We start from the raw sequence: 141,531 nt of genomic DNA, 5'->3' as shown, positions 1-141,531 counted from the left end.
TGGGTTTATTCCTTTGGATCCCCTCTGCTCTGCCCAGCCTGGCGGGCAGCCATGCGCCAAACTGATTGTTGAGTGGAGGAATTTAACTTGGTGTTCAGAAATCCCTGCTGGAATTTTCCACTGAGATAAGCAAGGATAAAGGTTTGGAGGCAAGGCAGACACCACAATTCCTGCTTATCTCAAAGGCCTTAGGAGATAAGGACATTCTGGAAGAGCTGACCTTGGATAATTATCACAGCTGAGTTTGATTCTTCACAGCAGCTCTGCAAGAAAACCCCAAGGAGGAGGGGGGCGCCGCTTCCCCTCAAATCCCCTGAGGACTTCAGCCATGGTTCCCTGGCCAGAGTGGGGTCACCTGGTCACTCTTGCAAGAAAGAAGATATGAATGCATTAACAACCTGAACCACAGTGGGGATCTCCTCGTAAGGAACAAGGAGGGCACGGATCTGGGGCAGGCCGTTTACAATGCCTGTTGCAAGCCCTGAGAGCTTCTTCAACATCTCAGAAATGTTTATGCAGCAGTAGGCCTGGCTCTCCACGCAACCCCAGGGCAGTAAAGGGTGGAAAGTTACAAAGGACTGACTTGGCTAGAAAGGAACCCACATGGGATAAACTGTCTCAGAGAAAAATCCCGTCACTGTTGATATTTGAGCAGAACCCGAGACATCAGGTGGCAGGAGAGCTGCAGAGATTCTTCAGCCACTGGACGGGCACTCAGGCCACGTCCACCCAGGGGGCCCGTCCAGCTCCACAATGATATCATTTTGCTTGTTTTGGAAGGAGAAAGTGCATGCCTGCATACGTGGCCTGTGTAAGTGGCATTGCGAATATTCTGTCAATGGTAACACAGAAAAGTTGATAAAATGCCTAGAGAAAAATTTAAAAGTTACTATGGGTTAAAATCATATTAATTCTGGTCCTGTAAGTAAATTGCTTATGTTCCATTTTGCCTAATTTCTACTACAAGCAATGATGATTGTACAAGATACCACATCTGCATGGCATTATGGATACTGTCTGGATGGTGAGTCCTGACCCGCCTTCCTTGGGGTTTGTGTCTGAGCTCGACGTCCCACGTCCCCACAGAAATGCACCTTCTGATTTACACAAGCGTACTGCAGGCTTCCTGCTCACACTGGATTCCCACGTCCCCACGGGAATGCACCTTCTGATTCACACGCGTGCACCGCAGGCTTCCTGCTCATGCCGGATGGCCCTCGGTGCATAGAGTGATCGGTCACAGAGGCTGGAAGCGGAGGGAGATTTAGAACCATCTGGCCCAGCCCCCTTACTTTGGAGGTGAGTAAACTGGTGTTGGGAGGAGGAGACTGTTTCCTGAGGGAGGATCTGGCAGGTTGCTCCCAGATGACCTCTGCGCAGGAGGCGAAGCTGTGAGCCCCCAGACCCTCTTGAGTATCTGGGTTCTGGCCTTTCACTGTACCCTTGGGCCTTCACGAGGAGGCTGTCAGGTTGCTTGAGATCAGCATGAGCACCGGGCCCTGCCACACTGACCAAGCAGGAAATGGGCTCCGGCAGTGGGTCCCCTGCCACCCGCCAGCAGTGTGCCAGTGGGCTGCAAAGTCACCTGGGCTGGGAGGGCCTCCTTTGTGTGAACTTTGACTCAGGCACTGTGGGCGACGGACTCTGGGATGGGCCCCAGGATTCCAAGCCCCTGGTGAACATGTCTCTTCCCTTGAGTGTGCACAGGGCTGTGACTATGATGGTGTCACTCCTGAGATCAGGTTATATTATATGGTGAAGGTGAAGGGATTTGGCAGATGTAATTAGGGTCATTCATCAGTTGACTGTGAGTTGAGCAAAAGGGAGATGGTGCTGTGGGAGCCCACCCCAATCAGGTGAGCCCTTTAAAAGAGGATCTAGAGGCCGGGCACGGTGGCTCACGCCTGTAATCCCAGCACTTTGGGAGGCCGAGATGGGCGGATCACGAGGTCAGGAGATCGAGACCATCCTGGTTAACACAGTGAAACCCCATCTCTACTAAAAAAATACAAAAAACTAGCCGGGCGTGGTGGCGGGCGCCTGTAGTCCCAGCTACTCGGGAGGCTGAGGCAGGAGAATGGCGTAAACCCAGGAGGCGGAGCTTGCAGTGAGCTGAGATCCGGCCATTGCACTCCAGCCTGGGCGAAATAGCGAGACTCCGTCTCAAAAAAAAAAAAAAAGAGGATCTAGAAGTCAGAAAGCATCTCTTGCTGGCCTTGAGAAAGCAAGCTGCGCTGTGTGAGGGGCCTTGAAGGGCTGAGAGCAGCTGCCCACTAACCCCAGCAGGAATGGGGACCTCAGCCTACTGAGGGAGCTGAATTCTGCCAACAAACCTGTGGGCTCAGAAGAGGACCCTGAACTCTAGAAAGACCCCAGCCTGGCCAGTGCCTTGACTGCAGCCTGTGGGAACCTGAGCAGAAGACGCAGCGAGGCCGTGCCCCGACTCCTGGCCACAGGAGCCGTGAGGCCATAAATGCGTGTTATTCTAAGCCGCCGAGTCAGTGGGTATGTGTTACACGTCCAAAGATAACTACACGGGCATTGACCCTGTCCACCCAGGGGTGTCAGAGGGGCTCTGCTGGTTTTACCCCAGGCCATGGTGAGAGCCACCGTGAACACAGGGCTCTCTTCTCCGCGCTGCAGAAGCTCCGTGCCCTGTCCCCTGCCACAAGTCACGGACTTTCTTCGTGTGTTTTACCTCATGTTAATAAAGAAGATCTTCTCCAGGGGCTTGATCTAGCGGGAAACAGAGGAGAGGGGGGTTTTAAATTTTAGTCCATCCAACCCAGTAGATTTGCTGTCCTACAGTAGCGTAAAGGATCACCAGGTAAAACGCTGCTTCTCCTGGATGCCGCCGCCTTGCCCCTCTCTCACGTGAGCACTGGTGCCTGGGTTGGGAGTGTGGCCGGGGACTTCGTGGCAGTGTGGGGAGGGGATGTGTTGTCCTGGGACATGTGAGAGGTCCTTGCTTCCCCGTGGTCTCTGCTGGAAATGCCTGCCTGGACCGCCGGCCTCTGGGGCACCTTGGCCCTGCCTGCACCAGCCCCTGAGCCTGCCTATCTTGGCATCTCCTTCCACGGTCCCGTCCTGGCCCTCAGGGCCTCTCTGCACCCTCACCAGTCACTTCTGTGATCTTACACATGTGCATTGCTCAAGGGGTGGCTGGGGATGCCGCCTGGCCCAGCTCTGTGCTGTTTGGGGACTGGCTTGAGGGCTTCTAGGGGTTTCCTCCTTCTAGGGAGTTGGGACCCCCCCAACATGATCCATGGGCTGTTACATAATCACAGATGAGCTTAGCAGATTCCAAAACCCCTTTCTCTAGACAAGGCCTGGCTTTCAAACCTGCTGTCTGACTGTAGGCACAAACCTCCCATTTTGGGAGTAAAAAGCTGGTTCTTAAGCATTTTGTCTTTTTAATTTTTTTTTTTAAATTTTTTCTTTTTGAGACAGAGTTTCACTCTTTTGCCCAGGCCAGTGTGCAGTGGCACAATCTCAGCTCACTGCAACCTCTGCCTCCCAGGTTCAAGCAAGTCTTCTGCCTCAGCTAGGATCATAGGCGCACGCCACCACGCCTGGCTAGTTTTTTGTATTTTTTTTTTTTTTTTTTTTTTTGAGACGGAGTCTCGCTCTGTAGCCCAGGCTGGAGTGCAGTGGCCGGATCTCAGCTCACTGCAAGCTCCGCCTCCCGGGTTTACGCCATTCTCCTGCCTCAGCCTTCCCGAGTAGCTGGGACTACAAGCGCCCGCCACCGTGCCCGGCTAGTTTTTTGTATTTTTTAGTAGAGACGGGGTTTCACCATGTTAGCCAGGATGGTCTCGATCTCCTGACCTCGTGATCCGCCCGTCTCGGCCTCCCAAAGTGCTGGGATTACAGGCTTGAGCCACCGCGCCCGGCCTAGTTTTTTGTATTTTTAGTAGAGATGGGGTTTCTCCATGTTGGTCAGGCTGGTCTTGAACTCCTGACCTCAGCAATCCACCCAGCTCAACCTTTCAAAGTGCTGGGATTACAGGCCTGAGCCACCGCACTGGCCTCTTTTTGCATTCTTGCTATAAAATTGGTATTTGTATCTTCCTCCCATTCTACGCTCCCCCAACCTTGCAGGAAGGTGGATTCTTCAAGGGAATTGGGGAGAAGAGAAGCACATTCACGTGTCTCCACATTCAGCCTCCATCTCACGAGTTATACCATTCCCAGCACGTCACCACCCCCAGACCTTTGGTTACCAGCCTGGGGGCAGAGGATAAGGACTCATTCAAAAAGAGAGATTCTCAAGTCTCCAGAGTGCCAGGGCCCAGCCAAGCATGCTGGCAGCTTCCAGGGAGGTGGCCACGCCCCAGGGGAAGGGGTTGCATGGAGGAAGCATCCCAGAGGAGGCTTGGACGTGGCAGAGCAACACTGGTCCTGTGTTAGGACTGGCTAGTCCATCCTGCAGGGATGAGGGGCAGAGCCTCAGCAGAAGCCCAGGCCGGTGTCCCCCCTCCAGCATAAGAGCCCCCGACTCCCACAGGGCAGAGGAACCACTGTGATGGTGGAACTTACTTCCCAGCAGCCCCATGGGATGGGACCCAAACTAGAAGTTAGGGTGATTTTGGAGGACATAAAGTGAGCTGGACATATACTGGCTATGTGGAGTAATGTTCACGGCAACAGATTTCCGTCTCCTCAGCCTCAGGCCCAACCCTGGTACCCCAGCTGTACTCAGGCTCTGGAAATCTTACCTGGAGGAGACTCTTACGTTACCACCAAGCCAGAAATTTCCTGACTAGAGTCTCCTGAAGAATTTGGGAAGACCAGGAGGAAGTCCACCTCCCTGTCTCCTGCACCTGGAGTCTCCCATGTCCACGGAGGCCACGTCCACCCTGCCCTCAGGTGGCATCAGCCCAGGGTCTGCCCCTGGACTGGCTCACACTGAGTTGCCTGTGGGTCTAGTGTGGGGCTCAGCCAGGGTTGGCTTCCAGCTGACAGTAGGAGGAATTAATTCATTTGACCGAAATATTCTTTTCTCTTCTGGGCTGTTGGTTCTTCAAGTGCAACAAAGATTCAACACAGCTCCAAGGAAGGAGCCAAGAAAAACATTCTGCGCCGAAGTGAGACCCCGGAAGTGAAACCCCGGAACAAAACTGAACAACGGGCTCCAGTTGGGTGCCAGCAAACGCAGGACTGGAATGTGACTTCCGGCAGCACACAGGTGCTCCCAGGTCACCTGCTTCGTGGTCCAGCCTCCTGCTGAGTCACCTGCTTTGTGATCCAGCTTCCTGCTCTGCCCCAGGTGACCACATGACCACCGTGGACTTTGCCCTGAAATCTTTTGGGAGGAGAAGAGGTCTGACCTTGGGGCTGCGGGCCAGCGGGCACTGCCCTGGTCCAAGGCTGCTGCTCTTGACCTCTGCTCTGAGGCTGTTTTCCACTGGAGCAGAGGCTCCTTCTGTCCTGCCTGTGGAGGGAAGCAAACCTTCCCCTGGGCCAGAGAGAGGAGAAAAGGGAGACAGGTAGCAACGCCGTGGACTGGTGATGATAGGCTCTTCAGCTCCCTGCAAGTGACCGGGCCTGGGGAACAGGTGAGTCATTGTTTGAACCTCTGTGCACTTTGCAGAGTGTCTGCCTCTGTGCGTGTGTGTCTACTTCTCTGTGTGTGTGTCTCTGTGTGTCTGTATGTGTGCTCATGTGTTTGTACCCATGTCTGTATTTGTTTGTGTCTGTGCATGTGCCCGTATGTGTATAATCAAAGGACAAAGCTGGGGCGGAGACTTCCTGGTTCAGATTTCTGATGGCTCACTAGGTTGGATTCCCAGAAAGAGATTCTTATTTGATTTTTTCTTCTGGAAAGTTCCAGTTTTAAGGTCTTGAAAACACAAAACAAACAAACAAACAAAAAAACAAACTTCTGGTAATAAGAAGAACTCTTCAGGGAATCCATTTCAAATGACATCAGAATCCCCAATTTAATACCCAGTGATATCTAGGAAGCTTGTCAGGCTTTCTTGTAAACTCCTTTTTACAATCTACATTTTGTTTTCTTTCTGTATCAAATGGCTGCATTCTGAATGCAATGTACTGGTATACCTCTCGTAATCTCGATATTCTTCACAGGCCCAGGCAAGGGTGACACAGGAGCGCAGCTGGCAATAGACTCATCAGCCAGACCCTTCCCTGGAATGGCCCCTTCTCCACAAAAAAGACTGATTTGGGATTTGCTCTCTTTTTTTCCCTTTAGTGGAAGAGAGGTGCAAGGAATGAAAAAGCCCCAAGTTAAGATTACTAGAGAAGCTCCAATCTTGAATATGGTGTCCCTGAAAACATCTTTGTCTTCGATAACCTAATAACGTCTTTGACTACTAATAACCCCATCTTGATTAAATTCTGGAGGGGGCAGTCAGGCGCCACACTTTCAATTTTCTCTTTGGACAGAAGGCTCCAACCTTTCATTATTGAAAGCTTACAACACTCAATCAGACAAAAAGTTACATAAGAAAATGTTTACTGCAGTCTTATTACAGAGAAAAAATTAAAACTAAGTAAAAATCCAGTATTAGGAAAATGGTTCAGCAAGTTGAGATAGTTGTAGAAATGTTATGTGTCCGCTAAACATGATTTTGAAGCAATGTGAGACTGCCTTTGGTATTACATTTAAGTATTTTTTACATATATGAGATAATACTTTTATGTTAAAACCATGGGTTTTGGTTTGTTTTTAGGAGTCATAGAAAAAAGCTAGAAGTAGGCAAAAATACCTTTTGTGGTTGTATTAAGGGGGTGGGGTTATGGGTAGTTTATTTATATTGACACTTGTATGTTTATAGTAAAATAACTTTTTTTTCTTTTTTTTTGAGACGGAGTCTCGCTCTGTTGCCCAGGCTGGAGTGCAATGGTGGGATCTTGGCTCACTGCAACCTCTGCCTCCTGGGTTCAAGCGATTTTCCTGCCTCAGCCTCCCGAGTAGCTGGGATTACAGGCATGCGCCACCACACCCAGCTAATTTTTGTATTTTTAGTAGAGTTGGGGTTTCACTGTGTTGGACAGGCTGGTCTCCAACTCCTGACCACAAGTGATCTACCCGCCTCGGCTTCTCAAAGTGCCATTACAGGCATGAGCTACTGCGCCCAGCCCAAAAATAAAATAACCTTATTAAAGAGACATATCATTGTCAAAGGAATGAGATGCTGGCATCCCAGTAGTCACAATGCATTCCTCCAGAGTCCACCTATTTCAGTTAATTCAGACAAGTTTTGGGCCACAGATTTTTTTTGACTTAGGAAAGGTTTTATTAACCTGTACAAATAAATAGCAAAGAGAACTTGAAGGGGTATTTTTATTTTTAATTATTTTTTATTTCAATAGATTTTGGGGGAACAGGTGGTATTTGGTTACATGGATATGTTCTTCAGTGATTTCTGAGATTTTGTTGCGCCCAATACCTGAGCAGTATACACTGTAGCCATTGAGTAGTGTTTGTTCCCTCACCCCACCCCCACTACCCTTTCCCCTTCCACCAAAGGGTGGAGGGTCTGGGATGTGCCTTGACCTCTGAGAGCCTGTCCCCAGCTGACTTGAGCGGATCATCTGATGGACTCAGTTCCCACCCCAGGCACTCTCACTTTGCCTCAGGTGCTGTCTTAGTCTGTGCTGCTTTGACAGAATTCCTGAGACAGAAATGTATACAGAACAAAGATTTGTCTCTTATGGTTCTGGAGGCTGGGAAGTCCAAGGCCAAGGGGTCTACATCTGTTGGGGCCTTCTTGCTGTGTCATCCCACAGTGGAAGGTGAAAGGACAAGAGAACACACAGGCTCGTGGACGTGCAAGAGTGCAGCAGTGTTAATCTGTGCCGGGCATGGATTAATGAGAACAGAGTCCTCATGACCCAACCACCTTCTGTTAGGCCCCACCTCCCAGCATGGTTGCACTGGTGAGACTTAAGTATTTCAAATCTAAGCTGGTTTTGGAGGCATCCATGGCATAATCACTAGCGAGTCCCCCAAGAAATCATCCTCAATCCAGGAGGATATTTCAAAGCACAGGTGCTGTGTTATGTGCTCTTTGTGCTTGGCCTCATTCATTCATTTCTTAGGTATTTATTGAGTACTTACTATGTGCTAGACACCATTCCCAGCTCCAAGGAAAACAGAATTCTAGCAGTGATTCCTAGTCTTGGCTGCATATTGAGATCACCTGGAGGGCAGGGCAGACCAGACCAGTCTGTGGCTGTGGCTCCTTACTGGGGGCAGTGAGGGCATGTGGATTGCTTCCAACCACTCCTGCTTTTTCTTCTTTCCTTTTCAAAGTTCCTCCCCTTCCCTCTTTAGGGAGCCTCCCTCTTGCCTACCATGGTGAGGGAGGGAGATGAGACTCTGATCACAGGACCAGTTGCCCCCGATGGGTTTCATATTGATTGTGGAGAGCTTCTCTTCCTAGCTAATAAACAAGCACCAAGTGATAACATTAGAACATTATCAGAATGTCACCATTTTGCAACCCTCTAGTGAAAGAGCGGGTCGAAGTAATGGTCTTCAGTGACTGCCAACATCACAGAGAGACAACTGGACATTATTTGCCTTCTGTGGGAAGTGCATACACACTCTCATGGCAATCTTGCCAAAAAATAGCCTGTATCTAATCAGGTTTATATCCTGAACCACCACGTATCAAAAATACAAAGTTCAGAGGACTCCATTCAATAACACAGGGGTGCAATCAGCAACATCCGTACTGGAAATCTATAAGACAACCTGATTTCTTCAACACGTGAACTGCAAAGAAAAAGATGCCTGTATCTGTACTGAGATTTGCAGAGGATTGGATACCTGGGATCTGCTTTACATTAACCTGCTAGGGGGAGGTTTGGGAGTGTGAGTGACATGAATGGCTGAGCTGATTACTGGGGAAGAGGGAGGTGGGTCCATGGGCCCATCAGACCATTCTCTTTATTGTGGTGTGTACATGAGAGTTTTTATAATGAAAAAATATGCAAGGGTCACCCACATTTATTTTGACCACAAAATTGGTTTTCTCTGGGGCATACCACTGTGGATTCTGAGGCTTTAGACACAATAGGAATGTGTCTATGATGTTTTGAGATCATTGAGACACCAACTTTTTTTAGGTAGATTTTTTTCTGAAACACCAAATTTAATCCATGAACAACCACCCAAGAAATGCTCAGATGCTTTTTACCTCTCCATGCATTAGATACTTTGGGGACAAGTAGTAGATTTGTAAAAATTTAAAGTAATGGAAGGTGAACAATAAGCCCTAAGACCTCCACATGTAATCATTGCTTTTCAGGGTCTGCAGTGACCTGTGCCTGGAGCTTTCTAAGCAAAACTCCTTTTGTTCCTTACTACAGATGTAAAAATGGACCTAAAAACTGCAGATGGGGAGATGGGGCATGGGGTGCAGAGGGGAGCAGGAGTGTGGACCCAGGTGGCCTCTGAGTTGGGAGCTCTGTTTCGGACCATCTGCTCCTGAGCAGGAAGCAGCCCCGGGGTTGAGCTTGCTGAGTTGATGTGGCTCAGATGTTCCACCTGCTTCAGGCGGTTGTGATTCTTTGCAGGGCATGGCACAGGCACACAGGACCCCCCAGCCCAGGGCTGCCCCCAGCCAGCCCCGTGCATTCAAGCTGGTTCTCCTGGGAAGTGGCTCCGTGGGTAAGTCCAGCTTGGCTCTTCGGTACGTGAAGAATGACTTCAAGAATATCCTGCCTACGGTGGGCTGTAAGTGAGGGCAGAGCACCCCTTTGCTGGTCTTCAGTGCAGAAGTCTGGGCTGCTGACTCACACCTGGGGCAGAGGGGGATGATGCCTGCCTAGGAATCCCCATGCTGTCCTGGGACCTTGAGCTGCCTGTGTCCAGTGCGTGAGGGGAGGGAGTGAGGTCCATGAACGCAGCCACAGAATCTACAAAGACAGGAAGCACCCTTGGCTCTGGGTCAGATTTCAGCTCAGCTGGAGTCTGCAGGGGGTGGAGATTCTGGAGTAGGACCTCTGGCCCCAAAGGGTTGGGTTGGGTGTGAGGGATTATGCTGGTGGCAGGGAGAGCTCGGATGAAGCCTCCTGGGCTCTGGCCACTCAGTGGCCTAAACCAGCTGTCCTCTCCCACCACCCAGGCCGCCCTCCTGCTAACACTGCTCCCTTGCTTTATTTACCCCACCAGCATCTTCCTTCCTGCCTGGACTTGGTTTACCAGCTTGGCCTGGATTGGGGGTGGGAGGATCCTTGTTGGGGGTGGGTGGGGAGGGAGACCTTCTCGCTGTGTTTCTTAAAAAGGCTAACCTGTCGTGAAGCTCAGGAGTGACTGCATGGGGCATCTGCAGGCTGCTGGCCTCCTTCCCATCCTGCTGTGGGCACAGCCTGCCTAGGCAGTGAAACCCAGTTTTCACCTGAAATGGGGAAAGCCAGCGTGTTCTTTATGCCAATGTCCCCTGGGGGAACACGTGCAGAATCAGAGCCTTGGTTTCAAATTCGGACTCTGACATGGATAAGCTGCCCATCTCCAAATGGACTCATTCGTTTACTCATCTAACAGGCATCTGTTGAGCACAAACCCTTTTCCAGGCCTGCGTTAGGTGGGTAGGATTCTATAACCAGCTAAATAGATGCACCAAACACAGAAACACAATCGCAAAATGTGGCACATGGTGTTAGCTATTAGGGAGCCCTTCCATTTTCTTGGGGGTGGGGAGTAGTTCCTGAAGGATCGCCAGGAGATACAGGGGGATTGGCAGGGGTCTGCCTGGTCCAAATCCCAGAGCTAGTGGTGAGAACGGCCAGAGTGATGGTGAGAGGCTGTCTGCAGAGGGCGACCCTGGGGAGAGAGTCAAGGTTGCCCTGGGGTGGGCAGTGCAATCCTCTTCTCCATTAGCAGGGAGATCTGCACCCCTCACCCTGCAAGTCCTGATATTGGACTTGGCTTCCTTTAAAAATACATCAAAGTGCCAAGGCTGGCCAGAGGGTGGCATCAGCTGAGAATAGAGAACACTGATGAGGGCCTCACTGGGCCTGGATGTTGAGAGCTTTGTACCTGGGTGACTGGTATTCAAGATGCAGAGAGAGGCAGCAGGTGTCAGGCCAGGTGAGTTGGACTGGGGACGGATCTCGCTCTGAGATGGAGGTCTGCACACTGTGGCTCTCTGGCTGTTCTGCTTGTTTTGTGCTAAGGTTCTGTGGAGACAAAGCTCTACCTGTTCAGGTACTTACCCTCTGTAAATGATATTCTTGCTGTTCCTCCTCTTTTCACTCTAAAACGGCAGCAGTGGTGAGTGGTTGCAGCAGTGACCCCATGGCCAGTAAAACCTGAAGTATTTGCTACAGGGCCTTGTACAGAAGGACTCTGTGCTGTCACCCTAGCAGAGCCTGCAGGAGCCAGTGCCCAAAGGCACTCACTGGGTGAGTGCAAGCAGGGCTGGGAGACTCCGAATGCGTGGTTGGAGGGTGGGAGGGTGCTTTGGATTCATTGAGATGTGCTTGGATGTGCTCAGCCCACAGAGAGCTATACCCACAGAGCCCCCACCTTCCTTGGGTGGGGGTGGGGGGCAATGTGTGGGGTCCGTGGAGCCTCAGGGTGGTGCTGGGCATTCTGTATTTTACAGGCGAGGGGGATGGAGGCCCCGACATTGAAGGGCGAGGCCCTAGTTCCTTTCGTTCCATCAAGCCAGGGTCCGAGCGTCCCCCTCATGCCTGCCCTGGCTGTCCCAATTGCCCGCCCTCTCTTCAGGGGGCCTACCAGGCTCAGAGGGGTGAACAAAGCTGGGCTTGCTGGGGAGTCCCAGGCCAGGTTGGGGGTCTTTGCTTGCGGGGAAGGCCTGTATGTCTCACTCTACTACTGGTCCTCTGCCTGGGCCCTCAGGGGCCACCCCACTGCCAGCAGCTTTCAGATGAAAGCCAGGGCCTCGCTTCCTCCAAACCCCTCTCCCCCGGGCCCAGGTTTGTCTCCTCTCTCCGAGGGGCAGGACCGTTCTACAGGCTGGACTCTGCCTTTCACCCAGGCCTGCTGTGTGGAGTCTTTGCTCCCACTCTGGGTCTCCGTGATGGGCCAGGGTTGGGAGGCTGTGGGCTGTGGCCCGTGGCACAACAGGGAGAGGAGGAGAATGGCCAGAATAGGTTAGCCTGTGGCTCACAAGCCGCCTTCATCCCATCAGCCTCCAACCCTGGGGTCCGTACTTTTGTATTGAGCACCTGGGTGTGGGGGCAGCTGTGCTGGGTTGCAGGAGCAGAACTGTGGAAACTCCTTCCTTTGCTGTTGCCTGAGTCCCCTGTGGGAACGCTGGTCTTCTCTGCTTCCATCTGAGTGTCTGCGTTACACCTTGGGATAATATTACAGCTTTGGGAGGTAGATATTACTATAGCTATGGATAGATGTCATGCAATTTATTATTATCATTATGTTAATTTTTTTGAGACAGAGTCTTGCTCTGTCACCCAGGCTAGAGTGCAGTGGCTCACTGGAACCTCTGCCTCCTGGGCTCAAGCCATCCTCCCACCTTGGCCTCCAGAGTAGCTGTGACCACAGGTGCACACCACCATAGCTAATTTTTATATTTTTTGTAGAGATAGGGTTTTGCCATGGTGTGCACCACCACACCTGGCCTATGTTAGTTATTTTATTATTATTATTTTTTGAGACGGAGTCTTGCTCTGTTGCCCAGACTGGAGTGAGGTGGTGCGACCTTGGCTCACTGCAACCTCCGCCTCCTGGGTTCAACCAATTCTCCTGCCTCAGCCTCCTGAGTGGCTGGGATTACAGGTGTGCACCACCATGCTGATTTTTGTATTTTTAGTAGAGATGGGGTTTCAACATGCTGGCCAGGATGGTTTCGAACTCCTGACCTCAAGCAATCCACCAGCCTTGGCCTCCCAAAGTGTATGTTAATTATTAATCATCATTATAATCATTACATGATCATATATTATTATAAATGTGGGTATTGCCGCTTCTAGGATGAGGAGATGGGATGTGCTCATTCCTTTAACTTATGTGCTTTGGGGGAAGAGTGATCCGTGTTGCACGAAAACCCTTTGAGAGCAGACACTCCTGCTGCTTTTGTCACGTGTGACTTCAGCTTTTATCAAGAACACTGGCTCCTGCCCGGGGGAGAGGGTGGGCCAGGAGCAGAGCCTCAGAGGAGAACGGGAGTGCTGTCCTCACGGGCAGCCTGGAAATGCAGGAGGCAACGCGCCCAGTGCTAGGTTGCAGGAACCCCGAGGGAGGGATGGGATGGACGGCCACAGGAATGCCGCTCCTTCCCTCCATCTGGATTTTTTCCCTGTGAAATGGGAGTGTAAACACCTTCCTGGAGTGGGCTCTCCATGAAAGGTTGCTGTTACTTTGGGTGGCTTAAGGTCACCAAGGCCAGCCCTGTCTGAGGGGTCAGCCTTCAGGAGGATTGACTTGCGTCTCTGGGGCCCTCCCGAGGGGGTCTGGTTCAGTGGACAGGTGTGTGGGGTGGGGCCCACAGCAGGATGTGACACAGGTGGTGGGCTCAGCTCCTGGCAAGACACTGTCCATCCAGAGGAAGCAGGAAGCAGAGCCAGAAAGTGACACGGACTCGAGCCCTGAAGCTGGAAACCCAACGTGCTGGCCGGTGCCACAAGAGCAGGCAGGGCAGAGGCAGAGCAGACAGGAGTCCAAGTGAGCCCAGCCTCCCGCCCACCCCCGCCAGGGCCTGTTGAGGAGGTGGCAGCTGCAGGAGCCACTGCTGTGTCAGGGATGGGGGCTGGCGCTACCCATGGACTGCCCCCAGCGTCCTAACGGGCCACAGCAGGGGAGATTCCGACTTTTGCATGACATCTTTTGGAAGGATGGTGACATCTAGTGCTTGTGTGAACATTTGCCAGCTGAAGCCATGATTCACCCCAGACTTGCTGGGCTTTTTGCAGGAAGGGGAGGGTGACAAACAGGTACCAAGTACATTCAACCTGGCACCAGTTCACTTCCCTTCTAAACCAAGAACGTGGCTGATGTCCTAGAGCCCCCAGAAAATAAGTTTCCATTTCATGTTCCTTTCAATTTGTCATCAGCTCACTACTTTTACAAAAAAAGCCAAGTGCTACAGAGAAGGCTTCAATGAGCAGAATCAGCTGTTTATTTAAATTAAAAGGTAAAAAAGCAAAACCACTTATATGATGCTAACATTTAGTAAAGAGGCTGGGCGCAGCGGCTCACGCCTGTAATCTCAGCACTTTGGGAGACCGAGGCGGGCAGATTGCCCGAGCTCAGGAGTTTGAGACCAGCCTGGGCAACATAGTAAAACCGTGCCTCTACTAAAGAAAAATTAAAATTAGGTTGGGCACTGTGGCTCATGCCTGTAATCCCAGCACTTTGGGAGGCCAAGGCGGGGGGATCATGAGGTCAGGAGATCGAGACCATCCTGGCTAACACGGTGAAACCCTGTCTCTACTAAAAAACAAAAAAAAATAGCCAGGCGTGGTGGTGGGCACCTGTCATCCCAGCTACTTGGGAGGCTGAGGCAGGAGAATGGTGTGAACCCGGGAGGTGGAGCTTACAGTGAGCCAAGGTCGCGCCACTGCACTCCAGGCTGGGCAACAGAGTGAGACTCCATCTCAGAAAAAAAAAAAAAAAAAATTAAAATTAAGAAAATAAAATTTAGTAGAGGAATTATTTTTATTTTTATTTTTTTAAAGATGAGGTCTCATTCTGTTGCCCAGGCTGGAGTGCAGTGGTACGATCACAGTTCACTGTAGTCTGAACCTCCTGGGCTCAAGCAATCCTCTGCCTCCGCCTCTTCAGTAGCTGGGACCACAGGTGTGCTCCACCGTACCCAGCTAATTTTTGTATTTTTTATAGGGACAAGGTTTCACTACATTGCCCAGACTGGTCTTGAACTCTTGGGCTAGAGTGATCCTTCCTCCTTGGACTCCCCAGATGCTGGGATTACAGGCATAAGCCACTGTACCCAGCCAAAAATTTATTTTTTAATTACATTTTGGCTTTAGCTGTGGAGATACAGAACATGTGGTTAGTGGGTTTCTGAAAAAGGATATGATAATAAATGCATGTTGTCTTCCAGGTCAGAGCCAAGGAGTGCACAAGACTAGGTTGCCTCAGATACCTGTCCAGGGGCCCACCTGAGGGCCTTACATCTCTCTGCAGGGAAGAGAAGGGTCTATGTTCTGTAAATAGCCAAACATTGACTATTATCATGCATTATCATTGCTTGGACTAAGACCCATGCCCTCCTTGGAATTTTGCTGGGATTTTACATTAGTGTAAATTCAACCACCAGCCATCATTTTCTTTTCTTTTCCTTCCCCTCCCCTCTCCTCTTCTTTTTTTGAGGCAGAGTCTCACACTGTCTCCTGCTGCCCAGGCTGGAGTGCAGTGGCACGATCTCAGCTCGCTGCAACCTCTACCTTCTGGGTTCAAGTGATTCTCCTGCTTCAGCCTCCTGAGTAGCTGGGACTACAGGGGCGCGCCAGCACACCTTTCTAATTTTTGTATTTTCAGTAGAGACAGAGTTTTACCATGTTGGTCAGGCTGGTCTCGAACTCGACCTCAAGTGATCCACCCCCCTGGGCCTCCCAAAGTGCTAGGATTACAGGCATGAGCCACTGTGCCCGGCCTCCAGCCATCATTTTCAACATGGAAAAGGAAAATATGAGAGGCTAAGGTTGGTCAATGGAGGAAGCAAACCTGAGTTTTATGCTCACATGTCACCTGCACCAGCTTTTAAGATAAAACCAAATTCAAACTGAGAAATGTGATTTGAAGTGATGGGAAACAGAAAGATGAGGATGAAAGGCCCACGTTTTAAGACAACAAGTCCACGAAGAGCAAAGAGGACAGGAAGAGGAAGCAAAACTCATGTTCTCTTTCTCTCCTTGCTCAGACGATTTAACTGCCACACTGGGTGGAGGGCACCATTAGCTCCTGCTATGGACGAGGAAGCTGAGACTTAGAAAGTTTAAACAAGCTGCCATCAGGTCAGCTGAGGGGTCTACACTCATGGCCTGGGCACAGTCTTCATTCTGGCACCATCGTCAATCTAGTGGAACACCTGATGTGTTCAGAGGTGTATAGCCGGTTCAGTCCCAACAGTTGCCCCGTCTGAGCTGGAAATCACTGGTCCTACTGTCTGGATGGAGACTGCAGCTTTGTTTGACCTGGAGAGTTTGTCTAACTTCAAGTTCCTGGACCTGCAGGAAACTGCAGGACACGCGGGCAGAAGAGCCCAGGTGGTGGCTTCCGTTTAGGAAGAGGCTGTGTCATGAGAGAGAAGCATGGTCTTGCTGCATCATGCTGGAAAGCTCTGTCCAACCTCCTGTTCTATGTTTAGTGGGTGCAACTGTGTTTTTCCCACCTGTAAAGATGCAATTAAGTCCTATCCCCTGGAACCCATGAGTGCGACCTTATTTGGAGAGAGGGTCTTTGCAGATGGCCCCTAAGTCCAGTGACTGATGTCTTTATAAGAAGGGGAGAGGACGCGGCTACAAAGATGCAGCCACATGAAGACAGAGCCAGAGATGGGGGTGATGCAGCCACCAGGAACACCAGGGTTGCCGGCAGCCCCTGAAGCTGGAGGAGGCCTGGGACGGATTCTCCTTCAGTCTCTGGAAGGCACCAACCCAGCCAGCACGTTGGTTTTGAACCTCTGGCCTCCAGAACTGCAGGAAGAAATCTGCTAATTTGAGCCACTCGGCTCGTGGGACTTTGTTGTGGCAGCGGCAGGACTTGCGTGCACTGTCCTTGGAGTGAAACTTTTCATTTTAAACCTGTGGCTCCATTTGCCGCAATCTCCCCAACAGACTCCAAACCCAACCCAGGGTCTAGGCAGGGTAGCCGCTTTGACAGGAGCCTGCCAGTGCTGGTGGCTCCTCCATGCCCCAGACACCTTGCCTTCCCCCACCCCTTCCTCTCCGATTCTGTGTATAACACGTCCCTGACAAGCCACACACGATGGGCAAAACATTTTGGAGATCTGTAAAATAATCATTTTAAAAATCATATCTCTTTGGAAAGCAAAGGGTAGAAAATCTTTAAATGAACAGTGCGTTGCCCAATATGTTAAAGTGCTTGGGGGTAGTGTTTTTTTTTTTTTTTTTTTTGTGTGTGTGTGTGTGTGTGAAGACAAAGCCCCTGCGTTTCTGGGGGAGACAGGCAGAGAATGCAGGAAGCCTTGCCTCTGGGTGTGTATGGGGTGCAGGGAGGCTTCCATGGAGGCAGGGGGCCCAGCAGCCCTTCCAGGGTTGCCTCTCGAAGATCTCAAAGGACGCCTAAGAGTTTTCTAGGTAAGAAGAGGAAGGACGCCATGCAGAGGGGACAGTAGAGAAGGGGGTTGATGGGGAGCAGCATCAGGAAAGTGGGGAGGTTAGGAGGCGAGGAAGGCCTTGGAGAAGCTTGTGCAATTGTGACTGCCTCTGTGCAAGATGGGTCTGGCAGACAAGGGGCCAGTGGGCTGGGGGTGCTCAGGGTTCTAGGAGTCCCCAGAGCCCAGCTGCATCTGTGGAAGCCGGCAGGGATGTGTTGGACTCCCGGTAAGTGGAGATCCCTTCCATGGCATATGTAACCCAGAGCTTTTGTGTTAGGTCCTGGAGAGATTTATCTTCCCAACCAAAGCCTCTCCGAAGTCCCCATAGCAACCACTCCTGACACTTTGCTTGATGTGGAAGCCTCCATCTCCCAGAAGAACTGTTTGCTCAACTGCCCGGCCATGCGGGCATAGGAGGCACGTGACCAGCTGTCCCTCTGAACCCATTGCTGTGCCTGTGGCTCGCCGTGGTCCCACCTGAGCCACACGTGGCAACCTCATCCTCTGAGTAAGCCCTGTGGGTCTCCCTGTTTCAGGTGCGTTCTTCACAAAGGTGGTGGATGTAGGCACCGCCTCTCTGAAGCTTGAGATCTGGGACACAGCTGGCCAGGAGAAGTACCACAGTGTCTGCCACCTCTACTTCAGGGGCGCCAATGCTGCGCTTCTAGTGTATGACATCACCAGGAAGGTAGGCCCCACCTTGAGGCATGTCCCATCCTCCTTCCCAAGCACCTGCCTTCTAGTTTCTCCAATGCAATGATGCCATGGGAGGTGTTGGGTCATGGGGGTGGGTCATAAATGGCTTGGTGCCATCCTAGCAGTAACACCTCCTCCAGGATGGCCTCCTGACAACTCCCCATCCTCCTGCACAATCAGGGTTCTGCTCCTCTGTGGTCCACAAAGAACACGCTGCTGCCATCTGCCCCTCAGTAGTTCCTGGTGCTGCATTAGGGTCAGGGTTTGGGGTGGTGGCCAGTTCCCCAGACTCTTGCACAGAGTGGTCCTTTGAGGACATCTAGGGGTGGAGGATTCAGGAGCTCAAGTCCTGACCTGACATACCCCGTGGTCAGCAGTCTCCTGGGCCTGCTCGGGGTGAAGGATCTGATGTGTGTCCCAGCAGTTTTCTGCCTGGCCGCACAGGTCACCCAGGACAGGAACGTGCCCTCCTCAGAGGAACAGAGCAGCCTGCAGGTGTGTCCATGGCCAGTTGGATTCTGTGACATTTGACACAACATGAACAGCAACACTGGCTTTCCCCCCCAGAATAGCTAATGACCACCTGTAAGTTTTGTTTGACATTAATTTTTTTTTTTTCTTTTCTAGGATTCCTTCCTCAAGGCTCAGCAGTGGCTGAAGGACCTGGAGAAGGAGCTGCACCCGGAAGAAGTCCTGGTGATGCTGGTGGGCAACAAGACAGACCTCAGCGAGGAGCGGGAGGTGACCTTCCAGGTACCGCCTAGGAGACCCTGCTCTCCTCTTCCACAGGAGGAGAGAGCCCTGCCCGCCTGTGTCAAGACCTTGGCACTCACACTTTCACACATGCACACCCACACTTGCACACACTTACACATGTGCACACACACCTCTACAAGCCCACATGCATCTGCACACACATGCACACCCCCCTACATTCACTCTCACTTGCACCCACACACGTACAAGCGCGCGCACACGCACGCACACACACACAACTTTCCACCTGAGTTTCTCTGTTAGTCAAAGATTTCCTGAAAAACTCAGGGCCAGCACCATGGCAGTTCCAGCCCAGTGGTGGAAGAGCAGGCACGGCGTGGCCGGCAGAGGGAAGGGCAGGGCGGCACTGCAAGGTGGGCTCGGCTTGAATGAGAAAAGTGATCTATTTCCTCAGTAGGGCTCCCTTCCTCACTCGGTTCTCAGAAGGGGCCTCTGTGCAAATATGGCCTCCCTCACCCAGGTTTTGTCAGGCCTCCTTACAGGCAGAGGCAGCGGTCACCCAGGTGTCGCTGTTGTCTCTCTTCCATTGGCATCCCACCTCCCCACTACATTTAGGACGAAGACCATATAAACAGCTGCAGACAAGTGGCAGATGGGGAGACCCCACACACACTAGAGGCTGGCGCAGGGGAAGACCCAACTCAGGGATTAGACCGACAGGCGTGCCTCCCAAGGAGAAAAGGCCCCAGCTTCAATGGAGGCTGTGGAGAGATGGAGAAGTGGGGTGAAGATTTTGGAGAATCTCAGGGGAGAGCAAGGGGAGACAGCATCGGTCTGGGCCTTCGTTGCAAAGTGGGGTGGGGGAGGAGAGGGTCCTGGCAACAGAGCTGTGCCCCCTGAGAGTGACTAGATGTGCTATGTGCAGGCACAGAAACACAGGTGCGAGGTTACTCAAGGCCTGGAGGGGCAGTGGGCGGCCACGGTGGGTTTGGAGCGTCTGTCTGAGGAGCTGGCTGAGGCGCTCAGTGGGGATGAACACAGGGCCGGCCGAGGGATCTCTGGGCTGGGACAGGAGTAGTGCATTCATGATGGTGAATGATGCGAGAGCTGTGGGTGTGACCGGCCACACCTGCTGCCAGTTCCGTGTCTGGCTGGACAGTCAGGAACCTGAGCCGTGCCCTCGGGGATCCATCACAGGCTCCTCTTTCTGGGAGAGTCCTGGAGGCTAGGGGAGGGGCCTGCACAGGGAGGCCCCCATTCCTCGGCCACCCCGGACTCCTGGGCGAGGCTGTGGCCTTCCCATGATTGCTTCTCTCCTGGTCACCTGTTGCAAGCCTGCTATTTTCCAGTTTGCCTTTGCTCTGGGACATCCATTTCTCCCCAAAGGAGAGCTGTGCTGGAAAATGAGGGCTTCCCAGAAGGGCCCAGGTGGGCGCTGTCCAGGGGCCTCCCTCTGCCTCTTCTGTTTTCTGGGTGTTCAGTTGGTTCTTTGCCCAGCATCAAAGCCCACAGGTGCCAACAGGCATGATGGGAGGGGAGTCTGGGGGTGGGAACTTGGCTTTCCGGGCGCTGCAGGAGGAGGAAGGCTGTCCCCAGCCAGCTAGAAGAGCCTCTACCAGGAAGCACACCCTGCCCCTCCCCGGCCCTGGCTGTCCAGGAGTGCCGAGAAACACAACTTGGACGTGAAACGTGGAGGAGTGCGGGCTCCACAGCTGCAGCTTTCTCAGGTCTTACCGTTGGAAGTGAACCAGGTGTCCTTAGGAAACTCTTATAAACAACGCTGGGTTTTGTGACTGTTTCTTTCAGGAAGGGAAGGAGTTTGCCGAGAGCCAGAAGTTGCTGTTCATGGAAACTTCGGCCAAACTGAACTACCAGGTGTCAGAGGTGTTTAGTGCCGTGGGTGAGTGACGTCCCCACGGGCCAGACAAGGTGGGAGGTGCTTGTCCTTGACCGACTTCCCTGGGTCCCTGTTGCTGGTGACGTGGGATCCCATAGGATGTCTCTAGGGACTGGACAGTGACCAGGAGGGGCAGGAGGCCCTTGGTCTACGGTTCTGGATAAACAGAGAGGGGCGGGTCCCGCCCGGGGTGGCTGGTCTGCAGGGCTGTGCTTGGCTGGGCGACTTCCCTTCCCCTCTTCTTGCCATTCACAGCCCAAGAGCTACTGCAGAGAGACGACAGGGAGGGCCAGGCTCCACAGGGGGATGCTCTGAACGAGGGGCCCGCGAGGCAGGCCAAATGTTGTGCCCACTAGGTGCAGCCGCTCCTGGGGGCTGTGGAGAAGACGCCCCCTGCCTGGGCCATGGCCAGCTCTGCGAGGATTCTGATTTGCTCTCGATGCTGGGTTGCTCCCGAGCCCTAGAGATTCCTGGAAGTTGGCCCCGTTTATAAAAACCACTTCCTACAGCCAGTGGGAACCGCCAGGGGAAGATCTGATGTCACATGGCTCCCAGGAAAGTGCTGTGCCCCATCCCCACCGACACCCTCTGGTCCCCGGATGCCTGTGCCTGCCCTACCTGGACGGTGGCCCCCTCAGCCAGGCAGCCTCTGGGAAGAGAGGAAGGAAGGATTGGAAAAGTCCCTGGACCACAGCGATGGTGGGAAGAAGCCTAACGCCTGATCTGTGGGGGGCACTGGCCTGGAGCTTGGGCCCACCCGCTTCGGGGAGTTGGGGAGCAGCCCAGATGGAGGTGGTGGTGCCGGGAAGAAATGGAGCAATGACTGACTGTGGGGTGGGCGCGGGATTTCCGCATATTGGTGAAGTTGCCCGTGGGAAGGGCAGCTGGGGGCAGTGGCGCCAGTTCCCTCCCATGGTCTCCCGGCTGGCAGTGTGGTGAAGCTGAGTTTCTGTCCAATGCGTAGGAAGGTTCTGAGACATTTCGCCTGAGATGTAATGTGTACTGTGTATGCATTGTTTTCTCCAAAAATTAAATGGCTTTTGACAATCTGGCTTTTGGAAGTTTTTGAGGACAAGGCGGGGCACTGCGCCTGATGGATGGTTGTAGGTATTTCTGTACAGATTCTGGGAGGGTTCCTGCTAAGTAAATAAGGAAGCAGGCCCATGTGGCAGGCTGTGACGAACGTGGGCCTGGCCTAGCTCTCTGGATGGGATGCATTCCCAGATGGCGACACTTCATCCTGCCTGCCTCCCTTTACAGAGAAACCCATACCTTAGTCTGTTTTTGTGTTGCTATAAAGGGATACCTGAGGCTGGGTGATTTATGGAGAAAGAGGTTTGTTTGGCTCATGGCTCTCCAGGCTGCACAGGATGCATGGGGCCAGTATCTGTTTCTGGTGAGGCCCCAGGCTGCTGCCACTCACGGCAGAAGGCACTGAGAGCTGGTGTGCAGAGGTCACACGGGGAGAGGGGTAGCGGGGAGGTCCCACTCTTTTTAACAACCAGCTCTGGGGGAATTCTTACAGGAGCTTTGGAGTAAGAGCTCCCTCATTACTGCCAGGATGGCACCAGGCCATTTATGACCCACCCCCATGACCCAGCACCTCCCATTAGGCCCCACCTCTCACACTGGGGGTCAGATTTCTTCTTTTTTTATTCTTCTCTTTTTGGAGATGGAGTCTCGCTCTGTCATCCAGCCTGGAGTGCACTGGCATGATCTTAGTTCACTGCAATTTCTGCCTCCCAGGTTCCAACGATTCTCCTGCCTCAGCCTCCTGAGTAGCTGGGACTACAGGTGTGTGCCACCACACCCACCTAATTTTTGTATTTTTTAGTAGAGATGGGGGTTCATCATGTTGGTCAGGCTGGTCTCCAACTCCTGGCCTCAGGTGACCCACCCGCCTCCGCCTCCCACAATGCTGGGATGACAGGCATGAGCCACCGCGTCCAGCCCTGGGGGTCAGATTTCAACGTGAGGTTTGGAAGGGACAAATATCCAAACAGCAGCAACCCAGACCCTGTTTTGGGAGGTAAACCCCACATGATGTTTCCCTGTTGGGTCTCTTTCTGGACACCTGATGTGGCAAGGTTATTTCAAAGGTGGCCACTTTTTGGAAGGTTATATTGGTTTTCATCCTTGTCCCTGGGACTGTGATAAGCAGGGGTAAGTTTTAAACAATAAGACATTTTTATCCACCTGGAAAAAGTGGCATCACTGTATTGGCTGCTATAAGGATCAAGTAAGGAGAAAGCAAAGTACCTCTCGTTTGACGCTGAGCTTCTCATCACGCGAAGGGGAAAGGGCTCTGTGCCTGGAACTTCCCCGGCTCCTCCGGGCTTCTCTCTGCTCTCATTCACTTTGCACAAAGATGCCAGGCCTTGACCTTCAGTGGTGCCCAGACCATGGGGAGCCCTGACAGGGGATGGAGGAGGGGACACGGAGGCCAGCCACCGCCTAGGGCCCACCTGGTGAGGCTGGCTGTGTCCTGGCCAGAAGCCCCTGCCCCTGCCAAAGAGGCCTCTTCCTCCTGCAGGCTCTGGTGGCTGCTCCCTCCCCTCATCCATTGGGCCTAGGGTGGGCACAGCCCCTCCTTGCCAGCCTGGGTTTCTCAGCGTTCCAACCACAGCTTCATAACAGTACCTCCCTCACGATCCCTGGCTTCGTTTTCCTAACTGGAGGAGCTACCTGGGTCCACTGGGCCCCTGGCAGATCCAGCTTTCAATCCTGGAGACAAGGAGACATCCTGGATCTCCCTTGGAGTCTGGCTTTCCCGGTGCTAGTGAGACCTGAAATGAACTTCTCACGTGATCTTTACTAGACAATTGCAGACCAGATTTCACACGCCTCTGTCATGATCTCCAAGAAGAGCTAGAGGATAAAGAAAGAAAACAATAGCTCCCCAGAGGGCCTGTTCCCTTGCTTTTCACGAGTGCTGTCCTCGTTTCTTAGACAATTTCACAGGTGAAATCTGACACTATTATTGCTATGCACATTGCAGTTTCCGGCTGCTAATAAAGTTGGACCATTTTTCATGCCATGCTTCCCTTGCCTATGAAGAACATGAAGTGTGAGTTCCCAGTGTGCTAGGCTGTGTCCTCGTGCCCTGTGCCCCTGCAGCGGGCCCTGAGCCCAGGTGGGACCCACCTTGCAGGCGGCTGCAGGCTGAGGTTGCCCGTGGCCACCAGACGGCGCTCCAGCATTGTGTAAGGCAAGTCCCAGGGTCCTGGCGTCCTGAGGGCTTGCTCTGCTGAAGAGTAAACCAGGAGGCGCTCAGAGGAGCTGCAGAGGAGCGGCTTGATGACGTAGAAGGGAAGGAATATGAGATTCCTCAAGGAGTCATTTCATGGCCTCCCCAAGGGTGGACAGATCTGTGGTGGTCCTGGAGCCCTGGGTTCCCCGTCTCCCGGTACTGTGACTACCCCTTTCCCCTCCTCCCTCACCACTAGGCAGGCGGGGCTCAACCCTATGCTGGAGTCGCCTGGGGAGCTTCGGAAAGCCCTGCACCTAAGCAGGGTGCGGTGGCTCATGCCTGTAATCCTGGCACTTTGGGAGGCCGAAGCGGGAGGACCACTCGAGGCCAGCAGTTTGTGACCAGCCTGGGCAACAAAGAGAGACCCTGTTTCTACAAAAAGCAAAACAAAAAATTAGCTGGATGTGGTGGTGCACACCTGTAGTCCTGGCTACCCTGGAGGCTGAGGTGGGAGGATTGCTTGAGCCTTGGGGGTCGAGGCTGCAGTGAGCCACGATCAAGCCACTGCATTCCAGCCTGGGCAACAGAATGAGACCCCATCTCCAAAAAAAAAAAAAAAAAAAAAAAATCAAGCTCCACCGCTGCGTCTCACCCGGAGGTTCTGATCCCATCAGACTGCACAGGGATTTCTACATCCTTCCAGGTGAGCATAGGTGAGGCTGAGACCCTCAGTGAGAGCAGGGCCTCTGTCTGCCCTGATTTCTGTGGGATTCCCAGGGTCCCCTACACTGCCTGGCACACACCAGTCACTTAACACATGTGTATCCAACCAAGGGAGGAAAGCGTGTTTTTTTCCGGGAGACCTAAAGAACAGGCGGGCTTTCCTCAAAACAGCCCCCGCAGCCCGACACCTGCGTGTGGAAGGCTCAGCTGTGTCCATGCTCCGCCACCGTATCTCCCTGTCCCGAAACGGGGCTGGGGTGGGGCAGCAGGCAGGAAGGCCCCATTTCTGAGAGCACACAGGGAGAGGCCCCAGCAGGGCCGCAGACATTTGTGTCACAGATGATTCGGGATAAATGACTCCAGGACCCCACCAGCTCCAGACCCTGGGGGAAGCTGGTCCGTGTGCCCACTGTCCAGGTTGCGGCTGGGGAAGCAGCTCCAGCCCTGCTTAGCCTGAGTTTGGACCTGGGTCTTCTCATAAGCTGTTGTTTGCCTGTGGCGGGTGGTGGTGGAGGCCAGAGGCATGGCAATGTTGATGAGTGGCCCTGGGAGTCCCTGCCGTCCCAGCCTGTGAGGCTAATCTTTTCTTTTCTTTCTTTCTTTTTTTTTTTGTTTTTGTTTTGAGATGGAGTTTTGCTCTTGTCACCCAGGCTGGAGTGCAGTGGTGCAATCTCAGCTCACTGCAGCCTCTGCCTCCTGGGTTCAAGTGATTCTTTTGCCTCAGTCCCGAGTAGCTGGGACGACAGGTGCCTGCCACCACACCCGGCTAATTTTTGCATTTTTAGCAGAGATGGGGTTTCACCAGACTGGTCTCAAACTCCTGACCTCAGGTGATCTGCCCATTTCAGCATCCCAAAGTGCTGGGATTACAGGCGTGAGCCACCGTGCCCAGCCTGTCTTGTTTCCTCTTGAATAGGTTCCTATCCCATTCCTCTGGATGGATCTGTGTTTCCCAGATGGGCTGACTCACAGAACTATTCTTTAAAAAAAGTTTTTTGTTTTTGTTTTTTTTTTAAATTTATTCCCTCTTTAGGACTCCCACTGGCCAAATTTAGACCAATTTGAGTGTCAAAAATTATAAAGTTCTGAGAAAAAAAGGAAAAAAAATATTCTCTGGAAGAATCCAGCTAATGACTGTGGAAGGAATTAGAGAATCATCGTGGTGTGGGGGTGACTTGTGGTGCAGGAGCTCAGCCTGGCATGAGTAGTCAGGGGACACTGACATCTCAGGTTGCAAGCTGGCTGGGAAACAGGATCTGGCCATGGGGCCCTGTCCCCACCACAGATTTCACATTGATCACACAGGAAAAAACCTCTTACAATGAAGAGATCTGTCTCTACCACAGGGTCAAATAGCACCTGTCAGAGAGGGAGCCCGGGGTCCCATGGTCAGATATGATGCAATAGGAAAGACATAGAGTGTTTGGGTCCACCGTGCGTGACCTGAATCCAGGCAAGACCCTGGATGCACCTCTCTGATGACAGGAAGTACAGGGAATGGAAGAACAGGTACATGGCCGTGGGAGAACAACTTACAAACCGCATAGGCGGAGCATTTTCCAAGACGACTCATCTGGGTGCTTGAAAAAGTCAACACCGGGACAACATAAAAAATTAACTGGTCAGGAATCAAAGAGAAACAGCTGACTGTGAATTTAGATTGGAGCCCGGTGGGGGAAAAGAAGACTGTCTTGCTACACGTGGGGATTTTTGAGTACGGACTAAAAACTAGATGATGTTGTGAAATTACTACAACGGTTTGCTCAGGTATGATAATTTCCTATGTAGGAGACTGGCCTTATTCTTGGGAGAAGGATGCTGAAAATATGCTTTTAATATATTCAGTCTATTCTTCAGCCACCGCCATGGTCCACTTCTAAGACATTTCATCGCCTCCAAAAGGGAACCCCCATATCCATTAAGCAGTCATTCCCCCCAACCCCTCTTCCCTATCCCCTGATGGCCATGAATCTACTTCCATAGAATATGCAATTTCATACAATCTTTTTATATAAACAGAATCATACACATTTGAATTCTTGTGCCTCGCTGCTTTCGCTTAGCATGGTGCTTCCAAGGTTCCTCCATGTTGTGGCATGTATCAGTGCTCCATTCCTTTTCATGGCTGAGTAATATTCCATTGCATGGATAGACCACGCTGTGTTTTTCTATTCTTCTGTTGATGGATGTTATGAAATGTTTGCGTCTTCCCCCTCCACCACAAATTTACATGTTGAAATCCTCCCCCCATTGTGGTGGTATTAGAAGATCGGGTCTTTGGGATATTAGGTCATGAAGGTGGAGCCCTCATGGATGAAATTAGTGCCCTCATAAGAGGAGGCTAGAGAGCTTGCTTCCTCTTTCTGCTCTCTGTCGTGCAAGGATACAACGAGAAGACGGAGTCTGTAAACCAGGAAGAAGATGGTGTCGGATCAAGGTGTCCGATCAGCTGGCACCTTGATCTAGAACTTCCTGCCCCCAGAACTGTGAGTAACGAGTGTTTACTGGCTGAGCCTCTGTGCGTATGCTATCTTGTTAGAGCAGCCCGAACTGACTAAGGCAATGGGCATTCAGGTCGTGACCACCCTTTGGCTACTGGGAAGCGTGCCGCTGTAAACGCTGCTGTGTGGGGATGTGCTGAGCACCTGCCCTCAGCTTTCCAGGGTCTACACCTGGCGTGAATTGTTGGGTCATTTGATAACTACCTGTTTAACTTTTTGAGGGCTGGGGCCTCTTTAAGGCCTGACCTAGCCCCTGCTGCCTTAGGACCAGGCCTTGCCCCCCTTCCTGTTCCCGCAGGCTCACTCTACCCTGGTGAGGTGCCCAGGGCTGGAGGGGCTCCCCTGTAGCTGGGGAGGTGCAGTCACCCTAACTCAGCCCCGTGTGGGTGGTCTGGGCCTTGCCACTGGCCCCTCTGAGCATGCATGGCCAAGAGGGTTGTGGTCAGGGTGGGTTCCTGAGATCAGCATCTGCAGGCAGTGTCCAGCAGAGTCCAAGCCAAGCTTTGGGTTGGAGGTTGCTGGTTAAGCCTGTTACATGGCTGGGTTGGGGGGTGGGCCTTGGGGAAGGGGTTTGTACTCACAGAGCACCCACCCTGTGCTGGCTGGTGTGCAGGTGCCATGCCCACCGAGCTCAGGAATGAGGTAAGCGTTGCTGTTCTGTGGCATGCAGATGTGGAAACTGAGGCTCAGGGATTCAAAGGATGAACTCAATCTCCCAGGTGGTGCAAGTGTGCCCCCAATGTCAACGTAAGCTACACCTGAGGCAGGACGTGGAGACATCCCCGTGGGATTTGAAAGGGACGCGCGTGGCGTGGGAGCCATCTAGGTTCAAGTTTCCCTGCCATGGGTCTGAAACAATCCATGGTGCATCTTCCCTGAGTAAGAGGCGGGCAAGACAGGCTGCAATAGGAGGACTCGCAGTTGTAGGGGTTGTCGGGAGGGATGAATAGGTGGAGCCCAGAGGACTTCTAGGACAGTTAAACGACTCTGCATGATGCTACATCATGTTGTTGTATATTTGTGCGAACCCGCAGCACATGCAGCGTGAAGAGTGGGCTCTGACATAGGCTGGATGGGGATGGGGATGATGTGTCAGCGTGGGTTCCTTGACTGGGACAAAGGCACCCTCGGTGGGGGTGTTTACCATGGGGGAGGCTGTGCGGATGTGGGGGAAGTGGGCGGATGGGAACTCTCTGTACCTTCTACCCAATTTTGCTGTGAACCTAAAGCTGCTCTGAAAAATAAAGTCTAGAAAAAAAAGGACTGGCGTTGAGGGGCTGCCCAGGGCTCAGGCTGGGGGCTGTGCTACCCTCCTATGGGGGCAGTGTCCTGCAGAGTATGACATGTGGCACCTCCTGGCCTCATGCAGTTGGCAGCCTGGGCAGTCACTCAGGGCAGCTTGGGTGTAGGGGTGACTGTGGGCTGCTGGTGACCAAGGGTGGTCCCAGCTCCACACCTCAGTGCCAGGTGTCCTCTGCCAAGTCACAGAGCCTTTTCTTCCAAAGAAGTTGCTGGGCTCTGAGGTTCTTTCTAGTCTAACATCCCAGGAGGGAAGAACTTCAGAGTCACCACCACACAGTCGTGAATATGCAACTAAACAAGACCAGAGCTTTTATTAGGATTGAAGGGAAAGGAGCCCGAAGGAGAGGAGAGGGCGGGGTGGGGGAGGCTCCAGAGTGATTTTCTTGACAAGCTGGCTGTCACCCATCCTGGGAGGACATAGCACCGCCTTCCAGGGGGAAGCAGGTCAGCCGGGGTCGCAGGTCAGGCTTGGGGACGTCCCCCAGGGCTGCCCTCCTCCGACCGAAGCGGCCCACAGGCCTGATCCCACGACTGGTGTACCAGGCAGGATTGATGTCAGGGGCTGGAAAGGAAGGAGCTGGAGCAGACCATGGGCACATGTCCCCAGGGTGTGCTGTGTGCTCCCAGAGGCAGCAGGGCAGAGCGCACAGGCAGGGGGTCTCAGCCCAGTTGCCAGGCCATGCTGGGACCCACCCGAAGAACAGGCACCCAGAGGTCCTGGTGAGGCCATTTCTGGGCATGGGCTGGCTTTGGGAAGCAGGAGTTCAAAAAAGCACCATGACTGACTTCCCTTTCCTCCCCCACACCCCGTTCCTGCCAGGTTCTCGAGTGACCAGGCTGCACCAGGTTCTGGGGTGAGGCAGGGTGGGGTAAGGGAGGCTGACAGGGGTCCAGGCACTCACTGCGGATCTCCATGGAGAGCCGGTGAGTACGACTTGCAGCTCCCCGCAGGGCCAGGCCCAGCATCAGCAGGCACAGGAGCCAGGCCCTCAGCACCTTCATCCCTTGGCTCCTCCGAGGAGACCCCGCTGGAGGGGAGATCCAAATGAGGAGGACACGGCCTGGGGGAGAAGGGGCAGGAGCAGCGTTACATGGGCATCAGGGTGCGTGTGCACAGAGCTGGGACCTGTGAGCGCTGTGTGTGTGAGAGAGAAGTGTGTGTGTGAGAGAGAAGTATGTGCGTGAGTGTGTGTGCATGTCAGCGCACAGTTGTGTGTGTATATGTGTACAAGAGGGTGTGACTTGTGTGCACACGGTGCGTGTGTGTATGTGTGTAGATGTGTGTGTATGTGTGTAGATCCGTGTGTGTATGCATGTGGATGTGTGTGTGTATGTGTGTGAGTGTGTAGATGTGTGTAGATGTGTGTGTGTAGGTGTGTGTGTGTAGGTGTGTGTGTGTAAATGTGTGTGTGAGTGTATGTGTGTGTATGTGTGTAGATGTGTGTTTGAGTGTAGATGTGTGTGTGTAGATGTGTATGTGTGCGTGTGAGTGTGTGTATATGTGTAGATGTGCAGTACACATAGCCACATAGATCTCCATGTGTTCCTCTGATCTGTGCTGGGGTGGGAAGAAGCACAGAAATAGCAGTTGAACCTGGCTCTCTGCATGGTCCCCCACCCACCTGTGACCCCATTCTCTCTTCTGTGCAATGAGGTGTTAAGTGAGATGCTTCTGTGTGCGTCAGCCTCTGACGGGATCGGTCACATGTACATTGATGGTCATGATCAGAAAGCCCTCAGGAGGTGTGTGAGCTACGCGTTAAAAAGAGGGGCTATCACGGAACAGCCTTGGGTTTGTCTATCGGCCTGTGTTAGGGAACCAGAAGGTGCAGCAGGCCTCTGCACGGCTGTTCATGTTGCACACCCAGGACAGCAGGTTTGTAGGGAGGAGCCCAGGGAGCTGCACAGGTGGAGGCAGCCACTTGCTAAACCTCAGACATGGTTGGGGAGCTGGGGAGTGCCAAGCCTGGACCAGGCTCAGGGGCTGGAATCCGGTGCATGGTCCTTTCCCACATTTGTCTCATGGCCTCCTAATGCCTGGTTCCAGCCTGCCATCCCTGCCCTGCTGGGGGATGTCAGCTGACAGCTGCGTGTTATAGAATGAGTCTGCATCCTCTGCCCTAACCAAGCCCACTCACCCTTGCCATGTCGCTAGATCCAGTCTTCTGAGGCTCCAAGGTAAACCTGCAGCATCTGGGACCTCTTCTCACCAGGCAGGGCCACTTGCTATCGGTGATGGGAGGAGGGGGCTGCCGTGGATGGGACCAGGTGCATAGAAAGCCCCTTCCACCCCACTGGAGTGGAGGTGCTGAAATGCCTAAACAGCATCCATCGTGGCAGACCTGGAAACACCTGCTGCAGATGCCCCTCCTCCTTCCTCCACCTGTGGTGCTTTGGGAGCCGTGGGAAGATGCCCAAGAGCTCCATCTTGCTCTGGGGAAGACCCCCTCCTGCTGACCTTGACTTTCCAGTCCCTCCCGGAGCCCCACAGAAAGTGCTCTCCATCAGAACAATTTAAAATACCAACCCCTCTCCTTTTTAGAGATCTGGCAGGGCTTCCCATGCCAGGTGGGGTGGGGCGTTCCCCAGTTTAGAGGAAATGGAGGTGCCACCTTGAAGAGTGATAAAGAGATGCATCCCAGCACGCTGGCTGTTTGCATTTTCTCTAGCACAGGACCGATGCCACGTGAGGGATGTCCTAGAATGCTAGTGATGCTCACTTGGCTCCTGATCCCCAAGGACCTGCCTCCCTGAGAGGTGGAGACTTCGGCTGTCTGTCCTGTGGGATTTCTGTGTCAGCGGAGCTGAATGGGACATCTTTGCCTGGTGTCTCCACCAAGGACAGCGCCAGAGCCTTGGGGCCCTGGGAGGGCAGGGTGGCTTTGGATGCAAGAACCCAGGGGCTGCCTTCTCTGCCTCTCCTGCTCAGGGCTAGCCTCAGCCGCCAGGAGAGCCGGCAGGGTCTCAACCCGACCCACACTCAGACAGAAAGGGACGATTTTACAAAGTAGCAAAGCAGAGGACCCAAGCTCCCGCGCCTGGATGTGCTACTCACCGCTCTCGAGTGTGGTAGAGGCGCTGTCCTGGCTACTGGCGCAGTGGGGCCGAGGAGGCGGGAGCCTCTGTCCCCCTTTTATAGCTGCTGAAGAGGATGAGAGAACGAAGCCAGCACCTCCAGGTGCCCTCCCCCAAGCCAGCTTGTCTCCCTCAAAGGGCGGCATCAGGAGCAAGCCTGTGTCTTTTCTCGTTCCTTTATTTTTTAAAAAAACTCTCATCAGCGACGCGATTTGTTCCTTCCTGGGTTATGTAATTTCATTTGGACCAAGTGGTTTTAAAACACATTAGCTTCCCTTCTTTGCGCTCGCCTTCGGGCAGACTACAGAGTCAAGTGTCCGCTGGGCCTCACAGATGAGGCTCCTGGGCTCCTTCCAGTCCTCTCTCCCTGCCTTTAAATCACCACGTTCAAGGGAAAGGTGAGAAGGGACAGTCACCAGAGCCCAACACTGCAGCTTTGTATCTCCGTGATCTTCTCGGTCCTTGTTCATTCACCTGCCTGACTGTCCTAACTGCATTTGTCGTATGCACACCATATCTTCCTCATTCTGTAACTTACACGCAGGGGCCATGCTAATCTTCTCTGCATCGTTCCAATTTTAGTATATGTGCTTTGGAAGTGGGCGCTCTATAACTTACAATAGGTGGTTTCTAGACTTTTACGTCTTCATAATGTTTAACATAAACAAGTTTATTATTCTCATAAGACAAGTTTATTTTTATTATAAAAGAAATGAATGTATTTTTATTATTAAAGCAGCTCATACACATTTGGAAAAAAAATTAGTTCACACCACTGATCATGTTAAAGAAGCCTCTCGCGGCTGGGAGTGGTGGCTCATGCCTGTAATCCCAGCACATTGGGAGGCCGAGGCAGGTGGATCACGAGGTCAGGACTTTGAGAGCACCCTAACCAACATGGTGAAACCCTGTTTCTACTAAAAATACAAAAATTAGCCAGGCATGGTGGCGTGCACCTGTAATCCCAGCTACTCAGGAGGCTGAGGCAGGAGAATCACTTGAACCCCCAGGAGGCGGAAGTTGGAGTGAGCTGAGATTGCACCACTGCACTCTAGCCTGGGGGACAGAAAAAAAAAAAAAAAAAAAAAAAAAAAAAGCCTCTCGCTTCTACATTTGATGCATTTGATGCATTTTCTTCTAGTGAGCTTCCCACATATTTTCTGGGTAGATTGATCACATTTATACATGTTGAATTTCATTCTTTTCACTTAACACTATAACAATCACATCCTCAAGATGCTAAAAATCTGTAAGTTTGTGCCGTTTTCAGTAACTGTGCAATGTTCTACCACTTAACGTGGACCTAAATCATTCATGTTCTGAATAATTATAGGTTGTACTCATGACCACTTACATGCAGTTGAGTACAATCTTTTTAAGGAAAATTTCTAGAGAGGAAACTTGGCACGAGCTTCCCATGGATTGGAGCAGATGGTCAATGTGCCACTTCTGTCCTTTAGGAAAAGCTTCTGGGCAATACTTTCCCCTTCAGGGAACAGGACACAGTCAACTTCTTTCTTGCTACATGGTTGCTTTATCCCAGTGACACAGGTTTGTGGCTGGTGGGCTCCCTGGGAGCTCTGGAGTCCAGGGGTGGCTGGTGGCGGGAAGTAGGGTAAGGAGCATGAGAAGGGTGACGGGGTGGGGCACGCAGCTCCCAGCTTGGGCTGCTGATTCGAGTTACTTGGAAGCCTTAAAAACTTCCCAATGCCTGGGCTCTACCTGGAATGAAATTCCTTCAGAATTCTTGGGGGTAGCTCAGGCATCAGTGATGATGAAAAGCTCCCCACCCATAGTTTTTACCCATAGTTTTTACAAATGTAGGTTGAGTATCCCAAATCCCAAAACCCCCAATCTGAAACTTTTTGAGTGCCGAGCTGATGCTCAAAGGAAACGTTCACTGAAGCATTTTGGATTTTAAATTTGGGATGCTCAACTCGTGAGTATAGTGCAAATATTTCAAAATCCTCCTCCCAAAACCCTCAAAATCCCAAACTGTTCTGGTCCAAAGTACTTCAGATAAGGGAACTCGACCGTAGTGGTGATGGTGATGGTTAAGAATCACCGTCTTGGAGGTGGGTTTTCTGTCCAGGGCTAGGCCTGCCTGGAACAACAGAAACTGAGACTCCAGGACCTGGGGGCGGCTTCCTGGGCATCCACCACTGGAGTGTGTGTGTGTGTGTGTGTGTGTGTGTGTGTGTAAAGCAGCTCTGTCACAGTGTGGCACTGGCATCTTGCCACTTTGGGAGTCCACCAGTGGGAGGCAGCAGGCGGGCTGGGCGGTAGCACAGGCATCAATCCTGCTTACGCCACCTCCACGTGGAAACCGATGGCGTCCATCAGAGGCCTCAGAACTGCTGAGAGGCTGTTCTGAGAACTGTGGCTGGCTGGAGATGCTGTGATGGCGAGTGAGGTGTGGGCTGCCCTTGCAATAATGTCACAGGACTGCAGGCCTGGCCTGAGGCTCTCAGGCTGCACATGGCTTCAGTGTCCTTTGAGAAATGAATCCCACAGATGGGGTTTGACCATAGACAGGCAATCAGGGAGCTTCTCCCCGTTCCCTGTTTAACTGGGTCATGGGCCTCAGGACAGGCAGAGCCAAGCACTCTTGGTCCAGCTTCTGTTGGTCAGTATTTCATCCAGAACGTGATGTGGCCACTTGAGTTGTGGCACATATGAACTAGAACCTGTGCAGGAAAGTCCCCTCCCTGGGGAAAGTACAACTGCCTGCGATGCTACCCTCCTGGAGGCCACGGGGATAATGAGAACAAAGACACTGACTGCCACTCCTTCCAGTCCTAATTTTCTAAGCTACTTGTTTGTTTATTTATTTATTTTATTTTGTTTTATTTTTTTGAGACAGAGTCTAGCTCTGTCGCCCAGGCTGGAGTGCAGTGGCGCGATCTTGGCTCACTGCAACCTCCAATTCCCAGGTTCAAGCGATTCTCCTGTCTCAGCCTCCTAAGTAGCTGGGACTACAGGCATCCACCACCACGTCTAGCTAAGTTTTGTATTTTTAGTAGAGACGGGATTTCACCATGTTGGCCAGGCTGGTCTCCAACTCCTGACCTCAAATGATCTACCCACCTGGGCCTCCCAAGGTGCTGGGATGACAGGCATAAGCCACTGCGCCCGGCCAGCTATTGATTAATTCTCGTGTGCCTTTCTTCATTGAATGAAGTGGTCACAGTGGTTTTCTCATTTACTCTGTTAACACAGTGGACCACAAGAATAGATTTTCTTTTTCTACCATTAAAGAATTCCTAGCTCTCTTGGGATGAACCTTACCTTGTTAAGATACAGTAGGTTTTCTAATACATTCCGGGATTTGTTTCATTAATACTTTATTTAGAATAGATCTCTTAGGTTGTGCTCAGTGGTTCACACCTGTAATACAAGCACATTTCTGGGAGGCTGAGGTGGGAAAATTGCTTGAAGCCAGGAGACTGAGACCAGCCTGAGCAACATAGCGACACCCTATCTCTACAAAAAAGAAAACTTAATGTATGGAATAAATATGTTAAAATATGTTGCCTTTACTTCTCCTTCCTCACATTGCATTTGGTAGGAAGGTCTTATCAACCTTATAAAAGAGGAGCCATGCTTCCCCTTTTTCCTGTCCTCTGGAAGAGATCTGATAAAGACAAGAATTCCAGAGCTGTCTGGGAGACATATGGGGTAGGGCTTGGGCTGAGGTGAGGGACAGAAAAGGAGCGAGCTGGGAGGTCATGGGCTGGGGGTTTCCAGACTGAGGGCTGGGGGACTAAGATGGGAACTTTGGGGATAGGGAAATGCTGAGGTCAGTCTTGGGCAGGTGTTTGAGAAGCCCTAGAGGGTGGCCAGGTGGCTGCTCGCTGGGCCTGGGACGCTTTATTTCTTTATTTGCTTGCATTTGAGACCCCAGTGAAGTCTCAGCCATAAACCTGAACATGGGTGTGGCCAGAGGACAGGTGGCTGTGAACAGCCTGGGAAAAGTGGGGACACCTGAGAGAAGGCAAGAAGAGGACAGATGTTGGGGGGTGGACAGAGAAAAAGGACTCAGTGAATGACCCCGAGAAAGTACCAGGGAGGAGGGTCTTGTGGGGAGAAGTGGGGAGAAGCGAAGGAGGCAGAGTGGCCCCACAGCAAAGAAGGGATCGTCCGAGTCAAGGACTGTATCATGGCGCCCACCTGCCACCTCCTTTGCTTGTGGTCTGTAGGTGATGCTCCAAATCCAATCTTGAACACAGGACTGGCAAACCTCTTCTGTAATGGGCCAGATAGTAAATGTGCCCAGCTTTGTGGGCCATAGGATCTTGGTGGCAGCTGGCCAAATCTGCTGTTGTAGCAGAAAAGCAGCCATGGGGAAAAGGCAGATGAATGGGTGTGGCTGGGCTCCCATGAAACCTCACTTAGGAAGACAGGCTTTCCTACCCCAAGTGGCCATGACTCTGGGACCTTGGCATTGCATTTGTGATAAAAATAAACGGTGTTCCCAGACCCTCACACATGGCTCCCATCTAACCAGTTTACAAGTTTCAAACACAGACACACTGAACATCAGACAAGGCTCTTACATAAGGACTGTGCATCGGTCAAGGCTCTTCAGAGAAGCAGAGCCAATAGGGTGTGTGTGTGTGTGGAGAGAGAGAGAGAGGGGAGTCTCTATTGCCCAGACTGGAGTATAGTTATGCGATCATGGCTCACTGCAGCCTCAACCTCCAGGGCTCAAGTGATCCTCCTGCCTCAGCCTCCTAAGTAGGTAGGACTACAGGCATTTACCATCATGCATGGGTAATTTTTTGTTTTGTTTTTTGTAGAGATGGGATCTCACTATGTTGCCCAGGAGGCCTTAAACTCCTGGCCTCAAGCAATTCTCCCACCTTGGCCTCTCCAAGGACTGGGATAATAGGTATGAGTCACCTTGCCTAGCCTGAATAATTTTTTCAAAAAATAGAATTTATAAGCAATGTTGGGAATTATATGGAAAAACTCCCACGTTTTTATCTGATGCCACAAGGAGTCAGAGAAATAGCTGCTAATGTGTGCTCACAGGTCTCCTGAAGATGCAGGAGTATCTGCCTCCCAGCAAAACACTTTGAGATTCAAACTTTAGTTTTAAGTGAGAGATGGGAGAGCTCCTGGAAGCGTCCTATTCAGAGAGGGTAGGAAACACTTAACTTGGTCAACCCTTGAAGACAAAAGGCTTGCCTCTTGTCTCTACTTGTTTGATTCCGAAGGAAGCCACTCCTCTCAGCACCCCCTCTGACAAAAACAGTGCAGCCATTGGGTCCTGTCTAGGGTGAACCTCAGGGAGGGTGAGATGTGATTACTGTTAGGATGTTCAAAGGCAGCTTTGGAGAGTCTCGGAGGGGTCTGCTTAAAACTGGATGGGGCACACAGATATTAGGAAATAACTCTGAGTTGCAGGCTGTCTGAGGGGAGATCATCTATGGGGTCCAAGTGCTTAGAAGGCAAGCCGGACCTGTGGCCTCTGCACCTCATCCCTTGGCAGGCAGGCATCCCTCGGCTGGTTGTGACCCTCTGTCCTCTGCACCCCCATCCTTGGCAGGCATTCCTCATTGGTTGTGACCCTCTGTCCTCTGCACCCCCATCCTTGGCAGGCATTCCTCATTGGTTGTGACCCTCTGTCCTCTGCCCCACTGGATCTGTTGCAGTGAGTGGCAGAGCCAGCTGCATCCGGTGACCCTCTTCCCTGCCCATCTGGATCTCTGCCTGCTGTCCCTCTCTCCCTCTCCCAGCAGGCTTTCTGCACTAGCATCTGAGCATGTATCAGATGCTCACTTGCTGCCATGTGCAGGCTCTGCCCTTGACCACAGTGTAATTTCCCCTGGTTTACAGATCACATGGGAACTTGCAGAGTGTGTGCACGTAGGGTGGGGGCTGGGGTGTCTATTCCTCCGTCATTATTCAGCAGGTCATTAGTTCAGTCACTTGTCTGGATGCCTAATTTCCAATCACAATCACACCCATAAGAAATAAGCATACATCTGCTCACACCCCGATATAGACCATCAAGAATACACATATGGTTGGTGCCTTAACTGAGTCATCTTTTTTTCCATTTCATTCACGAAAGCAACATAAGAAAGCCAAGAGTGAAAGGGGTAAAAGATCACAGTATAAAGGTCTTCTGTGTGTCCTTCAAAGGTTAACACAACATTGTCCTAAAGGGAAGTCACAGCAGCTTAGCTGTTTCTCACAGATCAGAGGGGCTAGTGGGGTGGCCAGGAGTCATCAGTAAACCCAAATGAGCACTGCAAGACTGAATGTCGCTGTCCTCTTGCAGGGGGAGTCCACGTGGAGGGTACTCCTTGTTTCTCACTGGGATGGTGACTGTGTACAGTGGTAAGCGCAGAGCCAATGAGGGACAGGATGGCCGTGGTGGAGGGAAAAGAGTGCAGGGCTGCTCTGTTGCTCTGTCCTGTCCCCTGTTAGGGCTGATGGGCCACCACAGGTTTCTGTAAAGTACAAACACACAGGCATATAACACAGACACACATGGGCGTGCACATACAAATATACAGGTGTGTACATGGATGTGCACATCAGTAGACACAAACTTAGATTATATGTTTGTGCACACACGCACGTGGGGCAAGAGAATAGGGTCTGGAGGCAGGGAACCTAAGGCCAATTCGTGCTAACTTCCTAGAACTGAATCAAAATGAAAACCCTACCTCTCCATGCCTGAGGAACAAAAAGTCCAGCGGCTACTCCCTTTGCTATGCCCCCTTTCCTCTGCATCTCAGATGAAAATGGAAAGTACCTCGGATTGGTCCCCTCCCCCAACCAATCAGACAAGTCATTGGCCAAGTCTTCATGTGTAAATTTGTAACTTCCCTTCAGCCTCCGATTGGTTGCCTCCTGCGACCGATCACATTGATTGGGTCCCCTCCTTCATTTGCATAGGGTATAACCAAGTAACCAATCGGAAACCTCTGGAGGGCACTTAAAGTCCAGAAAATTCTGTAACCAGGCTCCTGAGCCACTGGCTCTAGCCTGTTCCCACTCTGTGGAGTGAACTTCCTTTTCAATAAATCTGTGCTTTCGTTGTGGTAACACACACACTTGGGTGTGTAAGCAGGTACCTACACATGGGTGTGCACAAACACACAGGCATGCACACAGTACACACAAATGCACACAGGAGTGAACGCAGCCACACACATACACGCATGGACAAGTTGGTCAAACGCTGGGTTTGCGTTCTTCACAATATTGGGTGAACGCCCTTGGGTTTTTACTTAGCCCCTCTCTGCCTCTGTTTTCTCAGCTATAAATTTGGGTCAATGACACAGGTCCTCATCCAATGGGGTGTGTGGACAGCAAGTATTTGAAAATTTAAAGCTCTAAAACACAAGAAGATATTATTCTAATTTCGGAGTATTTAGATGTTCAAGCCCTCTTTGGCAAAGACTTTACTTTTTGCTTTGATTCTCTGGTCTGAATCCTTGTTTTGTTTATCTCCATTTTCTTTGCTCTGAAGACTTAATATTAACACATAAATCTGATGGGTCACTGAATTTTAAAAACTCCTCAGAGAATGAGAGAAAACTTTACCGCGAAGGTGTGGCTGGCCATTCCTTTCCTCCCGTTGGGGTTTCTCTGTGTCAGCGAGCCTCGGTACACTGATTTCCGATCAAAAGAATCATCATCTTTGCCTTTGGGGAAAACAGGGAGAGGGATGGTGCTTTATCAATCACATACCTAGCCCAAACAAGTGCCTAGGCCTCCTCAGACATTTAAAAGGTAGAATAAAAATGGACATATCCCCTTTTACGAAGTTTCCACATCACATATTTTTAACAAGACATTTACATTTCAGGTTTCATGCAAATAAACAGTTTTGCCAACTTCTTTCTCCTTTGTTTTGGAGCAGGCATTAACGTTCCACCTCACTGTGGCCCCAGGAATCCTCACACTAATGAAACAGCAGAAAGGCCCGTTGCACTGCACTGGTATGCGGTCTTTGTCTTTTCTTTTTCCTTTTCTTTTCTTTTTCTTTGAGACAACGTCTTGCTCTGTCACCCAGGCTGGAGTGCAGTGGCGCAATCTTAGCTCACTGCAACCTCCGCCTCCGGGGTTCAAGTGATTCTCCTGCCTCAGCCTCCCAAGTAGCTGGGACTACAGGTGTGCACCACCATGCCTGGCTAATTTTTGTATTTTTTGGTAGAGACGCGGTTTCACCATGTTGGCCAGGCTGGTCTCGAACTCTTGACCTCAAGTGATCCGCTTGCCTTGGCCTCCTGAGATGCTGGGATTATAGGTGTGAGCCACCATACCCGGATTCCTTGCCTTTCCTTTGTGACACGGCAACAGCCCAAGGGGTCTCAGACTCTGACCCTCATCACGGGGGCCCCTCCTGGGGCCGTGGCTGTGTAACTGGGGGCATCTGGCCTCACATCCTGGTTGAGTGTTCGTGTTCAGGTGGCTGGTGCAGGCCCTTCTTCACTTTTGCATGTCTTCTGTGGCCTGCCTGACTGCAGCCAGTTGCCAGGGCTCCTGAGAGCTGACTGTGTGCGCCTCTTCCTGACCTCACACTCGGTGACATCAGCTGGGAACTTTCGATCAGCCAGGGCGGGAGAATTTATGCCACAGAAACTGGCACATGCTATAAGCCAGGCCTTTGTCCCTTTCCTCTTTTGGGAGTTGGCTCAGCAGCATGCTCCTGTTGTGCTGTTCTCTCTGCAGGGTCATCTGGCCTGGCCTGCCGACCCTCCGTCCCTGCTCCAGGACTAACCTCTGTGGAGGGAATCACCTAACTTGAGGGATCATGACTCCTGAGGAGTGAAGTCACATGAGGCCCCGCAGACCCTGGGACGGAGGCCCGAGGACCTGCCAGTGTGTGGGGCTGGCCTCTGTAGACAGTGAAAAGCCCCCTTGGCCACCCTTGGCGGAGGGTGGTGATGATGGCTGGGAGAAATGTGAAGGTCAGGCCTCAACTTTGCCGTTCAGACCCCAAAATGCCTGTGGGCTATCAGGGGGCCGGGGGTGAGCTATTCTGGCCTTGGACTGGACATGAGTGAGGTCTCTGGATAGGACAGAGTCTACCCTTCACGAAACCATTCATACAGAGGATGCAAGGAATCGCCCTTTGTCCTCCTGCTACAAACATGAACCTCTCGGCTGGGCATGGTGGCTCCCGCCTGTAATCCCAGCACTTTGGGAGGCCAAGGTGGGTGGATCACCTGACGTCAGGAGTTCGAGACCAGCCTGGCCAACATGGTGAAACCCTGTCTGTACTAAAAATACAAAATTAGCCAGGCATGGTGGTGGGCACTTGTAATCCCAGCTACTCAGGAGGCGGAGGCAGAAGAATCATTTGAACCCGGGAGGCAGAGGTTGCAGTGAGCTGAGATCACACCATTGCACTCCAGCCTGGGCCACAGAGTGAGACTCTGTCTCAACAAAACAAAACAAAACAAGACAAGAATCTCCACCTGGATTTCAGCCCACGAGATGTGCTGGAAACTCCCCTCAGAGCCAGCACGTGGATCTCCAGGAGCCCCTGCTGGCAGCTCCTTAGCAGGTCATCTCTGGCAAAGTCGCTCTCCTGGCTGGTGATCCTGAATCTGGGATTAGCCCCAAAGGGCCTTAGGCACCAGCTCTGTCCCAGGATTGACCAGAATGTGTGCTGGGAGCTCAGGGGGTGCAAAGAGCGATCTGGCATGGAGGTGGGTGGCTGACTGACCAAGGAGCGAGCTGACTGGAAAGAGGGATCAATGTGCTGGGTGTTGCAGGGAGGTGGTGGAGAGCCCCAGGGGAGAGGCTTCATACTTGGCCCCGGAGGACTTCACAGGACAGAGATGGGCAGGGAGGGGGCACACCCAGGCGTGGAGGCATGTGCTTGTGTGGCGCACTCTGAAACCAGCGTCTGCTTGTGTTGTTCCATGCATGGGAAGGAGGTGCCTCCTTAGGTGGGTGTAGTAGGGGGCCGGCTGACTCCAGTGTGTGACAAATGGCCAAAGTCTGCAGGGCTATGCTAAGAAATCCCACTTCATTCTGCAGGCAGTTGAGAGCCAAGGATTGCTTGTGAGCAGAGGAGGGACACACACTGTCTGCTAGGACTGCAGCTGTGGCAGAGTTTGAACGATGGTGTGTGTGAGGACAAAGCTCAGAAAACAGGGACAACAGATCAATGCAACAATGCTTGGGGGCCTGAAACAGCTGGATAGCAGAGGGGCGGGGCCTGAAACAGCTCGACAGCAGAAGGACGGGGCTCTGAATGGGGAGAGGAGCTGCCAGCCTCCGGCAAGCAGTGGTTGGGTCACAGGCTGAGTGAATGAAATGAGCACACAGATACCCCAAGAGCCCGACCACATGCTGGGAAGGCCTCACATCCCATTAGTCCAGGACAAAGCTAATGTCCCTGTCACCACCAAGCCTTCAAGGAAGGCTAAATGATGACCCGTACTTTCTGTAAGAAGGCCAGAAACTGTGTACCATGTTAGGACAATTTATGTAGAAAAACATGGAAACACCACCACCATCACCACTGCCACCAGGGCACCTTTGCACGCTTAAAGCAGCAAGTTCCAGCTGTCTGGAACACCAACGTGCTGGGTCCTGAGGGTGACCTGAGTGGCACTGGGAACGATTTTTGGGAGTCAGGACACGAGATATGTCCCACAGATTATGAAGAAACACACAGAGCTGCAACTGGTCATTTTCCTCCCTGGAACTCATTTCCCAGGCTCATGGGGGTGCGGGGAGCAGAGGGCTCTTACCTTGATTTTTCAGGGAATTACTGAACTTTCTTCTCAGAAGATAGGGCGCAGCCATTGCCTAGAAGAAACAGAGTGTCTCCAGGCTCCATCCAATTGTGATGTTTAGGAATTGTGAACTAAGTTGTGATTTCTTATTGCTCTTCCAGCTTCTGATTAACCAGGCTCACTGTTTTCTGCTCTCTAGCAATATTTGAACTTTTAGCAACATTAGAATGGACATTTTCAATAAATTAAGCACTAAATGCCTGAAATAAGAGATGCTCAGCTTTGGGGGAGCTGCCATATTTGGGCGATATGGCAGAAGGTGTATAAGTTTCTGTCCTGCAGGTCTGGTTCAGATCCCAGCACTACCCCCTTACCACTGTGAGACATGGGCAATTCATTCACTTCTTTTTTTTTCTGAGACGGAGTCTCGCTCTGTCACCCAGGCTGGAGTGCAGTGGTGTGATCTTAGCTCACTGCAAGCTCCGCCTCCTGGGTTCATGCCATTCTCTTGCCTCAGCCTCCTGAGTAGCTGGGACTACAGGAGCCCGCCACCACACCCGGTTAATTTTGTTTTTTGTATTTTTAGTAGAGATGGGGTTTCACCATGTTAGCCAGGATGGTCTCCATCTCCTGACCTCATGATCCACCCGCCTCGGCCTCCCAAAGTGCTGGGATTACAGGTGTGAGCTACTGCACCTGGCTAATTCACTTCTTATCCTCTCTGAACCTTGGTCTCCTCCTCTGTAAAGTGGGCCTGTAGCTCTCTTTACAAGGACACTGGAAGATCAATTGTGTCTAATACGGTTCCCAGGTCCCCGTGACTGTTGGTCCTCACACCTCTCCTCCTGTCTCTTTTCCAATTGATTGCCTTGCTACGATGCGGTAAGAAATCCATTCTCTGTTTGGCTTTTCAGGGAAGTGAAGAGACAGCCAAATGGCCTAATTCCCTAGAAATTTCTCCTGGTGTCTGGCACCCTGGGATTTTGCCTGGCTGGGTTTGTGGGTGGCTCCCAGAGGTGCTGCAGAAGCTGTCAGGCTGGGCTTCTGGGGACAAAGGTGGAAGCGGCCCCCCCCAGAGAAGAGTGTGGTTGTCAGGCATGGCCTGGGCTGAGACCCTGCTGTCACTTCCTGTCTGTGATCTGGATCAGGCTCACCCACTGCCCTGAGCTGGCTGGTTTGTTCATCAGTACAACAGGGTTAATAGCACTGCCTAGCCGCTGGGTGCTGTAAACATCATGTGGAAAGATGGACTTTTGAAAACACTGCGTGTCACTGTGAGGAACTGCCAGGGTTGTGATGAGGAGTGGCTAGGTGTTCCTTGAGGCTCCCTGCGGCACTGGGCTGCAGGTAGCGCCTGAAGCTGAAGCCCATTCCTCCTGGGACGCTGGCCATGGCACCCCTCATCCTACTCCTAACCACTCCACCTGAACGCAGGGAGCTCCTCCCTCCCAGGCTGGCTCTGCCCTCTGTGCATTGCCATCTGTGGGTCCCACTCACACCCCCGCAAGTCCTTGTGCCATTTTGAGCACACTGGCTCCTGGGTGTTTCCACCTTTGGCAGCCGGCGCCTCGGTCTCCCAGATGGAGGCAGTCCCCAGGCCATGGGCCTGCTGTGCCTGTTCAGGGAAGGGCAGAAGTGCCTGGGATTGTGTGTGGCCCAGGGCCTGGCCCTTACTCAGGACTGACGGGTGTGGAAGGGATAAGTGCTGGTGGCCTTGCTCCTACACGGAATTAACTCTGGGGTGTGAACTGCATGGTCTCCAGAGCCCCCAGGAGGACTGAGCCACAGTCAGCCTGTGTGGGTTTGCTTCATGTCCGATGCTTGCTTCCTTCCTTTCCCGTCTCACTTTCCCACTCCCCTACTGGGCTTTCTTGGATTTTCAACAAATGCATCTACACAAACCCAGCTCAGTGTGTGCCACTGAGGAAGCCAACCCATGGGAGTTGCCACGGTGTTGTGGCGGCTGTGTGGGCACTGCAGCTGTGTGGGCGGCTTTGCAGACACAGGAGTTCCGCCACCCCGTGGACTTGCCACCCTGCTGGAAAGGGGTGCAGTCTTCCGCCTTCGTGCGCTGTCTGGGCTTGGATGGAGTAACACATACCTTGGCCTCGCTTGAAGGGTCTGCATTTGGGTCCTCTGGTCTCTTGCCAAGTTTCCCAGCCACTCGAGGGAGAAATATCTAGAGGACAAAGAAGAAACTTTATGTTATTGTTTAACCTCCGTCCACAGGGAGGAGCATGGGCATGTGTCAGCTGGATGTAAGGATGGATGCTCTCTATGCACGCTTGGTCGGGGACGCTGGGACTGCACGGCCACCTCCAGTATGCCATTCCAGGGCTCTGGGACTAGGGCTGCCAGACTGTGCAAATTAAAAAGCAGCATACCCAGGGAGCTTTGAATTTCAGATTGTGAAAAGAAAATAAATCTTGGGACTCCAAAAACACTAAGCTAAAGGGAAAAGTCAAGCTGGGAACTGCTTAGGGCAAACCTGCCTCCCATTCTATTCCAAGTCATCCCTCTGAAGCTCACCTGCAGATCGGATTGCTTCCTCTCCCCTGTTGCTTAAGTAAAAACGCAGACTCACTGAGCCAGACTAAATTGTGTATTCAGTGGAAGGCTGATCAAGAACTCAAAATAATGTAACCTTTTGCCTCTTATCTACTTATAACCGGGAAGCCCCCACTTAAGAGTTGTCCCACCTTACTGGATCGAACCGAGGTACATCTTACACGTACTGATTGATGTCTCATGTCCCCCTAAGATGTATAAAAGCAAACTGTTCCCCCAACCACCTTGGCACAAGTCTTAGGACTTTCTGAGGCTGTGTCATGGGTGTGTCCTTAACTTTGGCAAAATCAACTTTCTCAATTGACTGAGACCTGTCTCAGATATTTTGCGTTCACAAGATCAACAGCTAATTTTTTTAGTGTAAGTCCCAAATGTTGCATGGGGCATACTTTTACTAGATTATTGTTGATCTGAAATTTAAAGCTAACTGGGCATCCTGTATTTTCCATCATGACCCTGTCTGGGACTCTCCTAAGGACATCTTCCATTCTTTTGCCAAATGTCCTCATCAGGGTGGTTTTGTCTGAAGATTCCTGATGGGATCAGGAGAGGAGGATGTTGGTCTGACAGGAGCAGCTCCTCTGATGTGAGTCTCCTGCGCCATCCCTTCTAGTCACATCCATCTTCACGTTGCAGCGGACTAAGGCTTTCAATAAGAGGCAATGTGATTCAGGTGGCTCCTTTTGGATTTCACACTGTGAGTGTGTGTGCCTTTCAGATCCTCAGAGCAGGGCTCAGAGTCCCCTCATAAAGAGCTTTTGGTAGAAACAACAAATAATAAACAAAAATGAACCCCAACAAAGGTACAGTTGAGTAACTGGCTATGAGGAAACTCGGGCCGGATGTTCACGGGAAGGGAGGTGAGGGGGCCAGGATCCTGCTCTCAGACCCGGTGGCAGGTGTGCTGTGGGGAGGTCTCGGGGGGGCACCAACTCAACTGAGGTTGCTGTGTCCCCCTCACTCACCACTGTGCCCCGACTCACCACTGCCCCCACTCACCACTGTGCCCCCACTCACCACTGTCCCCACTCACCACTGTCCCCCCACTCACCACTGTCCCCACTCACCACTGTCCCCCCACTCACCACTGTCCCCACTCACCACTGTGCCCCCACTCACCACTGTCCCCCCACTCACCACTGTCCCCACTCACCACTATCCCCCCACTCACCACTGTCCCCCTAAGGGAGGAGACCACCCCTCATATTGTCTTATGCCCAATTTCTGCCTCCAAAGAAAGAAGTAAAAACTAAAAGGCAGAAATGAAATCCACAGCCCAGTGCTGTGCCCTGAGCCTGGTTAAAGATAGACACCTGACTCCAACTGGCAGCTATTCATAGATTCTAGAGGACAAAGGGAAAAAGTAGGAAAATCCTTCCTCTGTCCTGTTCTGATCTGATTACCGGTGCATGCAGCCCCAGCCAAGCATACCCACCAAGCTTGCCTCGGACGGGATCACCCTCTCATAATGAACCTCTAGAGCTGTGTCTTTGGGAAAAGGGACAGGAATTGCTCACCCGGGAGCTAGGTTGTTGACACCACTGCCCATCCCACTGCCACTGCCCACCACCATTGTCCCCTACCACTCACTTCCCCCTCGGGTCCCCTTTCACCACCACTCTCCTTTTCCCCGACTCACTGTTTCTCGACGGATATTTTCGAAACGGATGACGACGAAACTGATTTATTGAAATCTCTTTCGACTTATTTATTTGAAACTTTGACGGATGCATTTTCTTTTATTTATTTATTTTCTTATTTGATTTAATTTACTTTATTGATCTCTTTTGATTTAATGATTGTTTCTATTTACTTTACTTTTGAAAGAAACTTTTCTTTCGGATGGCTTTACTTCTTATTCATTTATTCTTTACTTTTTGATGACCAGTTTTCCGGATTTATTCATTAGATTTCACGATTTCTTTATTTACTGTTCTCGACGACACTTAATACTTTACTTAATTATCCCTTCTATTTATTTACCGTTGGTTCATTTTATTTTACTGTTTCATTGTTCGGATTTAATTACTTTTGAAATCTCTTTGTTTACTTTTCATTTATCTTCGCATTTCTCAGTTGAGATTTCAGTTCGATTTACTTCATTTTGTTCTTTACTTATCTTTTACTTCAGTTTTCATTTTATTTTACTTCAAAACTTTATTAATTGCCTTTCTATTTTCATTACTTTTATTTTACTTATTAAATGCATTTATTTTGATTAAAACTTTCGATTTATTTACTTCTATTGTTCTTCTGATTATCGATTGCTCTTTATTTCATCTGTCCTTCCACTTCACTGTCCCCTACTTTATTTACCATCCTCTTCATTTTACTTCAGTTCTCTACTTCACCACTTCGAAACCTTTCTCCATTCTTACCACCGGTTCTCTACTCTTTACTTCACTTATGCCTACCTATTCACTGCCCTTTACTTCCACTTCATTATCCTCTTGCCATTAATTTCCTGTCCTCTTACCTTTACTATTCTCTCTACTTTATCACTCACTTGCTCACCACTGTTTCGGAAAGCCCTTACTTTACCAGGGCTGCAATCCTGGATTCGATGTCTGAAACCTGCGAGACGACAGCAGACAGACAGACGGCCCCTCAGACAGACGCTCGAGGTCCCGCCTCAAAGTCATAGACAGGAAGAGCAGCTGCCCCCAGCTCACTCCTGGAGCCAATTTTACTTGTGTTTTCCCTTAAGATTGGCGTCCCAGCCACATGCCCGTCTTGGTGGTCCCCTTGGCGTTTGTCTTCCATGGTTGGTGAGAAGGGGGTGTTCCTTGTGAGTCACCCAGGCAGGAGGAAGGCAGGATGGGGGGCGTTTTCTGGAGTCTCAGGGAGTCTGGCTCCCATGAGGGACTGGAGGAGGGGCCGTGACTGGCAAGGACAGTAGTGGCTACTCTTCACCTAGCAGTCGGCCACCCCCACTGGCATCATCCTTGCCCAGCCCCCCTTCCACTCCTCCCTCCCTAGGCCCCTCCTCCCACAGCAGCCGGGGGCAGCTTCTGGAAATTAGAATCAGGCCCCATCACCCCCTATTCAGATCCTTCCAGTGGCCCCCAGGGGCCTTTGCCGTCCACCATCCTCACACTCTCCCTTCATCACTCTGACCCGGTCTCAGGGTTTCGTGGCTAATCCCTGCACACACCAAGCTCACCACCACCCCAGGGCTTTGGCACACGCTGCTGCCTCCACCCGGACTCCTGTCCCCTGGATTTGCCAGGTTGGCTTATTTTCCTAGTATCCCTCCTGACCACCTTATCTAAATCGCCCCGCCCCGAGCACTCTAGGGGCTCATCTTCACTGACTGTCTTAATCACACCTTTCATGAACCCAAAGGATCTTGTTTGTTTGTTTGCTGTTTATCTCCTTCCACTAAAAACACAAGCTCCAGGAAGGCAGGGGCTTGGTCTAAGACATTCGCAGCTGGATCTTCCGTGACCTACACAATGTGGGCTACATTTATTTGCAAAGCAAGAAGGAAAACATGAAGGGAAAGTCCAGAGCCTGACTTGCTCCCCTTGAACAGCTCTAGGGGACATGCTCTTTGTCCTCAGGGAGTGACAGACACCTGCTGATGAGAAGGGAAGTGGAGGCGGGTCGTGGGGGCTGGCTGTCCCCACAGTCTGAGGGGCAGAACTTCTCCTCTCTGTAGGTCTCCAGGGAGGACAGAGCAGTGCCCAAGTCTCCTCGGCTGTCCCTGGGAGGCCTGAATGCTTTGGCTCTGCCCTTTGACTTTTGTGCACTATTGATAGGTTCCAGACCCAGATTCAAGCTCTGCAGCCACAACTCAGACTCACAGATGGCCCTCGGGATAGAGTCCAGTGCTGAGGTCTGGGGCTGTCCTAAATTCCAGGCCTGCTTCTAGGCCCCCATCCTGGGTCAGGGATTGTGTGTTCATCACCTTTTTCTTGGTGGAAACCCTGCCTGTACCTCACCAAGTTGAACAGGAAAAAGGGAAGGGGTGGAGGGCTCAGTGAATGGGTGCTGAGCCAGGTGAGTCCCACAGAAACCCCCAGGTTCATGCTTGGCCTTCAGAGCTGTGCATGCTGGGCCAATGGGGAGGGCTCGGTGTGAGCTGTCAGATGGTTAGAGCTGTCAGATGTTCAATGCTCGGGTGTGGTCACCATCTGTGTTTGCGGAACCCAGTGCTCCCCTGTGCCTTCCAGACTACCTCGCTCTCTGCCTGCTGGACTTCTGAGGCCGTCACTGCCACTCTGTCCTCCAGCTCCAACAGCTCCTCATCTGTGGTCCTGCTGTGCTGGACGGGGTCCCCAGGGCCCTGGGAGCTCTTTTCCTGTCTGTTGGTTTGATGGGCAGCCATGCTCACCTATGAAAGAGAAGGACGGAGGCTGACCGGCAGCAGGAGGGAGTGCGGGGTCTCACCCAGATGGGGACTCGCCATGACGTTGCTCTCCTCTGAATCCTGGGAGCTGGTTTCACAGCTGCAGAACCCATCAAGGGCCCTTGGTGTGCCCCTGTGGGTGGCTACCTCCCTGGGGAGGGCAGTGGCCAGCTGGGACTGTCCATCCCTGCCCCTACCTCTGCAGGGTCCTGCTGAGACCCCTGGGGGGTAGTCTCACCTCTGGGTCCGCCTGGGGGACAGCCCCAACTGATTTGCCCCTGTCAGGCTCTGCCTTTTCATCCTTGGCCTCCTCCTCCTCGGACGAGGTCCCCTGGTCACTGACGTTGCTGGTCAGCTCCTCCAGCTTCTTCCTCAGGGTTTCCTCCTCTACATCAGCCTCCGTGCGCACTCCAGCACCTAGACCCTGACAGAACAGGCCAATGGGCTTGGATTCGGCCAGTCATCTGGAGCCGTGGAGCTCCAGGGCTGGCTCTGGGAGATGGGCCTGGGGCCAGCACACCTAGGGTTTCTGCTGAGCTCAGCTGCCTCCCTTCTCCATGCCGGCTTGTCCAACGTGCCCCACTGGGGCCCAGTCCCAGACCCCAGAAGCAGGCTCTGCAGGGCTGGGGGCTCCCAGGGAAAGCTGGCCACCACTCCTGGCTATCTAAGACCCACTGTTTTTTTCCCTTCTCATCCCTTCCATTTAAGGGTGCCTCTTGTTTATTCCAGGCTGATGTCCTCACTCTAGGGATGGGGAGAGAGGGGTGTGGACTCACAGATCTCTGCCCACTCTCTCTCAGGGAAATACACAGACAGCCTTGGTCAGGTCCATCTCCAGGGGCTGGACTCTTCCCACGCTCTGACCAAGGATTCATTTAGCAACTGCTATGGGACACTCCTCTGTGGCACACAGCTCCTGATCACATAAAACCGGCCACTGGACTGCGAGTTCCCTTGTGGCTTCCCGTCAGGCCGTGTGCCCTTCGGCAGGTCACTCAACCCCTCTGCATCACAGTTCCCTCAGCTTTAAAATGGTAGTGATAGCAGTATCTAACCTGCAAGTTCTCATACAAACTCAGTTCAATAATCTATATAAAGTCCCACTGGCCACCTTGTCTGTGGGCAGGAGGCAGGGAGGTTAAGGGCAGGCTTTGTCTGTTGTGGACGCTGGCCTTTCCTGAAGAGTTTTAGGCGCCAGCTCTCAGAAGGTAACAGAGTTATGTGATAAAAACACAAAATTATCCCAATTGCCTCTTACAGCTAACACTGTGCTAAGGTAGGTGATGAGATTTAAAGCGTCGCTCATTTTGGCTGAGGCAGCTCCACTCTTTAAAGCTTGCTTAGGCCAAGAACCTTGCTTAGGCCAAGAACCTTGCAGACATCCTGACTCCTCTTTTTCTCTCGTCCCAAATATCCATTCCTGTTGGCTTTGCCTTCACGAGGCCCCCAGGATCGGTCTGCCTCGCACCACCTTTGCTGCGATCTGGTTCGACCACCGCCTTCTCCCAGCCGGCCCTGCTGTCTCACTCCCACCTCCACAACCTGTTCTCAGGAGGACGGCCAGAGCAACCCCTGTGCCCTCAGCCAGCTATCTTCTGCTCAAGCCTCCCCATCCCTTCCACAGTAAAAAGCAGAGCCTGGACCATGGCCTGGGAGGCTCCATTCTGTCTGACTCTGCCACTACGTCCAGCTCCAGCCTCTGCTCCCCTGCCTGCCCCTGCCTTGCCCGCCTCGGCCAGGCTGTCTCCCGCAGCGGCTCCTTCCTTGGGACCTTAGGAGGGGCTGCAACACTTGATCTTAGATAGCCACACAGCGGCACCTCTGCCAGCTCTTTGGACAAATCTCACGCTCAGTGGGGCGCCCTGACTGTCCTGGTTGAAATGCCACCCTCACCCCAAAGACTTTCTGCCTTGACTTATTTTTCTCTACCTTCCTCCACCTCCTGACCTGTGTTCCACTTGTTGGTTGGTGAAGGAAACCAAAATACACCACCCCAGAATAGACTTCTGGGACGTATTTCCAGCTGTTTATTCAGAGAAGTTGCAGATGGGATCGCTCAGAAAACCTGTCTTTGTGTGTGTGTGTGTGGGGGGGGGGGTGGGAGGTGGATTTTGTCTGCGGAGGAAAGCTATAGGGGTGAGCTGAACACCAGACAGACGGGCTTTCTCTGAGACCCCCTCCAGCGATCTTAAAATGACACTGATGGCTGACACTGACACGTCAGACGGAGACACCGCCAGCACAGGCTGCTGCCAATTCTTCGAGGGCAGCTCCTGGTTACCTGAGAGATTTTTACCTCCATAACCAGAGCCCTTCCTCCCCTCCCCCTCCCATGACCTTGTCACCACTGCAACCCCTCAGGAAGCCCCAAGCCCCATCCGTCCTGTCGCCTTGGGTGTAAACCTCAGTCATCTGTCCCTGCTTCCAGTCCCACGTTCACAGGACCCCCGTGTTCATGTGCACGGTAACACGTCGTTGGCCTTTTCCCTGTGACCTGTCTATGCTGAGTTCCCTTCAGCAGACGCAGGCCCCGCCCTTCTGGGGGAAACTTGATGTTCCTGCAGTTGCGTGTTTCCTGCCTCCCCTGAATGGAATGCAAACCCCACGAGGCCCGCGTTTTTGTTGACTTTGTTCATGGCCACCTTCCTACCTTCAGGGGCCGGCACTGGGAGCGGAGTGGCTCCCTGTGTCTCCCGACTCTTCCCAATGGTGAAGTCACACAAGTTAGCAACACGGCCAGGAAGACGGCGCCCATTCACTTGTCTGCCCGTGCACCTGTCCGTTCACTCAGCCATCCCACATTCCGAGGGCTTTCCCCTGGCCCCATGAAGTCGACTTTGAAATGTGAGGTGACGGCCACCCAGAGATGCCACCTGGGGAATTTTAGTGCCGCCCTTCGTCCCTTCCTTTGGGAGCCGTCACCTCCACTGACACTGGAGGACTGGGAGGGAGGGAGGGCAGGCGCCTCCACCAGGAAGTTGCTCACAGCCCACGGTGCCCCTGGGTGGCATCGATCCCTCCCTCACCCATCAAGCTGAGGATATTACGCACGATCATCTAATTTTCTATTTGGACGAAGCCTATTGAGACAGATCGACAGGGCTGGCTGCCTGGGGTCTCACAGACGAACACCAAGGGGATAATTAGATTCAGTCAATGAATAAGCCGTATGTTTCAGCCGGGATGCTTTTCCGTGAGGCTCCACTTTCCTGACAAAGCCCCCACATCACAGAGGCCCTCGGTGGAAAGATCGGGAGTGACATTCAGCCTGTAAACGCCACTGGGTTTGATATGAGCTGGACTTTGTCCCAGAGTGCACGGGGCTGAGCAACTGCAGAATCCCCGTGAGAAACGGAAGCCCAGCACCCATCAGGCAGGACGTAGCAGAGCGATGGGGTGTGGGGGTGGAAGCTGGTGGATGCCTGGGAGAGGCAGGGATTGTCTTCACTTTGTAAGCCAGTAAATAAACTCTCACACACACACACACACACACACAAACCTACACACACAACACATGCACATGTAAACACATGTATGTATGGAAAACACATGACAACATACGTGTGTGACAGGGACCTGAACCAGCATGATGGGACACAGCCAGGGCGACTAACTCGTCCTTGTTTGCCAGGAATTTCCAGGTGCAAGCCCTGAGAGCCCCTAACAGGACACTGGCCACCCTAGGTCCAGCCCCCTCAAGGTGGAGGGCTTGGCTGCCTCTCAGGTCCAGCTCCTTGATGGCCCAGAGGGCCATTCCTGCAAGCAGCGTCCCCTCGCGGGGAGTGTGTGGGCAGTGCAGGTCCCATGTGGAGTCTGTTACTTCTGACTTACTAGTCCCTGGGCTGAGATTTGTATGAGCAAAAGGCCAAAGCCAGGAGCTACCAGCAAGAGCCACGGCAATGGTGGCCGCCCTTTCCCTCTGCAAGGGTAACTCGTTTCTGGGTGGGCTGGAGTTAGGGCCAGGCAGGCTATCAGACGGCGGGTCCCAAGTGCTGCCGAGGGATCAGCAGGGTGGGGAAGGAGTTGGGCAGGGAAGGGGTAAAGGAGGTGAGTGACAGATCTCCAGTGTCTACCTGAGAGGCAGAGCTGAGGCCCGAGTGGAACCTGGGTCAGTGTATAGCAGGGGGCTGGGGGCGGCCTGGGGGCTGAATGGCTCGATATGGACCATGGGGTCCGATGGGGCTCTGGAGCTTGTGTTGGGGCCACTCTGACTCCAGTGCAGGCGAGGGCCCTTCTAGAGGCATCCCGCGGGAAGCAACGCTCTCCCCAACCTCCCTGTGCTTTCAGCTGGTGCTCTCCGGCCAGTGATGGGCTGAGTCTCACTCACGAAAGCCTGGGCCTCAGTTTCTTCATCTATAAATGAGGGAAAGAAATGTCTACCTTGCAGGGGTACTGCAGGATTAAATGAAATGATGGCACATGGTCAGTCTAGCCCTAGCCACCTCTAAAGCATAGAGCACAGTAACCCATCCCCTTACAGATAAAGGCAGCTATGGTCCCTGCTGGACACATGGCATGTGGGCTGGGCCTGAATCTCCCTCCACTCTGGCTGGGGTCAGAGCCTGTGCAGGCATAGCCCTTGGGGTCTAACTTGGGGCCTGTGTGCTCTGCTTCCCACTTGGTCTCATGTCCTCAGCCTGAGCTTCACCCAAATCTGTTTCTCCGGAGTCCTGGCCCCAACAAAAATGAGCAGCTGCAAACCTAGGGTGCTACAGGAGTGTCCTGTGGTAAACCATTCAAACTTAAAACTGCGGGAACTTCAAATGATTGGGAACCTTGAGAGCGATGTGGCTATGTGGCCTGAGTCAAGTGGCATGCAGCTTCAGTTTCTGCTTTTCCCTGTAGACGATTAGGAAAGACAGAGTGGTGCCAGAGATGAGACTTCTCTAAAGATCATTACCCCTACTCATGGAGTGTTAAAGCAGTCTTCCCCGAATTAGTAAGCTGTAACCTATTGAATCGCTACAATGCAATTACAGGCCTTGTATGGAAAATGCTGCAACACTGAGAAACTTCTCTGTTTCTGCCTCTATAAGTGAAACTTTAAATTCTCCTCTTTGGAGCGCTGACCCCTTTCCTTTGGAGTCTGTGTGGCCCAGAAGGCTATCCTCAAACTTTGTGGTCAAAGAAACTCAATACTTAATCATATTTTCTGAATCTCCTTATCTCGGTGCCCAGGTGCTAGATGTGTGGCTGTGACTCAGCTAGAATGGAGGACTGGGTCCCCTACTCCCTCTGCACCCCCAGCTGTCTGTCTGCCTGTCTCTCAGCCACAAAAGCACACACACACACACACACACACATATGCACGCACACTCCTGCAGCAGGCCATGGCTTGTTTTACTTACTCCCCATCAGGTTGTCTTGGTGTGTTGCTGTGGTTTGAATGTGTCCCCTAAAGTTCATGTGTTGGGAACTCAATCCCTGGTGCAATAGTATTGAGAGGTGGGACCTTCAAGAGGTGATTAGGTCATGAGGACTCTGCCTTCATGAATGGATTAATATCATTATTGAAAGAATGAATTTGTTATTCATTCCAGGGTGGTTGTTGTAAAAGCAAGTTCAGTTCCATCTTGCTTTCTGTCTCTCCTGCCCTCTGTCACCATGTGCCATGTGGTGACACAGCAACAAGGCCCTCACCAGATGCCACCCCCGATCCTAGACTTCCCAGTCTCCAGAACCATGAGCCAAATACATTTCTGCTAATTATAAATTACCCAGTCTGTGGTATTTTGTTATAGCAGCATATAGCAGACTAAGCTGTGCTGATGATACATTCACAAACATGGTGCGGAAGGAGACTCCACCCTGCTTTGGTGCCTAGATCTCAGAGGCTGTAGGGCCAAGAAAGTTTCCTCTCATCTCCAGTTATGTCCCCTGGGAAGGCTGTTACACCTGTGTGCCCTCCAAGTTCTCTCTCATTCAAGCTCTGGGCATGAGGGGTGGTGGCAGGCCTGGATGGGACAGACGACTTCACTCAGGCTACGTGGTGGGAACCTCCTGACTCTCTGAGAACTGCACACAGAACTTAAGCTTACAAACAGCAAAATCTCAAAAAACTCTTCTCCCAAAAGCCCATGTCACACCTCAGCCTCCTTTAAGGAGCTGTGGGGGCCCTTTCTCCTTGCCCAGCCCCTGGTGTTACCTTGGCCAAGGGAGGCAAAACTGTGTTCTCCAGGTAGGTCAGCAGGTGTTCCACAGCTGAAATACGCTTATTCAGCTCAAAGATCTGTAGCAGAAGGAGAGAAACAGTGGGCAGAGGACCCAGCGCACTCCCACCAGCAAGACACTGGCACCCACCACCTCAGAAGCACCAAATTCCCAAGAAGTAGAAGGAGAGCTAAGGCCACCACCCATGACATGGCCTGGGAAGGTTAACTGTGAAACCCATTTCTGACACCACGAGTTCTAGAACACCAAGCAAAATGTTAGAGCAGAACCAAGAGCGGAGAGTAGGACAGTGAAAGTGGCAGGAGAGGAGCCGAGTCCAGCAGGACAAGGAGCTGAATCTGGAAGGTTGTGATGTTGTCATTACTGTGGACAGCCACTGTCACTGCTGGTACTGAGCAGCACAGGAAGATATCAGTTAATTACGCTACAGTGATCAAACTAGCAAGAGCCTTGGGTCACTAGTAGGCTAGGAGGCAAGGCACTTCAGGTGACAACGTAAAGGGACCAGAGGTACGACTTCCTCATCCCTTGAGTCACCAGACTCTTGAGTCACCCAAAGTCTATTAGCTCCCAGACTGAGACATGAGAAATCAATTTTCTAGTTTTTTTCCTCGCTCAGCAGATGCATCTTTCCTGCCATTATCTCATTTACAGCTCACCTGGCTTTAAAAGAGGGAAGTGGTGCTGTGGAGTGTTAAGATGCTTTTGTATTGTTTGGTTGGTAATTAGTTGAATCATCACAGCACCAAGGGCTTTGAGTGGGCAAATCTCCCCGAAGGACATGATTGGCTGAGAAATGTCAACACCAGCATTTCGGTTAGACCTCGGCCCACGCCTTGAGTGGCCACTAGTAACTGAGTCACCCTCTGGTCCTGTTGAGCATCTGCAGAAGCAGAGATCAATACCCTGGGGAGACAGCCCTGGGCACACAGCCTCTGTCTCCCGGAAGCAGTGGGCTTGGCACACATGGGGACTCAGGAGAGGGTAACAGCTCCCCAGCCAGTGCCTGCCACCATCACTGGGAAATGTCACATCCAGAGTGGAAGAGAGGGGAAAATGCACACGGGGAGAAACTGGAAGCAGGATGGAGGAGGTCGGGGTTGCGGGAAGTGGGCAGGAGCTACAGGTGGGTGGCGGCGGCAGGGAGCCAGGGAGAGGCCAGCAGGGAAGAGTGGGAAGTGAGCTCAGGGTGAGTGCACGCTGCTTTCTGACAAGGCCCTGGCTGTGTCCAGGCTCCCACACTGAGGAGGTGACCAGCATGGACACAATGAGTATGATGCAACCCCGGCTTCGGGAGCGCCGGGCCCCTTTCAGACATGCAGATGCAGCAGCTCCTCGGTGACTCCTGAGTGCCCGAGTGGTGTGGGGGCAAATGCAAACACACTGGAAAAATCAGGCGCTCACTCTGCCTGCTGAAAATAGAGAAGAGGCCGGCTGTGGTGGCTCATGCCTGTAATCCCAGCACTTTGGGAGGCTGAGGGGGGCGGGGGCAGATCACGAGGTCAGGAGTTTGAGATCAGCCTGGCCAACATGGCGAAACCCCGTCTCCACTAAAACACAAAAATTAGCCAGGCGTGGTGGCGGGTGCCTGTAATCCCAGCTACTTGGGAGGCTGAGGCAGGAGAATCGCTTGAACCTGGGAGGTGGAGGTTGCAGTGAGCTGAGATCATGCTTTTGCACTCCAGCCTGGGCGTCAAGAGCAAGACTCTGACAAAAAAAAAAAAAAAGAAAGAAAATAGAGAAGAGACTTCCCACTGCCCCCTTGTCTTTCAGAGCTTCTTTCTCTGCTTATTCCAAATAAATTTAAAGCTTTAAAATGGCTAAAAAGCCTCTCTGCAGTCTCAAAACTCCGCCTGGGAACTGTGTTTTTGAAATGGGAACATCCCTGGAGATAACCCTAGCTCCCACTCCCCAAGAGAGGGCAAAGAGGCTAACGTGGGTGGGCACCTTGCTTCAGTTTGCAAAACTAGCTCCCATCTTAAAGATGTGTGAGAAGGTTGCTTTTCTTCTGGTTAAAGCCAACACAGTGGTCTCCGGTTATGATGCTAGAGCGAGGATGTACACTGCGATCAAAGGCGCCATCAGGTCCTCCCACTGGTGAGGACTGGTAATGGTTTGTGCTGAGAACTGTGTAGAATGGGCTGGGCCTGCCGGGCTGCATAAGGGCTGAGAGCCCTTCCTGTCTTTGCAATCTCTCAGTGGATTGCCTGGGGCATGTGCCATACGCTGGTTTGATGCTTGTTCAAGAATAAAACTGTCTTCTTTCTCTGCTACCCTTATGGAGAGATTTTCTGGGTAATGAAAAGATTTCGGGTTTTTTAAAAAATTAAATTTCTCCAAGAGTAGCAACTGCTCTGGGGGGAGTAGCATCACTCAGACCTGGGTGTCTGACCCTGCATGGGCACCAGTTGTCAGGATTATCACTTTACTTAGATACATACGGATGGAATACTAGGTATGAACCCCTTGTGCTTTCAATTCGCAACAATACCAAAGTTTAAAGTTTACAAATGCAATACAGACGCTGGCTAGGGATTAAAACAAACCAACAAAATGTGTCACTGGTGACACTTTTATGGGAAACTGTTCGTGTCTGTAGCCTGAGCACGCACAAATGGCCCCGCGGCCAGCCCTCGGGAGTGAGGGGGCGGAGGGTACGTGCCAGGGTGGTGTCCTCTTCCGTCTCCCATCTCAGCCCCCTGGAAGCTTCCTTCCTACCACACGTTTATGCCATCTTGGGCCTTGTCTGGGCTTGAGCAATATCTACAGGGAGTCTTTTCTGATTACCCCTCATCTGGAAAGCTGTGGCTGTAAATACAAATGCAAAGGCAGGCAACGCACAGCTGCCTGACTCCTCAGAGGAGCCGTGATAAAATACGATTCCTGAGAACGCTCAGGCTCTGAAGGCATGACTGGGAGTCTTGGGGTTGATGGGCAGATTGAGAGGGCTTCCTCCTGGGGTCCCATGGCAGTCACTTCACAAAAGCCCTCTAAGAGTCCGTCTGGGTTTTTTCTCTGAAGTACAGAATCGCTGCTGCATTTGGAGCTTCTTTCTGTTGCTTAATTTCCTCCACATAAAGATGCATGGGAAACAATCTAAGTGAAATATTAGTTGAGGTTGTGACATTAAATAATTCAAATAAAGCTGTTGGAACTTTAAATTCTAAGTCTTGAGAGGACATGTTTCATAGCTGAAACTTCTACCTATTTTTTTTTCCCCCTATAAATAATTAAGACCAAACAGGATTGGAGATAAGGGGCCCCCAGGTCACTGTTCCTCCGCAAGGATGTGATCCTGCTAACATTTCTACAGAAGTAGAACCTTCACTAGTCCACTTGGGGCCCTCTTTGTTTGGAGTCTGTGTTTCCGGGTGGCCACTCTCAAGCTTTTGTTCTGATAAACTCGATATACTAATACTTATTTATATTTTCTGAATCTCATTATTTAGGGTTGACAAAGTAAATACAAGTTCATAGGAATAAATAAAGAGAAACAATTCCAGAGGCAGGATATACAAACATGAACTAGAGAATAATTCCAAGCAGGTATAAAAGATAATTGATTTCAGCAGGGCTGGATACCATGATACGTATTTTACTAAATGCTACTAAAGTTGCTAAACTAAAGGTTTACTGAAAATAGACAACTTGATTCTCCTCTTCATCCCATTGTCTTCAGACTAGGAAGCTAGGAGATGCTCAGCCAGCCAAGGATCTGCCATGGGCCTCTACCTGGCCAGCCTGGGAGGTCTCTATCCTGGCCACACTGGGGAGGTCTCTATCCTGGCCACACCCAAGTGGTCTCTATCCTGGCCACACTGGGGAGGTCTCTATCCTGGCCACGCCCAAGAGGTCTCTATCCTGGCCACACCCAAGAGGTCTCTATCCTGGCCTCACCCAAGAGGTCTCTATCCTGGCCACACCAGGGAGGTCTCTATCCTGGCCTCACCCAAGAGGTCTCTATCCTGGCCACCCTGGTCCTCCACTGTCCCCTGCAGCCACAGGTCCCTGGATGGACTTGGCTGAGTCGGCTCTTCCCCTTTTTTCAGAATAACTGTAGAATGTGCCAAGAAAGCCACTTTCTGATACAAGGAAGAACTGTCTGGACTGTCTAGAGCTCTAGAACTGGATATCCTTTGGCCCAGTGATCCCAGTTTCCCAGGGTATAAGACTCAGAGAGGAATGCTTTCTGGGGTCCCCCAGCTGCCGCATGACACAGGACACTTGCAGCCGAGACTCTACCCTCCCTGCAGCTTCCCTGAGCCTGGGGGACCTCGCTGCCTGCCTGTGAGTAATGAAGTTGCTCTGCCCGACTTGTGCGTATTCCATGTTTCAGAACTAGATCTGTGAATGCAGGTGGTGGAGGCGTGAATGTTGCAGCACCAGGTCTGCTCTGAGTCCCTGCCAGGGCTCAGCACACCTGCAGCTTCCAAGTCCTCTTGGGACACAGAAACTGCAGGGCCCAAGCCAGTCACTCCCTGATCTGAGTGAAAGGACACTTCCTTGCATCAGGGCCTTGCTTGCTGTTACATCAAAGGAGTTCTATGCCTCAGGAACTGTGGGGCCAGTGGGTGAAGCGGCCATAAGTAGTCTCCATGCAGGCCTTCTCAGGGCCTTTCATGCCCGGCTATGCTCAGGGGCAAGGGTGCTTCTTTCAGAGACTAAGCGGGCCCTCAAGGAAGTTGGTGCAGGAGAAACTTCCACCCAGGGTTGAGGAAGCTTCCAGATGACACTACAGTAAAAAGTCAGCCGAGGGCACTGACTCTGGAGAGATGCTGAATTCAGAAACTGCGCACTTCTGCCCCGTGGACACTAGCCCAATTTTAGAACCCAAACCCCTGCGATTCCCCATATTGCCATGCTAGGAAAGGCTCTTTTTGAAATTCTGGTGCCCGTTTGCGGCAGATCATTTCTCTGGGTGCAGAAGCAAAGTGACAGGAGGTTGGAGGAGCCCCCCACCTATCATGCACGCGAAGGTTTGGCCCTGTGCGAACAGCCACGGGACAGATTTCCTGCTGAATGAGAGCTCAGAAAAGCCCGGGGCCCACTGCACACTTCTCCTTGCTGCCCACTCCTGAGCCAGTGCTGGTCTAGTGACTGCCACAGTGTAGGCCAAGGCCTTGGGAGAGGAATCTGCAGCCCTGTGGCTGAAGAGTTGGGTGATGCTCCATCTCAGGTTGTCCTGTGCACCGAAAGGCCCAGGCGCTGGAGAAGCCCTGGACCCTGCAGAGCAGCTTCTGTGTGCCTTGCCCACCTCGCCTGCCTCTTGAGAACCCCAGCCATGCACCATCTGCCTCCCTGCTGCTTCCAGGCCTTTCCTGACAAGGCTCAGTTTTCGCTCAGCCTCCCTCCTGACAGCCCACAGGCCCAAAGGGAAGTTCTACAGAGCCATTCTCTTCCCCAGCTCTCCCAGGAGGAGGGAGGAGGGGCTCTGTACCAGGCATCACCATGCCCAAGGAGCTGGACCTACACTCATCCAGGCACCAGAAGATGTGCCTGAGACCAGCCTTGGTGAAACTGCGGTTCCCATCTCCATTCAGAGCAGCCCCACTTCCCCTTCTCTGGGTTTTGTGCCTTAAGAGTCATCAGTTACAGAACAGCCCCCATCCTGTGATTACATTGCTGGAGTCAAGGCTCTATCAGAGACATTAATAGCTTGTGTCTTTCATTGCCTTAAAGAATCTAGTGGCCATAATGTTCTCAGAAGAAACAATATTGCCTTTCCCCCAGCAACATGAACTTGCTCAAATTGAAATCAGCTAACTCAACAGAATCATCATTTAAACGCAGCGAGCGGAACTCAGAGCACTTAAATCTTGTGATGAATTATTTCGTAAGTTAATGTCTACAATGTGAGTGATTCTACTAATTTAACAGGTGTTAAGTATTATGAGTGGAGTTTCTTGATGCCTATATAAAACCTGCTAAGCGGCTGGGCATGGTGGCTCACACCTGTAATCCCAATGCTTTGGGAGGCTGAGGTGGGCAGATAACTTGAGGTCAAGAGTTTGAGACCAGACTGGTCAGCCTGGTGAAACCCCATCTCTACTAAAAATACAAAATTATTCAGGTGTGGTGGCAGGTGCCTGTGATCCCAGCTACTCAGGAAGCTGAGGTGGCAGAATCGCTTGAACCCAGGAGGTGGAGGTTGCAGGGAGCCGAGATCGCTCCACTGCACTCCAGCCTGGGCAACAGAGCAAGACTCTATCTGAAAAAAATAATAATAATACAGCCCGCTAAGGGTTTCACATAGCTGACAGATTATTTTCTCCTCTTGTAAAATATGTCATACTTGATTGAGTATAAATAAATACATATTTTCATGAAAAGGAATGAACCACCCATATGTGCTACAGCATGGATGGACCTCAGAAGCATTATGCTCGGTGAAAGGAGCTCGTGACAAAAGGCCAGATGTCCTTCTGTGAGTCCATTTACATGAAATGTCCAGAATAGACAAATCCACTGAGACAGAAGGAAGACTGGTGGTTGTCAGAGGCCGGGGACAAGGGAGACTGGGGAATAACTGCTTCATGGGTATGGGATTTTTTTTGGGGGGTGAAGTTGTTTTGGAATTAGAAGTGGTGGTTACACAACACTGTAAATGTACTGTCACTGAATTGTACACCTTAAAATTTAATTTTTTGGCCAGGTACGGTGGCTCACGCCTGTAATGTCAGCACTTTGGGAGGCTGAGGTAGGGGGATCACCTGAGGTCTGGAGTTTGAGGCTAGCCTGGCTAACAAGGTGAAACCCCATCTCTACTAAAAATGCAAAAATTAGCCAGGTATGGTGGTGCACGCCTGTATTCCTAGCTACTCAGGAGGCTGAGGAGGGAGAATCACTTGAACTCGGGAGGCAGAAGTTGCAGTGAACCGAGATCGCACTATTGCACTGCAACCTGGGCCACAGAGGGAGACTCCGTCTTAAAAATAAATAAATAAATAAATAAATAAATAAAAAATAAATTTTTTGAAAGACATAAGATTATTTATTTTCCCCTAAATCCCATAAAATATTCCTTTTTTCAAATTTTTAAATTATAAAATAGATACAAAATTTTACCCTTTTATCCATTTTCAAGGTACTAAGTACATTCACATTGTTGTATGACTGTCACCACTGTCCATCTCCAGAACTCCTTTCATCATGCAAAGCGGAGACTCTGCCCATTTAACGCTAATTCCGCATCCCCCTGACCCCAGCGCCTGTTGACTACTATTCTGGTTTCTGTCTCTATGAATTTGACTAAGAACCTCAGATTAAGTGGAACCATATGGTATCTGTCCAGAATGACTGGTTTATTTCACTTAGCACAGTGTTCTCAAGGTTCATCCAAGGTCTAGCATGTGTCAGCATTCCCTCCCTTTTTAGGGGTGAATAATACCCTGTGCTGCGTACATGCTGCATTTTTTATCCATTCATCTGTCAATGGACGCTCGGGTTGCTTCCATCTTTTGGTTATTACAAATAATAATATGGATACAGGGATGCAAATATCTTTTTCAGTCCCTATTTCCATTTTTTTGGGTATATACCAAGAAGCAGAATTGCTGGATCATAGGGAAACTGTATTTTTAATTTTTGGGGAATGGCCATACTAAGATGGTTAATTTTCTGTTATGTGAATTCACTTCCATAAAAAATACTGTGATGACGTATCTCCATTAAGTAGGCTTGTGCAATTTCACAGTCTGAAAGTATTAAGAGCTGCAATTTCTCTAAAGTGACTTGGTGTGGAAGTAAAAAGACTCCACCTGAAGAAATGACAAGACAGAAGTCTTTCCAGCCACTGTTACCTGACTCTCAGAGGATGCCCGGCCTCTCCGCTTGGAATGATGGGAGGCCATCACGTGAGCCCGGATGCTTTCCTCATCAGAGGTGTCCACATCGGCCAAGTACTGCAGGGGCAGCTGCTCATTCCTGATGACATTTGACCCTTCGGAGCAAGAATGAGTTTGAATTACTTAGAGTGAAAAGCTGAAAGCTGATGGACGTGTTTAGTCCAATGAAGAAAAATGAGAGCTCAAAGAAAATGAAGACTAATGATGTTCATGTTACGGGGCTGAGGTTCTAAAATCACAATAAGAATGGGGCAGATTCCATGGCCACACACAAAGATCTTCAGGAAAAAAGAGGCCCTTGCCTGGCAGTGCGGGTGGGGATAAGAGTGGACATACTTTGCATGTTTGAAAAGCAAATGTAACATGATTCTCAATTTCAAATTGCAAATAACACAAGATTCCACGATGAGATCATAACTGTGTTGTTTTACGTCACATTTTAGGTTTGTGATAATTTGCTATGTAGTCAAACAGGTTCAGCCATCTCATTTAATCATTTAAACAGGGATGAGTTAGACATTATTAACCCCTTTTGTACAATGAGGAAGCTGAGGTGCACAGAGGTTAAGCAATTTGTTCTAACAGCACAGCATATCTCATTGAATCTCAGACTTTGCAGATTGGATGTTGTACTATTGAGAGACAGTGCTGCCAGTGAGACTCAAGCACACCCCTTTCTTACCACATTCACTAAGACTTTCTTCCTGCATTCACTGTAAGACAGTCCCCATTTGAGAGGCTGATGTGTAAAAAGAATGTGTGTGAGAACCAGTGAAACAGACTGGCAGTGTGTGGCTCCAAACTCAGAACTGCCTAACTCCGAGGCAGCTCTCCCAGCACGATGCAGTCTCTCCTGGCCTCTCCCCAGACTGCCTCCTGTCCATGTGCTCAGAGGACTTGAGATCACAGGGGAAACAAAACTGCTGTCCAGGTCTGCATCCTGTGGCTTGGCCAAAGTAGATTCATTTATTCATTATTTTGGGGGAAAGTAGAACCCTGCCTTCCTCCCAAAGCTTCCAAGGTTCCCGTCAGCATGAGGGCCATGAGATTATGGTCCCTTCAATACAATGAAGAGGGAAGCTGGAGAGTAGACAGCCTTCCCGCACGCAGCCACTCACTGTGGCCGGGGGAAGCTGGCTGCTGCTGTCATCTTACTTGCTCCTGCTCTGATGGGACATCTGAACTCCTGGACCTATGGTACACACACCCTCGGGCTACCAGAAAAGACAGAGATTTGGGGATTTCATTTCAAAGCAAAACTGACACAAAGTTAAGCCGAGCAGATTTAGGTTCTCAGCGCTTGAAGATCTCCTGATCAACAGCCTTGAGCCGACTGTGGGCCAGTGGTGGCGATGCCCAGATGCCCATCCTGCCCAGACCAGGGTAGTTGGCTGGTTGACCAGTGGTTCTAGTCATTTCAGGGAGGCCTGCATGTCCCACCCCAGGCCAGCAGCAGGGAGCTGTGGGCTGGCCACCTCCTGTGCTGGAAGTTCTGAGAGTCACAGGGAAGCACACATCCCAGGGAGGGCAGGTGTCCACGGCGTTTGTTGGGACTGCACGTCCTGGACAATCACGCCAAAGGAAGAGGCCTTTCAAATCAGCCCGTGTGAAGGCATAGGTCAGGGTGTTGGGGTTGTTTCTTAGTGACCCGCTCCCCCATGCCGAGCCCGTCAGGAAGACCCTGGCCAAGGGCACCTACTGAGTGCAGCAGCGGCCCCCAGGGCCATACTGTGGGAGCCTCCAGGCGGGCAGAGCTCAGCGAGGGCGCCGTGTCCAGAAGGCGAGACGCTCATCGGCTCCTCTTCTATATGGCGCTGGCACCCAGAGGCCCCAGTGTCAGCCCCGTCCAGGCCCTCAGCCTTCTGGGGGGCTGCCTTCTCTGAGCAGGACTCATCTGTGAGGGACTAAGCACATGGGGCTGTCAGCCTCCTCTGCGGGGTTTACTAGGAGGGGCCGCTGCCTGGAATGTGGGTCTTTCAATCCAGGCCCTGAGGCTTTCCAGGCACTGGACTGACCCAGCACTAGACGCCCATCCGTGCTGGCCCCTGCTACTCAGTTCTCTTTAATTTCGAAGACTGTGTGAAAGCATATATTGCCTATTTGTTGCCTACTGACTGCCTATTGCATGTGTCTGTGCAATGTTGGGGTTCCCAACGACACCCTGGGCCAGGCATGACACAAGGGGACCAAAACTCTCCTGACACAGCCTCAGGGGGCTCAGACTCACCTAGAGACCAAAGCCCCGAGGATGTGGGCAGGGAAGTTCATATTTTTGGGAGAAGGGTACACTGTTACTAACTATGTACACCTTAATCTTTGAAGATCAGAAAGGTGGGTTGGGGCTTCCTGGCAGCTCCTTGGCTGTAATCCGGACATCCCTCCAGCAGAGGGGTCTCTGTGTTATATCATTGTCCCCAAGGAGAGGAGGTGCTGAGGGCTTCAAGAAGTAATATGCCACAGCACCCTTCCAGTTTGACTGTGAGTGGGGGGTGGAGGCCAGAGGCAATGCACACTTAGGCCAGCCTCCAGTTAGGACAGGACCTGTGGCCCAGAAACCAATTGGCTGCTGGCTTCCAGGACCCACCCTGCTTCTCCCTCCTCCTGGAGGGGTCTTCAGACTGGCCGGGGTGGACCCAGCCCCGCCCCAACTCTGGCTCAGCACTGCATGTGCCCAGGGGATGCTGGGAATGGAGTTCAGGAGTTCACTATGAAGCTGGCCTTGGGCCTGGGCCTGGGCCTGGCTCGGTGCCCATAGTTACCTTTACTGCCTACCTGTGAGTCTCATGCCTTCCAGGTACAGCGTCTATGGTGATTAGTAATGAGTGTCAACTTGATTGGATTGAGGGATGCAATATTGATCCTGGGTGTGTCTGTGAGGGTGTTGCCAAAGGAGATTCACATTTGAGTCAGTGGGCTGGGGAAGACAGACCCACCCTTAATCGAGTGGACACCATCGAATCAGCCGCCAGTGAATATAAAGCAGGCAGAAAAATGTGAAGCAACAAAATGGGCCTAGCCTCCCAGCCTACATCTTTCTCCTATGCTGGATGTTTCCTGCCCTCAAACATCGGACTCCAAGCTCTTCAGTTCTGGGACTCGGACCAGCTCTCCTTGCTCCTCAGCTTGCAGACAGCCTATTGTGGGACCTCGTGATCATGTAAGTTAATACTTAATAAACTCCCCTATGTGTGTGTATATATATTCTATTAGATCTGTCCCTCTAAGAAAACCCTAATACAGCATCCTTGAAATGATCCTGTAGGGCAGAAATAATCAGCTTGACACTAGCCCTAGTAACTGACACCTTACTAGCCCTATTACTAATAATAATCGCATTTTGGCTCCCACAACTTAATATTTATATAGAAGAATCTAGCCCCTATGAATGAGGATTTGACCCAATAGCCTCTGCCCACCTCCCCTTTTCCATAAAATTCTTCCTAGTAGCCATCACATTCCTCCTGTTCGACTTAGAGATTGCTTTACTACTACCGCTGCCATGAGCCCTTCAAACAAGCCACCTGACACTAATAACCAGCACAGCCCTTATACTAGTTACCATTTTAATCCTAGGCCAAACCATATTACTTACCTGAGGCCTTCAAATACTGCTCCCAGTAGTAGCCTCTTGATGACGTCTAGCAAATCTTACTAATCTTGCCTTATCCCCATCAGTAAGCTAGTAGGAGAACCCTTTGTGACTATGTCCTCATTCTCCTCATCAAATATCACCAATATACTTATAGGACTTAATATACTAATTACAGCCCTTTACTCCCTATGTATGCTAATCATGACACAATGAGGGACACTTGCCTATTAACAGTATTAAACCTTCCTTTACACGAGGAAATACATGAATACTTATACATCTTGTGCCCATCTTCCTATTATCCTTAAACCCTAAAATTATTATGGGGTTTGCATGCTGTAGCTATAGTTTAACCAAAACATTAGATTGTGGATCTAACAATAGAAGCCTGCAACTTCTTACCTACCGAGAAAGTATGCAAGAACTGCTAACTCATGCCCCTATGTCTAACAACATGGCTTTGTCAGCTTTTAAAGGAGTAGGTCATCCGTTGGTCTTAGGAACCAAAAACATTGGTGCAACTCCAAATAAAAATAACAAACATGAATTCTTCCCCTGCTATAACAGCCCTAATCCCCTTAATCTTACCAATTACTGTTACCTTAGCCAACCCTTGCAAAAAAAGGTCCATACCCAAATTACGTAAAAACATCTATCGCATGTGCCTTCATCATTAGGGTCATCCCTACAATGACGTTTATATACACAGACCAAGAAACCGTTATCTCACACTGACAATCCAGACTCTCAAACCCTTGCTAAGCTTCAGACTAGACCACTTCTCCACAATATTTATCCCAGCAGCACTCTTCATTACCAGATCTATTGTAGAATTCTCAATATGATATTTAAATTCAGACCTCAACATTAATCAATTTTTCAAATACTTATTTTCCTCATCACGACATTCATTCTGGTTACCACCAACAACCTCTTTCAGCTCTTTATCAGATGGGAAGGTGTAGGAATGATGCTCTTATTACTAATCGGCTGGTGGTATGGCCGAGCAGATGCTAATACCGCAGCCCTCAAGCAGTTCAGTACAACTGCATCGGCGATATTGGCTTTATTTTAGCTATAGCATGGTTCCTCCTGTCCTCCAACACAGGAGAATTTCAACACATATTTGGTCTAGACCCCACCCCCAACCCCTTCCATGAATTAGCGTTCTCTTAGCAGCAGCGGCAAAGTTAGCGCAATTGGGCCTCCATCCCTGACTCCCACCCGCCATCGACGGCCCAAGCCCACTCTCAGCCCTGCTCCACTCCAGCACTGTGGTTGTGGCAGGAGTTTCCCTGCTCATCTGCTTCTACCCTTTAATAGAAGATAACCTATCAATCCCAACCTTTACATTATGTCTGGGGGCTGTTACTACCGTATTCACAGCAATCTGTGCTCTAACACAAAATGACATTAAAAAAATCGCGGCATTCTCCACCTCCAGTCAGCCAGGCCTTGTAATCGTCACAACTGGCATTAATCAGCCACACCTAGCATTCCTTCACATCTGCACCCGTGCCTTTTTTAAAGCTATACTATTTTAGGTTCAGGGTCCATCATCCACAACCTCAATGATGGATGAATAAGACATCTGCAAAATAGGGGCTGTTCAAGACTCTACCCCTCACCTCCTCCTCCCTTGTTATTGGCAGCCTTGCACTAACAGGTATGCCTTTCCTCACAGGCTTTTACTCCAAAGACCTCATCATTGAAACCACAAGCACGTCATACACCGACGCCTGAGCCCTTTCTATTATCTTATTGCCCCCTCCTTAACAGCTGTCTATAGTACCTTTACTATTTTCTTCGCTCTAATAGGACAACCTTGCTTCACAACTCTGGTTACTATTAATGAAAATAACCCCTTCCTAATTAACTCAATTAAGCACCTAACAATTGGCAGCATCTTTGCCAGATTCCTCATCACCAACACTATCATTCCTGCTTCATTCCCCAAAATAACCATACCACTCCACCTGAAGCTCACAGCCCTAGGTGTAAACACCTTAGGCTTCTTGCTAGCAATGGAGCTTAATCTCATAACTAATAACCTTAAACTAAAACACCTATTATGGATATTTAACTTCTCCAACATACTAGGATTTTATTCAGCCACAATTCACTGTACAACCCCCAACTCAAGCCTATTCACAAGCCAAAATCTGGCTTCACTTCTTGACCTAATTTAACTATACCAAAGACCTTTACACAAACCCAAATTTCAGCCTCTGTTACCGTATCTACTCAAAAAGGCCTAATCACTCTACTTTCTCTCTTGTTTTATCCCATCCCTTCTAATCCTACTCCTAATTATCTAATCTATTATCTTGAGTAATTTCAATCGCAACATAAATACTAACGAATAATGATCAACCAGCAACGACCACTAATGAGCACCTTGAAGAGGTTCCAGGGACAAAGGCCACACAGCTAATGAGTAAGGCGGCCACATGTCCTGTTTACCTGGATGGCCCCTGCATATGCCCTGTGTCTAGGTGTGGTCATTAATAGCTGCCGATATCACAGGACTGTCCTAGTTTGAGCGATAAAGTGTATGTTCCCCTCCCAGTAAGATGGAGATGCAGGCATCATGGCAGGCCCTGCCTGACTCCACCTCAGATGCCCTTCTCTGTCCTGCCCTCCCGAGTCTCGGGGGTTCTGCCTTATTTCTGTGCCAAGCACCGATCCCTGGGCCCCAGCTCATCTGTCCAGCCTCAGGGCCCTGCATCACCCCCTGCTTCTCCAAGCTGCCTGCTCAGTATCTCCAGACATGCTAATCCTGAGGGAGTGTGAGGTCTCTGGATCCTGTCTTCCCACAAGGGTCCCCTGCCCTGTCATGCCTTGGGAGCCAGTGGGACTGTGCGGCCATCAGACACTGCTTCCAGAGTGTTGTCCCTCACCTGGGGCCTGAGCACCTGCCACCCAGGTTCCTGGGAAGAGCAGGGGAAAGACGCGAGGACTCACTGACCTGCAGGCTGTCCCTGGCCTCAAGGACTGAGGACAGGTGCAGGGAGTGACCTTGAGGCTGAGTGGAGTCATCTGAGTCTCCCTCGAAGTCGAAGTCTTGGATGGAGAGGAGGCGCTTTTTCTCAGCAGGCACAAACAGGACAAGACTCAAGTCAGGGCTAGCTTGAGGGAGAGGACCAAACACCCCGCACCTCCCCAAACCCATACTCTGCCCCCAGGGTGGTGGGGCAGGCTCCTCTTTCAGCACATCCACCTCCTCCACTAGGAACGAACCTGACCAAGCCTAGAGGGGGAGATGGTGGGAGGACTGGTTGGTGCTCACAGTGCCCATCCCACCCAGGACATGGGATCTGCATCTCCAGAACCTTGGCTGAGCAGAAGGAACACTGAGTTGAACCCCTGCCCTTGCCCCAGGGGCCCCACCTGGGGGGCATGGAAGCTGTTCCAGGGCTGGGAGAGGGGAGGGTCCCTGGGGCTTCGGGAAAGGGGGGCGCGATGGCTGAGAGAGGCAGATGTGGGCAAGCTCCTGAGAGTTCTTTGTTCTTTAGATGCAAGAGCCTGCATTTAGCTCTAAACCCCTATTTCGTTATAATTCTTTTGATTCTTTAAACTGCTCTATCATGTAGGGAATACTCTAGGCACTGGAGAGCATTCTGGGAGCTTCATAAATAGCATGAATCAAATGTTCTCAAACGAAAGAGGATGACATTCCCCTCACAGCAGCCGCAAAAACCTTGTTCATGTTGCATGTCACTGGCCCATTTCTCTCCAAGCGTCTAAGTCTGAACCCCTGCTCACCTACCCAGTCCCTTCTTCCAGCTGCTCCCACTTCCTGCATCCCACCCCAAAGCCCAGGGGTTACCTTGCTTGCCTCGCCCACCCAAAATAAGTTAAATAATACTTGAAAACAGAAACACAAGGCTCATGGTTGACCAAAACAAACAAACAAACAAAAAACAGAAGGAGAAAAGCTCTCAGAGGAGAGCCTGAGGGGTCCACTTTTCTGAAAGTTGCAAAGGCAGCTGCTTTCAGGACCCCTGAGAGCGCTTCAGGACCTCTGCCTGCCTGACAGCCACACACTCAGCAGGGTTTGCCTATCCCACACATTGCTTTTGAGGTTTCTAATGGTGGAAGCACTGCCCCTGCCTGGTGCCCAATGATCTCAGAGACTACTGAGGGCTGGGAAAGGGCAGCAGATTCTTGGTGCTCACGCAGTAGGAACTAGTGGAGTTGTGGAGAGGCCATCGAGCTTTTCAGGAAATCAGAACCTGACGTTCCAGCTGCGGGGTGGAATTGAGTTGGCTGAGGAGGGGGTGACTGGAGATGACTTACTTTGTTGCCGAAGGGCTGGGCCTGGGCCTCTGAGTCCAGTTCTCCTTCCTCATCTGTCTGCTCGCTGTCTCCACTTCTCTCTTCAGAGATTGACTCAGGCCCAGCTGCAATAGATACCTGCATGACTCCACCCAAGGACAAACAGTCTGGGAGCATGCCATTTGTCAGTCCATCCACTCACTCATCCACTAAACCATCCATCTATCTACCCATACCTCCATCCTTCATCCATTCACCCACCTATCCACCCAGCAATGTATACCTCCATCTGGCTCCATACCCGGCTTCACCCATCCACCCCCTGCTCCAGGCCTCATCAATCTACCTACTCCACCTTACCTTACTTGTGACCACCACCCACTCACTCAATACAGCCCATCCTATCCATGTAATTCCATCTTATGTATCAAATAATCCTCATCTACCTATCTGCCATTGCCAATTCCTAATGGCTCATCTCCTCTCCACTCATCTTGATTTTATCTACTTCCATCTGCACCTACCTCAATCTCAGTGGGTCGCATCCCGCATTCATGTATTAATCTATCCTTCCATCATCCCATCCATCTCATCCATTCCATCCATTCAGTATCCATCATCCATCCATCCATCCATCCATGCCTCCCTCCCTCCTTCCTTCATCCACCCACTCATCATCAATCCATCTATACATCCATCTACTTCCCACCTCACCCAGTGGCTCCCCATCCACCCACCACTCCATCCATCCCTCCCTCCTTCATCCACATACCCACCCATCAGTTGATTTTAATATCCATTCCATTCCACTCAATCAACAATTCCAGTCATTCATCCATCTACCTATCATCCAATTCCATTCATCTCCGACGATTCCACCGACGCATTCCACTTATCCACCTGCCCATCTGCTCATTCCACCGCATTTTATCCATTTATTCCATCCTATCCATTCACGCATTCAATTCCATCCTTTCTTCTTTCGGTATCTTCCATCATCCATCCAGTTATACCCATCCACCTCGGCGCATTCCATTCTATCCATCCATTCACCACTTACCATCGCACCATCCAGTTACGCATTATCTATCCATCATCCACCGTGACCATCATCCATCCTCCATCCATCCATCTATTCACTTACTTATCCATCTACCCATCCATCCAGTTGTTACCATTCTCCATTCTATCCATCCGTTCACTACCTATTTATCAATTCAATTATCCATAGTTATTTATCTATCCATCCATCTATCTATCATTCATCCATCATTCCATTATCTGATCTGGATTCCATTCATCCATCTATCATCCATCATTCATCGGCATTCATATTCATCATCGCATCAATTTATCTACCGCAATTTATCTACTTCCTCTTACCGTTATCTGCATCTTATTCATTCGTCTGCGTTTCACGCATTTCTTATCTCTTTATCGTATTTCTTCCATCGAAGTTGTTTACTTTATCTACCTACTTCATTTATTTTGATGAGTTTCAGATATTTAAGCGATCTATCTACTTATAGAGCATTTTATCTGATTTTATCTTAATTTAACGATGATTTAATGACGACGTATCTATCGGTTTATCGGTTTTATCGCATTTTATTCCATCCATCTATCTTATTCATTATTCATTTATTCATTTACTTAATTTTATTCATCTATTAATTTCGGTTTATCGTGATTTGTTCATCTGGCTTCATTTTATCTATTCATCACTTATCGCATTTTATGGATCGCGTATCTGGACCATCTGATTCGGACGGGATTATCTATCGCGATCGACGATTTGTTTATCTACTCTATCTACGACGACGACATTCATTTCATTTGCCATTTTATGTTTTTCTTTTTCCTTTTTCTTCTTCTTTTTCCTTTTTCCTTCTTTTACCAGACGCATTAATATCTATTTCCAGAGTTCCTATTCATCTATAATATCCATCTATCTATCTTATCTTATCTTATCTTATCTCATCTCTCCCTCTCCTACAATCCAACCATCACTGAGTAAAACATCCAGGGAAGGTTTCCTTGCCGGCCTTCATATAGACCTATTATTGAAACATCACTTGGAGCTGGTCTGAATTACAGTGTAAAAATCAGTACTCTGCATCAACGTTACCAATCAATTGCCAGTGTTACCAATCAACATTACCAACAGGTCTGACCATGTCTGCAGGATTGTGCTTATTGGGCAGCAGGAAGACCCTGGAGACGTGGAGTGTGAATGAGGCCTAGAGCTAAGTCATGTTCTCCCAAACACATGGCTTTACCTGCAGGCTCATAGCATTTGCTGGTCAGCAGGCCTGACCTCATCACTGCAGGGAGGGAGGTGAGGCTCAGCTCTCATGCCCCTACTCCTTTCTCTGCCCCCCAGGGCTCCTTCCCCACACTGAGCTCCTGGGCCTGGTCTCCCTAGACCCACCATCTCTCCCTGCTTTCTCCTACACACCTTGGCTTGGCCTGTGCTGTGACTGTGGCAAGTGATTCAGGAAAGGGACCCCAGGGATTAGAGCTAGCAGGCCCCGTGGACCATCCACCTTTCTACTCCAGGGGCTGCTGAGGGCACAGCTGGCACTGTGGAGGTCAGATCCTCTGGGCCCAGCCAGGCCTTGCTGCCCTTGCACACCCTTGCCCTGGGGCCTGCACTTTGCTCTCTGCGCCTCAGGGGTCACAGGTGTGAACAAGCAGGCATTGGTGCATTAGAGCATGCACTGTCAACTGCAAAGGGGAGCAGGACTGTGGGTGCAGGGCCTGGGGTGGCCTCAGAGCCACCTTCGCTTTGCTCTGTGACGTGGGAGCTGGCGCTGCACACTGCACCTCTGCCTTGTCTGCTGCTCCGTGAGGGCTCGGCCTGCAGTGAGTGGGAGTGGGAAAAGGAAGAAGGAATGTTCCCCTTCCTGTGGTTTCCAGCCCTATGCCCTTGACCCTGACAGCTGGTCCAGCTTCATCATGGCCCCTGAGACAATGGCACTGGCTGGTGGCACCCCCACCTTGGAGGGCTGTGTTCCAGCCCTGGGTGGCCTCCTTGGAGCTGCCTGTTTCTATTAATCCCAGCCTCTGCCCTTTGCTCACACCTCTGGTGGTTGTGGGGGATGCAGGCACTCCTGCAGTTATGACCTCTGATACCTCAGTATCTCCTTTTCCCATTCTCCGTTAACAGCATTTGAACCAGTTCCTTATATGAAATGACCATGTGGTTTCTGTTTTAGACATTTCTCTGACTGGCCCACCTGTGATCCCCGCAGCTCCTATCTTCATCTCTCGGGCCTGGGGCCCCTTTGCAGGAAGCTCCTCCCTTGTGGCTTTTGGTTCCAGAGGCACAAACGTCCCTATTTGCTGGACTGGCTATGCTGACAGTCCCCCCCAAGTGGGGACTGTCCCCAAGTGTGGAAGAGGGCCTGGCTCTTCCACTGCCCTACCCTCAGGACAGCCCAGGACCTGGCACCTGGCGAGCATTCAGTGGATGTACTGAATCAATCACCGACACATCTTCCAAAGCCTCCTGCGAGATGGAGACCTCACTGTGCACCTCCCTTCATCCACCCCCGAATGCCGTACACCCTCCTCCGCGATGTCCACACCAGCTTACAGTTCTACCATCAACTGGGCCTTGGGTGGCTTTAGGTTCTCAGGCTCTGTCCTGAGCCAGCAGGGATCTTTTATATGGGTTGGAAAATTCAGTCTCATTGTCCAGTTCTCCATTTATAATACAGAGATAGAAACAGTCAACCAACTGGCAAAACTGAAATCTGAACGAAGGACTTTATAACAAACAGCTGAGATCAGGTGTCAAGCACATGCTGTCACTGCCTGTCCTGCCTGAAGCTGCCACTGCCATTCACCGCTTTGCTGCCTATTTAGGAATGTCTGGGAAGATGCTGGGGTGAGTCAAGGGGACCAGCAGCTTGCCTGGGCTCAGACGGCCTCAATTTCCCCAGTGGAAGGAGAGATGAGAGAGGCAGCCTGGTGTATTCTTTAACTTGAATCTTTCTCTTAAAGATAAAAGCTATCAAGGGTTTTAAAGGGGCCCACAGGTGCCCGTGTCTGAGCTCTGGCAGGTCTATTTTTATACACTCAGCGGATGACTGGCTGGCTGGCAATGCTTTTGGGGCTCAGAAAACAGTGCCCCCAAATGAGGGCCTTCGCAGCAGCCTCAGAAGCAAAGTTTCTCTCTGACCTTCTCCTGCCCTCTTGTCTCCCAGGCCCATTCTCCCCCAAGGCCAGCATAGAAACTAGAATCCCTCTTCCACAAGGCAGGACATAGAAACCAGTATCCCTTTCTCCCAAAGTCAGCCAAAAATCATGCAAATACCACTCTGACTTTCTCTCTACTTTCTATGTAAAATCTAGCCATAAAGAAATTATCTGGCTGGGCATGTGTGGCTCATGCTTGTAATCCCAGCACTTTGGGAGGTTGAAGTGGGAGGACTGCTTGAACCCAGGAGTTCAAAACCAGCCTGGGCAATATAGTGAGACCTCATCTCTAAAAAAAAATAAATAAATAAATAAAAAAGAAATGATCTGACCTTCCTGGTTTGACTTTAGGTCATAAGCCCCCCACTCCAGAGAGGGTCCCGCCCATTCCTGGAGGAAGAAAGGCCAAGAAGAACGTAGACCAACAGGCCTTGCTGGGTTCCCTACTCAGCCTATTGGCAGTAGGTCTGGCCTTGTATAATCCCTTTCCACACGCTGTCCATCCTTTCTTGAACCCAAGCATAAAAATGGACAATTTCCCTGCATCTGTGGGTCTGCATTCTGAAGGCTCCCACATATACACGGTGAACATATTTCTATGTTTTTTGTCCAACGAAACTGCCTTTTACGAGATGATTTTTCAGTGAACTTTCAGAAGGTCAAGGTTTTTGGCTCCAAACGTGCCCAGATGACAGTGCCAGAGAGCAGACCTGGTTTTAGTTTTGTTCTCTCTGGACAAGTGAGTGCCTTGAGGAGATGCATCCCAAACCAACAGGCAGAGGCCCCAAGACATGAACTCCCCCTGCATTCAAGGATGTGGAAATGGGCTTTCCGGGGCCTGGGGACCCACCTGTCAGGGTGATGTCCCCGGTCCCCACGATGAACGTGAAGAGGAAGTATCCCGGCATCTCAGGGGTCCTTTTAGTGTTGATCCCTTTTGTCACTCTGCACTTGGGCCAGGGGTTTGGGCGACGTTATCCTACCTATCTGATCAAGTCATGCTAAAAAAAAAAAAAAATCCAAAAGATCCTCCATGTTCCTGACACAGAACAGAGATTTTGTGACCACTCTTGATAGGGAGGAGAAAACAAAAATAAAACCACGTGAGTATAAAGAACTTAGTGTTGACGTCAGGCGAGGTCTGCACTGTCAGGCAAAGCCACCACCGAGGGAAACGGAAAGGCACTGGGAGGGAAGGCAGCGGGGTGGGGGAACTGTGTGCTCAGTGACCAGTCCAGGTCTTTCCCCTTCCTCTCCTGGCCATCGGCCATCGGCCATCGAGGCTGCCTCCTGCAGAGCCTGCCAGGTCCCCTATGGAAGGCCTTGGTGAAACACCCAGCGCTCTGAAGGTTCACTCAATGAAGACCCCAGGGGCCCACTTACTAGCTGGACAAGGTCTGCATTAGGCCCTGGCTAGGCCAGGTTTCAAAACATTAACCTCAAGCTTTTTTACCCTACTTTTTTTTTTTTTTTTTTAAAGGCACAGCTTTCCCAGTTTTTGTGTTCCTTGCTTGCGCCCTGTTTTAATGTTGTAGTTACAGGCGCCCAGCAGGGAGGAACGCAGCCCCTGTGGGCGCTTGGGGAAGCTGCTGGGAATTCAAGTTCAAGGAACAGCTGTTTTCTGTTTTCTGTTGCCCCACAGCGCCACCTCCTGGCCCTTGGTGGTGATGATTTTGAAGTCGGCAGGTTCTGACGGGCCGTGTAAAGTCCAGCACCTCTGGGCTGAGCTGTTGAAACACTGCATTCTTTGAAATAATACAGCTTCCTGAGCCCACCCCAGTCCCTAAAGACTGCCTCTGGGGTTGACATTCTCAGATGCTTGACAGCATGGCTTTTCCCGGTGTTACGTGTCATTTCTATCCTTACGCCTGGTAGGGGTGGACTGGAGGCTGGACCAAGCTCTATCCGCTGCAGGAGGACCCTATGGTGGGCTCCAGGCTGGCCGTGTGCAGGTGGGAGGTAGGATTTGCTGCTGGGTTTCATGATCACTGTGAAGAAGCAGCCCAGGAATAGGGTGACGGCCTGTCCCCATGTCATTGGCCATTCCTAGTCACATCTGTTGTTGCAGCATGTTATCAGTAGAGCCTCCTTTTACTCTTAAAAATGCCCTGGTTTGGGTGATTTATCACACCTGCCCCCACCCTCACCCCCACCACTCAACAAGTGCAGCCACCCTGTGCTGCTCAGCGTGCTGCTCCAGGGGTGCCTCTCCGTGGCCTCTGTCCTAAATTAAACGATGTGCTAAGATGCCTTGAAATGCCTGCAGCAGGCCCAGCGAGAGCTTGAGTGCTCAAAGGGTATATATGCCAACTTCTGCCTCTCCAGTCAAACTTGGGGCTTTAAGGGACAGGCACGAATAAGGTGTCTCTCCAGAAAGAAGGCCTGGGGGAGACGCCTGGGCTGGGGCATGGTAAGGATGCCCCAATCCAGAAGCACAGCCTCTGCCCTGGATGTGCCCAGCTGCTGGAGCCAGGCAGCTGCCTCGTGACCCTGGAGAAACTCGCCTTGCAGATGGAGTCATCCAGGACACTGAGACCCCAGACACCTGGCCTGGTGGGGGCTGTCCCCCCGAATGCTTGACCAGGCTTAGTGACAAGAGCCTTGGACTCAGGTAACAGGGACAAGGTGAACTTTCTCAAAAACACTGTTGGTTTAGCTCCCTTCAAACTCAAACGCAGAAGAGCCTCTGGCATCCTCCCACCCTCCCCGTGAAAACATCTCTTCCAAATGCCTTATGGGGGATATTACAGGCAAATAGATTGTTTAGTTTAAGACGACTGCCTGGATTTCAATGTCATTGTGAAATAAATACTTGGATTCAAAAGACAAAAACAACTGAATTGTAACAGATTTCTCTAAATCCTGATAATCACCATTCATGGGAAATGTTTGTTGAAAAGAGAGAGTCTAGGCCCCAAACCAGATGTCCCAGGGAAGAAGGGCTTGGAAAACATGTAGTATTAACAAGCACCCTGGTGATTCAATCAGCAGCTGGGTTTCAGAAACTTGGCTTTGAGTTCTCAACTTACTTTGAAGATTTGAAAACAATATAATTTCAAATATTGGCAACTTCAACAGCACCCAGGACTTCTGAGGCACTCAGACCAGGCCAGTGGGATGCAGAGGTTTGCACCTCACATAAAAAGGAGCCAATTTCACAGGGTGCAGTGACTCACGCCTATAACCCCAGCACTTCGGGAGGCCGGGGTGGGTGGATTGCTTGACCCCAGGGGTTTGAGGCCAGCCTGGGCAACATGGTGAGATGTCTGTCTCTACAAAAATTAAATTAAAAAAAAACAGCAGCAGAAGAGACAGAGAGGCATGCGCACGCACACACACGTGCACACACATACGCACACACATACATACACACACACGCACACTCCAAAGGAACCTGCTTTAATATTCCTAAAATGCCTGGGAACTAAAAGCCCTTCCCACTGTCCACTCCTTACCTCCACCCTGCAGCCGCCCGTGGAGGGACCGGATCACTTTGGCACTTCCGAACCTCTTGAAGCGGGCTTTCACGTGCTCGTAGTACCACTCCAGTGAGCCGATCTTCACGACTCTGCAGTGACAAGCACAGGCGCGTGGCACTGCCTAAGTGCTGAACACAGGTCTGCATAAATAACACACACACATGCACACACACAAAGCGTGCACGTGTGTGCATCCACCCTTCTTCAGCGAGCCTCACCGAAGGGACACGCCAGATCCAGAAACTATCAAGATCATTTTACCTCAAGGCCTGGGCTCACCTGGCCAGATGGCAGGGGTCACAGATCCAGCCCTGCTCCTCTGGGTGGACGCGGCCACAGCTTTTGCAGGTGAAGAGGCCACATTCCAGGCACTGTCTTTTGCTATTCACAAGCAGCCGGTAGGGCTGCAGGCAGTGGGTGCAGTGGGTCTCGTTCAGATGGGCAGTGTCGGAAAGCAGCTCCCTCTTGGAGCTTTCCTTCTTAATCTTGCCCTTCAACCCCCTTGGAAAAATATCAGAAACAAGAAATATATTGGGCATCTTGTTTTTGCCACAGGCTTTAAGTGTGTACATGTACATACACACACACACAGACACAGACACATACACACACACAGTAAACGTCTCCTATGCAGAAAACAGTGACCCAAAGTTGGGCAAAGGCACACAGGCATCTTTGTGTTGAGGGCTGAGCTCAAACGGGCAATTTTGGTAGGCTGGAATGGAATGGAATGGAAACACGTTAATTTCATAGAAATGACATTGCATTCAAGCATTTCTGTGGCTGTTTACAATTGTACCAATTTTGGTTGGCAGGTCACTGCACCCTCCCCAGGGCGGTCACAGAGTCCTGAGGGCAAAGCCAGATGGTGTTTCCTGATCAAGCATTTTTGGGTCTCTCCCAGCAGGGGGGCAAGAGTTGAGCTCCCCCAGAGCGCGACTGAAACGGCTCGGTGTTTCCAGAGCAGGAATCATCCAGCGCCCAGAAGTCTCAGGAAAACTACAGTTCTCCTAGACCATCCGAGTTTAACTGACACAGCTTCCTGGTGAACCTGCCAAGTTGAACTGATTGGAAAACGTACCCTTAGATGATAATGAACACATTTCTTTTGTTCTAGAGTTCAGAGAATGTCTGCCAAACGTAATATTTTCAGTTTCAGATGAGGTAAAATTAATCCATTCTTAGTGACACAAACAAGAAGGACACTAGATGCCATTGTCTCCAGAGAACTCTGAAGTGCACTGATTTGGATGGGGACACCCAGAGTGTGGCAAAGGTGAAGAGACTGGAGAGTCCCACAAGGCAGTGGGAGGCCACCTCCGGTTTCAAGTGCAATTGGCTGAACTTCACTGATTTTCCTCTCTCAACTATTTACAAAAATATTCACTGAGATGGACACAAAATCAGGCTCTCGTCATAGCTTCAAAAACCAAGAGAAAAAGCGTCAAGCAGTTGTAGGAATCTAGGGGGATACCGCCATCCACAGACTACAGTTTAGATAAAGCTGCACTGACAAGGTAAAGTCTTTGCCCCAAACAGAGGAACACAAGTCCCTGGAACCAGATGGGAAGGGCCTCGCCCCCTCCATTTCCACTCTTGCCAGCTCTGCACCAACCAGAAAATCTGGAGGCCACCCCTTCGCCGGACAGGGCTTGTCCAGCCTGTGTCCCAGGGAGTAGCTCTTCTTCTGTATCCAGGCAGAACGATACCCCGAGGCCCAGCACAGCAGGAAGACAGACAAGGACATGTGCACTGCCCTGCATCCCAGACCGGAGGGGTCCTCTTAAATAAGAGCCCAGAAGTGTCCTGGGGCAGCAGCTGGAGGTTGATATATTTCCGGGGCCGAAATTGGGGAAAAGGATAACTGTACTGTGCTTTAGATTCTTTAAAACATAACTTCCCTTCTTCATAGCCAGAGACCAGGAAGGGAGGGCAGAGAAGACTCCATTTGGGGAGGCCAGATGACACCTGCCAGCCACTCCAGGATGTATCAACCAGACCCGGAGCTTCAGATGCTGAGGGGTGAATGGGGCCGGAGCACTCCATGCACTCTGTTTATTGGGTTGACCAGAAGTCACTCCTCAACAGGCAAAAGCCAGGCACATGGCTCCAAGTTAAAGTTAGCTTCAGGAATAAAAGACCCTCCTGAATGTGACTTACCATCAGAAACAGACTTGAAACAAGTCAGCTTGGCGTGCTGAATGGGGCATAAGCAAGTACGTATAGTCTCAACCAGAGGGACAGAGGAGACACGGGAGGAAATCAGGCTGAGACGGGAGCACCACCGGCTATGCTGGTGGAGATGGAGAAGAACCGGTTAAGACGGAGATGGCGAGGAATCACAACCCACAATGGAGGGGGCAATGGGCACAACTTCTACCGTGGAATATTAGATTCCATGATTTCCAATGGTGGTCTTCAAAGTGTGGTCCAGGGGCCTCTCCTCTGGAGGTTCGTAAGATCCTTTAGGGGGCGGGTCACAAGGGCAAGGCTATTTTTGTAATAATGCTAAGACATCATTTGCCTTTTCTTTGCTCTTCGACGCCTGCACTGAAGGTGTAAAAACAATGGTGGATAAACTGCTGGGGCTTTAGCACGAGTCAGGGCAGTGGGCCCGATGGCATTGGCAGTCACTGTATCCTTCATCAAAAAAGAAAGGAGCTGGGCGCAGTGGCTCATGCCTGTAATCCCATCACTTTGGGAGGTCGAGGCAGGCGGATCACCTGAGGTCAGGAGTTCAAGACCAGCTGGCCAACATGGTGAAACCCCGTCTCTACTAAAAACACAAAAATTAGCCAGGCACAGTGGTGCACCCCTGTAATCCCTGCTACTCGGGAGGCTGAGGCAGGAGAGTTGCTGGAACCAGGGAAGCAGAGGTTGCAGTGAGCCGAGATTGTACTACTGCACTCCAGGCTGGGTGACAGAGTGAGACTCTGTCTCAAAAAAAAAAAAAAAAAAGAAAAAAAGAAAAAGAAATGAGAAGAAAAAACAGTTGCATTTAAGAATCACCTTGATGAAACACTAAAAGTTATGAGTCTTTTTGAACTGTGGCCCCCGTCCATGTCTTTTGAGTATTCTGCGTGATGAGCTTGGAGGAGGACGGGATTGGAGGAGGACGGGATTGGAGCTGCATGTTGAAGGTGACAGATATTTCTATCAACGGGTTTGGGCAATTGTTCAGATTGCAACCTGAGCTAGAAACTTTTCTTATGAAATACCATTTTCACTTGAGAGAACAACAGGGAGATGAACTGTTTCGACTTGGGTGCGTGGCAGATATTTTCTCAAAAATGAACAGTGTGACTCTCACTTCAAGGAAAAGAAGTGACAGTATTTATTGCCAGTAATGAAATGGAAGCTTTCAAGCACAAAGTAGAATTTTGGAAAACATATATCGCCTGCTGTGAGCTTGACAGTTTCCAACACCAGGAGACTTTTGATGAGATCGCTGGTGAGAGTAACAGAAGTGGTTCTCTTTTGGGATGCATGTGAAATGTGTCAACATTTGAGAAGTCTGCATAACTCAGTGAGCCAGAGTCTTCCAAATGATTAATGCACGGTGTTGCAAAAATCACACAGGGGTAGAAAATCCACCTCAAGTGCAAGAAAGACCAATGGATTTTAACAAACAGGAAAGGAAAAGTTCATTAATGTGGTTTCAGATTCCACATCACAACTAACCTTTAAGAGACTACCAACTGTCTGAGCGCGGTGGCTCACGCCTGTAATACCAGCAGTTTGGGAGGCCGAGGCAGGCGGATGACCTGAGGTCAGGAGCTCAAGACTAGCCTGGCCAACATGGTGAAACCCTGTCTCTACTAAAAATGCAAAAATTAGCGAGGCATGGTGGCACGCACCTGTAGTGACAGCTACTCAGGAGGCTGAGGCAGGAGAATCACTTGAACGTGGGAGGCAGAGGTTGCAGTGAGCTGAGATTGCACCACTACACTCCATCCTGGGTGGCAGAGCGAGACTTTGCCTCAAAAAAAAAACAACAAAAAACTACCAACTCCAACTGCCGGGTTTTCATGCTGTAACAACACGTAATGTTAATTATCATCTGCAAAGGCTAACACTCATTTTTTCAATTATATATCTGTGTGAGCCTAGATTTTCTTCAAATACTACAGCCCAGAAAATGTGTTATCACCCACTGAATGCAGAAGCAAGTAGAGAATTCAGCTGTCTTCTATTGTTCCAGATAAGGGAGGAAAACACCCCTCACATTGTCTTATGCCCAATTTCTGCCTCCGAAGAAAAAAGAAGTAAAAACTAAAAGGCAGAAATGAAATCCACAGGCAGAGAGCCTGGTGCCACACCCTCGGCCTGGTAGTTAAAGATCAACTCCTGACCTAATCAGTTATGTTATCTAGAGATTCCAGACATTGTATGGAAAAGCATTGTGAAAATCCCTGTCCTGTTCTGTTCCATTCTAATTACAGGTGCAGGTGCATGCAGTCCCCAGTCATGTACCCCCTGCTTGCTCAATCGATCACAACCCTCTCACACAGACCCCCTTAGAGTTGTGAGCCCTTAAAAGGGGCAGAAATTGCTCACTCGGGGAGCTCGGTTTTTGGAGACGTGAGTCTGCCAATGCTCCCAGCTGAATAAAGCCCTTTCCTTCTACAATTTGGTGTCTAAGGGGTTCTTGTCTGCGGCTTGTCCTGCTACACAGACATTAAAGGGATTTGCAAAAACAGAACAACACCACTGACCTGATTCATGCTCTTATTTTGGGAAAGTCTCATTTTTTATAAAAACTATATTTATGTTAACATATAGGGGGTTTACAGTTATTTTAAATGAGTGAATAAATAAATATTTTTAACTCCCAGTTTTAATTTCTGATGTGGTAAATATTAATAGATATGATTCATGTGAATAAAACTCTTTGGGGTTCTCATTAATTTAGGAAATGTGAAGGGGTCCTGAGGCCCAAAGGTTTGAGAACCGCTGATTTCGAAGTCAAGTTTGCTCCCCCTCCCAGAATGCGGAGAAAAGGGACTAAGCGATGGGAGAGAGCGGGGAGATGATGGCAAAGGCAGAGAAAGTGAGCCCCTGGTGGAGACAGAGCCCTGGAGACAGGGATGCGTGTGGTGGAAGGGAAGTGCTGTCCTTGTCCTCAGGGCAGGGGACCCACACTACTGTCCTCTGCAGTCCCACCTCCGGGGGGCCCTGGGACATGCAGCCAGAGCTGTGACTGGTGGGGCAGAACAGAGCTGAGGGGAGACTCCTGTTCTCAAGGGAGGCCCAGCAGCCTCTGAGGAAAGGGCGCATACAAGGGAAAAAAAACGCTTCCAGGATGAGAAGAGGAAGGAAAGCCCACTTCTATGATGGGGTCTGGACAAGCGAGGCGAGCCAAGCAGCGTGAAGGGGTCAGACCTGTGCCCTGCTCTGCCCCTCTTGGGGTGGAATCCAGACAGGGGTGTGGTGGCAACATGCAGGAATACTGGAGAGAGCCCAGGATGGCGGGGCTGGTGGCCACCCCCGCAGGCACAGCAAGGGGAGGCTCCCACTATGGCCGTCCCCAAGGTCCAGCACACAGGCGAGAAGGAGACTGCACGAAGGGTCCCGCAGGCCTCCACTTGCATTGGGTGCTGGAGTGTTGGGGAATCCACATCCCCGTGGTCCTCAGACCACGCTCCAGCCGGACTGCATGAGATGAGGAGCAGCCAGGGGACTGGCAGAAGCTTGGGGTTGGTGGAAGAGGCCACAGCACGTGGGTATGTGGCGGGATCAGGGTCTCAGTGGTGGGTGCCATCCGCATCTCGGTACCCAGCCAGTACCCTTTGCATACCAGCCAGTGGCCCCATCCTGCAAGCCGACCTGCCCTCCACTCTGCATCAGGACCAGCAAGGAGGTGGGGACAGTGTGTGGAGTGCAGACCCCAACAACCCGGCCACCGGGAGGGTCATGAGCCCTTCTCCCAAGGCCCAGCTTCTGGCCTGGCCAAAAGCAGGGGTTAGGGAGTAGAAGTGGCATTGCGGGGAGCTCCGGAAGAGAAGCTGAGCCAGGAACAGAGACCCAGTAAGTGAGTACAGTGTGGGAGATCTGAAGCCCTGAAGCCTGCACTGTCTTGCTGCTCAAGGGGTGAGGCCTCACGAGCGGGAGCAGATGGGAAGTAAAAGACCTGTATTTCCTTCGCACAGCTTGGTTGGGCATGAGTGAGTTTTTGACCATGCCACCGAGGCAGCCATCACCTTAACAACACAGGAAAACTCTCCCAACCAGAGAGAAGAAACAAAGAAAGAGCTGGGTCTTCAGATTAGAGGGGTCACTGGATGGTAGGAGATGCCTACACAGACTGACAAGACCACTCGGTTCCAGGGTGGGCAAAACCCCCACCAGCATGGTGGAAAAGACCGGCGACCTCCAACGGGGTGGAGGCCATGCAGGGAGTCCTTCTGCAAGGCTGAGGGCTGGCCGTGGGGCAGTGGCTCCTGTCCTACTGCTGCCGTTTCAGAGCTCCACCAACTCCATGGCTTAAAACAATGCAAATGCTGGCCAGGTGCGGTGGCACACACCTGTAATCCCAGCACTTTGGGAGGCCAAGGTGGGTAGATCACCTGAGGTCAGGAGTTCAAGACCAACCTGGCCAACATGGTGAATCCCCATCTCTACTAAAAACACAAAAAATTAGGCCGGTGTGGTGGTGGGCGCCTGTAATCCCAGCTACTTGGGAGGCTGAGACAGAAGAATCGCTTAAACCCAGGAAGTGGAGGTTGCAGTCAGCTGAGATCGTGCCACTGCCCTCCAGCCTGGGCAATAAAAGCAAAACTCCACTTCAAAAAACAAAATAAAATAAAAGAAACACAATAAAAAATGCAAATGCATTACCCGACAGCTCTGGAGGGCAGAATTTTGACTCAGGATTCACTGAGCTAACATCAAGGTGTTGGCAGGACTGTGGCCCCTCCTGGAGCCCCCAGGGGAGAATCTGCTTTCTGGCAGGTCAGCTTCTTGAGGGCTTCAGGTGTGTGGGCTCCTGGCCCCTTTCTCCATCTTCAAAATCAGCCATCCCTTCTGTTTTCAAGGCCCCTGTGATGACATTGGGCCCACCCAGGGAACCTGGGATCATCTCCCAGGTCCAGGCCAGCAGGTGGGCAGCCTAAAATGTTGTGTAGCCTGAGGAATTCACAGGTTCTGGGGACTGGGACGTGGACATCTTTTTTGTGGGGGATGATTCTGCTTACCACCGGTAGCAGCATCCCCACAGCCTGCAGGGGAAAGCGTGTGAGCTCAGATTGTACTCCCAGCCGAGTGGAACAGAGATCCTCAAAGACAAAATCCACACTGCATGCCATGCCTGAGAAAATAGCCTGAAGACAGACACCAGGTGATGGAAAAATGATTTCCGAGGGTGACCCTGAGTTGAGGGCTGGAGCACAAAAGACCCAGTGAGTCACGGGATTGAGGGGCCAAATGACTGAAAGTGCAGCAACCAAAGTAAACCTCATGTCAGGGCTAACAGCTGGCAGAGGATGGAAAGATGGCAGCCATTGCTGAGGAGCAGTGCCGGGGAGCCAGGCTCCCGCTCCTGGGAACGCATGTCAGGAATTACCACGAGGGAGCTGGAAACTCACTAAAAGGGAAGGCCAAGATGACGATAAAAACGATGAAGAGGAAGTGAGTGGTGATGTGAGAACGGCAGGCACTGAGAGACGGAGCCTCAGAGAATCTCATAAAACATCTTGGACCAACGTTCCCCTCCAGGCCCTGCCTTGGAAGCAGATTCCCTGTTTTAGCCCCTCTTTTTTTCATCTCTAGAGCTGCCTGTGTCAGTGATTCCAACTAGTTCGGTTAAGGGTGATTTCAAATTCCTTATTATCAAAAAAATTTATTTTTATTATTAATTAATTAATTAATTAATTTTTGAGATGGAATTTTGCTCTGCCGCCCAGGCTGGACTGAAGTGGTGTGACCTCGGCTGACTGCAACCTTTGCCCCCCAGGTTCAAGCGATTCTCCTGCCTCAACCTCCTGAGTAGCTGAGATGACAGGCGCCTGCCATCATGGCTGGCTAATTTTTGTATTTTTAGTAGAGATGGGGTTTCGCCATGCTGACCAGGCTGGTCTCGAACTCCTGACCTCAGGTGATCCACCTGGCTCAGCCTCCCAAAGTGCTAGGGTTACAGGTGTGAGCCACAGAGCCTGGCCAAAAAAAAAAAATTTTTTTTTAAAGCAAGCCATGGTTTGCCCATGTCTCATACTGGGAGACCCTTCACAGATTCTCTCAGGACCTCCTCTGTTTGCAGAGATCACAGATCCACGTCACCATCTATTTGCCTTTCCAGGGCAGGTTGGAAGGCCTAATATTTGATTTGTAGGCTGTGTCCTTTAAAACAGGGTGTTCCGTTTGGGCTTCAGCCTTTCCCCCAGGGCATGAGTCACCCAAGTCTGGCTATTCATGGTCTCCTAGTTCTTCCTGGGTTTGGGGAATATCCATTCATTTCTACCATAACCACAGCTGAGGGGCTACCCTAACAAATGCAGAAAGCAGTTACTGGAAGAATTTGATACAAGCATGATACAAAGCAAGACACAAATCAGCACCAATGCAAGCTCCAGGGTGCCTAGGCGGAGGCCTGTTCCTTTTGTGCACAGCCCCAGGCCCCTTGGGTCCAGGACAGGGATGGGTGCCCAAGAAGTTCTGGGCTTTTCTGGGGACAGAGGGAGTTAAAAAGCTGTAACTCTTATCCAATGTTCCCTTCAAGAAAGTTTACTTTGGCCCTACTTTGTATTTGTAGAACAATAAAAAATAATAACATGTGATAATCTTTTCTGTACTCTTAAAACCTTCTTAATACCCAAGTGATACGAATGAATCTAAAACACTCAAGATGAGAGCACTCAGAGGACCACTTCTGTGGAGCTCACCACCAGCTTACAGGAAAACAGGGATGATGGAACTTTTGTGCAAACATCACGAGGATATCCTCAGCTAACTCTGGACTGTGAAAAATTCCACAAAAGTAAACAGCTAGCTTTCTTCTACATATAAGCTTCAAAGAACAAAAAGAGAGAGCTGAAAAGAGATCTTATAGATTCAAAAAGACTTAAAAGATACAGCAAGCAATGTAAGGTCTGGACCTTATTGGGAGATGAGCGGAAAAGTTTGAACACACATCAGATATTTAAGGAATTAGAGCTAATTATTTTATATATTTATTAATATTATTATTACTTTTTTTTTTTTTTTTTGAGGAGTGCAGTGGTACAATCTCAGCTCACTGCAACCTCCGCCTCCCAGGTTCAAGCAATTTTCCTGCCTCAGCCTCCTGAGTAGCTGGGATTACAGGCAAGCGCCACCACGCCTGGCTAATTTTTGTATTTTTAGTAGAGATGGGGTTTCACCATGTTGGCCAGGCTGGTCTCAAACTCCTGACCTCAGGTGATCCACTCACCTTTGTCTCCCAAAGTGCTGGGATTACAGGCGTCAGCCACTGCGCCTGGCCTATTTTTATTTTTTATTTATTTATTTTTTTGAAACGGAGTCTTGCTCTGTCACCCAGGCTGGAGTGCAGTGGCACGATCTCAGCTCACTGCAACCTCCGCCTCCCGGGTTTAAGAGATTCTTGTGCCTCGGCCTCCTGAGTAGCTGGAATTACAGGTGCCTGCCACCATGCCTGGCTAATTTTTTGTATTTTTTTTTTTGGTAGAGACGTGGTTTCACTATGTTGGCCAAGCTGGCTTTGAACTCCTGACCTCAGGTAATCCACCCTCCTCGGCCTCTCAAAGTGCTGGGATTACAGGTGTGAGCCACTGTGCCTGGCCTAGAGTGAATTATTTTAGATGTATTATATATTTATGAGGGAAAAAGGAGATGAGAGGAACAATAATACAAGACAACACACCAAAACACAGCAAGCTATCACTCACTGCAGGCAAACCTGCAAATGCTAAAAGTAAACATTTACCAGATATTCATCACAGCTGGGTAACCTGCCTCAGCCTCAGTTTCTCACCTGTGCATGGTGACAGTAAAAGTAACCACACCACAGGGGTGTCTCAGGGTTAAAGGAGACAACGGAGATGAAGCTGAAAGAGGTCATGATCCAACATGAACCCAGAGAGCTGTGGAGTCGGTCATGGTCAGTATGGTGCTGGGGGCTGGTGACACAGCAGCCAATGCAATAGAGCCCTCATGGGACTTAGATGCCCGCAGGGATAAGACACTAACAAGGAAATGACTCACTGGGTACTGGAGAAGGGCTAAGGAGGAAATGGAGGAGGGAGTGAGGTCCCACGGTGAGCAGGAGTGAGGAGGGTGAATTTCATCATAAATGTGACGGAAGCTCTGTGGGGGTTGTGATGACTTGATCTACATTTTTAAGGCATGAGTCTGGGGGACGTGGGGAGAATGGACAACAAGACAGTGAGGGTGGAGGAAGAGAAGAGTGAGTGTGTGTGTGTGGGGTGGATTCCTGTGATGTCCACAAGGAAGACAGTGTGGCGTGACCTGAGGCCGGCATTAAGGGTGGTGAGCAGTGGCTGTATTGGTTGAGCCATGGGGCTGGCTAAGTGTGGGGTGTGGGGTGAGAGGGAAGGAGCAGAGACAGCCACGAGTCCTGGGAACTTCACTTTGGCAACCAGCCTGCGTCCAAGATGGGGATGGGGTGCTTGGAGGTGGAGGAGAAATCATAACTTCTGTTTTGGATATGCTGGGACAGAGATGCCAGTGGGACACTCTGGCTGCAGTGTCTTGCAGGCCTTTGTCTACAAAAGTCAGAGTTCAGAGGACACATCTCTGATGTGGGTGTAGACTTGGGACTCATTGTTTAGATGTGTTGTCTAGCCGCTATAGTAGCCCCTAGCTGCTAGGGCACATGCAGCCATTTACGTTTAAATTAATTAAAATTGAACACAATTAAAACTTTGGTTCTCTGGTTGCATTAGCCATACTTCTAGTGTTCCATAGCCTTGGATGGCTGGTGGCTGCCACATGGGGCTTGCAGATACGAACATTTCCATCACTGCAGAAAGTTCCATCAGGCAGTGCTGGTCTGGAACTCATTTAAAACCTTGGGGTTGGACAAGGTCACTGGAGAAGTGAGTGACACAGAGCAGAGAAGAGCGTTGGGCCAGGGCCCTTGACCCTGCAAAAGGGAGTATTGAAGGAGTCCAAGAGGTTCCAGCAAAGGAGACAGAGAAGGGGCTAGACTCCAACACATGACGTAGAGCCACTTCCAGAGAGGGCTCAATGAGTGCTGAGCTTCTGCTGCTATTATTGGATTTTTCTATGTATTTTTTAAAAAATAAAATGTGGCTAAGTGTAGGGGCTCACATCTGTAATCCCAGCACTTTGGGAGGTCAGAGTGGGAGGATCACTTGAGCCCAGGAGTTCAAGACAAGCCTGGACAACATAGAGAGACCCTATCTCTACAAAAAATTAAAAAAATTAGCTAGGTGTAGTGGTGCATGCCTGTAGTCTCAGCCACTCGGGAGACTGAGGTGGGAGAATTGCTTGAGCCCGGGACGTCGCGGCTGCAGTGAGCCATGATCATGCCATTGTACTCCAACCTGGGTAACAGAGCAAGACCTTGTCTCAAAAAACAAAACAAAACAAAAGTAAAATGGGATAAAATTACATGTTCACAACTTGCTTTTTCTACTGGACAATGTCTTGTGAACTATTAATGTCAATTTATTTCTATAGCATTATTTTTATTGGGTGCTGAGCAACCCATTCTTAAATCCGTTGTTAAATTTGGTATTTAACCAAAGCCTGAACATTTGGACATTAGGGTCTTTCTAATTCTTCTCCCCTGTAACCCTTGTCTGATTCTCTCCTTATGATGACTTTCAGCAGAGGACCTGTCGGCTCAATGGGTGAGCATACTTTTAAGACTTTTGCTACCTTATTCCAAATTGGCCTCTGCAAAGATCGGATATGGTGGCCACTACCCACGTGTGGCCATCAAAACCCTGCAATGTGACTGATAAGACTGAAAAGCTAAATTTTATTTAATTATAATTTTATTTTATTTAATTATAATTAATTTTAATAGCCACGAGTGGCTAGCAGCTTCTGTCCTGGACAGTGCAGCCTTAGGTCTATTTATATGATGATTTAACTGGGCTGTATTTTTTTTTTTCTTTATCTTCATCAATATGAGGTATCAGGGCGAGGCTAGTGAACACTCCGGTATGAAACAGTTTAAATCACACAGGATTTATTTGTTCTTTGACCATTTGAAAGATCCGTCCATGAAAACATATGGATCCAAACCCTCTAGGAAGATCTGTCATTGGCAATTTATTCCAATAATGGGCCAGCAGGAAAAAGAGGAAGCTTCAAACTAACCACAGAGAAAGGTCAAGAGAGTGTGGGGAAAGGAACACCCAAGACAAACAGAGGGTCGAGAGGGCAGAGTTGGGAGGGACAAAGGCTGAGAAGGGGCTGCTGATCGGGCAGCTCCTGGGACAGGACGTGGATGTGAAGTCAAATCTATCTGATAATGCCTGTCTGATACCAATGGTGCTAACATCCTAATTTTGTGCATCTTCCAGTTTTTGATTCCATGGTGCACAGCACTGTGTCCTTGTGGGAGGCAGGAACCGCCCTCCCACTCTATATAGCAAACAGCCCGTTCCCAAATCCCTAGTGGCACAGGCGACTTCAAGGAGAGATTATAACTGCCTGGGCTAGATCAAGACGTGCTGGCTTCCCCTTCCTTCTCACCGATCCCTCCTAAGGGCCAGCAAGGACAGCCTTGTCAGGGGTGTGCGTCTCTGAAGGTCCACAGCACAGCATGGAGGGAGGGGCAGGCCTGGCCAAGGGAGCAGGGGCTTCCGTGGCTTGAGGACAGTACTCTGGTCATGGGGGTCTCAAGGTCATGTGCCCTCCTTCCTCCAGCATATCAGGGATCTGGACCAGCTTGTTTGTCCCTGCTTTGACAGAGGAGAAATCAAAGTTGTGTTGTTCTGACGCTGTGGGAAAAGGTGCAGGCATCACCTCCAGACCCTGCCCAGCATCCTTCAATGCGATTGATGCTCACATCTGGGGAGAAATACTGAGCAGGAATCCATCTGACACACATCTGCTAATGTAAGAATGTTAAAAGAAATGCATTTTCTTTGGTTTGATAACTGGTGCATTAAGTGAATCGGCTCTTAAGCAAATCAACCCCCCTGGCAAACTTGTGTCTGCGGTGCTGGCCTTGAGTCTGCACGTGGTGTTCCCCTGATGCATATTTGGGGCAGTGAAGCTCTTTCCAAGCAATGACTGGGTGTGTTTCTTGGTTTCACAATTCCCCCACCCCTGTTCTCTCCTCTATCCTATCAGTGGCCTTGGGTTTCCTCGGGCTGGGCCTCGCCCACGGGCATCCCCCTCAGAGTATATGAGACACACTGGAAACTGCTGGAAGGTTCCCAAATTGCTACATTTGTTTCCGCCACCCACTGAGTGGTCCCTTGGGCACCAGTTTCTTCATCCAGCCTCTTGCTGATTCAGATATTTAAGACTCGGTGACCGGGAACAGACATGAGGACCCCGAGGATGTCACCCAGAGAGACGCTACAGAGAACGGGATTCCGTGGTGGGAGCACACAGATGACTGTTCATGTTGAAATTGATTAAACGCACAGATTAACAATGATGAAAGACAGGGAAGAAGGAGATTCATTATTGGAAAAGTTATCTTCTGTTTCATTGTGGATTTCTGGTATTTTCGGCAGCTCCCCTGCAGATCCAATTTTGGTGCTAAGAACTAGAGCCTTTATTCTATGCTTGTTTGCTCTGTAGCCTCGCTGAGGCTCCACACTGCTTGGTTTGAGCAGAGCACAGTGCAAGGTGTGTTTCGACCTTGCGGTGCTCACGGCACCAGCACGTGATGCGTGCCCACACGCCAGGGCCCTGCCACTCCTCCGGGCTCATGAGGCACCTGTGAAAAGGCCTCTCATAGGTAGAGGCAGATCTCCTTTTAGTGACATATTTAACCAATAGGGCAGTCAACAAAAGACAAGCACAAATGAAACAATAAGAAACTCAAAAACCTCTTAACTACCTCTACCTCCACGCTGTTTACATCAGGGGTCCCCAAGCCCCGGCCGCGGCCCAGTAGGGGTCCCTGGCTTGTGAGGAGCCGGATTGCATGGCAGGAGGTGAGTGGCGAGTAAGAAAGCATTTCCGGCCTGAGCTCCACCTCCTGCCAGGTCAGTGGGAGCTTAGATTCTCACGGAGCTCCCGTAGTTCTCTATTGTGAACTGTGCCTGCGAGGGATCTAGTCTGTGTGCTCCTTATGAGAATGAGAACGAGGCAGAACAGCTTCATCCCGAAACCATCCCCAACCCCGCCCCAGACTCCTCCCACGCCCCGATTCCCACATCTGCGGAAAAATTGTCTTCTATGAAACCGGTCTCTGGTGGCAAAAAGGTTGGGGACCTCTGGTTTACACGATTCTTTGCCTCCCAAATGTGTCACCCGCTGAAATGTATTCTCATAGTAAGAACCATCATAGCAAGACCACTTGGGGCTTCAGTATTCTCGACCTAACACGACCTTGACACAGGCTTTCCATAGCACTGCCTCTCTGCACACGGACATTTTCAACACGGTACTCTACGCTCATGTGGCCCCTTCCCATCGGAAGGCATTTGGGGATGTAACAAGCCCACCCCCTAATCACATAGCAGGCTGAGAAGACACAGCAGAGTGGGCCCATGACACGGCCCCCCACTGGCTCATTCTGGGCAAACGGCCTCAGGTACAGAATGAACAATGTGACCTCAGCTGCAGCCAACTGGCCACCAGCGGCCCCCCAGGCAGGGTCAGCAGAACCCATGTGCTTACAAAAGTCCCTTCCTAAGAGCACTGAGAGGTGACCCAGGTGCGTCCATTCCTAAGAGCACCGAGAGGTGACCCAGTTGCATCCTTTCCTAAGAGTTCTGCGAGGTGACCTGGGTGCGTCCCTTCTTTGCAATGTGAAATGATAAAAAGAACATGAAATAAGGAAAGATGGGTGTCAGAAGTGGGTGAGCCACAGACAGGAAACACGTGGGAGTTTCTGCTAAACCCACTTCAGATAAGCCTGGACTGGAGCAGGGCAGACCACTCAACAGTTCCCTGGAAGACAGTGCCTGCCTGGGACCCCAGGCCCCCCGGCTCCCTCCCTCTGCTCCTTGGAAAACATGGTTCTCCCTCCCCTTTTCATTTCTCTGCATTTGCCTACACGCAGGCAATGAGAAGTTACAAGTTGCCATTTGAACTAAGGGCTGACAATAGCCAGGGCTGCCCTGGAGACAGGGCAGGATGCACCTGGGAAGGATCCACCCAGAAGGGGGCTCTACTAATGAGAATGATGTTCTGCCCTTGGTACAACCTGAACGCCAAGGCTGAGGCAGCGAGACTTGCCCTAGTTAAAACAGTGAGAAAACATCTGAGTTTATTTAGAGAGAATGAGAAGGAGAGGGTGAGGGACTTCAGAATGTGGAGATGGGGGATCTGAGACTCAAGAGAGGAGGGGTGAGACAGGGCCCGTGAGACCACATTTTCCTGCCAGTGCAGAGGGGACAGGGTGGCAGCCCTGGCGTCAGCTACGTAGAGGGGACAGGGCGGCAGCCCTGGGGTCAGCTGCATGCTGGTGGGCAGCCTCTGCTCAGGCTTTGAGAAGTTGGTTGGTGCTGGCCATGGCCACCAGGCTGGTACTGGCTGTACCAGGGCCAGCAGGATGGGCCCTCCCCAAAGGCCAGCAGTGAAACCTGTGCTGTGATGAAATCCAGGGGTGATCAGTGGTCCAGGGTGAGGGAGAGTGGGGGATCGCACGGCTCTGACCCCGGCCCCTCCCCACCAAATGGATGCCCCCTTCTCCATGTGCTGCTCTTGTGAACTGTTCTGCTTCACCTAACGGTTTGTTGTGGACCCTATTCAGCCTGGGGACCCAAAGTCCCGCTTCTGCTGCTCCTTCTGTCTCCTTTCTTGGCACTTTATCTCCTCAACATGCTGGAGCTGAAGTCCCCGGGGCTGGTCCCTATCTGAATTCCCTTCCAGCTTTAAATGCTGCGGTCAGCTGAACAATGCTGCCCCGCCCCGCCCCAAGGCGTTCATGTTCTAGTCCCAAGAACCTGTGAAAACGTCACCTCACATAGCAAAAGAGACTTTGCTGATGGAATGATATTAAAGATCCTGAGATGGGAAGAGGGTCCTGGATGATGCGGGCAGTCCCTAAATATAACCGTATTTCTCCTCACAGGGGAAAGAGGAAGGCAAGAAAGTCAGAGAGAGAGAGATGTGAGCATGGAGGCACAGATGAGACAGGGTGAGGGTGAGAGAGAGGCAGTGGGAGAGCGAGACATTGTTAGATGTGCTGATGGCCTTGGAGGTGGAGGAGGGGCCAGCAGCCAAGGAATCCAGGAAGCATCTAGAACCTGGAAAAGGCCCAGAGATGGGTCCTCCCTCAAGCCCCCAGCTGGAATGTAGCTCTGAGGACACCTTGATTTTAGGACTTCTGACCTGCAGAACTGCAGGAGAACTGTGTGTTTTAAACCACTACATCTGTACTGTACAAGTCACACATGCAGCAGTCCCAGAAATGAATACAAACACCATTCATCTGTTTCACCACATGAAGCTTCACCTTCAGGAAGCTCTCATAACAGCATCTCCCCTGAGATCTGGCCTAGTGAACGTGTCCAACGCCCGCTCAGCAAACCTGCGTGATGTCACTTCAACATGCCCGAAACATTTCCCCCAAACCTCTCCATCTGTGGCCTCCCCAGCAGAGCTGACCTCAACCCTGTCCTCGAAGTTGCTCTGGCCACAACCTTGAAGTTGCCCTTGACCCCCTCACCCTGGAGACCCCCTATCTGATCTCTGGACAAGCTTGCTGGCTCTGCCTGCAAAGTGCATCTGGTCACTTCACAGCCCACTGCTGTGAAACAGAAACCAGGACTTGCTGTGGCTCTGCTCGAAGGTCTGTGGTGACTCAGGGGAAGGCTGAGGCCCTGTGAAGCTCTACAGGATTCCTGTGACCGGCACCAGATCCCATGCCCCCAACTGCCTCTCTTCCTGGCCCCCTCATTCACTCCACTCCAGCCTCGCCAGCCTATGCTCTCCCTGGGGCACACCAGGCTCCCTCCTGCCATCTTCAGCGGGGCCCTCTGCCCTCCACCATCTGCCCTCTGCCCTCCACCCTCTGCCCTCTGCCCTCCGCCCTCCACTGGGAGCATCCTCTCAGCTTTTGCTTAACTACTTCCCTCATATTGCTTCCTTCTCATAGGGTGACCCAATCCACTAAAGACATCAAGAAAGGATAAGGGAGCCCAGATGATAGAGAGGGGAGGAAGATGCACAGTGGAGGGAGGAGTGAACAAGGATCGGTGGGTTTTAGCCCAGTCACTGGGGTACAAAACCGTGGTGGGGTCTCCCATGGTGAGGTCGGGATGCTGCCTGGCACTGCTGAAAAGAAAGGGAGAAGGGCAGCTTCCATCCTAAAGACTTGATTCTAACATCGGGGTGTTTCAGAATGGCATGGAGACTCCCCCCATGTATCACTTTTTGCTCTGTTCTTCAAAGATGTGGCCTAAGTATCACCTGGCTTAGGAGATATCACCCTGGAAGCTGGGTCAAGTTGAAATAAAACTATTCAGAGAACAAGTGAATGTAGTTTGGCAAGTCAGATCCCCTCACTGAGAAAACCAAAGCCAGAAAGAAGAGCTGTGTCCCAGACCCGGCTTCCTATCCATCACTCTTCACCCTGCACGTGGCCGTCTACCCACCCAGACAGCACCCAGATTATGGCCCTGGGGGGAGATCAGGGACCCCGGGCTCCGTGAGCTCAGCATGGCACACTCACTCTAGTCGTTCCTCTTCTTTCCTTCGGAGGTCAAAATCTCGTTGAACAACTTCCAAGATGTGCTGGGCCTCTTCATCAGTGAGCTTGGAAAGATCCAGTTTCTTCCCCATTTCTGCTTCTTGTCAGGGTCACACCTGGAATTTCACAGGATCACAAGTCATCAGTCCCAGAAGCCTACCGATGCCAACCAAGTCACAAAGTAAGAGACAACACAGAACACCGCTGACTTCTCAGGACATCTGTCTGTACTTGGGTTAAATGGTTTTCTAATGCTTGTCTGGAAACTTGTGTAGATTAATGAATTTAAGCAAATCTATGCAAACTTCCCACATTTGAATTTTAAAAGCGATCTACTTCCTACTCTCCCAAACACACTCAGCCACAGGTCCCTCATTCTCTTTCCACTGTGGGATAAATGTCAGTGATCTCCCCATCCAGGGGCATGACTCCTCTCCCTGGCCTAGGGTTGAGCTTTGCAACAGAAAATCCTGGGAGAAATGCCCCATTCCTGAGGCTTCTCACCTTAAGTTTCTTGGGAGTGGGAACAGCACAGAAAAGAGGAAACTTCACAGCAAATTCAGTCAGCTCAGAGTTTTCTGTGCATCTCCCAGACCGCCTAGAGCGGTGCTGCGGGCTCCATGTGGGCAGGAATGCCTGGATGATTGACCCATTGGGTGGAAAAGTTGGGAGACTCCACAGCACTTGGAAAGTTTCACCATCCTCTGGGTGTGGGGGGCTGTTCAGGCTTGCCATGTGTGTGGTGGGGGGTGGCTCCAGTGGGAGGTCATATGAACCTGATGCCTGTGAGGGCGATGTGCTTTTGCTGGGAATAGCCATATAATTTCCACAGAGAGGCAAAAGCAATGCAACTTGGGAGAACAAAACGTCTGGGCAGGATGAGCAGTGGATGCTGAGCTTTATTTACTTGAGAGGTCAGCTATGGGGCTGCCCAGCAGGATTCCCAAGCCTAGTGTGTATTAGGATTACCTAACATGAGTGGTGGCCAGGCCTCACCCTCAGCAAATCTATTAAAATTTTTAAAAATTTTACTTAATTTTTTTTTTCTTTTAGAGATAGGTCCTCACTATGCAGCCCAGACTGGTCTTGAACTCCTGGGCTCAAGTAATCCTTCTGCCTTGACCTCCCAAAGAACTGGGATTCCAGGTAGGAGTCACGGTGCCTGTCTGAGAATCTGGTGTGACTCAGCGGCTCAGCAGAGCAGCATCCTCACTCAATGCACTGTGTGATGCGGTGTTTATAGGTAACCTGATGACCAAGAAGTCAAACCTCAGATGATCTTACGCCCTTTTTGAAGTTCATCAGACCTGATCCCAATCAATGTCCAAAGGACAGAGGAAGGAAAATCCAAATGCCAAAAGCCAAGATAAGTGGAACCTTAGAATCTGGCTTGCTACTCAAAATATTGTTCGTGGACTGGTAGCATCCCCTGTGAACTTGTTAGAAGTGCAGACTCTCAGGCCCCACCCCAGACCTACTCATTCAGGATCTGCCTTTGAACAAGATCCCCAGGCAGCTCGAGTACATGAATTGGCTCATGCTGCTGTCCTCAGACCCCTCTGAGTAGCAAAGCTCTAAGGGAGACTCATTCACTTGGGTGGTGGGCGAGTCACAGAGGACTTTAACCTGTACATCCTGTCGGGTGGGTGATGGGTGTGAGGCAGGGGAGTGATGCAGTGGTGGTGGCTGAGGAGAGAATGACAGATCTTCTTGTTGGCTTTTCATATGGCAATATCATACAGGCCTCACAGCTCATGTTGATGTGGACATTACTGCTGGGTATAAAATTGGAGGTACAATTGTACCAGGGAGAACCTCACCACCAATGCATGCACACTGGGACACTGCAAAACTGTGCATGCTCCCCACAGAGGACTTCCCTGACCATCCTGTGGTTTTTACTCCTTCACCTGTCCCCATCCCTTTAACATTTCTTTATACCCCTTAACAGTTGGTGATGTCCCATTAGTTATTGTTAAGTTCCATGAGAATAGCAACTCTATCTGTTCCCAGCACATGGCAGTTGCTTTTCTGTGCCTGAAGCTCCCTGGTGTGCAGCAGGCTGTGCCAGGGAAGCCCTCAGCCCTTAGATGCTGCAGCTATAGACAGACCAGCTCTGCTCTGGGCACTGAGGCTTTGGGGAATATTTTGTTTGGATGACTGGGAGTTCTGTTGTGAGTAACTGAAAGTTTAAAAACCATCTCATGATTTCAACAAATTTTCCTTGAGGACTTGAACCTATTTTCTCAGGAATATCAGAGAAAGGGTCCAATTTGTGTGCTTTCAGGGGGAAGTCTCAAAACCACCAAAAAGACTCAATTTTGCTTCTGAATTCTGGGAAGCATCTCCCATCAGTGCTGCTGACCATTTGGAAGTGTTTATCACAAAAATACTAACAAAACTTCCCCTGTGCTGGAGACGTACTTCGATTTCGTTGCACAAGAGGTTAATTATGAAAAGTTACATTTTCTGGGCAGATACCATTTAAAATAAAAATGTCTACAGAGCTCTCATGGAAGTCAGCGAAAATAGTCCCTGGCTTATGCCATAAAAATGGGGAAGGATAATTTTTTTTTTTTTTTACACCCACACCTCAACATTTCCATTCTCAAATGTAAAGAGGAGTGTTTGCAATATAGGAAGAGATTGCCCCAATGTCCTGGGAGCATTCAAACTCTGTTCCTTTACAGTCAGATTTAGATTCTGGTCAAGAAATCCTTACCACGGAACTCATTTTTGATGCTCCCGCAGAGCACACACTTTCTGGTTTCTAAAGAATTGGAACAAAAAGTTATTATTTGATGCATGACTGGAGTTCATTCACTTTTATTTTTCATGAGTTCTGAAGAAAAGGGATCATAAGAAGAGCATTCACCGACGTTCTATTTTCAGAATGGATGGACAGTGTGACCATCAGCTGAGGCATTATCATTCCCTCTCTTCTCCTAACGCAGAAGCCAAAATTCCAGGCCTCAGTTTGAGAAACTTAAATCATGATATGTGAGGAAGAAAAGCAAAACAAAAGGAAAAACCTGCTTTTCTTATCTTGCAACCTTCTTAGAGCAGTCAGTGACCCGTAAGTGAATGGATAAAAAGATCACAGTGCATCACAACTAATGTCCTAGAGGCTGCCTGGATACCTGTCCCTCCCTCTTTCTATCCCCTTTCAAATCTTGGTTTTGTTTCTTGTTTTTTGAGATGAGGTCCCAGTCTGTTGCCCAGGCTGGAGTGTGGTAGTGCAATCATGGCTCACTGTAGCCTCGACCTCCATGGGCTCAGGGAGGTGAGGGCAGAGAACATGCTAGACCCATGAGGAGTGCAGGGTTGCTCTGTGCCTGCCCTAGCTGGGTGAGGTGGGGGTGGGGGCTCCCAGAGTGCGTGTGTTGGGCAAGGGCAGACGCCACCCTGCTCTATCTGTTCCTTGTTCCATTTCTGTGTAGATAACGCCTGCTCACGAGGTTCCTGAACAAAACACTTCCCCTTAGTGCCTGTTCCACTGCTCAGATTCAATCATATTTTAACCACTGGAGACAGCTAGCCTTCCCCAGTGGTTTAATAGCCATAGTGGGGCAGAGGGAGGGGACACAGGGATTAACAGGCAGGGAGGAGAGAGTGGAGCTGGTTTTATAAGATGGATATCCCAGGCCCAGACTGCTGAATTCCAGTGGTGTGTCACTTTTATCCATTAAAGAGTTGAATTCATTTTTTGGCCAAATTGAAGGGAAATCAGGGTGGGGGCACCTCCTGGATGAAGAATTGGCTTAACTAGCTCTTCGGCTGGCTGCTCAGAGAGCCTTGGAACAATGGTGATTGTGGGTGATCACTTGCCTGAGCAAACAAACTGGCAAGCTAACGACAGCAGGAATGCTCTCTCTGACTCAGCCAAGGCGTGTCGTGGGTGTTATTCTTGCTCATAAAGGGGAGGTAGCAGAGATGACAACTGTGGTGCCCCCTGCCTTAATCCTTTGTGGCTATTTCCCGAATGCTGCTGTCCAGGTTGGCCTGTGTGGTTATTTCTGTAGGCGGGGCCCATCAGTAGGCACTGACCCCCAGCTCTCATCAGTGGCTAAATGAGCACATTTCCACCCAGAAGGGTCACTCCCTTCCCTACAGGTGAACCAGGCACATCTGTGCTGTAGCCACAAGGGTCTGGAATGGCTCCAGCAGCAACAGCACTGGGAGGGTGTTCTGCCCCTCAGCCACCTGCCTACCAAGCTGCCATCTCCTCTGCTCTCCCGGTTCTCTGGGGAGTTGGTGGTAAACCTCACTGATAAGTGGACGTGAGTTCTGCATTTGCACCTAAAGCCTCAGTGCTAGTCTCTACAGCAAGGATGGGTCCCAGGTGAGGCTGCAGAAGGAGGATGGGTCCCAGGTGAGGCTGCAGAAGGAGGATGGGTCCCAGGTGAGGCTGCAGAGGGAGGATGGGGCTGAGAGGTGGGAGCTGGGTTCCCATCCCAGTTCAGGCACAACCAGCCCGGCCGCCTGGGACAGATGCCACTTCTCTCAGGGTCTTAGTTTCTCCATCTGTACCATGGACAATGGCTGAGCTCCATGACCTCTCTGGCCCTCTCCAGCCCTGGATGATGCCAGGATGTTGAAATTAGGAGGGGGAGTGATGGCGTCGGGATAGTGGGGAGGAGTAGAGGCAAGGGCTGTTCCTCCAGAGGTTGCTTCGGAAAAGAACAAGATGGTTCGCCCTAGAAGGTTGCCCCAACCGCTGAGACTGGGGCTCACTTGAGCCGTTGTTACATTGCGGTTGAAAGGCACCAAATTCACTTTTCCCATTAGCCCACAGGGCTCTGGGACACTTCCACCACCTCCAGCCCCTCACTGGGCACACATTCAGCTGGTTTTAATTTTCTCCAAGTCACTCATGCCATATTCAGCAAGACCCACTGACTCCCCATGTGTGTGCCTGGCACCGCCCCATGTTCTCTAAATGTGTCCTCAGTCAATCCTCTGAGGCACCTGCTGCTGTTCTCTGAGCCTGAGTGAGGGCCAGGAGCACAGTGACCCGTGCCTGGTACTTAGATACTGAGGAGCACGGCCCTGGGCGGGGAGGGGGCTGGGCCCAGGAAGGCTGAGACCTTGCTGAGGTCAGCTGAGTCCCACCGGTGAGCAGGTGGAGGGATGGGTTTCTAAGGACAGATGCAGGCCAGCTGAACCCGAGGCGTCAATGTCAGCAGCGCGGTCGGCTAGTCCAGGAGCCTTTTCCTGAGACTTCACAGCCCCCAGCAATGCTGGCCTTTGCACCTGTGGGGAGCCTTGCTCTCCCCCCACTGTCATTTCACTCCCGCAGAAAGAAATATGTGAACAAGATACCAGTCACACCACCTAAAAACAGGGCCTGTAAAGGCCCCAACCCAAGCTCTGCGTGGAAGTGAGGTGGAGTTTTCAGTGCCAGTTAATGTCAGTGGGACGCGGTGTTAAAGCCTGTGGAATCTTCCGGGATTTACAAGTGAGATTCCGTTCCTGTAGGGACCTGGGGCCAGGGCCCGGATGAAGCCCACAGGTGCTCACAGCTCACAGACCCTTCCCATATCTCTACTTCCCACAACTCCCTGGCGGGCCCAGGGAGTCTGTCTGCAAACAAAAGGTGATTCCAATAAAACAGCCTTTTAGATACCCAAAGGAAGCCGGGTGCCTCCTCCCATGCCAGGATCATCCGGCCTCTTCCTCACCGCAAGACCAGCTCCCGGGCAGGGAGGAAGCCTTTCTCCTGGGGCCAGCCTGCGTGGCATCAGCAGCCTTGGCCCAGTCTGCATGGCAGACTCGCAATGGAGGCAATGGAGCTGATTAAAACCAACCGTTTTGCCCAAAATGGGGATACCCCACCACCCCACTCCCACCCGTGCCCGCACCCAGACCAGTCTGCTCAAAGAATCCAGGTGAAGCCTGGGGACTAAGGCTGGGTGGCTGGGAACGCGCTGTCCTCACCAGCCTGGACCAAGGCAGGGAGGCTGGCGGCTGGGGGCGGTTTCATACCAGTGGGTCTGCACGCGACACCGCGCACTCCCCAAAGCCTAAGCCCTCAGTCCTGGGTGCCACCCTAGCCCCGCTGTTCCCTCTTCTCGGGGCACTCACCGGACCCTCTCCGGGGGACGCTCAGTCCCTGGTCCAGCACCTGGGAGAGAAAGGAGGGTGACGAAGCAGGGCGTCAGGCCAGGGCGTCAGGTCAGGGCGCCGGGGCAAGGCCGGATAATGGGGGCAAGCAGGGCGCGGGGCGCAGAGCGGCTGGCTCGCGCCTGGATCTCGGGGCAGGCGGGCAGCTGGCCAGGTCCCGGCGCCTCCTGCCCGAACCACGTGGGCTGCGCCCCGCTCCGCCCAGCTCCGGGAGCGCGGACACTTCTGGATGCCCTGCCAGGCCGAGGGCGGGACGTTCACCTGGGGCGCCCGCGCGGGAAGCGCCAGTGCGGGGGAGAGCCCCGGATACTCGCCCCCAGGTCAGTTTGGGGAGAAAGAGGGCGGCGGGGTGGGGAAGGTTCAGCACACAGCTGCGATTCCCGTGAGTTGCGGCGACTTTGCGTGGGTGACATTGCGCCGCGGTCCTGCCTTGGGCACGGTGGACCCGCTTGCTGAGCGCGCTCTAGAACGCGCGGCACATCGTCGAAATTTCTAACTCTGCCAGGAGAGCGCTATTTACTTCGGCTTTACAGATGGGGAAACTGAGGCTCAGAAACGCGCCCTACCAAAGCCACCGACCAGTAAGTGGCAACGCCAAATAATAAGTGGGACTTTAAGCCCAGGGCTTTCTGCTGCAGAGCGCGTGCCCTCAGCCCTTCGATTCTGCCAGGCATCAGGACCAGGAGGGTCCCGCAGCCGCGGGCAACCCCGCTGCGGAGAGGAGACCCAGGCCTTGCCCGCCAAGAAAAAGTCAAGATCCGTGGGCAAATGGGGCAGATGTGGACGCCAGGACGCGCGGCGCGGGGGTGCCAGGACCGAGGACGCGCTGCGGGGGACGCCTGGGAGCTCCGCGCCGCTGCGCTCTCCTCCTGGACTCTAGGGCCGGCCTTCGGGTGCTCAGTGGGGCCCGCGAACTCAGAGGGTCCCAGGGCGAGCCGCCGTCTCCAGTCCGCCACGCCTGCCTGTCCTTCCGAGTTCCAGTGGACATTAGGGAATTGCCCTCCTCCCTCATCCTCCAGGACTGGGCGCTTCAGAACTTTCTCTCCCTCCTCCTCCCTCTCCCTTGTCATTTAAAAACTTACATTCTCTTCTTCAGGAACTGCTTTTGCAATTCAGTTTTCGTATCTGCAAAATGATAGGAATAAAGCCATCAGGTGAACAGATACTACTATCTCCATTTAACAGAAGAGGAAACGAAACCTTACAGGATTGTTGTGATATCACATTAGATTATTTGTAAACAGCTTTCAAAAGGCTGCGAAAGAATAAAAAAGAATGTTGTTGCCTGCTGAGCCCTGGGGAACACTGTAGGTGAATCAGGGTATTTCAGGTCCCTGGGCTGCCTTGGGACAGGTGCTGTCACCAAACACCATCAATTGTTGAGTGTGAACCCTGGAATGGGGTAAAGCTTACACTGAAGCCAGCGTTTCCACATCCCATATGATCTGGTGTTTATGTTTTTCATTTCCTTACCTCCTTGCCATATGCCTTACTGTTGCCTGTAAGATTAATAAATCCCTTAAGAGTTGATGTGGGGACTTAAGTTCCTTAAGGGCAGAATTTTTTTTTTTTTAAGTTTTTAATACTTTAGTGCTTATGTATTTGAACTAGTGGTTTTAAAAAATATACAACTGACACATGCTGATATATAAGGTATATAGTAAAGAATATAAGGAATGTAAAACGAAAAGCCAAATTCTCTCTTATTCCACTACCAACCTCTACGATCTGAAAGCAATCATTATTAATGGTGTCTTGTGTATTCTTTCTGAATTGTGTGTGTGTGTGTGTGTCTGTGGTGAAGCATGTGGGCTCAAACCAACTGCAAGAGTCAGAATTCTAGCTAGGAGTGTGGCCCCCAAGCTGTGTCATCTTGGACCTGTTACTGAATCTTTTGCTGACTTTTTTTCTCTCTTCTCCATGACGGGAATAGTAATGGGAGTTACACATAAGGGTGTTGTGGATCAATATCCCCGCAGCTTGGGTGAGACACCACGTGGTGAGTGCTTGGTAAATACTAATTACTATTTCTGTCGAGCCACTTCATCCTTTTTTGGTTGTAGAATATCCATTGTGTGAGTTACCATAATTACTTATCAATCTTCTATTGATGGACAGTTAATTTTTGATTTTTTGCTATTTAAATGATTCTGCCATAAATATATCATTCTACATAATTCTTATTGACACCTATCATACATAGGATGACACATAAATATCATTGTACATACATACTGATATATCTGTAGACTAAAAGCCTACAGATTTGGATTTTCTGAGTCAAAGGATGTACACAATTTTAAGAGAAAATTCTAGAATTATAAGCTTTTTTTTTTTTTCTTCCTTGAGACAGAAGCTTGCTCTGTTGCCAGGCTGGAGTGTAGTGGCTTGATCTCGGCTCACTGCAACCTCCGCCTCCTGGGTTTGAGCAATTCTCCTGCCTCAGCCTCCCCAGTAGCTGGAAATACAGACGCATGCCACCACGCCCAGCTAATTTTTGTATTTTTAGTAGAGACAGGGTTTCACCACGTTGGCCGGGATGGTCTTGCTCTCTTGACCTCGTGATCCACCCTCCTCGGCCTCCCAAAGTGCTGGGATTACAGGCGTGAGCTACCGCACCTGGCCCTAGAATTATAAATATTTAAAATGGTTAAACAATCCTCAAATTACAGAAAGTTTCAAGTATAACACAAAGAACCCTCCCTTCCCCTAGCCATTTGTGATGAATTTCTGACATGAAGGTTTAGTGTATTTTATACAAACAAGGACAACCTTCTATTAAACTGCAATCCAACCATCAACATCTGTAAATGATACATTGCTATCATCTAATCATTGGAGTCCTTTCAAATGTTGCCAGTTGTCTCCGTAATTTTTTGTTGCCAAAGGATCCAGTTCAGAATCTCATGTTGTGTTTAGTTGTCATTTCTAAGTCTCCTTCAAATCGGATCAGTTCCTCTGTCTTTGACTTTCATGGCTTTGCTATCTAAATATTAAGCCACTTATTTTTTAGACTGTCTCTAAATTTGGGTTGGTCTGCTCTTTCCCATGATTATACGCAGGTTTTGCATGGTTGGGAGAATCTTGCAGAAGTGAGGCCGGGTCCTCTCCCTGTGTCCTGTCAGCTGGTGCATGGATACAGTATGTCTCCTTACTGCTGCTGTGATCTCCGGACTAAGGTGCTGTCTTCCAGCCTTCTCCACGGGCAGGTTACTCCCTTCCCCTCTGTAATTAATGTCTATTTTTGGAGGAGGGGTGTACACATTTAAAATTTCATAAGGCTGGGTGATGTGGCCATGCCTGTAATCCCGGCACTTTGGGCCAGAGGCGGGCAGATCACTTGAGGTCAGGAGTTCGAGACCAGTCTGGCCAACATGGTGAATCCCGTCTTTACTAAAATTACAAAAATTAGCCGGGTGTGGTGGTGCGTGCCTGTAGTCCCAGCTACTCCTGAGGCAGGAGAATCGCTTGAGCCCTGGAGCCAGAGGTTGCAGTGAACCGAGATGGTGCCACTGCACTCCAGGCTGGGTGACAGAGCGAGACTCTGTCTCAAAAAAAAAAAAATAAATAAATAAAGAACAAAATTTCATAAACAATGTCAAATGGTAGCAGAGAATAGATTTTATGTCTTTGTATTCCTGCCTTCCCAGCTTCTTCTCAGGGCTCCCCAGGGTGCCTGTTGTTGGTACTCTCTACCTCCGTGACGTTTTACCCTGCCCTGAGACCTACCCTTCCTTGTTTACCTTCTAAAGGAGGAAACTGATGCCCAGAGAGTCAGATGGTGTTTACCCAAGATCACACAATGAGTCAGGGGCAGCTGAACTCTTCAGCCCTGAGCCTCACAAGCCACGCTGCTAAAGTCTGGGTTGGTGGGTGGACACCAGAGGGCAGCAGAGAGCCCCCTTCCTACTTCCTTGTCTTAATAGTAGCCATCTGGAGACTCAGCCTTTGCTGGGACTTAGTGGCTGGCATGAGAGGGAGGAAAGGATGGTTCGCTTGGCCATGCCAGCAGGAAGCTCACCACGGAAGATGGGCTTCAGAGAAACACCCTTTAATTTCACTGGCTGGGCGTCCTCCAGTTCCAAGGACAACTGGTCAGGCAAGTCCCACTGAGGGGTGGCCTTGGGCTTAGTCTCTGCTTTGCACATGGATAGGGGACCTTAGGGGAGAGAAGGTTTCTGGCTCACCAAGAAGCCTCACAGAGTCTGGACGTGCCAGCTTCCTTGGCAATGGCAGAGTCCAGGATTAGTGCTGAAAAGGCCCGCAGTTCCCATCCACTAACTCTCCTGGTTGCTCCAGCTCTCTGGCAGGCAGTAGTTAAAACCCATCCCCCTCAGTCTCTCTGTCTAAACCATCTAGGCCAGTATGGCATTGGGCTAACAAGGGTGTCTGGATTTTTGAGATAACCATCCAGGAAACGGAACACATGCAAAATATTGCCCCAAATCTTAGCCATGTCCAGTCAACTACTTGTAAATTACAAGAAAATATGTTTTCATCAGACACTGAATCCTTTTTTTTCCTTCCAATAAACCTGGAAAATTGAGGGGGGAACCCATTTTTGGAAGCATTCTGGCTTTGCCGTTGTTCAGCTGGGTGGGGGATCATGGGTTATGCAACAGTGCCCTAGGCCTTTAAAGAGCTGTCACCTGACTCTGCTCCTGCCAGTTCGTCAGCACACAGGCTCATGTGACTGCCCTCCAAGCAGCTGAGCACACACACAGCTCCCTGGGCTCTCATTGGTCTACTTGCACAGGCCCACCCTGGCTGCCTCTGCTTGTTTTCTGGGCTCCAGCTCTTTTCTGAATGACCCCGCCATCCAACCTCCCTTCATCTGTCCAAGTCCTGCTCCCTGTTTGGATCACCACTCAACTGTCCTTCCCTCAGAAATCGGGTCCTGGCCACGCAGCCCTGCCCACTGTCAGCTTCCCTGTGGTTCCTGCGTGTTCTTGCAGACCAGGCCCATAGTTTATCTCCCGTGCTCGTGTGATTATCTGGTTAGTGTCTGTTGCTCCCCTGCTCTGGACTTTGGGATGGCAGGGACTGTGATGGTCACTCTGATGTCCTGCTGCCTTCCACGGTGTTTGGTGCATAGTAGGCTCTCAACAAATACATGTTGATTAAATATTGTTCAATAGCCATAATATCATATTTTGATGTTGCCCTTCATCTTAACTTTGACTGGAGGGCATTTTGCAAACAGAGCTAGTTCTGCCCTCCACCATCCAGGTGGCCTCACAGCACTTCCCTGGAAGAGCAGGGTCCCTTAATGACTTGATGGGACAACGGAATGCAGAGCTGGGAGAGGGAGGGTTGAATTGTCCTCCCAGGGATCTCTGCTGGCTTGGGGCCCATCATTCTCCTCTTGCTGTTACGATTCATTGGCCCTTACTATGTTTTGAGACAGTGACCCCCAGCTCAGCTCAGCCTCCTTCTCTTTCTTGTGTTGGTCTGAGATCACCCTTTGTTTTCTCTCCTAGGATGCGTGTGCTACAGAGTAAGAAATAGTCCCCTTCTGCTCAAAGCTTAGCAGAATTCCATTTAGGATTCCTAAATTCCTACCCCACATGTGTGAGTGCTCAGAAATGTAGGACTCTCACATTTATGTTGGCAATGTGCTTTCCCTCATCTGTACACATAGAGAACTACATTTTGATGAGTGCTTGAAGGGAGCTCTAATTAACCAGAGAGGCCAGCCAAGAGGAGTGAAAAATCTGAACAATGAAGTTCTTGAATCTAAAACCATCAGAAATCTCAGGCTTCTGGGGGTTCTGGAAGCTTCAGCTCATGTTGGGGCATGGGCCAATGAGCAGTTCTCTTTACCTAAATTACCTTAATTAGGAGCTTTAACCATGAAGGATTCAGGAATTAGGCAGAAATGGTCTACATTGAAGGGAATGAGTTCAGGCAATAAAATTTCCAGACCTACTTCTGTAAATCTTGGTCATGTGGTTATGAAGAAAGATAGCAGGAGGGGCACCAGTCCTCAATGAAGGCTACTGTGTGCCGAGCAAGTGTGGTCAGATGAAGGGAGGTTGGGTGGCGGGGTCATTCAGAAAATTGCTAATGTGCCTGGCCTGCACATTAGCAATTGGGTTGGGCATCTGAGTTCCCCAGTGTCAACTGTGTTGTGCAGATAAGGAAGCTGAGGCACTGGCGCAAGGTCACACAGTCAGAGAGGGGATATACCAGAGGCAAACCCAGGTCTAAGGGCCTCTGAGCCTGGACTTCCACAGCGCCTGGGGCAGGCAACAGCCACAGCAGGGATGACTGGTTCATGGGGCCTGGCACAGCCAGAAGCAGGAAGCACAGCCAGAAGCAGGAAGAGCAGATCTAGAAATTCAAAACCAGAGCACCTCTCGTGGGCCCCTGCTGGAGAAAATAGTGGCGAGCAGCCCCATTAGGCCCTGAGTGCATCGTGCCCCACATCAGGTGGTGGGCATCACCCCATTCCCAAATCACAATGGTTGAATCAGGCGTTACAGGAACAATTCTTTTTGCTTCTTCTCCACTTCCATAATTCATAGCGATGGCCTAATTTCAGTTTCAACACATAAGCTGCACTTCATATCTCACGTTAAACTCTTGTGTGAATGTTCCAGAATATTTGCAGTGTTGCTAATGCCCTCCCCATGGTGAAAGCTGTTACAAGATCTCTTGCTTGAGCTGCTACTGCCTGCACCTCTCAGGTTGGTCTGATGTCAGCAGAGGGCTTGGCTGAAACCACCCCAGAGCCAGCAGCAGGAATCCAGCAGTATCCCTGCCCCTAGGACTCCCCCTCACTCATGGCCAGATTCAAAGCCCATTACCAACTAATAATGTACCTAGAGCCAATTCCTAACCCATGAATTCCCCACTTTCACCTTCCCATTCCCCATACTCACCCCAGTCTTGCCCTTCTGCGAACTACATAGTTTTCCAAGCTTGCCACCACCTGAACTCCAAACCCAATTAATTTCCAGTGGCTTTCTGGCTGCACAAATCCAAATGAATCCACCTATTCCCAGGAGCACATGTGCCTTCAGTTCTGGGTGGAAATGCAACATCAGGCTGTGTTTTGTGCCTTTCCGTTTTCTCCTACAGTCATCCAAGGTTAACCCTCAAGACAGGCTTAAATTCTACCTGCTCAGGTCACTGGTTTTGAAGTTGGCTTTGTAAACATATTTCAGGTTCTGAAAATACTTGGTTAGAATTTTCAGGTACTTAAAATTATTTAAAAACTATCATAACAACTTCACACATACTTTGGAAATGGAATGACAGGCTCAGGTCTATCTCCTCAGGGCATACTGTAAGAGCCAGAAGGCCTCTGTGGCAGTGTTTAAAGAAATCTGCATCTCCTGCCAACTTAGTGCAGACTGTGCTGAAAATCAGACCCAGGATTTGATTGTAAGGGTGCCAAGAGTACGGTTTCCAGATGAAACGTAGGCTTTCCAGTTAAATTTGAATTTCAGATAAACACTGAATAATTTTTAGTATAAGTATGTTCTAAATATTGCATGGGGCATACTTGCTTATCCTAAAATATTATTTTTTGCTTATCTCAAATTCAAATTTAACTAAGCATTTTTTATTGACATCCTGCAAATCTATACCAGAAATACAAAGGGAACACCCTGAATATACTTTCTGTGCTTAAGTCAGGGCATTGATAGGGTGGTAGAATCCTGTGACCTGGGAGGAGGACATTTGGATAGATGAGTATAAGCTTGAACACCTAGATTCCCAACAATCCTCTTGGGAATAGCCCTTTCCCTTTTCCCAAGGATGCTGATACCTGGATACTGTGCAGAGTCTTCACCTGAGATGGTTGCCTTCCAATGTGATGCTTGTCCTTCTCAAGATCTGTCTCCATCTCTTCTTATTTCTTCTACATCAATAACTAGGGCCAGGTCCCAGGATAGCCCAAGTGGGAAAATAAAGTTTCTTTTCTGGGAATAAACAGCATCTAGTGAACATAACTGCAAATCTTGGCTAACATAGGTCACCAAGCAACAGACAGAAATGTGTCTGAATAAGCCATGAAGATACTGAATTCAGTTTGTTGATTTGGGGGAACTTGTCTATGTCTTAGAATTTGGCTTCCTGGTGAGGATACTTAGAAATCATTCAAATACATTGCTGAGATGGCTCTGCGAAGCTTGGGCGTGTTGTAAATGAGGTGTAGATGCTGTGCTTGCCTTGGCAGAGTATTGAGTAAGAGCTTAGAAGGCTTAGGGAGGTAGGAATGTGAGAATGGATTTATTATGTAAGATCAAAGACTCTACCATTTGACTGTGTTTCCTGGGAGGACCCAGAGGACACTTTCTTCACCAAAGCAATAAGAAATGTACCAGTGTGGGGAGTGTCTGCATCTTTTGGCAACTCAGTACTGGCTGTCCTCTGAAGCTGGTGTTGACAGTAGGAAGTTACTCTGTGGAACTACACTCTGTCGTGTCACGGAGGATGCTGGGATTCTGAAATAGAAGAGTTCAGAGAGAGATCCTCAACTATCAGAGGCAGGGTGGACAGAATTTCTGTAATGGCAGAAAATCCAGAAAAGCAACCAACCCAGTATCTACGGGATGGCTAGTAGACTGTGGTATTCCTTGGGGCTCAAAAAATTAGCAGACGACTAAGGTACTGGTTGATTGTGCACACAGATAATTCAAGGACTGGTGAACGGAAGGCTGATATCAGATGCTGCAATGAAAAATCACAATCCCTCACTCAGTTTCCATATCTAAACCAGTTTTTATAGACCTAGACCCCATCGACTAAAGGAGAAGCATGGTTCCTTTGAGAAAGGACTTTACAATGTCAGTACAATATATACCATAAATATTATACGTTGTTTTCCCCAAAGGGCCCACGGTTATTTACCAGGATAACTGTACATAGGGGAAAGGAAAACACTCAAACTTTGGAGGGTGATTGGATACAGATTCTGAGCTGACATTAGTCAGGGGAGCCATTACACCATCATCAGAAAAGATCTGAAACAGCTTTTACGTGGGAAGGACAACAGTATGCCTTCTCTCTATTGTCTGTCCCAGGGCTATATCAAATCTCTGATTGCTGTCACAATATAATCCTCAGGAACCTTGAGCACATTGGTGCAACATATGATGATATTTTCCAGATTAGACCCGGTAAAAAGGAGAGTAGAAGGATGCTGAGTACCCTGGTAAGACATATGTGTATTGGGAGGCCAGTCTTATGATGTTCCAGGGATATAAAACTTTGGTTAGGTTTTTAGGGGACTAAAGATGTAGAGTGTACTGGGACATACCTTCGAAAGTATAGGGCAAATTATTCTCTTTGCAGGCGCTGTGATGAAGACAGACATAGCACTAGGTGGAACTTTGGATTTTGGAGGCAGCACATGGCTCACTTGGGAATACTACTCCAATCCATTTGGGAAGTGATTTGGAAGGCTGGCAGGTTTGAGGACGATTAGAGCATGAGAAAATTCTGTAGCAGGTCCAGGTATTAATGCAAGCTTCTCTCATTGTTCAGGGAACTGGAAGAGAATAAGGTTGAAAGACTGGAGACAGAGAGGTATGTGCAGGGATCTTGGCAATAGGCACCATGTGTGGATCTTCTATCTCATGTCAATGCTCACCAGAGGCCACCCAGGACAAAAAGGACACTGAATGAATGATTTCACCCATACTAGGTGATTTACCCTGTGGAGTCAGACTCTGTCCTTGGTCACCTCAATGTTCATGCCAGGGGTCCATGAGGGAGGCCATATGGTCTGACTATGTGAGCTCTATCTCACCAAGGCTGACCTAGCTACTTCTGTTGCTGAATATTTGACTGATGCTGAGCTCTTTACATGGCACCATCCCCTGAGAAGACCAATGAATCCTTTGGAGCTGGCGTAGATTTGGGGTATTTAGTGGGAGTCGGTGAGAGGTAGGTTGGAATGTGCTATTGAAAAGGACTTAGGATTTTGGTTCTGAAACAAAATGGGTAGACTCACTTTTCCCTACTCCTCCCTTCTAAGAACTAAATACCATGGAAATTATTTAACAGACAACGATAAAAGGACTCTGAAAGTCGGGTAGAAGAAGGTGGACTGGCCAGAGACCTCAGGACTGGAGGAAAGATAATATGGTGAGTTCCTTAGGCTTTTCTTTTTATCCCCCATGTAGCCTGGACTGGGTATCAGAGATGTCTGCAACCAGTGTCTCCAACAGGAGATATTCTTTAATGGTTTGTAATAATCTTTTATTACGTTTGAACATAATAACCAAATGACCAGGATACAATACAAACCCACCTGTCATACCAAGAACCAGAAAAAACACCCGAGTGAGAAAAGACAATAAATAGATGCTGATACTTCAATGCATCAGATGGTGGAGTTATCTGGTAAAAATTTTAAAGCAGTTATTATAAATATGCTTCATAAATTAACATCAGCGCTTCAAAACCAATGCCATAAAAATGCCTCAACATCAATGTCAAGTCACTGATATACAGAACATCAATACTTAGAATCAGGAGACTGGGATGTCACACCCACTAGCTGTGTGACCTTGGGCAAGATTTCCAGCATTACTGGGCACTGATTTCTCTGTCTCCAGAGTGGAGGTTACATAGACTATGCAACAGCATACTGGCAGGTCCCGTTGGTTGTCCACCCAATAACCATGTCCCTTGTGTGCTAACAGAACCCTGACTCCAGGTAGAGGAGCAAGGACTTCCCCTAAAAATAGGCATTTTCCAGCCTCCCTTGCAGTGAAGATAGCCTGCATGGACACTTCTGGACAAACGAAGTGCAAGAGGTTCCTGACCCTTCCAGAATAAACAGGAAACCCTTGTAGGAGGAGGCCCTTTACCTCCTATCCTTTCCCCCTTCTTCCTGCCTGGATCTTGAGTCTGAGGTCTGCAGCTACAGCAAGTATCTGGCAACCAGAAGGAGACCAGCAATAGGATGGTAAGGATCGGGGATGGAAAGAAAGCCCAGTGTCCTGACACATTGCTGAGCTGTGCTCCCAAGCTGACAGGCGACTTCTGAACTCCTTGTTATGGGAGAAAAAGACACCCGCACATCTAGGCCTCTGCCAGTTGCGTTTCCTGAGCTTGCAGCTGGATGCATTCCTAACTGATTGAATGAGGAAGATGAGGAGGAGGGTGCCAGCTGCAAGCCTTTCAATGCCAGGTGCTGTTCTAGCGAGTTTACGGGTTCGACCACATTTCATCCTCACAGCTACCAAATGAGGCAGATGCCAGTGTGGTCCCCACTTCAGAGAGGACTGAAGGGAGGCATGGGTCCTTGTCTGAGAGGTAGGCACAGTGAGTCAGGGGTGGAGTAGTACTTCCGAGTGCCCGGCGTATTCACAAATGGCTCACAGGTTCTGTTGTGGTTACCTTAGAGGATTTGTGTGTGCGCGCGTGTGTTTGTGTGTCAACACCTCTAAGATGGTGCTTATGGCAAGGGAATTCCCTTCCTCGCTTCCTGCATCCTTCCCCTGGGTCTACTACCTTTTGCCAGGGACTGGGGCCATATGAAAAGATAAAGATCGAGGGCATCCTCCAAGGCTGATCCCGACATCCCCAGGACTGACGTACGGCCTCCAGACCAATGTCAGGATCCTCTCTGCCAAGAAAGGGGGTCCCCGGGCGGGCAGCGCCCACCCCCACTCGGGGCCCCGCCGGCTTCGGGCTGTTTCCCGCCGTGACTCCTCCGCTCCGGGAGGGGGCGACAGAGGCCGACGGCTGCAGCCGGGCGCGCCGCCAAAGCTCCTGCCTGCAGGGCGGGCCGGGGTCTGGGGCTGTTCGTCCGCAGGGGGCGGCGACACCGAGCGCGGCTCCTGCCCGGCGTGGCCTCCGTTTCCCAGGCTTCTGAGCTCAGGGCCCCGGCCGGGCTTCGGGAGGGCCCCGCGCCGCCTTCCCGGAGCCCCGTCCTCCCCGCGCCGCCCCGGCCCTTCCCTCCGCCCCCCGCGGCCCGGCCCCGCCTCGGAGCCTTTCTGGGCGCGGCCTGGGCGGCCCTGGGGTGGTTACAGCCCCGGCCGCAGTTCCGCGCGCCCCCGCGTCTGCGGTCCCCGGACCCCGAGACCGGAGATGTGCGCCCCCGGCTCTCCACCCCTTCCCGGGGACCCCGGGGCCTCTGAGCCCCGCGCCCAGGCACTGTCTCCTTGGAACTGGAGCCCCCCAGCCCCACGTCATGTTGCCGGGAGCCCCTCGTTACAGCAAGCGGCTGCCGGGAATCAGTGGCCACTAGGACCTTTACCCTGAACGCTGCGCACCCGTGGGGCAGCTCTCCGCCCCACCCTTCTGTGCGATTCAAAGTCAAACCGCACTAAGCCATAAATAAGTGGTTGTGGGAATCCAGCGCTGGGCCCCTGCATCCAACAGACTTTATCCACAAATTACTTGAATGCCTTTTTGCGTGTTTAGTATCAAATTAAAAAAATTCTCCACTCTTAATGCCCTGCCTGGCGTGTTGGTGGCCCAGGCCGCTTCGTGGTCAGCCCCTGGGGAATGGCTTTGCAGGGAGGCCTGCATCGCATTGCACCTTTGGGCTTTCTGCTCCCTAAGTTCTGCTAGGGGAGTCCCTGGGGTCGGGGAGCTGGAAGTGCTGGGATTTCCCACCATCCCCAAACACAAGGTCAAGATCCCTGGACCATTGCCCATCCAAGCCCCAGGAACTTCAGGCCTGCAGAGGCCTCCAGGGACCCACCCACAGCCGCCTGGGGCTCTCCAGCCAGGGCTGCGCCCCCTTCCCAACCCCAACCCCAGCAAGCACTACTGCTTGGGAAGGCCAAGCTCCCAGCTTGTCCTTTTCTGGCCTGAGCTACCCCTGGAGGCCTGGCCCCTGCCCCGCTCTGGGGCCAAGCTGAAGGGCATCATTTCTGGCCACAGTTGCAGGGCAGAGGCTGGGGGCAGTCAGTGGGTGGGCCAGGTGGGCCGGGTGTGCCAGGGAAAGTTGCCAGGCTTTGTTTCTAACTGAGGGTAGGGGGGTAGATGAGCTGGACCTGGGCCTGCCATTTCCAAGGAAACAGTGGGAAACTGTGGGTGTCTCTGTCTGCGGCTTCTTCATGTCATGGGGTGTGTGGTTTCTGGAGCCGCCTGTCAGCCTGACCAACTTGGGGCCGCTGTGGCTGTGGGAACATGTATCCTGAGTCCCAAGCCATTGAGTGAGGAAGCTGCAGAGAGGTTGGGAGGTGCTTCTTCTCACCAACCCTTCTCACCCAGCACCTCCTATCCGAGGACTTCCCTGGTGCTGCTGCTTTACCTGGGTCTGAGGTCTGAGGTCTAGACGCTCAACCCTCATGGCCTGGGTTTTGCCCCATCTGGTCTGCCTGGTGCCCTGGCTCCACCCAACGGGACACTGAAGCGAGGGCACTGGGCTGCGAGACTTGGTAGCTGAAGGGCTCCGGCCTGAGGGCTAAGCCTAAGCTCTCTCCTCCTGGTTTCCAGTGGTTCCCCTGCATGTCCTTCTCTTGCCAGCCAGGATCTGGGCAGGAGAGAGGTGGCAGAGTTGCTGCCACGGGGAGCTCTGACAAAGGTGTGGCCAGAGTTAGGAAATAGACAGGTGACATGCCTGGGGAGGGGCTGCAGTAAGAGCTGTTGCCGCCTCAGGCCTGAAAGACGCACATGAGGGCTTGGTGTCTGGAATGTGGAGTGTGGAGCCTTGAGAGGTCCCCCCAGAGCTGTGGGGTCCAGGCAGCAGCAGCCACTGCAGGCAGGGAGGGAGATGGGGTCAATGCCAGGCTTCTCTCTTCCTGCTCCCCAGGCTCCTGCTGGGCCCCTCTTGGCTGAGCCCACTTGGAAGCTGGTGCCAAGAGGGCAGTTGGTGCAGGCCCTAGTGGCTGGTGTTCAGGATAGAACAGGGTGGTGAAGGCGGGTAGGGCATTGGGAGGGGCAGACAAGTGTCCTGCTGGGGGCTGCCACCACACTGCCCGGGTGGGTTTCTGAGTGTGCAGGAACCCTCCGTAGCCTGGGCTGCTGGGCTTTTGCGGCATCGTAAGTGCATCTTAAGGAGTAGCAGCCAGTGGTGTGAGACTCTACCACACCCCAGGCCATCTGACCACCCGGGCCACATGGGCTTCTGGGCTGGCCATCTGGGAGGCAAAGGGAGTCTGGGGAGCCTCCAAGGAGGAAGAAGTGCTTGACCCCTTTGCCTTCCACACCCAGGTGCCCAGCCCGGTGGTGTTCCAGCGGTAGCCCCAGTGCCCAGGACCACATCTACATGTGGTTGCCTCAGCAAACGCTGTTGTGTAAGCGATGGCCTGGACCTCCCTGCTAATTCTAAGAGAAAGGCCCATCTTCAGGTGTGGGGGAGCGGGGCAGGCCTGGGGCTCCTCAGGGGATGGGGTGCAGCACCCAAAGCCCTGCAAGTGGGGGCCCCTGCCCTGGCCTCAGGTGAAGCCCAGCCTCTGTCCCAGGCCCCGACAACAATCTCTTGCCCTCTCTGCACACTGAGCGACAACCACGTGATGCTAATACGGCTCCCTGATGTTGAGCCCTTCCGCTGTGTGCAGCCCTGCACCCCACGACAACCCTGGGGGACAGGCGCTGTTATTAACATCCCATCTGAGAGAAAAAAAGACTGCAAGGGAGGCTAAATGTGAGTTAAGCGACTTTACAAAGGTCACTGGACAATGTCGGTGGAGCCGCGGCTCCTGCTCAGGCCTCTGAGAGCAGATGTTGGCCTCTGTGCCTCTCTGCTTCTCCTAGAAGGTCAGGCAACTGAGGTGCCTGCAGTGGCCCTGGGGAAGACATGGCTGAGTCCCAATTTGATGATGCGCCAGGCCCTTGGGCAGAGCCACCTTGGCTGCTTCATGCATCGGGACAGGTCCTTCTCGAATACCCTTCCTTCAAGACCGTTTTCTAACTGCCACCATAGACCTGCCCCAGGCCCCCACACCCCTGCCTAAAATGCACCTCTAAGCAGTCCTAACAGTCTGCTGTTCAGGTGCGTCTGTGTCTGGAATGGGCCCCTGAACAGTCCCGTGCCTACAATGAACCCCTGAGTGGTGCTGCCCCTGGAATGCACCCATAAACAGTCCTGTGCCTGGAACGCACCCCTGAGCAGTCCTGTGCCTGGAATGCACCCCTGACAGTCCTGTGCCTGCAATGAACTCCTGAACAGTGCTGTGCCTGTAATATACCCATAAACAGTCCCATGTCTGTAATGCACCCGTAAATAGTTGTGTGCTTCTCTTCTCTCCCCTCTGGCCAAACGTCCACCTCACCCTGTGGACATCCCTCCAGCCCTAGCTCTGCTGCGCTGAGCCCTCAGTGCCAGGTCTCCCTCTCATTCCTCAGATGGCTCCTTTGGCCTTGCAGTATACCAGGCCATCCTCAGGAGCTGGCTTCAGGGCAATGGTGACAGGTCTGACCCCGCATTCAGTGCTTTCTCAGGGGGCTCATTCGGGAAGGGAGAGAAAAAGCATCGTCCCAAAGGGCCAATGTTTCAGGAGCCGATGACCCTGCAGGCCTCTGTGGCTCCAGCTGCTTCACTGGGCTCTTAGGAGCTGCTTCCCTCTAAGCCTGGGGGCATTCACGCAGGAGGCCTTAAAAGGCAGGTCTCCCCAAGCCAGCTGGGGTGGGGACTGCTTGTGCTACCTGCTTGGTCCCTCGGCCTTCTGATTCCCTCTACTGGCCAGAGCAGGTTACTGGGGATGACCGTGCAAGCTGAGGGACCCAGAGTCATACACACACTCAAGACAAGAGCCATCAGGGCCAGGCCTGCACGCCGGCTTTGCAGCAGGGGACTGTCCCTGTTTTGAATGTGTCCATCTAGCCGGCTCTGCTCTGAGCCCTCCCTGTTTCTACCTTGCTCAGCTTGAGTGACTCCCGGGTGGCCCCATCTGACTTCCCATAGTGTCTGAGACGCACATAATCACAGATTTCTTCCGAACAGACTTACGTGGCATAACTTAATGCTCTAATGTTTACATTGTTTTGCTAAACAGCTTGCCATGTCTTTGGGTATATGGTTTCAAGCCAATGGTCTTTGGAAGAAATCAACGTCTCCGCTTGATTTCTCAGGAAGAATGATTTCAGACGTCTGGATGCTGGAGTCAGCAATGATTCTGCCAAAACATCTGAGTGTAAAATCCGGATGGAAGTTTGCTGGTCTGGGGAGCCCTCCTCCTGCATGGGCTTCCCAAGTCGGGGGCATTAGCCCACCAGGTGCACCCATGCTCAGTGCAGAGCCCTGATAGGGCAGCCTGGTGCGTGAGCTCTGTCCGGGAGGAGGCTCAGCTGCAGGCACTCACCTTGCACTCACTCTCGGACACAGTTGGAAGCAAAGATCTGAGATTGTTTAGAAACTGAACAGTAGCTTACCTGCTAAGAGGAGTTCATTCTAGGAAACCTAGAGAAGATGATAAAATCCCGTAGCTACATGTCTTCTTTAAGGTACCATCTTGAGTGAAGCATTTGTAGTGTTATGAGTGTGTTGTTTAATTTGTTTCTTTTCCTTTGGTCCTCTGAATATTGATCAAAGTGGAAAATTCTCACCTTCTGGCCTTTCTAAGGATTTCCATCATTGTCGCAGTTGTATTGCTAAGGAGACTTATTGCTAGTGTGACCTTTGTTCCTCTCCTCTTTTCCTCCCCATCTCTCTCCTCCCATCCCCTCCCCTCCCCTCCCCTCCCCTCCCCTCCCCCTTCCCCTTCCCTTCCCTTCCCTCCCCTTCCCTCCTCCCCCCTCCCCTTCCCTTCCCTCTTTTCCCCTACCCATTTTTATGACAAGAATCAAACAGTATTCAAGTCATTGCCCCTTCCTCAACTATCTGGACAGCCAAAGCTGCAGCTGCTGTTGGCTGAGTGGGGTCATTTCCCATAAGAGCCTGCATTGCCAGGGGAGCAGCCGGTAGCAAGGGTCCAGCCTCCTGCAGTGAAGGCAGTATGGACAACAGTGCAGAACCAGGCAAAGGTCACCCAGGTGGAAGTCAAGGGCCACCTGTGCCTGTGGCTTGTGGCCCATTCTTCTTCCATCTGAATCAAGGTTGTATCAGCGTCATCAAGCCAGTTTCTCCTGGGCTGGAACTCTCTCTATCCTGCTAGGAAGCAGGGAGGTGAGGTCCAACTGGGTTGAAGAAACTGGGATTTTATTCACCTATACCCTGTCTGTCATTGATTGAGGCTGGGTGAGCTCCTGCAGTTGGGAAAGATGCCTGAGACAGAGTCTGAGTGTTACCACTCAGTAGCCTGGGTCACCTGTAGGATATGTAGGAGAAATGCAGTGCCAACAACATCTGTTTGCTGCAGCTCCTCCATGTGCCTCGTGTCCCTGCCAAACCCCTGGCCAGGGCCTCTCCTAGAATGTCTTGCCCTGTGTGCCAGATGCCCTGCTCCTTATGATGAGAGCCCTACCCCTGATACCACTGACCTGTGAAAGGCAAGAACCTGCTGAGCTTTTTCTATTCCCTTCCCTGCTGCGCAAGGATCGAGCCCCACCCTTTGTCCTCTCTCTAGCAGTGGTTGGATTCAGGACCACCTGTTGCGAATTTCTTGACTCTGACTTGTACTGGAGCTCTCACAGGATCTTCAAAGGATGGGTAATACGGTTTGGCTGTGTCCCCATCCAAACCTCATCTTGAATTGTAGTTCCCATAATCCTCACATGTTGTGGGAGGAACCAGGTGGAGATAATTGAATCATGTGGGCGGTTTCCCCCATCCCGTTCTCGTGATAGTAAGTTAGTTCTCACGAGAGCTGATGGTTTCATAAGGGGCTTCCTCCTTCGCTCGGCACTTTTCTTTGCTGCTGCCATGTGAAGAAGGACATGTTTGCTTCCCCTTCTGCCATGATTGTAAGTTTCCTGAGGCCTCCCCAGCCATGCTGAACTGTGAGTCAACTAAACCTCTTTCCTATATAGAGTACCCAGTCTCCAGTTTGTCTTTACTAGCAGTGTGAGAGCAGACTAATAGGATGGGAGATAAGTTAAAATTTTAGTTCAGATTATTTTGTTTTCTTAAAAATGAATGGTTTATGACATTAAGGGCACAATAATCAAAACTGTGAGGTACTGGTAGAGGGATAGACATGTAGTTCCATGGAATAAAATAGAAGACCCAGAAACAGACCTACACAAATATACCCAACTAATACTTAACAAAGGTACAAGGGCAATCTGATGGAGGAAAGGCTGCCTTTTAAACAAATGGTGTTGGTGAGGGGCAAAAATATAAACCTCAACTTCAATCTTGCACATTATATAAAATTAACCCCAAATGGATTACAGACTTGCATTTAAACCGTGAAAACACTAAACTTTTAGGGGAAAAAAATAGGAGAAAATATTTTGGACCAAGGGCTAGGTGAAGAGGTAGTTGTCTGACTTGATACCACAGGCACAATTAGAAAGGCACAATCCAAAAGTGGATAAATTGGACATCAAAACTCACAGGTCTTGCTCTGTGAAAGACTCTGTTATGAGGATGAAAAGCAAAGCCACACCTTGGGAGAACATATTTGCAAACCACATATGCAACAAAGGATTAGTATCTGGAATATATAAAGAACTCTTAAAATTCAACAGTAAAAAAATCCAAACAGTTTCATTAGAAAACAGGCTAAGGACATGAACAGGTATTTCACCAAAGATAATACACAGCTGGCAAATAAGCTTATGAATAAATGTTCAACACCATTAGCTATTAGGCAGAAGCAAACTAAAACCACAGTGAGCAATCACTATGTACCCATAAAAATGGCTAAAATGAAAAATTGTGTTAACACCAAATGTTGGCGAGGATGTAGGGAACCTGGATCACTTATACATTGCTGATAGAAATGTAGGATGGTACAGCTCCTCTGGAAAAGAGTACGGCAGTTTCTTACAAGCCCTCACCATATGGCCCAGCAATCGCACTATTGGGTATATATTCCAAAAATTCGAAAACTAAGTGTTCACACAGAAACTTGTACATAAATGTTCATAGAAGCTTTATATTAATACTAGCCCCCAATGGAAACAACTCAAATGTCCTTCAGCAGGTGAAAAGCTGAACAAACTTTGGTACATCTGTATTTCAAAGTACTACTCAGCAATGGAAAGGAAAAGGCCATGGATGCATTCAACAGGTTGGATGATCTCAGGGGAGTTACGCTGAGTGAAAAAAGGCAGTCTCAAAAGGTCATCTGTTGCATAATTCCATCTATGCAGCATTCTTGTAGTGAAAAATTTATAGAGATGCAGAATAACAGATTAGCAGTTGCCAAGGGTTAGGGACAGGGAAAGAAGGAGTAGCTGTGGCTATGAGAGTAGCATGAGGGATCCTTGTGACAGACCATTCTGTATTTTGACTGTGGTGGTGTCACAAGAATGTACATGTGATAAAATTACATAGAACTAAACACACACACACAAACATACCATGAGCACACATAAAACTGGTGAAATCCAAACAAGGTCCATGGTCCATATCAAGATCAATTTTTTGATTGTGATATTGTGCTACAGTTATGCAAGATGTTGCCACTGATGAAACCAAGTAAAGGGTATATAAGGTCTCTCTGTATTATTTCTTACAACTGCATATGCGTCTACAAGTATCTCAAAGTAAAAAGTTTAAAAATGAGTTGTAAGAGAAATGAAGCCTTGTACACAAATGTTCATAGCATAATTGCCCACAGATGGAAACCATGCAAATATCTGTCAATAGGTGACTAGGTAAACAAATTATGGTATATTCAGACAATGGGATACTATGCTGCAATAAATAGCATAAACTGAAGATTCGCAGAGCACCTTGGGTGGATCTCATAGACACTATCCTGTGTGAAAGAAGCCAGACACAGAAAAGTACATAGAATCTGGTTCCATTTATATGAAACTCTAGAGGAGACCAGTGTAATTTACAGTTTAGATAGGTAGTTGTCTGCAGCTGGAGGTGGGAGGTTGACAAAGAAAGGACACGAGGGGTCATTTTTGGGTGATGGAAATGTTCTCTATCTTCATGGAGGTGGTGGGTACATGTTTTTTTGTTGTTGTTGTTTTTGTTTTTTTTTTATTTTATTTTTTTTGAGACAAAGTCTTGCTCTGTTTACAAAGCTGGAGTGCAGTGGCACCATCTTGGCTCATTTCAACCTCTGCCTCCCAGGTTCAAGCGATTCTCCTGCCTCAGCCTCCTGAGTAGCTGGGATTACAGGTGCGCACCACCACACCCAGCTAATTTTTATATTTTTAGTAGAGACAGGGTTTCACCATGTTGGTCAGGCTGGTCTCGAACTCCTGCCTTGTGATCCACCCACCTCAGCCTCCCAAAGTGCTGGGATTACAGGCGTGAGCCACCGTGCTCAGCCAGGTACATGTTTTTATGCATTTGTTGAAACTCATCAAAATGTATACTTCATGTACATAGGTGTACATATTTGTCAAAATTCATTGAAATGTACACTTAGAATGAGTGCAGTTTTTGGATACAAATTATATCTGATTAAAAAGAATAGGTTATTCAAAATTCAAGCGGGAGGTTTTTGGCCCCGTTGCTAGCCCTGGTTACAAATGTCAGTGTTAGAACATAGTTTCCCATGTTCCATTGACGACTGGATGAGATTTATCTCTTCAAAGATTTCTCTGTATTTTGTAGATAAGTTAACTCATCCCAGCTGGGCCTTAACAAGCCCATCCACTGTGACTCATATGGTTAATGATCTATTTAAAAGTGTCCACGGGGAAGAGACTTTTGGCACTGGAATTATATACATCAGTTTTTTGAGGTTAGGCCCTATTCTTGTTTATGTCTCAACTCAAGCGGAGTTCCTTTAGGATGAAATCAAGATGTAATTTAGATGATGTTTTACTAAAGAGTAGCTTGCTGTGGCGGCTATGGCGTGCACCACTTGGATCTCCCTCCAAGAAAGAACTTGCTGAAAGCTGGAGGAGTATGTTAGCCAGTGTAACCGCCGGAGGGATTCTTCCTGTTCCCTGCACAAAGAAAGACGATGGCACTGTAGTAAAGAAGGAGTTTAATAGACGTGAGGCTGGCCACACCATGTGGGAGACAGAGTTAGTGCTCAAATCACTCTCCTCCAAAGCTGCCAGGTTGGGGGTGTTCAAAGGCAGTTTTGGGGGAAGCGGTGGGGGCGACCAGGGTTGCTGCTGATAGGTTGAAGTGGAGATGAAATCAGAGGGGTTGAAGCTGTCCTCCTGTGTGCTGCATTGCTTCTGGGTGGGGCCACGGGAGTGGGGTTCGAGGGTCCAGGTGGAGCCAGGGGTGTCCGACATGAAACAAACAAACCCTGAACAGGTGTCTCCAAAGGCCAATCTACAATACAATCTGCAGGAGTAATTGCGGAAGTTGCATATCCTGTGACCTCCTGAATAATTGCTTGCCATTGTGAGTAGCATGATGAAATCTTGTGCCATCTAGCTCCATCCCACTGTGGATGTCAATCATCTCCTTGTCCAGCCCATCAACCCTGTGTATGCTACTCCCGACCCGTGACTCAGTTAGTAGCCATCTACGTTATCAGATCGACTATTGCTGTGTCGCAGTGCTTGTAAACCCTGTTTTACTTAATAATGGCTCCAAAGCAAGAGTAGTGATGGTGGCCTGTTTTTGTAATTGTTCTGTTTTATTATTAGTTATTGCTGTTAATCTCATATTGTTCCTAATTTATAAATTATACTTTATCATAGGTATGTATATATAGGAAAAAAACAGTATGTATAAGGTTTGGTACTATCTGCTATTTCAGACATCCACTGGGGTCTTGGAATGTACCCCGCTTGGATAAAGAGGTCTACTTTATTTCAAATAGAGGACGTGATACAGAGAAGTATTTATACAGGTGGTGGAAAGAGATAAGAAGCTAAATGCAGACAGAACAGGCAATGAAGACAATAGTAAGAACAGGAAGTTCCTCTCTTCTCAGGCCTGGAGGGATAAAGCTGGAGAAGATGCGGTAGAATCCAGGACCTGGGGCTGTGTGGAGGAAGCTGGAGTCATTGCAGGCATGTCTGGGGGCAGGTAGAACCCCAGAGGGATGCATCAGGGGAGATGCAGCCACTGCCTCAGGTGCTACCTAAGCAGAGAGGCAGACACACACACACACACACACACACACACACACCCCGCACACAGAAAGAGAGAGAGAGAGAGAGAGAGAGGAGAGAGAAACACCCCAACCTTCTCCCTGCCTGTCGCCCTCCAGTCTTCCACCAGTGCCTGCCCTGTCTAAACTTGCGAGAAGCCAGGAGACAGTGAGGCCTGGGAACCGTATTTTCCTTCAATGCAGAGCAGGGAAAGGACAGGTCAGGATGTGAATCTGAAAGAAAACAGGGAAATGACCCAGGTGCTTTTTCCAAAACTTCTTTTCTGCGAATTCACTAAAAATGTCATTAGGATTCCAGCTAGGTGGCTGGGTGGGTAGATGGAGAGATGGATTGAAACGTGATAAAGAAAATGTGTCGTGAAATATTAATGGCAGAATCCTGATGGTGAGATTCCTGCAATTTTGCTGTATGGTTGGGCATTTTCATAATAAACTATTGTTTAAAATAAACATCTTTAAGTAGAATTTTTATCTTTCCATGGAAAGAGGCAGGCAAGCCTCTGGCACAGCCACTTCTCAAGGGAGCACAGTTGCACAGCCTTTTCTTTCTCCTTGCCAAGAAAACAGTGAGGGGCAGTGGAACTCCCAGGGTCTGCAGTATCGGTGATCTGCCTTCCGTCCTGGTGGGACCAGAGGTTGTGTGCCCACGGGCAGGCTTCAGTCCAGGATGCGCTATGTGTGGCTCACCTATTGTTTCACAACTTTTGAGATAGATACTCGCATGTCAAAATCTGAAAACTTCTCATACGAACACAGATATCCAGCTTTTCTTTGAAAACAAAAGATTGGACAACATCAGGCCTGCATGTCTTCGTTGTGACAGCTGTGTGCAGCTGAGCGAGCCGAGCACACCCTTTCCAGTTCACCACCGCCTCCACCGCTCCCTGTATCTATTGTATCACACTTGGCCCACTTTCCTCATTTAGATTTCCTACGTGGTCCCCGAAAACATTTGAATTTAGAACTCTGGATTCATGAGACCACTTCCATTTATAATAAGCACTACAACTATCCCTTCAAGGCGATGCTTCCTAAGTATCTTAGTATTCCTAACTATCCCTTCAAGGCCATGCTTCACAAGTTCATCCATGAGCCCTCTTTTGTGGCTTGCTGTATCCATGTGCCAACACTACTTGGTTAAAACTTTAAAAACAGATTCTCTTAGAGTCAAAGCCTGTTTTTCCGGTTTCCTAAGTAGTAATTCCCATAAGACCAAGAGTTTGGTGTGCTTAATAGGTTTTCTTCCCCTAACGCAAAACAAAACCTGCTTGCAGCTAAACCTTCAGAGATCATCTCTTGCACTCTGGTGACACCTGCACCTCCTCCCAGGCAACACGATTTGTGTGCCCAGGAAGACTGACCCTGTCTTATTAGTGTGGCCATCCTCTCCTCAGATGGCCTTGCTGAGTTACACTTCACTGATCCTAGGCCATCTATGCTTCTGCTGTGCTAGGCTGCCTTTCTTGTAAATCTCTGAGCCTCAGAGCATGTGGAGTGGCCTCTGAAGTCCCTACCACTCCAAGAGCTACCTGGTTCTTGCCCATTCTGAGTCCTGGTCCTTCCATGCCTCCTTGGATTCAGGACATCCTCAGTTTGCTTAAGTTTGCTCAAGTTCATTTCTGTTGCTTGTACATAGAAGCCTTTAACCAGTTCAAGGTATAAGTCATTCATCATGGATAGGGTGTGTGGTGGGAGGTAGGGACACGGCTGGGGGGTAGACAGAGGCTAGGGATGAGAGGGTCTTCTGTGTCACACTTAAGGATTTGGTGGTCAGTGTCATTGACAGAGTATTAATAATTTCCTCTCTCAAGAAACCAACAACTTGTAGGAATCATCATGTTATGCCAATGATGGAAATAGGAATCAGAACAACAGCAGCAACAATAACAACACCCACATTTAGCAAGCATGTACCATGAGTCCGGCACACATATCATCTCATTTAATGGTCATAAGAACACCCTGAGGAAGCTACACTGACTCTGCTATTTCACGGGTGAGAAAAATGATATTCAGAGAAGTTGAGCTACACAAGTAATGCCCCACAGCTGCAAGTGATGGAGTCAGTGCCCAGTCCCAGGTCCGTTTGACGCCCATGTCCACACACTTCATGACTTGCTGTTTGCAGGCTTTTGATGCTGAGTCATTTCCTGTCTTTTGGTGAATTAATCCCAGTCCCTTCCATCTTCACTGATAGGTCAAGTGGCTTTGTTATTCTTGGATTTCCCTCTGGGTTCTCCACCTTTGCTCTAATATAGCATCCTGAATTGGGCACAGTGTTGTGAAAAGAGCATACAAACTGACTTGCCCAATGTGGCCAATTTTGGCTCCCATAATGATGCTGTGTGTTCTCCTTCACTAGGTGGGAACCAGCAGTTACGCAAGCAGCCTCCACCCTTCAGAGGAATGAATTCCTCTCCATTCCGGCCAATACCACAGAATACTCTGGAAAGAAGATGAGAGGTTGGTGTTCTGATGTTACTAAGCCCTCATTTTCTGGCTCAGTAATGGCCACTGACTTTTACAACCGGAAGGGCTCTGTACATGATGTATTCTCCAAACCCATCCTAGAGCAAGCAAGAAGGTGGGTTGGTTATGCTGTCCTCCACGGGAGGCTGTCCCAGTTTACACTCCCACCAACAGAGTATGGGAATCTCTGCATATGCTGGGTTCATCCCGCAAAGGAAATAGATGAGGGAGCAGAGACAGTTAAGGCCAACCAAATAGTCACCCACTCCTCTAACTTCCAAGCTTTCCTCATAGTCAAGTGGGGATCACATGGTTATTCTGGTCAATGGAATGTGAGTGGAAGTGATATGTCACTTCTGGGCAGAGGCATTTGAAAGGCATTGTACTTCCTCCAGCTCTCTCTCTCTCTTTTCCTCTGCCATGATGCCTTTGGAGATCACAGGCTCCAAATGATGCTAGCTGTAAGATGGAGGAGGCCACTGGCCTGCCCAGGACTAACTTGAATGAGTATGGTCTTCAAAGAGGGCCTCACTGAACCACGTCTCCTGATATTCACACCATTGTGTCATGCCCTTTCGTGTTGAATCTGAGCTGGCCCTCTGATACCCTTGAACCAATAGAATATGGCAAAAGAGATGCTGTGCCAGTTATGGATCCAAGATGGATCCAAGCCCTAAGAAGTCCTGGTAGCTTTTTCACTTTTGGGAGCCTTAATCTGCCTTATATGAAGTGTGGCTGACCTTACCAAGTTGGAAGAGAGAAGACCTGAGAGGACACGGAGAGAGAAGATGCTCAGCTATCTTAGTGTTCTCGCCATCCCTGTCAAGGTACCAAGTGTGTGAGTGAACCATCTTGGATTTTCCAGCCCAGTTGAGGTCTTAAGGGACTGCATCACCAGCCAACATTCTGTGGAGCAGAAGAACCACAGAGCAGAACCCGCCTAACCCACAGAATCATGAGAGATAATAGAATGGTGGTTGTTTTGTCCCAGTAAATCTTAGAATGTTTTGCCTATAGCAATAGACAACCAATGCAGTAAGAGAGTAGCTGGTGACATTTTGGCTACTATGACTTGGCGGTTTGTTGGAACAGTTAGTGTCTGTTTCCTTGAGGTAGCAGATGACTAGGGCATTATACCGATCAAGAGATAGCCTTGAGCTCAGGCAAAGGTGTAAAGACTGGAAGAATGTGCAGACACAGCAGTTGCTCTCCTCATTGCCTGATTGAGTAGAAAAGGAGACTGAGAGCAGAGAAGTGACAGTGACTTTGAGAATCCCAGCCTGTGACCATGAGAGGGTTCATGGTTTTAATGAGGGCAAGGGACCCAGGAACAGGAGTGAGTCTGCTTGAGGTAAGAAACTAGAAAAAGAGGGCATTTGAGTTTTGGATCTAAGGTGCTGATGGGCTCTCAATAGGAAAGTAACCATCAGGTAGAGGGCATTTAACTTTGCTGCTCAGACGAGAGGTCAAGGCTGGACGTAAGAGGGGAAGTGAGAGCTGAATCCATGAGAGAATGACACCCGTGGAGAGGGTGGAGGGAAAGGGAGAAGGCAGAGGTATAGTCATGGAGAATGCCTTCATGGAATTGGCATCTGGGGAGCTAGCAATCAGGGAGGGAGACCAAAGAAGAGCTGAGACAAAGAGATGATTCCTCAGAGCCTGGAGTCAGAGAATTTCACTTAGTGATCGGGAGTCAGTGGTATCAAAGCCTGTGGTAGTGCTAAGACGGGCACTGGCAGCAGAACCCCAGACTCAAGCCAGAGGCAATGGTGAGCAAAAAGTATTTGATCTTCATCTATCCATCTGTCTATCCCTTCATTTGTCCATTCATTCACCAATTCACCCATTTACCCATTCACCCATGCACCCATCCATCCACCCATTCATCCACCCACTCATTCACCCATTCACTCATCCACCCATCCATCCACCCATCCAACCCATCCACCCATTCACCCACTCATCCATCCATCTACCCATCCATCCATTCATCCATCCATCCATCCATCCACCCACCCACCCACCCACCCATCAACCCATCTGTCCATCTGTCCACCCATCCATCTAATAAATCCTTGTCAGAGCCTGCCATGGGCCAGGAATGGGTATCGTATTAGGATACAAAGCAGATGAGGTTCTGTCCTTTATTGAGAACATTTAATGGTTCCCCTCAAACCCTAAGATGCCCAGATTTCCTGATAAGTTCTCTCCTGCATATGAAAGGCAACAGTAAAGATAATAACCAACCATTTGTAGAGCACTTGTTTGGGGCCAACTGCCATTCCTTGTGTGTTATGTACGTTGTACTACTTAATCCCCCCAACAACAGCAACATAAGGCGGAGACTATTTGGAGGTGAGGTGATTGAGAGTTGAGAGGTCTCAACTGAGGCCAAGACAGGGTGAGCATCTGATCAAAGCATGAGGTGGCCTTGGGAGTCACACTCATATTGTTGGTCTCCAAAGCTGATGGCCACTGACCCATGTTCTTGTGAGTGCCTTACACCATCACCAGGCCCTCCTCACTGCCATTCACTGACAGGAGATCTGGACATCAGAATTTAACTTCTCATGGAAGCAAAGCTATAGATGATGTTGAGGGGAACTGGAAAGGTGAAAATGGTAGTACATTTCAGATACTTTATTGAAGAAGGAGACATCTATGGGTTAACTTTGTGACCAATGCACGTAGTTTCTATGGGAAAATGAGTTTCAAACTCCAAACAACTGACTTGGAAACACAGTCCTGGAACTCAGCCTACATATAAATCAGGGTCTGTCTGTAACTGTAAAAATTGTTTATTTTGAAAGTGGACCTAACTGGGCTTTCCTTTCCTCACTCTTGTTCTTTCTCTTACGTTTTTTCTTTTCATTATGCTGTGCAAAGATCCCCAGACTTCCTCTTCTAGCTAATTGGCACTAACCACATTGTCCCCTAGCTGAGTATACATTTTTGTAAATACCCCCTAGAGGTTCATTTCATCGTGATGGAAAATGTAATTCTGTTTTCCTAAGTGACGGGATGTGTTTATCCAGGGACTCCAAGTGGGCTCGGGTGGTGGGGCCAGATGGCTCCAGATGTCCTCAGTGTAACCCGAGGAGTTGAGCCCGAAGGCCCTCCCTGAGCCACATGATGTGCAGTGAGGGCCAGTGTAGACGGAGCTGTCCACATGGTCCACATAGTTCTGCTCCGTGGAGGCCTGAGATGGTGTTGTAGGCGGGGGAGGGCTTGCTCTCGCTGGAGCAGTGGTGGGGCCCTCCCAGCCAGATGTGAGTCATGCCTATTTTTAGCATGCCACTCACCCAGGTGGGCCCGGCGCCACCCAACTGCTCTCCAGATTCTGTCTCTATTTCCAGAGTCAGATGGCTAGACCAGTCAGGGATTTGGTGGCATTTTCCGGCCAATCCTTCTGTACGTGTGACTCTTAGCAGGGCTGGCAATGGAAAGAAGGAAAATTAGCCATTTTGGGAACTGGTGACATTATAAGAGTGACATTTGTTTTATGGCTGTCAGGGCTCAGTAAGCCAGGGGCTGGAGTTGGGATGAGAAGTAGCTGTGCACTTGCCACCACCCCGACTCTTCTACAGGGACAGAGGTGACCGACTGGTTACGATGCTCTTTCTCCCCTGTGCGTGAACACAGCTTCAGAAAGTGCCATGGTCAATTAGACATGTCTGTCTCTGGGGGTGGTGAGGAAATCCCCATGGCCATGCACTGCTAATGTGCCATCCTGGGTTGATGGGTGTTGAGACATGACTTACTTATTGTATAGAATTTAATCTCTACCTCCTTGGCAGCAGTTTATTAGTGTGGACAGAATATCTTAATTTGAGGCTCCTTAGAAGCAGACCAAGACAAGAATTTGAGCTCAAGTTTACTTGGGTGGTGATCCCAGGAGGACCTGAAAGTGGGCCAGTGAGACAGGGTGTGCAAACAGGCAGGTGGCTGCTGTGGCCTGCTAGGGCTCAGTCTCATTGTGGACTTTGTGGGGACTGAGTAGAGCATGGCCCAGAGTTGTCCCTCCCTAGGGCTGAGGAAGTGGGAGTCCCCATCTCCAGCCTGTCACTGAGTGAGGCTATCGTGGCTGAGTAGCACCCTGGTGCTTTTGTCCTGTCTGCCTGGGGGCCATGCATGCTTCTGTGTCCAAAGAGAGCTCTCAGACTGAGCTGCAGGGGAGCTGGTGGGAAGCAGGGAGAGGAGTTCTGGGTTCTGGGTGGGATACAAGAGTGTCTGCTATGGAGGGCCATTCATGACAGTGTCATGAAGTGGAGAGAGCATCCACTCTGGACTGCAAGAACTGGTTCATACCCCTGCCTCGCTGTGCCACGGTGGACAAGCCACTCAACCTCTCTGGCAGCTGTAATCCCTGCTCTGTGACCTCAAGGGGCTACTGCGAAAATGTTACCAAACCAAACTTGGGGTCTGCTCACCCAGGGCAGTAAGGACAAATATCCACACTGAGGTTTTGCAGTGGGAGAACAGAGGGCGTTTATTTGCAGGACACCAAGCAAGGAGAATCAGATGCTTACACTTAAGACCCTAGGTCCTCAATGGCTTACAAGCAAGGGCTTCTAAAGACTGGGGTAAGTTTCAGGAAAGCAGAAGTTACAGGCAAAATTGTAAATCAATACATGGAGGTTGATATGGTTTTGCTGTGTCCCCACCCAAATCTCATCTTGAAATGTAGATCCCACAATTCCCACATGTTGTGGGAGGCACCTGGTGGGATGTAATTGAATCATGGGGGTGGGTCTTTCCTGTGTTGTTCTCATGATAGTGAATAAGTCTCATGAGATCTGATGGTTTTATAAAGGAGAGTTTCCCTGCACAAGTTCTCTCTTTTTGCCTGCCGCCATCCATGTAAGATGTGGCTTTGCTCCTCCTTGCCTTCCACCATGGTTGTGAGGCCTCCCAACCATCTGGAACTGTGAATTCATTAAACTTCTCTCCTTTATAAATTACTCAGTCTCAGGTATGTGTTTAACAGTAGTGTGAGAATGGACTAATACGGAGGTTATACATTGGTTTAACCTAAAAAGATGAATATCTTGAAACCTGGGGGCTTACAGTTCCTATAGGTGCATTCAAAAACTCCCTTATTTGCAATTGGTTAAGGAAGTGAAGCTTTGCCTAAAACCTTGGGGTCAGCAGAAAGGAACATTAAGATCTGGCCTGTGGTCATGATTTTCTCCAGGTCTCTGTGGACAGCGTTCAGTCCTCAGCTCCCCACTTATCTGAGGCTGCATGCCGGCAGATGGATTCCATGGGGATTTGGGTTTCTGAAAAACAACTCAGAGACCTATGTTAAGATGCTGTCTTGATAGGAATCACACACCTTGTGGCTCTAACTTCCTTGGTTATTGTTTTAAGTTGTTGTTACCTTCTTGCTCATCAGGTTGCTTCTTTACTTCTGAGGGCCAGCTAGGTGCCTGCAAATTCCCTTGAAGGAACTCAAGATTTTCTTTTATTTCCATGCTTGGAGACACCTGGCAGACCCCTAAGAGGGGTCCCTGCTCTGTCTCAAGAATGAAATGAGGTAATGTCTATGAAAATGCTTTGTTAATTTTAGAGATCTCTGTAAACGTCCGTGTGAAGATAAATTTTGACTGCCTGTTTAACTCCAGGGAAATGCTAATTGTGATCTCTCACTTCCCACCTGCCACACAGGTGGCACATGGCCCAGCCTGGCCCAATGGAGTGTTCCCTCTTCCCAACTGCAGTGGTCGGCTCAAGAGGAGCACATGACCCATGCAGGGCCTACCAGGGTCTCCCCTGGGATTGATATGTGGGTCCTGGGAGACAGAAGATCTCTGTCCTTGCCGAAGGAGGCTGTAAGTGTGGGGTTGCTGGTGGTCACTGTGTCACACTGGGGAGACTTCCCTGGAGAATAAATCAAGGAGAGCCATGCAGGGCTGACTGGCGGAGAGAAAGACAGAGAAAGAGGGAGAGAGAGAGAGAGAGAGAGAGAGAGAGAGAGAGAGACAGAGACAGAGAGAGAGAGAGGAAGAGAGAGAACCCTGGCACAACCTTCACTGGGTCCCTGGACCCAGCTGTCACCAAATCTGGCACCATTCTCGAACTGTCCTGCTGGGTGAGTCTTTTTGCTTTCATCCACTGGAGCTGGGGTTTCTGGGATTCGTGGCGAGAACCCTGTTAACTGAGGATAGAGGCATTTGGAAGTAATGGGGAGCCTGCTGTGCAGGTGCTGGGTTATATTTGCTGCTATTGAGGGATCTCGAGGCAGGTACTGCCTGGCCTGCATCAGGTGTGGAATAGCAAGGGGTCCCACATTGACCAAATTTGCCTCAGGCACAGTGGGGTTGCCTTTGCAACTTGTTGACCAGGATTCTGCCCTCCTACCCCATCCCTGAGGGGCCATATCTCCTTGGCCCCTGACCTACCAGTGGGCAGGTTCCTTAAGGCCCTTCCACTTTCCCTGCAGGGCCTTAAGGTTACTCAGGCTTGCTGGTATCTATGATTCACTCCCAGTTCTGGGGAAGAACTAGTGCCCGCTGATGACTTAAGAGGCAGCCTCTCTCTGGGGATGCATTCGCAGCTTTGTTGTAAAATCTGGTATTCTCACATTTTCCTCCCCAAGTAACTTCAGTTGGGGAGGACAGTGAATGAGCAGCCCAGACACCAGGGGTCAGGCTTGGTGGTGTGGGTGAAATGTCTCCACTGTCTTCACATTCATCCTTAACAAGCAAGTGAAATTTGCTTTCTATGACATAATCTACCACCATTTTACTTACCATCAAATAATGTTTTGAATGACTTTAGTCTGCCACTCTCAGCTTGGAGTTTAGCGACATTCCAGAGCAACGGGCGAGATTGAGCCTGTGATCTCTCACCCTTCCTAGTTCTGCTGGAGTACGAGGGCCCTAGTGCCACAAGCAGGGCCCATGTGAAAGGGCTAAGCTGGGGTGGGGTCCCCGTGCCCTGGACGGTGTGTCCTGCCTCCCACTCCCTGCCCGTGCCTTTCCTTTCTCGTCTCCCGCTGCCATCTGATGTGCCTTCCTTCCCTCTCCTCTCGGAGGACACACTCACCCTGGGGCCGCCTCAGGCACCAGCATCTCCCTCAGGATATCCTGGTTTTCCTAAGGAGCTCTTACCCACGTTCCCTCCGCCGCTGTCTTGGGCATTGAGCTGTGGCCTGGCCATCTTTGGGGCCCAAGTTCCTGGGGAAAGGAAGGATGCAAGGTGCTGAATGCACCTCTGTCCCTGCAGCACAGAGCAGCCTGCCTGGCAAATACATAGTAGGTGCTCACTAAGTGAGGCTGAGCGCCACTCCCTGCAGGCCACCTCCCTCTCCGCTTTCTCTGTGTGGGACTGGTTTTCCTGTGTGATCAGAGAGGAAGTGGTTTGAAAAGGCTGTAGGGGAGTGAACCTCCCCGAGCATGGCCAGCAGGAACTGGGGTGCTCAGGGGGAGACGGAACCAGCCACATGAACTCGCCATTAACTCTCGGGAAGAGGTGGGGGTGGTGCAGTCCAACAGCCTTGAGTGCACTGTTTGCAGTGATGGTTCCCAGCTGGTTTTCATTTTCACAGGGGACTGAAGAGGAAATGGGTCTCAGCTGCAGCAGGAGGGTCTTGAATTTAAAAAGTGAGGGAGATGCTGTCACTCCAGAGACAGACCCTGGATGGGGCCCAAAATGCAGACATGCATCTTTAGGGCCATATGATGTGGGCTCTGGAGAGAGGGGTCAGGAGCCCCAGGGGTGCCGGGAGGAGCATGGTGCCTTATCCTCCTGCGCGAGTGAAGGAAAGTCAGCTCCCTCTTTCTCCCCACATGCCTCCCCGACTGGACCAGCAGAGAGGGCCTGCGTAGTGAGGGGGTGGTGATAGCAGGACGTGCTTGTTTGGGCAGAGGTTTGGCCGATTCCTTTTTTTGTTATGGAGGGCTTGTGTGTGCCTCCAAGGAGCTGCAGCGGCCACAGTGGGACTGGATGATGCCAGAAGAAACAGCTGTCGACTTGCTAAGGGTTCATCGGGGCCCAGGGGAGCTCAGGTTTTCCTCTGCGATGTGTGCTATAGAATTGCGTGCATCCCCGCATAGCGGGGGGGGAGCTCAGTGCTCCGCAGGTTCCTCGTGTCATTCTCCGCAGCTCTGTGTGCTGCACACCAACTTGGACGCAAATTTGCCCAACTGATTTTTGACAAAGGTGCAAAAGTCATCTTGTCAACAAATGGCAACGGAGCTCACGGCCATCTGCCGGCAAAAGAATAAATGGGCAATCTTATACATTAACTCAACTGGAATCATGAACTCGAATGCCAGGCATAAAGCCATGAAGCGCTTAGGAAAAGCACAGGAGAGAATCTTTGGGAACCAGGAGGAGGTGAAGAGTTCTTGGACTTGGAATCGAAAGCACAACCCATAAAGTGAAAAAGTGATAAAGTGGGTGCCATCAGAATCAACAGCTTTTGCTCTGGAAAGACGTTGTTTAAAAATAATGAACAGTTTCAGAGAAGGAAAAAACATTTGCAGACGGCAGATCCAACAAAGGACTGGTATCCAGAACATGGAAAGAACTCTCCATGCAGAATGTCAGTGGAGTGACCTCCCCAGAGGGCTGGGATGCCAGGCACTGCCTCTTCCTCTAGAACTTTCTTCAGTGAAGGAAACATTTGCCGGCCCTGTTCACTATGGTGGCCACCAGCCACACGTGCCTCTCCTCCCTGGTCACTGGGATTCGTCTAAGGGTGGGCACGCGGTGCAGGCTGGCCCCTCACAGCACCTCCTTTTGCTGCCCTGTGGCCTTGGCCTGAGACCCAGGGTGGGGGAGGTCAGTGCCCACCTGGCTGGGCATCACCACCTCCTGTGCAGCTTGTGTGTCAGGCCGGGCAGCCCAGTGCCTCGCACTGTTGGCCTCACTGCTGTGCTGTTGTGCACAGTTGGGGTGGACGAAGCTGAACTGAGGAAAGGGTGAGGCGTGTGTGGGTGTTGAAAAGGTGTTCGGCTCCTCGTCTGTGAGATGTGGGCTTCATCACTCCCTCTGTAGGATGAGGAACGGGCTTGCTGGCCAGTCAGTCAACCCCCGACCCTGGGTTAGAGCCAGACCCTGGATACCCCCTAGGGCCTGTTCAATGGTCGTTTATGCTTTTTCTCAACACCATGATGCCTGCTTTAAGAAAATGTTTTTGGCAAAAATGTATTGAGTATATGGGCCGTATGAAAAACTGCCTGAATTTGTTGGACGTGGGGATTTGGAAAGATACCATATTATTCGCTGGAGATCAGAACTCAGATGGCCACCACCACATCACATTGTCACGTGGTACACAGCCATCATGCACCGTGGGCCTGCCTTTCCCTTGCTGATGCCTCAACATGGGAGTTGGAGCTGTCCCCCTGGACCAGGGTCGGACCTTGTCCTTACTGCCCATGAGCCCTGAGGCCTCTTCTCACACTCAGAGTGATAGCTGCAAGCTGGTTCCACTTTCCCACCTCATCTTCTAGAACTTTCTGTGTCATTTCTCTAGTCAGTCCTCCGTGGACTCAGCTTCTCCCTCTAAAATCCCAGCCCTCCCCTCACACTTCCTCTGCCCCTCCCACTTGATTTTGTCCTAGCTCTTCTCACTTTAACACAACAGGCTCTCTCTTATGTATCTGAATCCCTCTCTAGAGTGGAGCCTCCCTGAGGGCAGGAGCCTTAGCCTGTCTCCTGTCTCCTAGGGCATCAGAGAGCAGCATCCAACATGGGGAAGCTTCTCAACACATGCTTGGTGAATAAACGACCAAATGGAGTGCCATGCACATGACACCATGTAGTCATTTTTGGCACAAGAAGAACCAGTTGGATTCGTATCAGAAAGCAGGCAGGACGGTGTGTTCCCTTGGCTGGAGAGCTCGAGAGCAGCCAGTGCTCTAGTGAGTGACACACCAGACTGGCAGGGTTTGCAGGAGTTGGTGTCATTTATGCAAACAGCATCAGCAGCAGCAGCAGGAGATGGACAAAAACCGTTAACGGCCTTTTCAATAAACGAACAAGAAGACCCTTGGACCGCACTTCCTTCTGAGCTGACTTCTGTAAACACACACAGGTCAAGCCCAATTCCCTGCTCCCAGTGGGGGCGTTTCAGCCTGGCTTCTGCCAAACAGGAAACACTTGGGCTTCCTGAAAATGCTTTTCTTATCTTTGACCAAAGTGCTAACTTAGAGGATCTTGATGTGGACATTGGGCAGTTGCGGGAGCTGTCAGGAATTCCATGGAGTCCCCCAGCACACGACGGGGTGTCTCTCCAGGCTCAGGTGCTGGAGAAAGGAGAGGGCACAGCATGCTCCCTGGCTGGGTCTGAGGGAGGATGGAACCAACACGGCCCTCCGGGGAGTGGGGAGGGGAAAGGAGCACGGTCGGGGGAGGCACTTGGAGAAGGCGAGGCCACAGATCAGACTTGCCCTCACCCTGCTGTGGTGGGCAGAGAAATAACAAGAAACAGTTGAATAAATAAAGCTTTCCACTCGAAATGGGCCACAGACATATGTTTTTCCACTTTTTTTTTTTTAAGAATGAAGAGAAATCTCCCCATCTGCACATTCTGAAGGGGAATTTTATTTTCCTTCTTTTCTGAGTGACCTCTTCCAGCTTGGTAAAAAACCTGCTCAGATCAGGAAATATTAAGAACTGGTGGGTCTGCTTGTGCTCAGAACCTTCCAGATGTGAGGGAAGGGCTACCTGGACCTGGGCCTTTGTAGAGAGATGGGCTGGAGTCACTGTGGCCCAGCTGCTGGGCTTCTGCCCTTCCTCTTCACCTGAATTCTAACGCGTCGGAGAGTCGGGGGTTGCTGGTGATGGATGAAGCTGTGATGGGGGCCCTGAGCACCTGGACTCAGCTCCCCTTCCCATTTTCTCAAGCCCTTCCCTGGGCAGGGCTGGAAATACTTTACCAAAATGGCCCCTCTGCCAGCCCAGAGAGATCCACGTTTGCACCCTGTCTTGGAAATACTTTCTGGATTAGATGTGGGTCTTAAGCCCCTTGTCTCAGTACCCTTCTTGAGGAAGGACACCTGAAGGTCACAGCCTTACGTCTCCGGCCCCCCGAGGAACTGGGACACAGCCTGGCAAGGAGCAGCTTGGGGAGCTGCCGCCTTTGGTGATGTTGTCCCACAAGCCCAGTGTAGTGTCCTCTGGTCCTGCCCAGTCTTGAACCCCTCACTCAGCTTCATTCCCAGCCCAGGCAAATGTACTAGGGACAGCGACGCGCAGAAGTTCCAGGTAACAGGACAACTGGCTGTCCTCAGGGGAGGCGTGGGCCCCTAGAGGGCAGGGAGAGTGAACGTCTTCTGGAGCCGTGGTGCGGGGGAGGACTGGGGCGTCCACCTCTGCCATGCCTGTGAGAGTGCAGGAGAGGTCGAGGACTTGGGGTCTGATTCTTGTCACTTTTGAAGGGCAGGGATCTGCCCTATTTTGTCTCAGGCTGTGTCCTCAGGGCTGAGAACAGCTCAGGACTCAAGGAATGAACAGGCAAAGAAAGAAAGTCCCAGCACCTCTAGTTCCAAAGTCTCGACTAAAAGAAAGCTGTGTGGATTAAAGAAAACGCCTTTGGAATCTCCAGATGTGGCTTGGACTTGGGCAATACTTTCTACTGAGTCGCTGGATTCCAGGCCAATCTCTTGACTTTTCCAGCCTCAACTGCTTTATTGGAAAACCTGGGAACAGGCGATGGAGCAAACACTGTGGAAGGGGTGGCTGTGGGAGAGCATGGAAAGCAACCTGACGAGTTGGGTGGGTTGCTTTTCCCTGGGGAAGCCCTAGCTGGGGCATTTATTACAAGAGCAGGTTCCCCACACATCATGCTCAAATTACCCAGGCCACTGCCATTTCTCCTTCTTCGAAAGACGCTTGTTTCTTGGTGAGAAAGATGGTATACACACGCCTCTGCCAGGAGAGCCCGGGAAGCAGTGTCTCTGGGAAAAATGTGGGAGGTCCACAAAACCCACCTGAAGCAAGAGAGGCAAGAGCAGTGAAGGACCAGAGAGGCCTTGGAGCATCGCAGACAAGGTCCAGGGGAACCCCGGCCACTGCCGCACTCTGCTCTACCAAACGCTGAAAATTAAACCAGCCCCATGAGCGAGTCAGTGGTCACCAGCATGGGAGCATCCTCTTGTTCTCATTGATTGGTAACCTGGTTCTTTCATTTTCATTTCATTTCCAGAAATGGGCTGTCTCGCCTCTGGAATAATGAATACACTGAAGTGTCATGAAAAGGTCTTTGAACTTTGTTATAGTTACTAGCACGTGCATTTGAATTTTTTTCTTAGTTGTTCATTAACTAAAATTAACTGTTCATCAAAACCATAATGTAATGCTGTCTTCGTATTAAGCCTTCTCAGGGGTTGTTTCTGATGACAATGGTTTCGGTTTTTCCTAATTAATCTGTTCCAAATATTTGTCTTTGTATTTTGCTCTAGAGTGAAGAGGGCTGCTATGGTCAGAATGTTTGTGTTACCCCAAATTCTTGTGTTGAAATTCTAACTCCCTCTACAAAGAACTCAAACAAATTTACAAGAAAAAAAAACCCATTAAAGAGTAGGCAAAGGATATGAACAGACACTTCTCAAAAGAAGACAAGAGACACATGAAAAAATGCTCGTCATCACTGGCCATCAGAGAAATGCAAATCAAAATCGCACATCTAACTGGTGTGAGATACCATCTCACACCAGCTAGAATGGCGATCATTAAAAAGTCAGGAAACAACAGGTGCTGGAGAGGATGTGGAGAAATAGGAACACTTTTACACTGTTGGTGGGACTGTAAACTAGTTCAACCATTGTGGAAGATAGTGTGGCAATTCCTCAAGGATCTAGAACTAGAAATGCCATTGGACCCAGCCATCCCATTACTGGGTATATACTCAAAGGATTATAAATCATGGTGCTATAAAGACACATGCACATGTATGTTTATTGCAGCACTATTCACGATAACAAAGACTTGGAACCAACCCAAATGTCCATCAATGATAGAATGGATTAAGAAAATGTGGCACGTATATACCATGGAATACTATGCAACCATAAAAGAGGATGAGTTCATGTCCTTTGTAGGGACATGGATGCAGTTGGAAACCATCATTCTCAGCAGATTATCGCAGGGACAAAAAGCCAAACACTGCATGTTCTCACTCATAGGTGGGGATTGAACAATGAGATCACTTGGACACAGGAAGGGGAACATCACACACCAGGGCTTGTTGTGGGGTGGTGGGAGTGGGGAGGGATAGCATTAGGAGATATATCTAATGTAAATGATGAGTTAATGGGTGCAGCACACCAACATGGCACATGTATACATATGTAACAAACCTACACATTGTGCACATGTACCCTAGAACTTAAAGTATAATAATAATAAAGAAATTCTAATTCCCAAGGCGATGGTATAGGAGGTGGGGTCTTTGGGAAGGGGATTAGGTCACGAGGGCGGAACCCTCACGAATGGGATGAGTGTGCTTATGAAATGGGAGCTCGTTCAGCCCGTCTACCTTGTGAGGACACAGCCGGGAGGCGCCATCTATAAACCAGAACGTGGGCCCTCACCACACCCCAGGTGCTGGTGCCTTGATCTTGGATTTCCAGCCCCAAGAACTGGGATGCAGGGATGTCTGTGGTTTATGGGCTACCTAATTTATGGCATTTTGTTAGAACAGCCTGAAATAAGGGCTCTGTTTGTACAACACTATAAGGTGAAAGCAACTTGATAGTAGGTTTGAATACTCCTTGGTGTCTTTGGCAATTAATGTGCATTGATGTTAAACTTTCAAGTGCAAAAGTTGAATTCTACATTGTTAGCAAAAAGGATGGTTGCTTAACTCGATATTAAACCTCTTTGTCCCGCCTCTCTGATTAGGAAATGTTTTTATTTAGAAAGCCTAACACAGGCATGAAAATCATACCAGGCCCGTTCCTCCTCCAACAGGGGACTCTGACTGGGGGACTTCCCTTCTTGGAACTGTGCCGGAATCTGAGCCTCCTCCAACCAGGTCCTCAGGATTGGGAGTTGCTCAGTATGTGGAAAAAATGTAGTTTTCTTCTCAACAAACGTGATCCATGTGGTGGTCATTGGTGAGCATTCACTGAAGCCCTGAGGAGGGCAGGACCGGAGTCAGTGCTGGGGCCAACCAGGCTCTCTCCGTTCTGCTCTGTCACTCTCGCTTTGCTAGTTTATCCCACGAAGACACCATGCTCCCTGCTGTTGAAGCCTTTGCTGTGTGAGGCCCTCCCATGAACCCTACCGGGGCAGGGGTGGCGATGCCCCAGGCCACGCAGGAGGGATCAGGCAAGGCCACATTCCACAGGAAGCCTGGTGCCCAGAGATCTGCCTGGCAAGGTGGAGCCAGCGGGAGCTGCTGCAGCTGGTGGGGCCCGGAAACCAAGTCCAGGGAGAGTGCGAGCCAATTCTCACCCAGCCATACCTGCCTGCCATGGGGCCGTTGGGCCGAGAGGCTTTTGTAAGCCGATCCATCCCTCAGGAGCTCTTTCCTTCATTGGGCACCTGAGTCAGCGCTGCCCATGGCAAGCCTGGGTGGGAGGGCCCAGATGCAGCATCCACATTT

At 50.5% G+C, this 141,531-nt stretch overlaps 3 protein-coding genes, 1 long non-coding RNA gene and 1 other non-coding gene across 8 annotated transcripts; 1 reads left to right on the top strand and 4 right to left on the bottom strand.

Annotated features, from left to right (window-relative positions):
• The first annotated feature begins 4,891 nt into the window (after nt 1-4,891).
• On the top strand, nt 4,892-21,619 carry RAB17 (RAB17, member RAS oncogene family). Of its 4 annotated transcripts, none has more exons than XM_009183410.4 (6): nt 4,892-5,558; nt 9,550-9,709; nt 17,795-17,946; nt 18,582-18,707; nt 20,478-20,571; nt 20,925-21,619. In XM_009183410.4, exons 2-6 carry the CDS (start codon nt 9,553-9,555, stop codon nt 21,059-21,061), a joined length of 666 nt encoding a protein of 221 aa, XP_009181674.2. In that variant the 5' UTR covers nt 4,892-5,558; nt 9,550-9,552; the 3' UTR covers nt 21,062-21,619. The 4 variants fall into 4 exon arrangements, with proteins under 4 accessions (XP_009181674.2, XP_009181675.2, XP_003908188.1 ...); XM_009183411.4 differs by having other exon boundaries at nt 4,893-5,558; nt 9,550-9,643; XM_003908139.5 differs by having other exon boundaries at nt 4,895-5,558; nt 9,550-9,643; nt 20,824-21,619.
• Nucleotides 21,620-25,292: 3,673 nt separating this feature from the next.
• Nucleotides 25,293-29,510, bottom strand: PRLH (prolactin releasing hormone). The gene is made up of 2 exons (XM_017947198.3): nt 29,187-29,510; nt 25,293-28,846 (listed from the first exon to the last, which is right to left on the bottom strand). The coding sequence occupies exons 1-2, from the start codon at nt 29,284-29,286 to the stop codon at nt 28,683-28,685; spliced, it is 264 nt and encodes an 87-aa protein (XP_017802687.1). The 5' UTR covers nt 29,287-29,510; the 3' UTR covers nt 25,293-28,682.
• A 2,349-nt stretch (nt 29,511-31,859) lies between these two features.
• LOC116269270 lies at nt 31,860-31,965 on the bottom strand. The gene has a single exon (XR_004176750.1). It is a non-coding gene; the product is annotated as a U6 spliceosomal RNA (small nuclear RNA).
• Nucleotides 31,966-37,391: 5,426 nt separating this feature from the next.
• LOC116269217 lies at nt 37,392-45,524 on the bottom strand. Its single transcript, XR_004176675.1, has 4 exons — nt 44,176-45,524; nt 42,090-42,147; nt 38,923-39,023; nt 37,392-37,820 (listed from the first exon to the last, which is right to left on the bottom strand). It is a non-coding gene; the product is annotated as an uncharacterized LOC116269217 (long non-coding RNA).
• A 1,650-nt stretch (nt 45,525-47,174) lies between these two features.
• MLPH (melanophilin) lies at nt 47,175-109,433 on the bottom strand. Its single transcript, XM_031651719.1, has 14 exons — nt 109,377-109,433; nt 103,575-103,617; nt 102,454-102,493; nt 96,352-96,485; nt 78,840-79,061; nt 78,537-78,649; nt 70,900-71,003; nt 69,569-69,688; nt 64,708-64,912; nt 62,964-63,103; nt 55,139-55,222; nt 49,232-49,417; nt 48,823-48,978; nt 47,175-47,216 (listed from the first exon to the last, which is right to left on the bottom strand). The coding sequence occupies exons 4-14, from the start codon at nt 96,459-96,461 to the stop codon at nt 47,175-47,177; spliced, it is 1,482 nt and encodes a 493-aa protein (XP_031507579.1). The 5' UTR covers nt 96,462-96,485; nt 102,454-102,493; nt 103,575-103,617; nt 109,377-109,433.
• Nucleotides 109,434-141,531: the final 32,098 nt, after the last annotated feature.

The sequence above is a fragment of the Papio anubis genome, chromosome 10, assembly GCF_008728515.1.
Source record: "Papio anubis isolate 15944 chromosome 10, Panubis1.0, whole genome shotgun sequence".
NCBI classification, from domain to species: domain Eukaryota; kingdom Metazoa; phylum Chordata; class Mammalia; order Primates; family Cercopithecidae; genus Papio; species Papio anubis.
This window is presented reverse-complemented; position numbering and strand designations above follow the sequence as displayed.

Bases quoted from the DNA above. Each gene is read 5' to 3' on its own strand.
- RAB17 (XM_009183410.4), top strand. From the start codon at position 9,553: ATGGCACAGGCACACAGGACCCCCCAGCCCAGGGCTGCCCCCAGCCAG. The intron at 9,710-17,794 runs GTAAGTGAGGGC...TCCCTGTTTCAG, and splicing joins TATCCTGCCTACGGTGGGCT to GTGCGTTCTTCACAAAGGTG. The intron at 20,572-20,924 runs GTGAGTGACGTC...TGTGCCCACTAG, and splicing joins AGAGGTGTTTAGTGCCGTGG to GTGCAGCCGCTCCTGGGGGC.
- PRLH (XM_017947198.3), bottom strand. From the start codon at position 29,286: ATGAAGGTGCTGAGGGCCTGGCTCCTGTGCCTGCTGATGCTGGGCCTG. The intron at 28,847-29,186 runs GTGAGTGCCTGG...CTTCCTTTCCAG, and splicing joins GCTCTCCATGGAGATCCGCA to CCCCTGACATCAATCCTGCC.
- MLPH (XM_031651719.1), bottom strand. From the start codon at position 96,461: ATGGGGAAGAAACTGGATCTTTCCAAGCTCACTGATGAAGAGGCCCAG. The intron at 64,913-69,568 runs GTCAGTGAGTCC...CCATGTGCTTAG, and splicing joins AGGCCAGGGACAGCCTGCAG to TCCCTCACAGATGAGTCCTG. The intron at 63,104-64,707 runs GTAGGTGCCCTT...CTTGCTCCGAAG, and splicing joins GGGGGCCGCTGCTGCACTCA to GGTCAAATGTCATCAGGAAT.